Genomic DNA, 144,179 nt, shown 5'->3' with positions numbered 1-144,179 from the left:
TAAATTAAAGGTGTTTTTAGCTCACCTATCACGTAGTGAGCTTTAGTGATCGTCCGTCCGTGATCCGTCCGTCTACCATTTCTTGTGAACACGAAAGAGACCACATTTTGCAATTAATTTAATTTTAATCAAACTTGCACACAGCTTGTATTGGCATAATATCCCAGATTCTTTCGAAAACTGACCAGATCCCATCATGGGTTCTAGAATTATGTCACCTTAAAAGACCAAAATTTGCTATTTTTGTTTTGTGAACACGACAGAGACCACATTTTACAATCGACTTCAATCAAACTTGCAGACAACTTGTATTGGTATAATATCTCGGTTCTTTTCGAAAACTGACCAGATCCTGTCATGGATTCCAGAGTTATGGCCCCTTAAAGGGCCAAAAATTGCTATTTTTTGGCTTGTGAACACGATAGAGACAACATTTTGCAATCAACTTAAATCAAACTTGCAGACAACTTTTATTGGCACAATCTCTCGTTTTATTTTCGAAACCTGGCCAGATCTCTTCATGGATTTTATAGTCATGGCCCCTAAAAGGGCCAAAATTTGCTATTTCGGCTTATGGACAAGATAGGGACCACATTTTGCAATCAACTTTCATCAATCCTGCATACAATTTGTATTGGTACAATATCTCGGTTCCTTTCGAAAACTGGCCAGATCCCATCATGGGTTCCAGAGTTATGGTCCCTTAAATGGCCAAAATTTACTATTTTGCCTTTTACATCCATAATGAGACTTCATTTATGGTTTGATTTGACACAAACTTTAAATATCTTTAACAACAGTAAATCTTGGATTCCATGATGAATCTGTCAGATCCTGTCTTAGATTTCGGAGTTACGGCCCCTGATTGACCCCTGAAAGAGCCAGTGTTAATTTTTACCTTGTGAACACGATAGAAGTGACATTTTATAATCTATTTTAACCACACTTAACACACAGCTGAAGTCACAATAAGATCTCGGTTCCTTTCGAAAATTGGCTAGATTCCATCATGGGTTCTAGAGTTACTACCCCTGAAATGTTCTATTTTGGCCCTTTCAGCCATATAGTGGTTTCATTTATGCTTTGATTTGATGCAAACTTGCACAGAATGATCGAAACTGTCAAAAAGTAGGTCATCAGGTCAAATCAAAAGAAAAGGTTGTAAACAACATAGAGGCAACATTTTACCCTATATTCATGAAACTTGATCAGAATGTTTATCTTGACGATTTCTAAGCCAAGTTCAAAACTGGGCCATGTAGTGTCAAAAACTAGGTCACCACGCAAATCAAAGGAAAAGCTTTTTTAACACTGAAGAGGCCACATTTAATACCATGCCTTCATGAAACTCGGTCAGAATCTTTATCTTGAGGATTCCTAGGCCAAGTTTAATAGGTGAGCGTTATAGGGTCATCATGACTCTCTTGTTTACTTTAACATTACATTTTATCTCAGATACAAAAAATAAACATGTCGAAGTTTACAGACAACTTCCTTCAATGAATATAAAGCATTGAAACTAAAAGAAACATGTTAAAATTTGTGCTTTTTAAATACATCGCATTCGGATATTTCATAACATTTGGTGTGTATTTATCTTTTCTTTACTCCTATAACATAATAAAATTGTCAGCTTTTACTATATGATATGACATTATAATAAATAAAGTAAATTTAATCATGTTGTATGTTAATGACAAGAACAGTTTTAAGATTCACCCATTGTATTGTTTATTTCAATGTTTATTCTATTTTTAGCTCACCTCAGCATTTTGCTCAGTTGAGTTGTTATGTTCATACTGTGTCCGTCGACCATCGTCTTCCGTCCGCCGTTCGTCGGCGTCAACATTTTACTTAAACATCTTCTCCTTTGTAACTCCTGGTCAGAATTTCACTAAATTTTGTTTGTAGCAACGTGGTATGGGCCTCTTTCATTTTTTAAATGGTTTCACTTAATGAATTAAGGGGCCGCAAGTGCTAAAAATAGAAAAGCTTTTAAGACTTTTTTCATGCGCCACTGGATGTATCTTCAACAAATTTGGTTTACATATGGACATGTCTCGAGTTTATTCAAATGCACTTTATGGTCACAAGAGCTAAAATAGAAGAAGCCTTAGATGACTTTTTCTCAAGAACCGCTTGATTGATGTTAACTAAAATTGACCAGACCCATCCTTATGTCGATTTTTTCAACTTGGTTTAAATGGTTCCACTTGACTGCACTTCGACATTAATAGAGAAAAATAATCAGCATCTACAGATGAACTACTAGATTGATATTCATCAGACTTTTTTATTTGTTCGGAAGATGATTGCACTAACAGATGCTAAGGCTAAAATAGAAAAGCCTTTAAAATAGAAAAAGTGGAAACTCCACAGGTCGCTCAACACGATAAAAACTAAAATGTTGCAGGCTCGGTTTGATTGAGCCTGTTCTTGGACGGTAGTGGAAATCCATGTTACCGTCCACGCCCTCTAGCCCCGGGTTGAGCAGAACTCAACATTTACACATGCTAAAAAAGCAATTTAGAGACATCCGCAGATGTGTTCATACGGCGGTGAACATGGCATCTTCAATAATACACTAGCGTGTAATTCCATGAAAAGCGGCGCATGGTCCCCAGATAAAATAATGGGTTTGCCCTAAACGAGAAAACAATGGACAGAACTAAAGAAACTGGAATTTAGAAAGGGGATCTGAGGTTATGGAGACTGTATATCACAGGAACTGCCAAAAGACAAAATTAAAAAACAGGCACCATATCCAAGGGGTGATTATATAATACCCAAAGCTATGAAAGCGGGGGTATTGGAACCACATATGGGAGTATTGGAACCACCCAGGCCGAAATGGTCAAGCTGAGAAACTAAACCGTACCAGTAACACAACATAAAAGTCGTGCTGAACGATCTGAGAAGATCGAAATATAACAGCCCTGATTACTGTAAAGACTGTTTATTATAGATATTAAATTTTTGACTGCACTCAAAGGTAAAACTAAAAAATACTCTCAAGACCATTTTGCATGAACTCAAATATCCTTTTAGATATGTTAATTGATAATAGGGTCAGCAGTTTGTTTGTAAATTAATGCTTGTTGTTTTTGATATTATAGGCGCCATTTAGCAGCTTCTGATAATGCAGTGCCCTCCACTGGTACATTTGTCACAAATACGGGGAAATAATTCAAATGTTTGCAGTGATAACGGGGTATAGCCTAAACAAACATTTTATGAAAAGGATTAATTATTCTAGGCCATATACTTTTTGAGCTATGAGCATCACAAACAAAAAATCCACTATTTTGGCTATTTCAAGGGCCATAACTCTGTAATAAGCGCTAAGATTCTCAAGAAGAATGCCAAGTGTGCAAGGTAACATTATGATAAAGACTCTTGCAAGGTTTCATGAATTTACATCAAATACTTTTTCAGCTAGGCACATAATTAAGTGAAAATGTCCATTTTTTTACTATTTCAGGGGCCATAACTATAAAAATAACGAAAGGAGCATGCCAAAAAATAAAAGGTGTGCAAGTTTATATCATGATGAAGCCTCATGCAAGTTTTCATCCATTTATATAATTTACTTTTTGAGCTAGGTGCATCAAAAGGTGGAAATGTGCATTTTTGACTATTTCAGGGGCCATAACTCTAAAAATAAGGGGCGGAGGCAGACAAAAAATAGGAGATGTGCAAGTTCATATCATGATAAAGACTTGTGCAAGGTTTAATCAATTTTGTATGAAATGTTTTTTAATTAAGCGCGTCACAAGGTGAAAATGTGCATATTTGACTATTTCAGGGGCCAAAACTCTAGATATACGTGGCTGACCCAGATGAAAAATAGAAGGTGCGCAAGGTCACATTATGATAAAGACTCATGCAAGGTTTAATAAATTTATATTAAATACTTCTTGAGCTAGGCGCGTCACAAGGTGAAAATGTGCATTTTTCACTATTTCAGGGGCCATAACTCTGAAAATAGGAGGCAGACCCAGTTGAGAAATAGGAGATGCGCAAGTTCATATCATGATTAAGACTCATGCAAGGTTTCATGAATCTACATCAAAAACTTTCTGAGCTAGGCGTGACACAAGGTGAAAAATGCATTTTTTACTATTTCAGGGGCCATAACTCTGGAAATAGATGGCGGAGCCAGGTGAAAAACTGGAGGTGCGCAAGTTCATATCATGATAAAGGCTCATGCAATTTATATCAAATACTTTTTGAGCTAGGCGCGTCACGAACTTCGGACAGACGCACGGACGTGCCAACGTATGGTGTTTATGTGGCATTTTCTTTGATCTTTAGGGGCTAATTTCCACATAAATTAGGTGGTTTTCTTCTAGTTTCATATAAAACATGGACGTAATGAAGCTCATAGACCCCAGGACGTTGGCCAAGACACACGGACGCACGCACGGACGCACGGACAAGACCAAATATATATGCCCCCACCACTCACGGGTGGGGGGGGGGGGGCGCACAAAAAATATCATAGCAGTAGATGAGCTAGTCTACTTGAAACAAAACATTGCCCGCTAGCACTGAGTATGTTTAATGCCACCACACAATTATTGTGTTTTTCAAATTGATCGAGACAGGGCAAGGTGCATAGGAAACATTTTAAAGTTGATTTGAAAAAAAAATAAGTATAGAGGTTTCCTTTCAAGACATAATTATGAAGAATGTGTATATCGATTTGTATTATACGACCATGTGAACATTTAAAAAGCGCAAGGGATTGCATGAACCACGCAGAATTGTGGTCAGTCAGCACCTCTTGGCACCTGTACGTTGTGTAAAGGCAGGATGCCGTGGTGCCGTGAAAAGCTAAACTTTTTATTATAATTATACCGACTATATCGAAGTAAGCGGGAGTAACACTTATTTACATAAATTTGAAAAGAAATTACCGTCAAGAAATGCTAATGTCCGCTCAACATGTTTAAAATATACAAAGTCACTGTAGGCTCCGGAAAGGCAAAAATAAAACATGTGCCCATAACAACGCGAAACGGTAGACTTCGATTAGCTTAAGTCAGCTTTACTATCTTGTATTTTTGATGTGTTCAGCACGTCGTTGTGTTTTATGCAAGAATAGTGATAATACAAGTTTCTTTCGTTAAACAACATCTGCAGAATCCCTCGGGCTATGTTGGTACACTCGCACTTCGGGCTTGTGCAACAACCAATCCCTCGCGATTCTGCAGATGTTGTTACACGAAAACACGTGCGTTAACCCTATATTCCGTAACGCTTCCATACGTGACGATGACGTGATTGAAAACGTTGACGTGTTGATGTCACATGAGGTTTCATACATCGCAGTCTGCCCTGGTATATATTCAGTGACTCCACTGGTCCGAAATAACTAAATATTAATTACATGTAGTTTTATAGCGTAACAACACTTCGCCATTTTTCTAATGATGTAGCCTATTTTTGATATGAATAAAAGTCGATAACGATTTTGATAAAATGCATCAAACAGTTCTTTGAAGAAATTGTGGTTAACGAGTTTATAATCGATTTTTACAATCATTAGAATTTAATTTTGTAAATACATGATGTAGATTCTGGTCTTACATGAATTACAACACGAACTCAAAGTGCACATCGGACGAAGAAAGTCATGATTCGGGTATCACAATAGAAACCACCATATTAAATCAGATGTAATGATACATGTATATCAATTCATTTGCATACAAGTTGTAAAAAATGAAATATTTGCCATAAATTGACGCGTTTATATCCAATATTGCTTTGCCTGATGTTAACAGAATGTTCAACTGTATTTCGTATCCCATTTACTCAATTTTATTTAACGTGACGAATAAATTTGAGTACATACAGATGTCCAGATTTCCTGGAAGCACAGACCACCCCAAACACAGCCAGAGTGTCATGCATCGTGAAGTAGGCCCGCAACACAAAGAGTACCCCAAATACAGCCAGAGTGCCATGCATCGTGAAGTAGGCCCGCAACACACAGATTACCCCAAACACAGCCAGAGTGCCATGCATCGTGAAGTAGGCCCGCAACACACAGAGCTCCCCAAACACAGCCAGAGTGCCATGCATCGTGAAGTAGGCCCGCAACACACAGAGCACCCTAAACACAGCCAGAGTGCCATGCATCGTGAAGTAGGCCCGCTACACACAGAACACTCCAAACACAGCCAGAGTGCCATGCATCGTAAAGTAGGCCCGCAACACACAAGGTACCCCAAACACAACCAGAGTGCCATGCATCGTAAAGTAGGCCCGCAACACACAGAGTACCCCAAATACAGCCAGAGTGCCATGCATCGTGAAGTAGGCCCGCAACACACAGAGTACTCCAAACACAGCCAGAGTGCCATGCATCGTGAAGTAGGCCCGAAACACACAGAACACTCCAAACACAGCCAGAGTGCCATGCGTCGTGAAGTAGGCCCGCAACACACAGAACAATCTAAACACAGCCAGAGTGTCATGCATCGTAAAATAGGCCCGCAACACACAGAGTACCCCAAACACAGCCAGAGTGCAATGCATCGTAAAGTAGGCCAGCAACACACAGAACACTCCAAACACAGCCAGAGTGCCATGCATCGTAAAGAAGGCCCGCAACACACAGAACACTCCAAACACAGCCAGAGTGCCATGCATGGTAAAGTTGGCCCGCAACACACAGAGCACCCCAAAACAGCCAGAGTGCCATGCATCGTGAAGTAGGCCCACAACAAAAAAGAAACTGTAATGGAAAAATAAAGTAGACGGACTGATTCAAAAATAAAACAACAAGTACATCTTAATCATAAATAGTATGCAAAATACGTAAAAAGATAAGGGTAGAGAAATGGAATGGAGTGTTAGGGGGTGTGGAAAAAGCAAGGATGAATATTCAACAGGAAAGTTTACGCTCCAACAACGCAGTTTACACGCACGCAAGCATGCACAAAGCAAATGAACAGACAAGCAGAAAAAACAACGCATAGGGGCACGCCCAGTGACGGCAGGTGGCCAGATATATTTTCGATTTAAAATCAAAGTCAGTTGAAAAGTAATCCACTAGGAACACCGAGACTAATCGTATTTATACCCAATCACCACTCCACCCTCTCCCCAAACTGTGAACCGATTTCAGAAGGAAAATGCATTACCTCTCAGATAAATTTACGAAGTTTCATATTGAGCAGAAACAGAGATATGGTAAAGACTCATAAAATATTTATATATCTGCAAAAGGAATAGAAACGCTACTGTATCTGTCTGTATAATAGTAACAGGTTAGTAAGAAATAATATATCCCAAACTGATTTGTCGTTGAATGAGTTCAAATGCCAATGACTTTTATCACGATGTCGCATCCCGAGTGATGTAATAATACACATCTAAACGACGAAGAATGACTATCACTGTTTCAGATATACTATTTCGAGTCTAATACGTTTTCCAGGATTATTATGTACATACCAAATGTTTGCCTATATTGCGCGGGTTTCTTTTCCAACGTGCCACTATGACATTTGACGCTTTCACGTAACAATTGTGATGTTCAAACTGTGAAATGTAACATGATAACAAACAATGTCTTTTTGTTCAATAGGAAAACAAACCAGGTAGTCTTCAAATGATGGATGTTACATATAGTAAAACTTGACACAGATATTTTTGAGGTTGATATTTCAATTCGTTAAAATGTGCGCGTACTTGTAGCAAGTAGCAAGGCCCCATAGGAAAGAATAAGTGTCTTCTAAAATCGGTTGTCCTGAAACAGTTTAAGCTTGTGTTATAACATGCTCAGCCGCCCTATTGATACTGACGTAAAGAAAATTAAATTGAATTACTTGTATCTGTTATCTTATCGAGTTTGACGACATGTTTCCGTTTCTAGTACGTTTAATTTTTTTATTATTTATTTTTATTTATTTTTGCTATTATGTTTTAATTTTCCTAGTATACGTTTTCTATATTTATAGGTGCCAGATGTTGTCCTGCCGGATACAGCTGGCATTCTGGTGGATGTTACCTTGTTATTGGTCTCAATGTGTCCTGGATTGATGCTAGGGTTTACTTATTATTCTCGTTTTTTGAAATATTTATAGTGAAAAGCTATTCTGCTTCAAATATTGTTTATGCACAGTAAACTTTTGTAACATATTTTAACGTCCATAACATATATAGATATTTAAGCCGTTCTTTCAATTTAAATATAAACAATGTACATGTATAAGTAAAACAGTTTCTTTGCAGAACTACTGTAAAGTATTAGGCGGAAACCTGCTTTCTGTAGAGTCGTCTGCAACACAGCGTGCCACAGAAATAGCTGTTAGTCAATTCAGCGGTATGATACAACTATAATAATACATATATTACCCAATTTTAGTTTCTGTAAATGTTTATTTTCTCTTATATTACCATCGGTTCTATGCCTGCCAGATCTGAACATTCTGAAATGTCCAGCATAGCAGAAATGTACTTAAGCGATGCCATCCATAAATGATACCGCTTCGAATCTGTTGTAGGTACAATCTTTCCAGGAAAATTCTGGTTAGACTTCAACGACCTTTTGAACCCAAAGGACTGGAAAAGAATGCGAGATCTTCACGCCTTAGTATACGAAAACTTTCATCAAGCACTAGGATCAACTGAAGTTGAACAGGCAATCCACAATTGTATATACATAGATCTGGACTACCGTTGCTTACCAGAGCATTGCGGCAAAAAGATGAACTTTGTCTGTTATGCATCAGGGTAAGATCAACGAATATATGCAAAATTATTAAAACATAAGAGCCACGGAAATTCCAAGAAAATCAGGATTTTCAAACATTTTAGCTATTCTGTAACTTAGTTAAAATTTATGAAAGCAGTTTTTACTGTAAATGTTATGCAGGATGAGTACAATAATAGCGAAAGTCCATAATTGGATGTAAAGAAGCGAAATTGCATGCCAAGAAGGATAAACAAAGATATTAAATAACATTGAAACATGTATTAACAAAGCAACAGAATTACCTTGGTCTTACTATAAGCTACGTATGGACAAAGTTTCATTTCAGTATCTCAACCCAAATTAAAGTTATTGAACGGACACGCAATTGTGATGATGATTCCGGCAAATAAAATCTATTTTAGTAACTGCGACCTTGACCATTAGCCATAGCCCTATGGCATCCAAATTGCTCTGTTTTTATTACAAAAAAGAAAAGAAGCCAAGACCGGACTGGCAAAAAAACGACACCTTGTCCGCGCGCTCAAAATTACCACTGAAGGTACAATGGCCCAACGCCTCAGCCCACTGCGCCTCGGTGTAATTTTCGAAGTATGCACATTCAGTTATACTGACCTTGAACTTGGCCCCATATTCAATCCCTCAATCGAAACTATAGTTGAGCGAAAGCTTTTTTTCTATTACAAGTAACAATGACATTGACCTTGATTCAACTAACCCCGAATTCAATCTCAGTCGTGGTCTTACTGTAAGCCACCAAGTTTCATTTTAATATCTCAACCCAAACGAAAGTTATTGAACGGAAACCAAATCTTGACACTGCAATTAATCCATCCATCCATCCATCCATACGCCTAACGACATCACCAATCTTCGACTTTCAAAAACGTGGTTAAAAATTATCTTCTACACTATTTCTTAAAAAGAGAGCTTAGGCAGGTCTGTCTGGATCGCATGACGATTACATAGAATATATTGTGCCTGAAATCATTCGCCCTCAACCTCTGATTCAACGGGGGAAGTTAACTACCCACTGTTACATAAAAGAAATACTGCTGAAAAGCGGCGTTAAACTCAGCACAATCAAAATAATCATCCAGAAATGGCTTTCCCACGTAAATCAAACAATGCATATGCCAGAAACTATAAACTGGAAACCAGTACTTACATTTACGCATTTAATGATAATTCAGTAGAACCACAGCACGCATCTGAATTATATATTTTGAGTTTAATAATATTGTTACTGACATCTTATCAAAATCATAAACATTACTTTCATGCAATGTTAAAACGTAAATTTGTTTCAGGTCTGTATCAGCAGACAACATTCAGTCCTCCAATATTCAGAGATTCAAAGATCACTCTGAAGAAGACAGTGTACCTGACGTTACGAATACTCCTAAAGACCACGTTATGGATATTGAGAAAGAGGAAGATATTCTTCACTTTGATCCATTCGGTTGGTTTAGGAAATAATGCATTTGTTCAGAGCTATCGTGCGAAACCTATTCATACTTGAATATCGTGTAGCTACTCATAGAAGAAAGTTCTCAGATCAGTTTCTGTTATTGGTTGCCAAATACCTTTCCACAACAGAACACATTTTAATTTTCAGAATAAAAAGAAATGATATTGCCTTAGAGGAAACTTAAGTTAAAACGTGAATGAATATGCTTAAACTTTTTCATCTTATCTGTACATGTATCAGTTGGTAAAGGTCCACTAGACAATGCTACGTTGTGGTTCAAGACAAGAAGATTGTTAAAGGTTTTCCGTGTATAACTCTATGTAAAACTAAGTTCGACTCAGGGTAGGGCCAATTTTAACCTTAACCCGAAACCCTAACCCCTAACCCTAACCTTAACCCTAAAGCGGAGTGATTCTGAATATTTCGAATGTGAATATAAAGTTCATAATTATTCTAGAATCCGTTGTTGCTTTGTTTTTATTTTTAAGAGATAAACAACATTCAGTCATACTGACCTTGAACTTTATTTTTGACCTCCAAATGTGGTCTTGATGTTTCAAATAAAAGTCAATGTGTTGCTCATACCAAGACATATTTAAATCCCTTATTGACCGGATATGAAAGTGCAGACGTATGGAATGACGGCTTGAAAAGCGCAATCCTATCGTACCCAAACTAAGTTCGCAACCAGTAGGGGACTGATAATTCTTTACAGAGCTAAGCTCTTTTACTAGTAACCAAAACGGCGACTGTATAAAAGTAATTCATACGGCCAGTGTCCCTGATATCAATACATTAGACGTTTATGGTCTAACTACTGAGGGCATGGATAGGCAAGATGAGAATAAACTTCATCCTTTTGGGATTGCAGCAACATGGATCTTACACTGAATTAGTAGTCATTGCATTATCAAATTAGATAGTGTACTGGTCGTTAGGTGACCAAACATGTGCTGAATACGGAGCATTTTTTACACATCCTCACCAAGCGATAAATGTATTACATAATGAAGATGCGGAATTGTTTAGTTGACACTTAAGGTAGTTCTGTACGTTCGGAACAAACTTTTTCTACAATGTAGAATTTCATTTAACCTTGATTTTTCAAAACTTCAGAATTCACTTATAAATTTTGGCAAATAAAAAAGACTTATCGTTGTATTTTTTTTGTTTTTTTTTTTGTTGTTGTTGTTTTTTTTTAATATTTTTTTTGGCTACACTTGTCTTATTTGAAAATAAGTTTAACCTCATACATGTTTTGATAATTGGAGTCTATGGGAACATCAAAATTTTGATAATCTTTTCGCGAAAAGAATTCTTTCTACAATGTAGATTTTAATGAAACTTCTTACATTCGTAAATAAACATACTGCCTATAATATGGTGAAATAAAATGAACTTGTTTTTGAGATATTTGCCCACGATTAGAGATGCGCACATTTCAAGCTAATTTTAAAACATTTTTCGGAATTATCTAACATGTCAGATGTTTTAACAACATATTTTGACTTTAGAAAGATAGTAACGTTGCCGTTATGACAAATGCATTAACCTGCTGCCATAATTTATAAAATGATTTTTATTTCCCTGCGCCGAATCCGGGCTTTATTCTACGTTTTCCGGATCAATGACGTTACGCCATTAATTCCGGTTTATCAAACTACCTTAAATTAAAAATTATGGTTTTATTCTTTTTACAAGTACTGATAAAATGTTTTTCCTTATGACAACGTCATGTGACGTCATCAGGCAAAATTTGTGGCTTTTTTCCCTGTTTTGCTTACTCTGAAATACTGCTTACCGCACTTCATGATCCTAAATACCTGAAATATAATAAATATAATAAAGCGTTACGCCAATACCGCCAAACAATTAATAAGACATTGGTATGGTGAGTGTTGTGTTTGGGATCCACAATAACATTGTGTTTTGAATCGAAGATCCAGGAAAAAGACAACGGGTATGCTGCATCAGAGTAAAGGGAGGTTAAAAAGTGGAGTGAAGGTTATCTGTCATGACTCAGACTCAGACATCGGGAGACGATAACGTCTAAAAGAAATCCTTGATACGGCCTACATGTCAGTGTCCCTTTTCATTAATACCACAGGAGTATGATATGATATGGTTTCCAGTGTTGTTTTATTTTCTAGTCCTCTGGAATCATGGAGTCCATTCAATATCGTATATAATAGAATTCCACATATTTCACTGAAGCCAATGGAATGGTATGGGAGGGGTGTGTTCATTCAATATCTATGTAACAGAATTCCGCATATTCCGCTGAAGCCGATGGAAGGGTATGTGAGAGGTGTTACAGTTTTTTATATGAGGGGTGTTACAATTTCTATTACCTCCCATGAATAGGTGAAATCAAACCGATTCTGCTAATGTTTTGCTTCGTAGCCTTTCTTTGCTTCCATATGGATTCCATATGGATCATCTTAAAGATTGGATTTCATTTGTTCGTAGAAAGGTGTAAAGTACATATAATTGCGAGAGACATTAACCATTTGATAATCGCGACTTAAAAGTTTATTTACGTTTGATATGACGTTGGGTTACTCTAGCTGAAGTAACGTTTCAAGCGAAACGATAAATAAAGCATTGATATTGTTAAGTTAAGAATTCATATTCAATATATTCTTATCCAAAATATTTTCAAATTTCAGCAATCTAAGATCGCAAAGTACAGAGCACGTCTCTGGGAATTTATTGAACTCCCTTCAAACTTGACTAAACTTGGAATCAAGGAATTATTTTTTAACAAATATCAGTTTGAAAAATATGTCAGCATTTCAACATTTTATATGACTGAAAACTTTGTATGTCTTACTTTCCATGGTTTTGCTATTGTCAATAGGAAAGAGTTTTTTACACCCTTTATTATTATATAAGGTTATACTAAATTCCCATCCGTAAACAAATAAAATAGGCCGACTAAAAGTGGGATAATGTTATAAATATTCATCATTCAGTTATTCAATTGTTCTTGTTCTTTAGGTGGAGCGATATGAAAGATTAAAGACATAATAAGTAGTTTATTTCTTCATTAAAAGTTGAATAAAATATTACTCGCATAATAATTGTTATAGAAGTAAAACAGTTGCAGTTACGTCTTGTATGAGTCATCATAAAAGCTCCTTTTGGTCAGTAAATGTCTTTACGATTCCTGTTGTGTCTCATCAGCTTCAATTTTGTCATCTTTCTCTGCTGGTATTGTTTCTTGAATTCCATTGGTTTAACCGCTACTTTCCTTGTTAGGAGAATGTTTTCCTTTGATTTGTTCTGCTCACTGTAACTACAGAAACACCAAAGAGTCCTAGGTCTTTCGAATACGTTTACAAACAATTACTGAACTGATCAACATGTGCTGTAAGAATTTTCCTGTGTATTGGAAATACACGCCAGTCATGGGTAATAAGTTTTCGTTTAATCATATTTTTATTGCAATTATCACACAAGACATTATGGTAAATGTACATCAAGACAATAATTTATAGTTCAAACATTGTTTTTATCCAATGACAAGCGAGGGATTTTCGAAAAAGTAATCAACTTATTTCATATTAGTTGATAACTGAAGAATTTGATCCACTTAATCATGAAGTAGTTCAAAATTACTGAGTATTCATTGTTCCGCCTACTATAGATTTCCCACATTCAAGGAGGCGGAGCAATCACCAAAACAGGGACTGCATACAAGAAATAATGTGTCTATGTCATAAACGAACCAAATATATAAATATCGAATTCTGTTTTTTTTAGCTTCATTTTAATGCAAGCTGCACATTCATAGTTCAAGTTTGACTTTTCTGCACCTACCACTCTCAATCAATTACCTCTACTGGTCTAAAAATAAACCAGGGTGCACTTACTTTTTTTTCTTTTTTTTATACTTGTAGTTGCTTTTTTAAAAAAAAGTACTGTTAGATCATTACGAGTTAAACCTGCATATTATATTTTCATTGAATAAGAATATAATATTGTGATATACAAACTACTCTATAAGTGCGCCGTCTACTACAGTATGTATTTATAGCCGTTTTGCTAATGGCACTAAAATGACCTTGTATCAAGTTGTAGTAAACATGTACTTCTCCATCATGAGTGAAGATAAAACTAGCCAATGAATTCCAAGAGACTGAAGAAGGCGTGGTTTAGTTTACTTCAGAGAGAGCTTTTTGTTTCTTTAACCTGTCAGTAAAATGAAATGGGGCGTTTAAACTATAAGTCGGTTATAGATACACTTATTGAACTTCTAACGCATTAAGTTTTGCCTTCACTACGCTACGCTCCGTTCCGGCAAACCTAATTGCATTAGAAGTTCAATAAATGATCTATAACCTATATACATACAGATACTTATGTAAATATATATACAACAGCAAACTATAATTACATCAAGAAATATAATACTACAGTACATTGAGATACATTCAGTAACTTTGCAAAGGTGCGATAATACAAAAGTTTACAAACATTAAAAATCGGTCCGTCCCTGGCTGTCAAATTAATGTTAGATTAAACTAAATGGCTGATTTTTATTTGGACTAGAATGGAAAAAAATATATGCTTAACAAAAATGGAAATAGGTAATCACGTAAAATGCGTGTTTACTACTACACTATAAAATTAAAAAATAAGACGATATTAGTTTGGTCGCAGTATATAGAAAATTGTGAAGTTTGGATTTAAAACACAATACTATTATGACAGTTCTAACCTTTTTTTTTTCCTACGAAAAGCAATGCACAGTTACTTATAATGTTCAGTCGAATTTCAAAGATATAATCAATGTTCAATTAGCCTTTTAAAACAGTTCTATTTACTGCACTATTAACAACATTTCTTAATTATGAATGTATTTCAAACTAGCTTTTAACAAGTTAAAGCATAGCAAAAGTTCCTTCTAGGGCACATCTATATAAATATAAAATGATCATCTTGTAAAATTTTGGTTGCAATGTCTGTTTTATACTGCCAAAAAATGTCAAGTAAGTATTTACGCTAGTTATTTAACATAAATTGTTAAATCAAACAACAAATTAAATGTGTTACCACTTTCAGTAGAGTAAATACGGCAATAAGACATTGACCCGGTCAATCCAATACGATTCGATGCGTGAATTTGTTGTGCATTATCAGGGGGTCGCAGTGGGGTTTGTTTTCACATATTAACCATGCATTTGAAGGTAACGAAAATATTTAGTTGTTTACATTTACATTTGCTGATATATGTCTATCTGGTCGACTGAATGTACATATGTTATATTCTTCAAGAATGGAGGAAATAAAAGAATCAATCAATCATCCTCGAGTTTAGTCATATGTAATCCACGGAACGGCCTCAATTAGGAAAGAATAGTTTAACCTCAGAGGTTATCTTTAAGGTCACGGAGTTTAATTGGCCAGCTTGTAATGACAACAGCTTTCGATATCAGTAGCTCAGTCAAGTGTGATTTACCGAATTAAAATATTCCTTCTCAAGAGAAGGAACAATAATGCTTATTGAGAGCGGGACCATATGTCCCTAGCCCGTCATCTGGGCTGCTCCCCCGACCACAGAGTATATTGAGTTTATATAGAATTATACAGGAAAACACAGAAGACACATTATCTAACTTCCTGACCACTAATAAGGATACGTAGAAAAGAATTCACTTATGTGTACATGTTCATACCCTTAAGCTACTGAAGATTTCACAATCTTGTCTGACTTTATAATTCATGAAATGTAAAGTTTTGAATGATAATTTTTTAAATCTTAAATCTCTGAAAGAAATATCTAGCCATTACATTACAATTATTAAAATGAATTAATATCGCATCGAAGTTGTTTACACCGACCGACTAGGAAGGACTAGGAAGATCAATATTCAGAAGTTTGGTTCCGTTCGTTAAAACATTCTAATTACAATAACAGAAATATGTTCAGTTTTTGTCTGACCGGCAGACAATCAAAGGCGCCAATTCATTGTCTACAATACACAAATACAGAGCGATCAGGTCCGACGGCAAGAGCGACACAAAGCCCCGGAACAAAGAAATGTAGGCAGAATTGATAAAGTCAATGGACAAAATCTGTTCAGTTCCTTGACACAAGAAGTTAGATATTAACTTGGAAGCAAATGTTGTTATAAGAAATCGTGATTGCATTTAAACACGTTACAAAATTCTGATGATATAATACTATATTTAACATAAAATGGGCATAAATGAAACTGTGTAAGCATCCTCTTCGAGATATTTAATCAACATATAAATGTATGCCTATATCTTTACAGAGCTATCCATTGTGATGTATGGAACAGTGCACTAGTTTTGGTATATAGCTAAATGTTCAAAAACTTGAACGCATGTCCACAGCAAATATTATTCTGTGAACGATTTTTTTTCTCCGGCTGTAACAACAGGATAACTATCTACATCTTTGAAGATATTCACCAAGTATTTGTCTATTCTGTGTGATTTTCTATTCCAGCTCGCCCTTCTGACGTTTGGCGCCAAGACGTAACAAATGTGACGTACAAACAGTGCATATACAGTTTCAATCTTCTGTGTTTAATAATGAAATTAATTGCGACTTTGTTAGAATATTACATAACACACAATTAAAACTTTGAAATTCTTTTCATTTACTTCTTATTGCGTAATTGTTTTATTTTCTCCGGAAACGGGAGATCATTCGTTTGGTATAGCACAGGCTTAATGATTTCTATTTGTTTACTAACACAGTAATGTCTGCAGTTTCTGCTATAAATGGTTAAATTGTTATCGTAGAATGTTATCTATGCAGGAAATTTTACATTGCATTTTCTACATTTGTCTGATTTTTCAAGTTGTGTTAGGACCTTAAGAATTTTTATTCATAAATTTGATTTGTTATCATAGCACGTGCATATTATGTACACTGACATTGCACATATTCTAAATTATGCTTGTAAGAAAACACTAAAAGTCAACTAAAATTAAAGATAAATTTAGTATAATAAAATCTGTACAAAGATCCTTTGGAAGCAAAGAATGCAACCAAGAAGAATAATAGCAGACTCGGTTTGATTGAGTCTGTTCATGAGAGGTAATGAAATGTGCAACACCTCTCACGCTCCCTAGCACCGGCTTAAGCGGAACTCTATTAAACATATACTGAATGGACTCCATGATCCCAAATGACCAGCAAATATAACAACACTGAATCCAAGTACGAGGAGACTTTTTACAGCCGCCACACGGCACTTTAAGATTGCTGTTGTGATAGTTAATAAAATCTGTACAAAGATCCTTTGGAAGCAAAGAATGCAACCAAGAAGAATAATAGCAGACTCGGTTTGATTGAGTCTGTTCATGAGAGGTAATGAAATGTGCAACACCTCTCACGCCCCCTAGCACCGGCTTAAGCGGAACTTTATTACACATATATTGAATGGACTCCATGATCCCAAAGGAGGCATGTTGCTTTTTTCTTTTTCACTTTTTTTTGAAATCCTAAAAGTGTATGACATCACAAGTGTTGAAAAGAATCATTGTGAAGATGTACTGATTTCACCGTCTATACTCAAGATATCAAGGACTAGTCTAAAAGCTTCTGTTAGTGTAGTTCACAACATGGCCCTTTTCGCAGCCTCAGGCCAAAGTATAACTTTATACTCTTAACTGGAAATAATACAAAAATACTATAGTAGTTGAAATACATCTGTCAAATGATTACCCGAAAAAATTAAAATTAAATTTGATCAGCCATGCAATAGGGATTCAAGTTGTTAAGATTATGGTTTTCCCAACTTATCTATCATGATAGATCGATGATTTATTCATAAGCTTCAAACATTTGTAAATAATAAAGTTAAGTGTAAAATTTTTGAGAACATTGAGCACAGCAAATGTAGCAAGTGCCACACACCCCAAAGAAGATCATACGCAAAATATAAATAGTGTTTCAGGTACTAAGCAGCAAGATGCTCGTATATTTATAATACGAATTGTTAAATTAGATTAATTATAACAAGAAAAAGAGTACAGTGTACATAAGATATAAATCATACGGACAAGAAACAATTAAAAATAAGGACACGGTCTTGGAACAGTCATTGACTTTGTGTAGGTAAGTACGGGTTTCAGTGCGTTATGTGCATGCCAGCTTCAGAAATATTCGCTCAACCCTTCCATGAATTTTAGTGGTTTTATTTGTAGAGCGTTTAGTACATGTTACATAAAATATGTTTTAAGCTAGGGAACACATGGCTGCAACATGTAAGTGGAATTGAATTACATAATTCAATGCAGATCTACCATTTTCTGAAAATGTTGTGAACTTCTAGTATTATACACCGGTAGGACGGAAAACAACCAAGGTTAGACACACATTTTCTACCGCAGAACCAACAGGGAGCATCATGCCGCTTTTATCGAGACTGTTGAAAGTTTTGTCTTTTGGACTTTTTGTAACATTTTGTAAGTACTTTTAGTATCTTTTTAAGCAGTTTTAAACATTGAATTTTTAATCAGATTCAACTTTTCTGTATTTCATACAAGAAATTCAAATTTTATTTACATTGCATATGCAGTCAAGGCGCTTACACATCAGAAGTGTCTTAGGGTTTACATTACTGAATATATAAAATAAAGAATTCTGGCAGAATTATGACAGAAACTTTGGTACGCTTGAAAATTCGATACCCTGTAACAGGATCGTTCACATTATTCACCATTTTACTTTTGTTGTGAAAACCAAAAATATCATTGAAAACTTTTAGGCGAAATGCAAAATAATCATCGCATTTTAGCAAAAAAAATCTATAATAAAATACTTTTGAAGTATATTATATTGCAACCAAGCACAATAATAGCAGCATTAGTTTGCCGTGCAATACCTCTCACGTCCTCTAGCGCTAGTTTAAGTGGAACTATTTTATACATAAAAAAAAGCAACAGATGAGTCCAAGTATGGATAAACATTTTAAGACCGCCATATCTGTTGTTGTGACGGTTAATTAAATATAAAAGCAGATCTTAAGAAACTCGTAACAGCATGTCGGAAAAGTTAGGAGAGTTTCCTTTTGTATTCGCCGATTGAAAATAAACATATTCACGATTGCCATACATGCATTTGCCGTAATTCCGTTTCTTCAATCTATAAAAAACTAACAATCTTATTCTGTACTACTTCAGGTGTAGGGTCTTGTCCTGATGGATACTGTCGGCATTCTGGTGGCTGCTATCTTGTCGTTGGTCTTAATGTTACATGGATTGATGCTAGGGTGCGTTGTGTATTTTATTCTGTCTTATTAATACTTATATTTTGAACCTTTACATCTACGAGGAAGTGGTTTCCTTCTTTTTAGCCTTTCGTGACTGAAACATTTGAATTTTATTCTTAAATGTTAGATTGTAGACTTTGGTCTACCGTCCATGAACAGGCTCAATCAAACCGAGCCTGCAACATTTTCGTTTAAGTCGTGTTTGGCGACCTGTGGTTTTCCACTTTTTTATTTTAATACTTGATTTAAAATATATAATTTGAATTAGTTTATCCATGATTAAAATGAACAATTAAGACAACTATTTATTTGCTTACCATGACGACTTGTGTGCTTGAGTTAAACAGATTTCGTATATTACCGAAAATTGTATTCAAATAAATACTGCAAGTTCTTTCTTATGTCTTTGCCAATTAAAAATATCCCCAGTGCTAATGGTTTCATTTGTATTTGACAATTTGTCATTAATTTTCACCAGATCGCATGTTTTTCTCCAAAAATTAGCGTTGATAATAAGACTATGTTCGACATTACAGTATTTTGATTTAATCATATTTTATTTCTTATAATTTAAATACAAATACACAAATCATACAACGAAAAGGGCAAGCTTACTTTAACAAATTAATAACAGTATGATTAATTCAACTTATATAAAAGTAATAGTATCTTCAGTGTCTTCTTTCTGTTTCCCATAATTTTTTTATTATTTTTGAGTCAAATAGTTTTACCAGTATATCAATATGGATCTATATTTGCAGAGTTTCTGCACTGTGTTAGGTGGACAGCTGCTCTCTCTGGAGTCAGCAATCAATCAAGTAGCTGCAGAAGGACCAATGCGTCGTTCTAAAGGTCAGTGTGTTGTGTTATTATTTTGAATCTTGGTTTATATTATAATATTAATCGTCTATTGGCTGTTTATGACATCAAATAGATTTCACAGTATCAGAAGTGTTTAGTTCACTTGATGTAATACCATCAATAATTGTATTAGTATAAGATTCAATGAAACCTATTTCCCATCAGAACCGTTTCTTCAGCTTCATAATAATAGATTTTCTGAACATTTGCTAAATAAAACAACTTACCTTTAAATTCTAGGGATAGTTTTTCCAGGGAAATACTGGTTAGATTTTAATGACTTACTGAGCCCAAAGGACTGGAAAAGAATGCGAGACCGCAAATCCTTAGATTATGAAAACTGGAGTTCGGATTCAACCGAGAACGAAACTTCAATTCAAAACTGTGTCTTTATGTCCGAAGAGCAAGATTATCGTTGGTCGACAGTCGCGTGTTCTGAAAAGATGAACTTTGTCTGCTATGCATCCGGGTAAGGCATGTAAGTACTAAAGGTGTGCAGAAATTTATAATAGAAAAGTATCTACAAATATAGGAATAACGACATGAATTTTTCAGTATCAAGATTAAACAGGCAAAACGACAATGATATTCACATGTGTTATTAAATTACATTAATATGGCCAGATATCAAAGTCTTCTCTAAAGATAAAGGCACGTAAATACTCAAGTTGTACAGAAGTCTGAAAAGATGAGTATATAAGAATACAGGAAATAGAACATGAATCAAACAGGCAAAACGACAATGTTATTCACCTGTCTGGGTAGTTTGCATATGTACAGTAGTAAAACTAGCATGAAATCTTGGTGGAAGACTATCTTCTAGTATTATTCTAATCAGTTCGAAAATAAATGTACTATTATTTCAGAGTGACAAAAATAAGTACTAGAAAGTATTCCAGATACCGAGGTTACTACTATGAGTATGATTATATCGATGACAGTGATGACGAGGAATGCTTATAGCACGTGCATATTTTCAGACAGTACAACTAGTTTGGACTGGTTTCCACAGTGTATTTAATTACTGGATTTAGGCCAGTTTCTTCTGTCTTCAGACTAATAAAAAAAAGAAAGTGTATATACAAGCAATAGTGCTTCTTATGCTTGACTTGTTTTCGTTGGGTTTAACGTAATAGTTCTTGGTCATATGGCGGCCATCCACCTTTGTTTGAAAATCTCAGGTGCTCCTCCGGTATTTTTTCATAACGGACGGACACCTGGGTAGAACCAACGACCTTCCGTAAGGCTAGATGGCTGTCTTACATGAAAAATTCTACGCCTCAAGCGAGGCTTGAACCCACATCGGCGAGGGGCAAGTGATTGGAAGCCAGCAAACTTAACCACTCGGCCACGGAGGTCCCTCTTTTCATGCTTGTTATATGTTTCCAGTATTACGCATATTTTAACAAATGTGGGATATATACTTTGCGAAATGATGTTATGTCGTTCAAATATTAATAAGCAAGCACATTGAGTTTCGGCTCAAATTATCATATTTAGCTTAATTAGGTACTTTTGTATTTTACAACTAATTACAATTACAACTAATATAAATAAGCTAAAACCTCAAAGCTAGCTAGAGTCTCCTAAAATTAGACGCTAAAATCAAACATGGAGACAGTGAAATATTTCACTGCTCTCACATACAAAAAAAATATTGATAACTTCCCCCACTGTAATCTGGTTCTCTGCCTTGATTCCAGCTGTTTGCACCCACGACAGGATTGTGCAATTTTTTAAGTAAGATTTATAAGAAAGAATAACTTCTTTATTGAAGCAAAAAGATCAAAGTATTAAATATAACAATATGAATAGGCATTATCAATGACCTGAACATGTCAAAGAGCTACTGAAGAGATACGTAATTTGCACATTTTCGCAAAATTCAAAACCCCGACGTGTATTAAATAGTGGCACCTTTTCTTTCTTTTCTTTAACAGTTGTTCTGTGTATGTATCACTGTTTTAATGGTAAATAGTTTAAATAATTTCATTGATTAGTTGGAAATGAAATATATAAGAAGATCCTTTGGAAGTCGTTTAATATTACACTAAAGCAGTATCAATAGTTTTCCTTGAAACGACGAGTCTTTGTCAGGAAATATTTTACCACTTCCGTTAAAAATAATCTTCATCTTTGAAACATCCTCGAGTTGCCATCATGTAATGGCCTGTCCGAAGTTGCCACATGGGTATAAGGTTTATCTGGTTAAAAGAAACTTTAAAAAATACTAATGTCCTGACATAGCTTCTGGCATGATAAAGCCCGTCTTTGTTTAAACTTATATTGATTGAAACACTTGCTCTATTTCTAAAGGCCCTGATAACGGTTCTGGATATTTAGTGCTAGTTCTTGGCAAAGAAAGAACATTTATCATCGCCTTTAAATTAATAAAATTGCGTTAACGTTAGCGTTGCGTTAATTTTGATATTCAGTAATGTGTCGTAATGATAAAAGAATAATGCTGAAATAACGAATAAATTACCGCAGAAACGCTACAAAACATTGGTGCCTTAAAGTGAAGTCATCGACGGCATGACGTTTCGTGTCAGTTAACGCGCAAAATTAATAGCTTTTATCTTGAAAGTGCGTAATTCTGAGCATTTTTGTTATTTGAACTATTTTTAAACAGCCATTATTTGCCAAAATATTTTATGAGTCTTCCTGTCTGAATAATGATCAATATTGCAAGTACAATGAATTTTCCATAAAAATGTCAGATGAGGAGTACTGCTGTAAGTATTTTAAGCTTTGAAATTTGTTTAAATGAATGCAAATAACACGAACATATTACTTACTTTAGAAATAAAATATTTTGAAAATATAATTAAACGAGAATAGTAATTTTGATTACTATTTTTCAAAGAAATTACGATAAAAGGCAAGATATAAGATATTTTAAACGTCTCTGTTGCCATGGTTACTTTAAGATAAATAGGGTATCAGGTAAAGTGTTGAGTATTCTGCTAATATTATTACCCTAAAATTTCCAAGTTGTTTATTAACAGAATGGCACTGAAATTTAAATCTAAAAACCCGTTATCACACATAATTGTAAAATGAGAGAAAATGCGTTACAATGGAAACACGAGCCCCGCGACATATACATTGTAAGCTTCTTTTTAGAAAGTTTACACGTATACTTATAAAATCATCAACTACGTAGACTTCTACGGATAACAGGGAAATCGAAATACACTGAAAAGTGTTACCTTCTTCTTTCAATATAAAATACCTTTGGAGGGTCATGTACTTCAAATCTGGAAAAAACTTGTACTCAAAAGGAAAGCGATAAAACGTACTTAAGACTGTAGCAGCCAAAACATTAACTTACACGCAATACAATACATTGCTACGGTTTAACTAATTTGAATTTACCCTCGTAACAAGGCCTCCTTAAGAATATCATCAAGATAGCGTCATGTATTATTAAAGGCAGTAATAATGTTTGTTTTTGTATCTGGAGAAAGGCCCAATATAAAATCTCTTTCATAACAATATGAAAATAAATCTGCCACAAGGGGTGCACACTTTGTTCACTTGGGAATACCAATTACTTGTCTGAAAACTGCATCCCTAAACCTGACGTAAATATTGGTAAATAAACAGGAAAAGGCTTAACAAACTTCGTCACACAGGTCCGCATAGTATAATCTTTTACAATGCAGCTAGTAAAAATGCTTTATCGAAATTGCAAGCGAGAAAGGTAGCATTTTCCCTGGCAAAAGTCTTTTGAATTAGGGCAGTTAGTTTTTCATTTATTAAATTATGTGGTAAAGTGATACACAAAGGTAAGTCTGTTTCTTCAAATCTGTCTGTTCAATTAATACACTCAGACAACTTCTCTGATTATTCTCTTTTCAATGACCAGTGTCATAGCTCGATGTCACAGCTTATTCAGGGACAAGACAAGGATCCTAAAATTCCATTATTGTTTCAAAAGGCTGTTAGTGAAAAAGAAGTTTCATAGGTCCCTGTTAGTTAAACATGTTTTTTTATGGGAAAATGGCGGCCACCTGCTGATGATGATATATCTTCAGCCAATACTGGCATTTGATGAACCTTTCAATAGAATTTTAGTGGACTGTGTTGGTCCCTTGCCTAAAACTAAATCGGGAACCAGTATTATGTGTGCTCCAACAAGATTTCTTAAAACTATTTCTTTAAGAAACATTAAGGTCAACTCCATTGTTAAGGCCTTAGTAATTTTTATCACATGTGTTGGTCTCCCAAAATCTGTACAGTCTGACTAAATAGAAAGTGGAAAACCACAGGTCGCCCAACACAACATAAATGAAAATGTTGCAGACTCGGTTTGATTGAGGCTGATCATGGACGGTAGTGGAAATGCAAACTACCGTCCACGCCCTTTAGCCCCGGGTAGAGCAAACCTCAATATTTACACATGTTATAAGTACCAGAATATAATTTAGAGACATCCGCAGATGTATTCATACGACTGTGCATAAGGAACTTTCAATGATGCACAGAGCTGCAATTCCATGAAAAGCGGAGTATGGTTCCCAGTTAAGGTAGCTTACCTTTCCAGCGCCGTCCATGAACAGGCTCAATAAAACCGGGCGACCTGTGCTTTTCCACATTCTCTTTTTTGGACATACACAATTTGTAACAAAAATTGATTTGTTAAAAGGATTTGGCATGTTCCTCGCACAAATAAAGCTAACAAGTGTCGGCAATGGTTACACCGGAAGGATTATTTCAGTTTAAAGTCATTTTCCGTTTTGAATGAAAAAAAAAACCTGCAACGTTTCAGCGACTGGTAAATTCCATTATTTCTGGACTTATTGAATGTGATGAATACATTGACGATGTCATCATATACCATGACACTTGGCAAGGTCATCTGCAGACGATCTTTCTTTTTTTCAAAATAGTCTGTGGGGCAAAGTGAACAATCAATTTATCTAAAAGTGAATTTTGTAAAGTTTTTGTTATTTTCTTAGGTAATGTTGTGGGACACGGTCAAGTAAAATCCATCGATGCTCAGGTTAAATCAATTTCTGATATTCCAGTTCCAACCAGTAAAAGACAACTTATGCTATTTTTCGGTATGTCTGGATATTACAGAAATTTGTGTCATTTGTTTTCTTCAGTAGCTGAACCCTTAACAAGTTACTTAACATTCAAAATTTATCTGGAATGATAAACGTCAAAAATTATTTGAAAAATTTAAGGTTATACGCAAGAGACCTCTTGGCACCAAAGTTTGAGAAAAACATAGTAGTAGATGTTTATTATATTGGTGCTGGTGGGGTATTGCTACAAGAAGTAAGTATCCTGTCTGCTGTTATTTCTCAGAGAAGTTTAATAAACATCAAGTATATTACTCTTACTATTGAAAACGAGTGACTAGCTCTTATCTTGGCAATTTAGTGCACTCTTCAGTGCCCATAATCCTATTACTTTCATCAACAAAATTGAAAAATTGAAAAATATTAATCAGAGATTGTTGGGATGGAATCTTTTTCTCTTATAACTTGGATATTTAGCATATGAAGGGCAAAAATAACCTTATACCAGATGCCCTATCCAGGATTTGAAACAATTGCTCTACACTTCATAAAAACTTATTTGGATAAACTGTATTCAGTTTAAACTCGGTGAAGAATTTGGAATTAATTCTGATTGGATTTAAATTTGACATGGATAGGATTTGGACTATTCTTCAATTCTTGCGTATTAGAATTGGACTTCACGGCTAGTTAATGTTTGAATTGTTACGCTTAAAAATAAACGTTGCTATTGTTGATAGTTGCTGGTTTGTTAAAGTCTATGTAGTGGTGGAAACCTCATGTCATCCATGTTTAACTGCCGTCGTACAGTATTTATCTTATTTACAACGCTCCACACTAGGGCTAGGTGTTATGTATGTTTTCATCGTAACAATTAAGTTATCAATAATTGCAAACAATTTCATTACTACTACTCTCTATGCCGTGATATTTTAATAATTACAGATCAGCTCACGCGGAAAACCCACTTTCCGTTTTTCCTTGAAGGAAAAATCTTGCATATCGAAGAATTCCTCTGCGTACTGCCTTATTCTACCTCTGAGTATCAACTGTTATAGATTTATTACTTTAGCGGAATTTCGTCGAGTTACTCCGAGAAATTACTTGACGGAACTCCGAGTCGAAATTATACAGGTAACACTATATTATGTACCAGTATTTTATGGCCACTCCGCGCGACCCCGTGTCTGAAATAAACAATTAAGCGGTCATTTCGAGTGCCGCGAGATGATTTCAAGAAAATCCGAGGCAGTATTTCTTTACCTGAATGGAATTTTTATATAATTATCTTGTTCTTTTTACTGTTTAAAATTTGTGGATTTTGATATTGAAATACACCCGCTGAAAAAGTAATTTGTTAAGTATGAGATTGAAATACTTTCTGACTATGCTATTCAAATTAGAAATAAATTTATGTAAAATGAACTTAATTTAAGAATTATATTAAACTAACCAAACGTTCATATAACTGCCGTTAAAAAAATAGTGATTTGTTCAATATTATATTGAAATAGTTTCTGACATTGCAAATTAAATCAAGAAATAAATTTATGTAAAATGGACTATATTAAAAACTATTTAACGCTAGAAAAGCTGTTAAAGAATAGTGATCTTTATAATGAAAATCATAGGAGAAAGGCTGTTTTTTATTATAAAATATGGTATTTCTTTTATTTTTTTAGAAGGAATTATAAAAAGGAGAAAGAAGTTACTGCAGTTTCTATTGAAAAAGTCATAAAATATTATAAGGGAACAGAAAAATCTGGTTTATTTTAATGTAAAATAAAAGATACTACTATTAGTATTATTCTAAAATACCGTGTTTATTCCGCGTATCTCTATGTAAAATATAATTATCCTGCTCCGAGTAATCTGAAGTCCCTATTAAATTTGTATAGGTAATTATTTATTCGTCTCGGAGTCACTCGAAAGAATTCCGTCGAGTGACTCGGAAACAAAAGAAACAAATACAGATGTGTATTGCGTTAATTGGATTTCAACTCGAGTCACTCCGAGGATTTCCTTCTAGTGACTTGGCATAAATCCTCGGAGTCAGATAGCGAAATTCCTTGATGGAAAATGGTTGACTCGAAGAAACTTCGAGTCGGAGCCTTGGTACTCGTTTTGACAATCCTCCGGGGATCGAGTAGAATGGGTTTTCCGAATGAGCTGTATCTATTGTTATATTGTTGTAATAAAGTCACCTCCTTATCCCATTTAATCAGAATTTATTTATTTCGTCAGAAGCAACAGACCATTCGTACAAATATAGCCCACGTCTCAAAACTAGCTTGCTTAATTAGTGACAGTGAGTCTGTTGTTTCTTAGATTCGTGTCCTACTGGTAAAATATGACTATCCACCTTTTATTTTATTTAAAGAGCGTAAATTACATATGCGAGCTAAATTGGGCATTATTATAAATTTTCAAGACGTAGAATGGAACCATTTAGAAGTCGAAATAAAAGAGGTCTCAGTGGAGTGTGCCTGTATTATAGATTTTCTTTAAAAAATGTAGCGTAACGAAAATTGTTGAAACTTGTTCAAGGATTTTTTTCATAATGATTATGATTTATTTCGTTGTTATATATATAACTCCTAGCAACTGTGCTTGTTTGAAATTTTGGTTTGTTGAAGCACTTGAACTTGGTGTTCTAAACTATTCTCAGAATGATAAAAGACCTGAAAGTACTTTCCCTTATTGCGTAATTTTACTATAATAACTGATTTGTACATATTTTCGCACAATAAACCTGTACAAGCTGACTTTGTTATAGATGTTACTATTCATCAAGAATAGTGAATGCATTAATATTGATAACGAAAAGGTAAATGATTATAAATAGAATTTTGAAATGTGATATGACTGTAAATAAGATATAAGTATACAGAGAATATCTGTTGTATTACAAGATAACTCGTTAAGTATCTATGGAGAAAGAAAAGTATAAGAAACAATAAAGATGAAAATAAAATTAAACATAAAATCCATTTGTTTAACCAGGAGTGTGAGGACGCTAGATAAGACAAACGCGCAAACAAGTTACAGGTGGAATCAAAAGATAGAAATACTCACTACTAGAATGTTGCGTAATATGTATAGTTGAGTGATGTTTTGTGTTTAAACAAATGGTTCCATGTCAGACTATTTTGACAGTTAAATGGGCTTAAAACAAGGTGAACCGTGATATCATTTTCGTAAATGGTACGTATGAAAACTTGCAGACTGATAATAATGAGATATTTCCATTGGAAGGGACACCGATACTGTAACTGCTGTTTGTTGATAATACAGTATCATTTTCCTGTTCCAATGCTCCTTAACAGTCCGTCTAGATATTGTACAACATGAAAGAAAAACTGAATGTGGACAAACGGTTTCTATGGTTTTGTTTCGATCATGAATTAGAAGCAAAAATGTTGAAATTCATTATAGCACTATATTTTTAAGGTTGTGTTTAGACATTCCCTTATCTTTGTGTTTACAAAGCCCGTAAAACATTGTCCATTTGTACTCTAATTCTTTATTCAATGTTACTGCTTTGAATGTTACAATTAAATAAATAAAACTATTTGATAATATGATCTAACCGATCCTTGGGTATGAAGATTTCACAAAGCACCTGAGATTGAAAATATTCATTCAATAATTTTAAAACAAAGTATTGGTGTACGTCAACAGTCCCTTTGGTGAATTTGGAATTTTCAATTTATCAGTAATATGAAAAGTCAGAATTATTAAATACCGGTACAGACTTTTGATATCCCCTAACTCTCTGTAATAAATATTGATGTTCTTAAAAGATGCAAGTGGAAATCCGTTGAATAATCGGTCAGAATATGTTAAAATATAGTTGTCAGGCTTTTATATTTATTGAACAATACACACGTCTAAACCTTTATACAAAGAATTTATCGACAATTGTAACAGTGGTGTGCTGAAATTAGTACCTTTTCTAAATTGGAAAGTTACAGTTAAATGAAAATGAATTTCCCTAAGAAAATATCAAAAAGCATGTTCCTCACATAAATTAGCTAGAAAGAGAGCAGATTCAAAACTATTGAAAGAAGCCAACGTTTTTGTACCAAATGTAATAATTTCAAGTTGAAACATAATATCATATTTATAAGTGTGTCCATTTTTTATGAATTGAGGAAACATGTGTATCGTAATACAAATATTATTGTACTTGCCCTAATATCAATAAATTCAAATAAAAAATAAACACTACATTATTAATTTAGCAAACTTTGTATACACGGAGACTCAACGAATGAAACTATTTAAGTATTTTATCATGCATGTCAAATTAATATCAGAGGGTAATATTAGTAAAACATTTATGCATGCAAATTGTTTATAACATATGTTTCTATAAATAAATTGCGGTTTTGTAAATAAATGTGTAAACCGCAACAAAGTTGTTTATATATATTTATGTTTTCCAATACAATCTTTGACTTGAATTATAGTATATAAAGTCATGGAGCACATGGCCGGAACAAAGTGAAATTGAATTGAATCAGATGATTCAATTTACCTTTTCTGATAAATATGTGAAATTTCTGTACTAATATTACATACATATGGAGGTCAGAAGACAAACAAGATTAGATACGCAGTTTACATCGGGGATCAAGTGAATAGCATCATGCCGTTTTTATCAACACCGCTCCAGATACTAGCTTTTTGACTTTTTGTAACATTTTGTAAGTATACATTTGCGTTTTCTTAAAAATTTATAAGGCTTGAGTTGTCAATCAGATTAATTGTCGCTTACACAAATGTTGCATTGGCGGAGGATTATCAAATTAATTGTGAAACAGGTTTTCGCATAGCATTTATAGTGCCCTTTCAATATGTAATCAATTTTGCATATAAAACTCCATCAGTTATCATGAAAAGCGAGTTTGTAAAGTAGAAACCATCTGGCTACAGAATTATTACATATTTATAGGACACATGTCTCGAAGAAGGTGATTTCAACCAGTGGTGGTGTTATGAAATTGAACATGAAACCACTTTTGAAAAAGTGCTTACCCCCACCCACCTTCATACTGCTTCGGTGTTAATATGTAATATATGGGTAAATGTTTGGTCATTATTTTATAGTTTACATAATGGACCGGATAGGGAAAAAGTGAACATTTACCTCCGACTGTGACATTTATCTTTGAGCTAAGGGTCTTGCATGACAATTACTTTAAGTTGTCTCACTAGGGGAAACATTTGTACCAAAGAATATTAAAATCTCTTGATGGGTGACAAAATTACAGACCGGACACAAAATTGGGACGAACGAACAAACGAACGGACGGACGCTGAAAGTATTATATGCCACCACCAAGAGGGGGTGGGGATAAAATACTTACATAACTAAACTAAAAGTATTGTTTCAAGTCTTTTTTTCTATTGTATAGTATTAGATGACAAAGTACAGACCGGACACAAAATTGGGACGAACCAGCGGACGGACGCTGAAATTACTATATGCCGCCGCCAAGGGGAAAATACTTACGTAACTAAACGAAAAGTATTGTTTTAAGTCTTTTTTTCTGTTGTATAGTATAAAGTACTATTTCACTACTTCAGGTGTAGCGTCTTGTCCTGATGGATACTGTCGGCATTCTGGAGGCCATTATCTCGTCGTTGGTCTTAATGTTACATGGATTGATGCTAAGGTTCGTTGTTTATTTCATTCTGTCTTATTAATACTTACATTTTGAACCTTTACATCTGCGAGGCCTTTTCAGCCTATAAGAAATATAATTACTCTTAGTAATGAATGTTTTTGTTTAACAAGATATCATACTACTTCTCCATTTAAATAAACCATTTTCATCGTTATAGTAACTGTTCTGATACTTTGTAACTTTTTCTCTTCTAACCATCGTTAAAAGTGGCCTCTATATCCTGCTGAAATCGTAGTAATCCAAATCTGAATCAGGAGTCATATCACCATTCAAGATATCAGGCGACACATAATTATCACTTATATCACAAATCTCATCCTGTGCGATATTTTCATGAAACACTTTCACCTTTGTCTCCAGTATCCGTCATGGTATTCTCGATGTAGGCTGACATATATTCATGATCATCTGCTGTATTTTCAGATCATCGCCACACAGCACCACAAGTACGTCTTCATTACATTTTACATCTACGAGGATATCATATGGATACTCAGCTGACTGCATTTCTTCACTACTTTTTGCATCACCATCACTCACGTTATCTTTAAATGGTGTTAATACAATTTCTGTGATTGCTCGGTCACATACGATACCATTAATCTCCTGTAATAGCTGAATCGACTCTTTGTTTTTTATTAGCCCTGTTGCTTTACATTCTTTACAGAAGCAGACAATGCCTTACGCCTGGCTTCACCCCGGCAATTCCATGAGTCAACATTTTATGCCTGCGCAAATAACTTCGTCTCGTGAAAATTTTAATACAACTCACCTCTGTTTCAAAACCCTATTATTAAAACTCTTTTCACTAATGTACCGCTACAAATTCCTCTTATAGTTGCAGGTTTTAAAACAAATCTGTGACTATCCATCTTAGAAATTTTATTCGCTCACACCTATGCAAACACTAAAAGCCTATTGAATACCATGTATTTAAAATTGCCCGATTTACTTTTTTAACCAATTTTTTGCTCATTTTATTTCTTTTATTGCACATAACTGTGTAAATCAAACACATCTGTAAGCGTTCAAACATAAAATTTACACATTGCCATACTATTTACACTGAATCTGTAAACTATTCAAAGCGATACATAATTTTATACAGAGCTGCATCGCTTCAAGCAATTGCCTTTTAACTGTAGTTTCTTCTGGTACATGCGCGACTTCACAAATTTTTGTTTATTGATCCGATATTTCTGTTGGAAACCACAGGTTAAGTTGTAGTCTTATCTGGCACTCATTGAGTTTCGCTTCTGCAGAACACACTTTTCCGTCACCACTCCTTTCTAGCTCAGTTAATCTCCCTAATTTCCAACAGTGTTTAGGAAGTTCATCTTTGATAAGAACGACGTCACCAACAGAAAGACCGAACGACGACTTGACTATGCCTTCTTTTAACGTAATGTGTGGTCTTTCTCTCAAACTAGGTTAGTATTCGTCTTTCCAAATCCGCAAAAGCTGGTTCAGTTTTACTTGGCCTTTACGTCACAATTTCAGATTTGTTTTAGCGGAATTCTCAATGGGTTTGTAATTTGGATCGTCAGCGTCATCATCAACATCAGCTGTAGTGACTCTAGGATTCAGCGATAGGAAATTATTGGGCGTTAGTGTTCTTGAATTATTGTCGTCCCTGACGTACATTAATGGCATTGTGTTGATAACTGCTTCTATTTCTTTCAATAACGTTTGCACTTGTACAAGCGTTAGTATTACGCCCTTATGTCTTTCTGAGGGACCGCTTACCTAAGCTGACAAGTCTTCCATAAAATCTCCTCATCCATTGACTATGAAAATCTATCTGATTGAAATTGTGTTGCATTGTCTGAATATATCTCATCTGGTGTTCCTCGAACGGACAAATATCTTTTCAAGGCATAGATTTATTCTTCCGCTGACATGTCTTGAATCAATTCAATATGGAAGCTAGGAGTCACTAGACATGTGAATAAACACACCGAACCATTATTGTTTTCTCCGCTAAAGGACTTTATGTACAGAGTAATCTAACCCCGTTCTTGTAAAAAAAAAAGGATGTTCAAGAGCTTTTGAATTATAAAATGAAGGCATGATTGACATCACAACGTCTACAAACTAAAATAAACGTTCAATTGTCGTTGAATGTTAAATATACTTCATTTGTATAAACTTAAGCCATATATTCTCAGTTTCTTGAAGTTCAGCAGTTGACGGAGCATAACATCTGTGTATATCACTTTTTTAATCTTCCCACACAGTTAATTGTGAAGGCTGTAACACGTTTAGCTTAGTCAGGGCAGTCAATAGCAAACGTTGCTTCGCAACAATTATCTTTTTCAGAAACATTTAATGCAATTCCTTGGCCGCCACTAATCTCCTATGATTCATTCAAATTGCGAATATCTGACTCGCATAAATTCCTATTAACATTTGCTCCTGCTCCTATGTCACATAAATCTTGAGCATGGAACTCATTTTTCACTTGATCTACCTTGTGAACACGATGCACTTTCCACTTGTTGCTCTTCGATTGGTCAAGATTCTTCGTATCCGATCCGTTCCACCACAAAAATTTACCATTAGCTTTTCCACGTTTGAGCCCTTGTGTCAATATCAGCCAGCCTTTCTTCACTTCTTATATGGCGGACATCAAATTCTTCAAACTGATTTATTTCACAACCTCTGTTCATTGCAAACAGAGGTAAATCCTTCTTTGTAACCAGCCACTGTGTAACATATTGGGAAGGTATGCACAATGCTGCGACGTAGCTGGGTTCACGTACGTACTTTAAACTCCTCAAACCAATTAACATAGCCATCAACTCGAGCCTCAATACTTTTGATTGGAGCAAGTCTTGATTTGGCAAAGATCAAATCAACCTTTGACTTACTATCATAAGTTTGACGCAAGTACACTGCTGCTGCAAACAGCCCCTCTCTGATTTTCTCAAATTTATACTAATCTTCGTCTGGTAGTTTATCGTCCTAGTCAAATAGAAAAAGTGGAAAACCACAGGCATAAACGAAAATGTTGCAGGCTGTGTTTAATGGATGGTAGTGGAAATGCAAGCTATCGTCCATGCCCTGTAGTCACGGGTTGATCAGAACTCAACCAACATTTACACATGTTTTAAGTACCGAAGTATAATCTAAAGACATCTGTAGATGTATTCATACGGCGGTGAACATGGAACCTTCAACGACACATAGATTGCAATTCCATGAAACGCGGCGTATGGTCCCCTGTTAAAATAATAGGCTTGCCCTAAACGAGAAAACAATGGGCTGAACTAAACAAACTGGATTTTAGAGAGGAAATCTGCGATTATGGAGGATGCATATTACAGAAACTGCCAAAAGACAAAATTAAACCCAAAGTTTTTAAAGCGGTACTATTGGAACCGCCCAAACCGAAATGTTCAAGCTGAAAAATTAAACAATATACTAATACACAAATGTCGTGCTGAAATATCTGAAGAGATCGAATTATATCACCCCTTTATCCGTAACTGCTGAATTAAATATTTGCCATTCAAAGGGGATAAAACTGTGAGGCAACGTCTGGTTGAGCCTAACGTTTTATAGTCTCTTCAACATTTATGTTCATATCAGACTGTTTCAAGGAAATGATATCCTGATTTGGGTCCCAACAAAGCCCTAATACTGACATTGATCCAATCGGAATGTGAGCGTTCACTTCGTCACTATTGCTTATCCATTCTCTAAAGTGTTCATTGATGCTGCACTGAGTTGTAAAAGTCAATAGCTTCACTTACATGTACGGTATTTGTACCTGAGATCAGGTTATTTACATAAGTTGCATTCTTTACCTTTTAGGCTAATTCAGAATTGAATTGGTACTGGTTATTGGTACTGTTTAGTTTTTCAACATGACCATTTCGGCCTGGGTAGTTCCAATACTCCCGCTTTCATAGCCTTAGGTATTGTATAATCACCCCTTGGATATGGTGCCTGCTTTTAAATTTTGTCTTTTGACAGTTCCTGTGATACGTAGGCTCCATAACCTCAGATCCCCTTCCTAAATTCCAGTTTGTTTAGTTCTACCCATTGTTTTCTCGTTTGGGGCAATCCCATTATTTTATCTGGGGACCAAACGCCGCTCTTCGTGGAATTACACGCCTCAACACGTGTATCATTGAAGGTTCCATGTTCACCGCCGTTTGAATACATCTGCGGATGTCTCTAAATTGCTTTTTGTACTTTTAGCATGTGTAAATGTTGAGTTCTGCTCAACCCGGGGCTAGAGGGCGTGGACGGTAGCATGCATTTCCACTACCGTCCTTGAACAGGCTCAATCAAATCGAGCCTGCAACATTTTCGTTTCTGTCGTGTTGAGCGACCTGTGAAGTTTCCACTTTTCTCTATTTTATTCATCCTAGTGATACTGACTAGTTGCTCCTAACAGGAATGGACTAGATATTAACGCAAAAGGTACACGACGGAAACTGAATTCTTGCACGTTGTCCAGAGCAACAGACGGGTTTCTATGACCTCTTACCCACATCAGAAGTCAACACACATGATTATTATTTTATATATCAAATAGTTTTACTGCTGTTTGTAATTGGGGTATATGGTGACTGTATTTTCTTATTACACTCCATAATCTCAAATGTGCTTAACTCAGGTAATAAACTTCATTGCGTTTTCATAGATTACCAACAATGCTTTGATGAAATTGATGTCATTTCTTTGGCAAAACAAATTTCGCAGCAAATGTTAGCTCTAAATTAGTCCGTACCATTTCATTTAGCCAATGTACAGAACTGTAAAATATTGTTTACGACATAAAGGGATATGTACAAAGATTTTCAAGTGTGATATCGGCTTGAAACTGGGAGACCCAAGTTCACCGTTACTTTTTATGCTAATCGTGAACGACTTTCTACGGAACATCAGTTCAGAACTAGATCATATTTTACACTGGGCGAAATGAAACATTTTCTCATTCTTTATGCAGATAATCAAGTCCTTTTGCAATATCTTCTGAAATTTTACAACTAATGTTACATCCTCTTTGTAGATGTGCCCGCCATGACTTCTTTGTGGGTCAAGACTACATTCAGCCTAGAACAGATTTGTTCAATTCTTTGTCTCCGATTTGTTCTGTTGATCTCCACACTCTTCTTCATTGAGATGATACGAAAGACTTCCAGACTAATATACTAATTTTAAATGCAGTGTTTAAATTTATTCATGACAGTGCGCGCTTTCATTAGACATACCTTTTCACAGTTGGAAAAGTACTAAACTCCGCATATGTCTGTTTTCTCTCGAAACTCTCATAAGGCACAATCTTCCAAGCGGAGCTATCTTTCGTTCTAATCCCTTTCGTACTTGTAATTTTATTATCATATTTGTGAAATGTAACTGTATGGTATACCAGTTGCAGACCAATCAGCATATGCTCCGCAGTAACGGTACCAATATGTATTAGAGTTACTTCAGAATTTCAGATCCAGTATCTCAAAAATTGTCCATGATATTTCTAGGACTTTTTCGGCGACGCCGTCTAAATTCGTTTTCGTTACCTATGCCACGTGACTTCAGTTTCAAATCAAACTACTTGATAACGCATTATAGATAATTTATCAAAATGGAAGATTTATGCAACACTCTGACTGGTTGGACGAGCGTGTCAATTTCTTTCACTCTGTTGATTGTGCTACGCTGAGTGAAATGTAAACAAAGCGTTTATCCTAAACGACGCTGTTCACAGTTTTAAAGCTAACTTTGGCTCAGTATATTTAGCAAGAATATTGATATATCTCAAAATGATAAGTAACTTTAATAGACATGATAAAAACCTGTTCAAATACCAACATATATCAAATTAAAGAAAGAGCTGAATACGGTCTGCGTATCACATGAATAAGGGTGTGATAAGAGTCTTTTATGTAGAGAAGTGCTTTTTAAAAGATTTTCCTTGTTACAATTGTCGTCTGTATATGAAAAGGTGTCTTGCTTTTGTGACTTATTCAGATTGCATATTAAAATGAGTACTTGTTTGCTTTGATATATTTGTTATAAATTATTTAACTGATTTATTATATATGAATATTTTTCTTTAGTATGGTATGCAAATATTGAACTCAGTTGAAATCTGTTTTATTATATATATGCTATATAATGACTGAATCTCATTACACTAAAATGAAGGTACGCTGCATACAGTTTATCTATGTGATATGACTACGGTCAAACTTTGCTTATGAAACAGAAATATTGAAATAATTACAATTGTATGTTTTGCTTGACCTTCACTTTTTTATACGTGTGACGTCATTGTCAAAAGATTCATGAATAGCGAATATGCATTTGTTAAAGCGGGATCAGTTGGCCTATTTTAGAAATAAATAAAAATAATAAATAAAAAAAATCCTTTAATTGATTTTTCTCATGTATTCTAATCAAACTTGATTTGTAGCATCTTTATTAGGCCCGCAGCCAACTTTGTTCAGCTGGGACATTTGACCCCTTTTAGGGGCTGCTAGAGCTAAAACTAGAAATGCCTTTATACAGCGTCTCATGAACAGCTTGGTGGATCTTTGTCATACTTGGTCTGGAGCATCATTATAAGGTCCTCTTCCAAATTTATTTATATAGGAACTTGGGCCCTATTAGGGACCACTATAGCTAAAAGTAGATATGCCTTTCTTCGCATTAACCACTAAAATGTAATGGATTTTTATCAAACTCGATGTGTAACAATATCGTAAGGTCTCCTGCTATTTTGTTACAAATGGGGATAGGGACCAATTTAGCTAAAGATCTAAACACGTTTAATGACCTCTTCTCATGAACCGCTTCATGAATCTTCATCAAACTACTGCTGTAATTATTCGTCTAAGGATAAACGTAACAAAATTGCAACCTTACGAAACCTTTGCGAAAAGTTAAAAGAGAACCATTTAAATTGTTAATGTGCGGTGTTTAGTTTTGCAATTTGAAAAATGTTAGATGAAAGATGAATGTTAGACGAAAAATTCATAAACTTCTTTCCTTATTACAATTCGCCGACCATCATTTTTAAAGATATTTCTTGTTTCCTGTGTTTTATTTCCTTACCTATAACTTATTCCACACCAGAAAGTGGATGTTGGAATTAGTTGACCCCAAATGTTAAAATGACCAGCCTATGTGTATACTTCCATATATGGGAAAGGAAATCCCATTATTTTATTTTACTAGGTCAATCTTTTGAGGCCAAGGATATCAAGTACATAGATCCTTTTCAAATACCTAGATCAAATAGTTTTACTGCTGTTTGTAATAGGGGTATATGGTGACTGTATTTATCTGCTATGCATCAGGATAATTACGGCATGTAAGCACGAAAGTTGTAAATTAAGCCTTTAATCACTTAATATTCGACCTATTATGAAATCATAGTAACTGCGACATAAATTGATCAGAATTAAGATCAAACAGGAATGATGATATACAGGTTTCCTTGTGAATCAAATATTTCTAGTGACATATCAAAGTCATCTTCTAATTGTATTCATTGTGTAGTATAGTGATAAAATAAACACTGTTTCTGTACTCATCTTGTTTATCGTATTATCTGTATCTTGATTGAAAATAACTTTTATGCAGTCATTCTCTCATTAATATGAGAATACGAGTGAGCTACATTGTATTTCAGAGTGACGAAAAACAAGGAGTTTTCAGTGGTTACAACTATGACTATGATTGCAGACGAATTTACACTTGGTCCATTCCTTAGTAACAAAAGAAAAAAATTGCGCATGTGCACGTTTCAATCAATTTAATAATAAACTTATTATAATAATATTATAATAAGTTACCAATGCAGGGGGTGGGGGAATTGTGATCCTTTGCGTGTCTACGACTACTTTGCTCAAAAATGAGAATCTTTGACTGTAAGGCGTATATCAAAAGCTAATAATAAGGAATAGGCAATATTTCATTATCCATATTGACTTTCTTTTGGACAAACTTAGGTACAAGAGAAATGCAAATATGATATTAAACATCAATTTAAAGCTTAGGTTTTTATGGACATTTCATAACATGATCTGAAATGAGTAACAACGTGCCGCAATAAGCTAAAAGTCGAATTAAAAATGAAACATTTTTTTCAAGAGTAGTTGTAATAGACATTTCACTTCCGTTCACACGGATATTAAAACCTCCAAAAGTAAAGCATTTCAACATGGTTACAGATACATCTCATCTGGTGTACACCCCCACCCAACCCATACCTACAAAGTCCCCTATGTTTAAATTGATAAACGCGGACACAGTCCCCGAGCTCTAATTATCGTTCACTCATTTCCAAAATGGCAAATAATTCATTTTGTTTACAAATAGATTAAAATTATCATCTTTCGATCGTTTTAATATATTTTTTTTCATTTATCAAAGTCAGAGGAGTGAAGGAAGGGGTGGTGGTGGTGACCGCAGCGGTCAAATTTAACAGGGGTTTTCGTCCTGCGTCTTGCGTCAACATTTTTCCTTAAGGTATTAGATCACTAATAGAGAACCTCCTTTTTGAAGATTATTCAATTCCTTCCATAAGCCTACTTTTACTGCAGTTCTTACAGGGGCGTAGGTTCAAGCCCTACTGGGACCAAATTTTTTTTCTCCTTATTTTCCTTTTTTTCTAGTAAGTTTTTACTTCTTTCAAGACTTATTATTGATTTCTTGTATAAAAATGGAAAAAGATGAATCCTATAAGCAATTTGTTGGTGTTCAAAGTGAATTTACTACTTAAACAGAAGAGGTAGAGTTACACATCTTTAAAAATATTGAGTTACACGTGGTGAAAGGTCTCTAATTTGCCCTCACTCTTACATTGTATATTGTGGAAGAAATTTAGGTAGATTAGTTTGATGTTTCTTTTATTAAAATTAATGGTAAAATGAGGTCTCTGCAAACGTTTTGGACAGTGGCTATCACTTTGAAATTTGTCGTCATCCGATCCAGGTGCGTAGCACGGTCGTAAAAAGTAGTTACAAGTTTTTCTAACACTGTTGAAACTAGTATGTCGTGTTAGAATCGAAATAATAAGTTCCCAAGTGTGATTTATCGTAGAATAACCCGAGATTTTCGTTCTTATGCGAAACAATATATCACTCAGGCCTACGGTTATGCGAAACAATATATCACTCAGGCCTACGGCCTTCGTGATATATTCTTACGCATAAGAACTCAAAACTCGGGTTATTCTACGATAAACCACGTTTGGGAACTTATTATTTCTTAAATACATTTCAAAAACTACTTCATCAAACTTGGTATGCAGCACCATTATAAGGTCCTCCCGCAATGTTGTTCAAATTGGGGCATCTGGTCTCTTTTAAGGGGCCACTAGAGCTAAAAATAGAAAAACCTTTAAAATACTTCTTTTCAGGAACCACTGAATGGATCTTCATCAAACTTGTCTGTGGCATTGTTATAAGGTCCTCTCCAAGTTTAATACATATGATGGCGTTTTGCTTCTTTTAGCGGCCGCTAGAGCTTAAGTTAGAAATACCTTTATCAACTTATTCTCATGATTGTTGGATAGATCTTCCTCAAATGTTGTTTGTAGAACCATTATAAGGCTTTCTCCTAGTTTTGTTCAAATGGGGATGACTGGCCCTTTGAAGGGGCTACCAGAGGTAAAATTAGAAATGCATTTAAATGACTCAATCTCATGAACCACTTGGTGGATCTTCGTCAAATTTGATTTGTAGCACCTATAAGCTCCTTCACCAACATCAGTTGAGGCACTTTGCCCCTTTTTGGAGCTGCTAGAGTTAAAAGTAGAAATACATATAGACGACTTTCACTTTTTCATCTAATCCAGTCTAGACGATCATTGTAATGTATTTTCTCAAATTTGTTCAATTGAGGTTACTTCGCCTTTTTAGAGACCACTAGATCTAAAAACAAGTACTTTGAGAAACTTCGTCTCGTGAACGGCTTGATGGATCTATATCACACTTGGCCCATAGCATCATAGGTCTTCTCCCAATCTTGTTCAAGTTGGGGCAATTGGCCCCTTTTAGGGTCTGATAGGGTACTTTTTCATGACTACTTTTCTTGAACCGCTCATTGGATTTTCATCAAACTTAGTCTGTAGCATTATTATAAGGTCCTCCCCAACCTGTTTAGTTGCGGAAGGGGCGCTTGGTGCCTTTAAGGGGCTACTAGAGTTAAACCAAGAAATGCCTTTAAATGACTTCTCATGAACCGCTTTATGGATCTTCATCAAACTTGATTTGTAGCATTATTATAAGGTCGTTTAACAAAATTGTTCATTTGGAGACACTCGACACCTTTAAGGAGCTGCTAGAGTCAAAAATAGGAAAACCTTTCACTAATTCTTCTCATTAGCTCCTGGATGGGCCTTCATGAAATCATGTCTGAAGCATCACTATAATGTCCTTTACCCTGTTTGTTCGATTGTTGGCACTTGGTCCCTTTTAGGGGCCACTAGAGTTTAAAACAGAAATACCTTTAAATGACTTCTTCTCATGAACGGCGTGATAAATCTTCATCAAACTTGGTCTGTAACATCATAATAAGGACTTATGAGATAAAAGAGAAATACCTTTAAATGATTTTTTCTGAGGTTAATATAGAAAACGTCTTTACATAACGTTTGTTTTAATGAACAGCTTAAAGGATTTTCAACAAAATCTAGTTAGTAGCAAAGTCAGATGGTTTCTCCATTAGGCTCATTTGGGCGTCTTGTTCTTCATCAATACCGGTGCTATAAAATTTAGTCACTTTTAGCAGCTCAGGATGTCTACTTGCAATCATATCTATATCACGGAACGAGGGATTTCTTCTTCCTTTAGTTGAGTAACGAGGGGCAGATAACTGCAGTTTATAACCTGTTTCTTGTTCTCTGTCCTTTCATGGTTCCCATTTCTGCACAATCATTTGTAGCTAGTATCATTTTACCATTTATGACCATCAGCAACAGAACTGTTTTAATTTAAGTAAATGGTATACGAAATGTTGTTGAAAGAAGACGTCGGCAGAAAAACGTCTTTCTGACTGAAGCGTGACGCAATTTTCCTGTGTAACACGTACCTGTATTAAGTAGTTGCAAAGGCAAAATCAGATGTTCAAACTATTGCTTAAATGATAAATCATCCATGTTCTTTGCCAATGTAGATTTTTACAACTTCCGGCAAATGATGTTTAAATTTATTACTTTTTAAACATTGCCTTAGCGTAAGGGTCTTCTGTTTGAGCTCACGACAAAGGTATTTAATTATGTTGCACAACAATAAAGCAATGTCATCTGATATCTATAGACCTAACTATATCAAATCTAAATGTTAATAGTGTGCTTCCGTAACTCAAACACAATTTTGAAATTCAAAAGAAAACAGACTTTATCTCTTATTATTCTTGAACCAGTATGATAAGTTATACCTCCATTTAGAAATGCTGGCATTTTCCCGTTTCTTCCTCAATACTAAGATTAAAGAATGCCAAATTGATTCATTTTATGTGTTTAATCTACGAAAACTTCTATCAAGTTGCCGTATTAATAAAATCAAGACGGATATTAAATTAAAGGGGATAGGGGTTTTTTTTTAGTTTATCATTACATTTTATTTTAGAGACAAAAATTAAACAAGTCGAAGTTTACTGACAACTTCCTTCAACGAATATAAAGCGTTGAAACTAAAAGAAACATGTCGTTAAAATGTGTGCTGTTTAAATGCATCGCTTTCGGATATTTCATAACATTTGGTGTGTATTTATCTTTTCTTTACTCCTTTAACATAATAAAATTGTGACTGCATCAGTGTCAGATCTTACTATCTATAGTATATGACACTGATTATAAGAAATAAAGAAAATTTCAATCATGTTGTAGATTAATGGAAAGAAAAGTTTTAAGAATGTGATTCACTTCTTGTATTGTATATTTCAATGTTTATTCTACTTTGAGCTCACCTCAGCATTTTGCTCAGGTGAGTTGTTGTGTTCACACTGTGTCCGTCAACCATTGCCTTCCGTCCCCGTTCGTCGGCGTCAACATTTTACTTAAGCATCTTCTCTTTTTAACTACTGGTCAGAATTTCACTAAACTTTGTCTGTAGCAACATGACATGGGTCTCTTTCAATTTTATTTGAATGGTTCCACTTGAATGAATTTAGAGGCCGCAAATGCTAAAAATAGAAAAGCTTTTAAGACTTTTTTCATGAGCCACTGGATTCATCAAATTCGGTTTACAGATGGACCTGTCTCGAGTTTATTCAAATTGCTCCGCGAAAACTGCACTTTATGGCCACAAGAGCTAAAATAGAAAAAGACTTAAATGACTTTTTCTCAAGAACCTCTTAATTGATGTTCACTAAAATTGATCAGAATCATCCTTAAGTCGATTTTGTTTTGAACTTGGTTTAAATGGTTCCACTTGATTGCACTTAGGCATTAATAGAGAAAAAATACACAGCATCTACAGATGAATTACTAGATTGATATTCATCAGACATTTTTGTATTTTCCTTTTTCAGATTTGTTCAAATGATGGCACTAACGGATGCTAGGGCTAAAAATAGAAAAGCCTTTTAAGACTGTTTATTATAGATATATGTTTCTTTCGTAACATAACATCTGCAGAATCCCACGGGGCTATGTTGGTGCACTCGCACTACAGGCTTGTGCACCAACCAATCCCTCGGGATTCTGCAGATGTTATTACACGAAAACACGTGCGTTAACCCTACATTCCGTAACGCTTCCGTACGTGACGATGACGTGATTGAAAACGTTGACGTGTTGATGTCACACGAGGTTTCCTATATCTCTGTCTGCCCTGGTATACATTCAATGACTCCACTGGTCCGAAATAACTAAATATTAATTAGCGTAACAACACTTCGCCAAAAAAGTTTTGAATGATGTAGTCTATTTTTGATATGAATAAAAGTCGATAACGATTTTGATAAAATGCACTAAACAGTACTTCGAAGAAATTGTGGTCAACGAGTTTATAATCGACTTTTACATTCATTAAAATTTCATTTTTGTAAATACATGCTATAGATTCTGTTTTTACATGAATTACAACACGAACTCAAAGTGCACATCGGACAAAGAAAATCATGTTTCGGGTATTACAATAGACACTACCATATTAGATCAGATGTAATGATACATGTATATCAATTCATTTGCATACAAGTTGTAAAAAATGAAATATTTGCCATAAATGGATGTGTTTATATCCAATATTGCCTTGCCTGATTTTAACAGAATGTTTCAACAGTATTTTGCATCCCATTTACTCAACTTTATTTAACGTGACGAATAAATTTGAGTACATACAGATGTCCAGATTTTCTGGAAACACAGAGCACCCCAAACACAGCCAGAGTGCCATGCATCGTGAAGTAGGCCCTCAACACACAGAGTACCCCAAACACAGCCAGAGTGCCATGCATCGTGAAGTAGGCCCGCAACACACAGAGTACCCCAATCACAGCCAGAGTGCCATGCATCGTGAAGTAGGCCCTCAACACACAGAGTATCCCAATCACAGCCAGAGTGCCATGCATCGTGAAGTAGGCTCTCAACACACAGAGTATCCCAATCACAGCCAGAGTGCCATGCATCGTGAAGTAGGCCCTCAACACACAGAGTATCCCAATCACAGCCAGAGTGCCATGCATCGTGAAGTAGGCCCGCAACACACAGAGTACCCCCAAACACAGCCAGAGTGACATGCATCGTGAAGTAGGCCCGCAACACACAGAGTACCCCCAAACACAGCCAGAGTGACATGCATCGTGAAGTAGGCCCGCAACACACAGAGTATCCCAATCACAGCCAGAGTGCCATGCATCGTGAAGTAGGCCCGCAACACACAGAGTATCCCAAACACAGCCAGAGTGCCATGCATCGTGAAGTAGGCCCGCAACACACAGAGTATCCCAAACACAGCCAGAGTGCCATGCATCGTGAAGTAGGCCCGCAACACACAGAGTATCCCAATCACAGCCAGAGTGCCATGCATCGTGAAGTAGGCCCTCAACACACAGAGTATCCCAATCACAGCCAGAGTGCCATGCATCGTGAAGTAGGCCCTCAACACACAGAGTATCCCAAACACAGCCAGAGTGCCATGCATCGTGAAGTAGGCCCACAACACACAGAGTACCCCAAACACAGCCAGAGTGCCATGCATCGTGAAGTAGGCCCACAACAAAAAGAAACTGTAATGGAAAAATAAAGTAGACGGACTGATTCAAAAATAAAACAAGAAGTACATCTTAATTGTAAATATTATGCAAAATAATTAAATAGATAAGGGTAGAGAAAGGGGATGGGGTGTTAGGGGATGTGGAAGAAGCAAGGATGAATATTCAACAGGAAATTTTACGCTCCAATAACGCAGTTTCTCTACACCACAAACCACAGCAGCACAAACACGGATGTGCAAAACACACACACACACACACACACGCACACACACACACGCACACACACACACGCACACACACACACACACACACACACACACACACGCACGCATGCACAAAGCAAATAAACAGACAAGCAGGAAACACAACGCAGTGGGGCACGCCCAGGAACGGCAGGTTGCCAAATATATTTTTGATTCAAAATCAATGTCAATTGAAAAGTAATCCACTAGGAACAACGAGACTAGCCGTATTTATACCCACTCACCACTCTACCCTCTCCCCAAACTTTGAACCGATTTCAGGAAAGAATATGCATTACCTCTCAGATAAATACGAAGTTTCACATTGACCTGAAACAAAGATATGGCAAAGACTCATAAAATATTTATATATCTGCAAAAGGAATAGAAACGCTACTGTATCTGTCTGTATAATAGTAACAGGTTAAGAAATAATATATCCCAAACAGTGATTTGTCGTTGAATAAAGTCACTGTTTTAGAGTTCAAATGCAAAGGACTTTTATCACGATGGCACATCCCGAGTGATGTTATGATACACATCTAAACGACAAAGAATGATTATGTTCAAGAGCAAATCACTGTTTTAGATATACTATTTCGAGTGTAATTCGTTTTCAAGGATTATTATGTACATACCAAATGTTTGCCTATATTGCGCTCGCGTGATTCTTTTCCAATGCGCCACTATGACATTTGACGCTTTCACGTAAGAATTGTGAGGTTCAAACTGTGAAATGTAACATGATAACAAACAATTTTTTTTTCAAAAGGAAAACAAACCAGGTAGTCTTCAAATGATGGCTGTTACAAAGTAAAATTATTGAGGTTGATATGTCAATTCGTTAAAATGTGCGCGTACTTGTAGCAAGTTCCTATACAAAAGAATAAGTGTCTTCTAAAATCGGTTGTCAGCTTGTTTTATAACATGCCCTATTAATAACACATTAAATAATTGTTCTTTATTCTATATAAAATTGACGTAATTCCAATGACCGCAACACACACTAGGACCCATTTTAAATGTCTGTAACCTACATTTTCTTGAAGAATATTGTCAGTGCTAACTAAAAATCAAAAGAAAAGTGGGGGTCATGTTTGGTGCAAGAAAAATAATTTCAGTCAAACACACAAACTGCAATATCAGCTAAAAAATGAGACCCCAAATTATACTTTGCAGTCTATTTATTTATTTATTTGGGTCGGCGCACCAACACAGTATAGGTTATATGGCGCCAAGTAAAGAAAATTAAATTGAATTTCTTGTTTCTGTTATCTTATCGAGTTTGGCGACATGTTTCCGTTTCTAGTTCGTTTTCTTTTCTTTTGTTTTGTTTTGTTTTCTTTTGTTTTTTGTTAATTTTCTTTATTTTTTGCCGTTATTTTTTATTTTTCCTAGTACACGTTTTCTATATTTATAGGTGCCAGATGTTGTCCTGTCGGATACAGCTGGCAGTCTGGTGGATGTTACCTTGCTGTTGGTCTCAATGTATCCTGGATTGATGCTAGGGTTTACTTATTATTCTCGTTTTGAAATGTTCATAGTGAAAATCTATTCTGCTTCAAATATTGTTTATACACAGTAAAATTTTGTAAACTATTTAAGCGTCCATAACTTATACAGATATTCAAGCCGTTCTTTCTATGTACATGTATAAGTAAGACAGTTTCTTTGCAGAACTACTGTAAAGTATTAGGCGGAGACCTGCTTTCTATAGAGTCATCTGCAACACAGCGTGTCACAGAAATAGCTGTTAGTCAATTCAGCGGTATGATACAACTATAATACATAATTTTAATTTCTGTAAACGTTTATTTTTTTCTCTGATATTACCACCTGTTCTATGCTTGCCAGATCTGAAAGGAATGTAGAAATGTACTTACATGACGCCATTTATAAACAAGAGCTGTCCGTAAGACAGACGCTCGACTTTTCTCAGTGCTTGACTCTGAATTAAAGCTTTGCCAGTAAAACAAATTCGAAGTTAAAAGGGGACATAACTCTGTCAAAATTCAAATATCAGTTATGGGAATTGTGCCTCCTGGTGTAGACTTTGATAGAAAACAACTATTTTGAGTTTCAAGTCAAAAGCTTTAATAGTAACAGAGATATTTGATTTTTAACAAAATATTCTAAGTTTAAAGGGGGCATAATTCTGTCAAAATTCAAATATGAGTTATGGGAATTGTTTCTCCTGGTAGAGACTTTGATGGTTAATAAGTATTTTAAGTTTCAAGTCAAAAACTTTGATAGTAACAGAGATATTTGACTTTATCAAAAACTTCAACCAAAAATTCTAAGTTAAAAAGGGGCATAATTCTGTCAAAATTCAAATCAGAGTTATGGGAATTGAGTCTCCTGGTGTAGACTTTTATTGTAAATAACTATTTTGAGTTTCAAGTCAAAAGCTTTGATAGTAACAGAGATATTTGACCTTATCAAAAAAAAATATTTTTTTAAATCTAAGTTAAAAAGGGGCATAATTCTGTCAAAATTCAAACAGAGTAACGGGGATTGTTTCTCCTGGTAAAGACTTTGATGGTAAATAAGTATTTGAAGTTTCAAGTCAATAGCTTTGATAGTAACAGAGATATTTGACTTTATCAAAAACTTTAACCAAAAATTCTAAGTTAAAGAGAATTCCTATAGTTCTTTTCCTTTCATAGAATTTTTTCAAATTCACATATATGATAGGAAAATTTGTGCTGAAAACAATGAACAAATAAAAACAATGGGTCACCAGGCTTGTTTTTGTGAAAAATTGTTTTGAACACACCCACTGTTGCTGAAACTGCCAGCGAGTTTTCAACATTTTCATAATTTTCTGCTTTTTTATAAATACCAACCAAAATATACATCAAGACAGCACAATAAGGTTTATTCTATTTACAGATTTTATTATATACTTATTTGATATCACAGTCTTATTTGTAATACTATATCCTTACAATAATGGGTACAAATGAAAAAAAAATATTGTTTCATATTCACTTTTTTCAATGAAAAATATTCACAGTGAAGAATAATTGTTTTTAAATTTTGAAAAAAACTGTTTCATAGAATTTTTTCCTGTTTTTCTTGTGTATAAATAATTGTATTCTGAGAATAAAAATGGCTAAAAATGTATGGGTCACCAGGCTAAATTTTATGTTAAGACCGCTTGAATACAACACCTGTTCGGACGAAAAATAGCGCGAACCTGACCAAATTGATTACATGTATATCTGCTAGAAGTTAAAAAAGGTTTTAAAAATTCTTAATTCTTTCTATAATTGAATACTAAATAATCTGAAAGGTGATATTGTCTTATCAGTACTAAGTCAATTGTCTTACATTATATGAACAACACTGTCTTTGTACTAAAATGCGATGAGAAAACACAACCATAAAAATGGCAAGATACCTGTCAGGCATGATACTTGTCAATACAACATAAACCATTATCAACATTTGATTACTTATTAAACTTATCAAAAATGTTATTTCGTTCAAGATTCCTCATATTTCAGATTGTCTGTCACATGTTTCAACAAATGTTGACTTCACTTCAGTTTCCCATAGAAAGTGTCGGTTGCACAGAAAGATGCGCATAAAAAAACTATAGGAATTTCCTTTAAAAAGGGGCATAATTCTTAAAAAAATAAATCCGAGTTTTGGGGATTGTTTCTCCTGGTGTAGACTTTGATAGTAAATAACTATTTTAAGTTTCAGATCAATAGCTTTGATAGTTACAGAGATATTTGACTTTATCAAAACTTTAACCAACGGCGACGCCAACGCTGACGCCGACGCCGACGCCGACACAGGGGCGAGTGCAATAGCTCTACTTTCTCTTCGAAAAGTCGAGCTAATAATACCGCTTCGAATTTGTTGTAGGAAAGATTTTTCCAGGAAAGTTCTGGTTAGACTTCAACGACCTCTTAAACCCAAAGGACTGGAAAAGAATGCGAGATCATCATACCTTAGTATTCGAAAACTTGCATCTAGCACTAGAATCAACTGAAGTTGAACATGCAGTTCACAACTGTGTATACATGGATCAGGACTACCGTTGGTTACCAGAGCATTGCGGCAAAAAGATGAACTTTGTCTGTTATACATCAGGGTAAGATCAACAAATACATGTAAATTATTAAAACATAAGAGCCAAGGAAATTCCAAGAAAATCAGGGTTTTCAAACATTTTAGCTATTCTGTAACTTAGTTAAAGGATGATGTAAGCAGGTTTTACTATAAATGTTATGCAGGATGAGTACAATGAAAGTCCATAACTGCATACAAAGGAGCATAAATAAAGTAACGCATTGCATGCAAAGAAGGATAAACAAAGCGATTTAACAAACAAACATTGAAACATGTATAAACAAAGCAGCATGACCCTAACCTTGGTCTTACTATAAGCTACCTATAGGCCAAGTTTTATTTCAATACCTCAACCCAAACTAAATTTCTTGAACGGATGACGATTCCAGGAAAAAAATCAACTTACCTCAAATTCAACCTCCACCGTGGTCTCACTATAAGCTACCTTCATGCCAAGTTTCATTTCAATATCCCATCCCAACCTAAAGTTATTGAACGGAAAGCAAATCTTGACGCTGCCTATAAATCCATCCATCGCCAATATTCAACTTTGAAAATTATTTTCTACACTTTTACTTAAAACAAGAGCTTCGACGGGACTGTATGGATCACAGGGTTACCAACATTTGTACCTTTACCGTTCTTTCCTTTGTTCTTCGTGTTATTCCCCAATCCTACTTTACGCATTTATATTGAGTTTACCTTGTGTCTTACCGATAATTATAGAAAGTACTCCATAATTATACCTCCTAATATGCCCAATACTTCAGGCATTCAACTGTTTAAAAAAAATATAATATTCATCTATCAGTTATATATCCATTATCCAGAATTGACTTTCCGCCGTAAACCAAACAATGAATATGCCAGTATAGACTAAGCTGGACGTTTGCGCATTTAATAAATAATACAATAGAATCATAGCGCGAATCTGAATTATATATTTTATGTTTAATAATTCTGGTACTGACATCTTACTAGAATCATAAACATTACGTTCATGCAATGTCAAAATGTAAATCTGTTTCAGGTCTGTATCAATAGACACCATTCAGTCCTCCAGTATGCAGAGATTCAAAGATCACTCTGAAGAAGGCAGTGTACCTGACGTCACGAATAATCCGAAAAACCGCGTTGTGGAAATTGAGAAAGAGGAAGATTTATTTTATGATCCTTTCGGTTGGTATAGGAAATAACGTATTTATTTTCAAAACAGTTTTTACAGCTATCGTGCGATACTTTAATATTTTGTAGCTACTCATAGACGCAAGTTCTCAGATCAATGCCTAATAGCTTTTCCCGTGCAGATTCAGAATGAAAAAAGTGATATTGCCTTCAATAGAGGAAACTAAGTTAAAACGTAAATGAGTGTTTAAATTTTTTCATCTTATCTGTATTTGTATCAGTTATCGATGTTTCCATATACTTTCGATCAAAATAAAGGAAAGGTGCAATTGTAATAAAATAGATCAGAGTTGCCTGTGTTTCGTCACTAAATGCAATAGGGAACCGATGTAATAACAATTTTTTTGTCGATTATTATGAGTGTCTTTGTTGTGTGCATTTGAATTTTAGTACTAAAGCACTGAAAACATGTTAATGAAAATGATACATCAATTATATCAATACTCCGGCTTCGTTATGAATATGGTTATTGTTTAAGACGTACTGGAGTTCGCACATACTCTTTATTTATTAACCGTTCCTGGCAGCTTGTATGTATTCTCAGGACCATCTTAAAAAGAATTACCCGACAGTTTGTATATCTCTGTTATAAGTACATTACTAGAATACAGTGGTACCGTATGGGACAACTCAACCAAGGAACACAAACTTAAGTATATTCAGATAAAGATGGCGAACAATAATAGCTGCAGTATTCATAATGTTTATAAAGCACTATAACTGGAACCCCGATATACAAGAAGAAAACCTGTTTATATCATTTCATAAAAATGGAACTTGATGATTAATATACTTTCACCAAACTCTAAACTGCATGAAAACCATATTGCTTTACTGATTAAACTAGATGTCGTACACGTTACTTTCTTTCAGGTACACATGAATGAATGAATGAATTGAAAGAATAAGCTCCTCATTGGCAATTTGCATGAGTCGACTTTATCAAAATCTACTTCAACCACTCTATATTATATCATATCAGAATGAGAAAGTTTACAATGTACACACTGGCCTCTGGGTCTCTACATGTGGTTACATGGAGACCTCAAATAATTACCTCTTGTCATGTCCAGAAAATGTAACAGAATAATAGACATTCCTTAATAGGGAATCGATCTTACTGACTTTTGTCGCGAAGCGTCGAAAATCAGGATCGATCCATCTACGGTAACATGCGATATATACCGAATGAGATATACTATCGAATTAAAAAATGTGGTCTTCCGGCACGTGCACTGAGCAATTTACTTCGGATATTTTGGAAGAATACGTTTTTTTCTTGTGCGTAATAAGCGTCCACATAACTTGTCCAAACCGCAACATCTTGCACATCAGTACAAATATAGGCAGTAATGTTTTTTATTCCAAAATCTACCTTTAAATTGATACAAACGCATATTTCTGGGCAAGCTGATGGACTGTAAAGATTCCCGATTGAGGCATTGCCTTATTTCATATAAATCTCTCTGTTCTGCTCTGTTCATACATATACAGCTAAAGTTCTATCTGATGTAATTTAACGGTGAGCAAAATTTACAAAGCATAATTGTAGTCGTTCTTGTCATCATACTATTGGATATTTTCATGGCAACTGATATAGATATCTACCGTCCAAATAAATCAGGTATTACAGCACACTGGACGGCTATTCTTACGCCTGCTGAACAAAAAACTCCGCTGGAAAAATAACCCCGCTCTTAATGGGTAGGTAGATTTTTTCGTTTATTTCTATCAATACGAAGCCAATCCTTGCAATTCAGCCGGTAGTTTTGTTAAGGAATAGACATGGCTTACATTTACAACTTTTGGTGTGAAAACGAGTTGTATATTTTTTTTGAAATTCCCTAACTATTTTTCTGTCTGAAAAATCTAACAAAATTCCAAAGTTTTACGCCAATGTCTTTGTTTGTGAACAATCTGTGAAACCTTTAATCATTTATTTTACCAGTTATATTTTTTCAGATCATCTATGTAGCCGTTAAATATGTATAGGTGAAAAAAATATCAGTGTCGAAAACGGCAGGCTGCACTTGCAATAGTTAGTCGTCGAAGTCGGATGATGGCTATCGAGGATTAAGGCGTATGCAAGTTTTTTTGTTTTTTTGTTTTTTTTTTGTTTTGTTTTTTTTTTAAAGAGAAAAAAACAGTATTGTTGCCATTTTTATGCTCTACTGTTTAACATAACTGTGTTTTTGCAATTCATTAAGTTTTATTTGCGCAAAGCTTTGTATACACATACATTTAGTTTGCACGTTTACAGATACTAATATATGATCCCTCAATGCAATGTTGAGTAATTCTTGTATTTATCAGTTCTTTACTGTTTTTCGGGCTAAAGGTTTGCTTGGTTCCGTCCATCCTTCCGTCCTTCCGCAAATCCCTGCCTGGGCTGTAACTTCTATATCAATGGACCGATTTTCGGCTCAAAATCTGTCACATTAGGTTATATACTAGTATAAGTATTTTGTGTCCGGACTTGTAATTTCAGCATGCGTGGATCAATTGTTAAATGTCTTCACGTTATTCCATAGATATAAAAAGCAATATTTCTTGTCCGAAGTTATTCCTTGAAGAATTTTGAAATACGTTACACAAATGTTTTCCAAAGCAAGACTATGTTACACAGCTACCTTGCATAAACGTAAAGGTCGCACTTTGGGTTCACGCCTGTTATGAATGGTTATATAGCAATAATTCGTGTACACAATAAAGTAAGACTCATGAAGGTCAATAGTGCTTTGGGATATACAAATCTATAGGATAGTGTTGTATAGCAGAATCTTTAATATCAAACTCTCTCATGATGAAGGTATCAATCGGTAGGGGACCTTGTATTGCATGGCAGTTCAATTTACTTTATTGTGGCATTTTCCTTTGGAACTCTTGTACTTGCTTTCTTTTTAATAAAAAACTATTAAGGATTAAGTAGCTGTGTTATAATTTTGCTAAGCATTAATATAAAGGGTTTAATAACTTGGTTCACTTAACAAATGAATTTTAGTTTTAAAATCAGTTCAATGCTGTTCTATTTATGAATCATAAATTAAGTACTATTAAATTGCCACTAGTTTCGGGATATACATACAGTTTTCATTTGTTTTCAAACTGATGTACACTGCTACTATTGTTTAGCAGCGTTCGAAAGTGTGTTTTTTCATATTTGACGTGCTTTTTAAAATTAATTAAATACCAATTCATCATATGATTATACATAGTAAAGCCACAAAACATACAACAGACATAACAAACATAACGTTGCGAACAAACAGAAAGCCTAATATGAATAAAAGGGACACTGCCTCGGAACGGTAACTAACCTCGGAAAAAGGGAACATTTGAATATATAACTTCTTCTATTTCAAGGGAAGTATATACCAACATTTCTTTCTAAAGTGGGCCTATCTGACACATTATTTTATATGAAAAGTTACAGACAAGATCACAAAAGTAACCAAAAATATTTTACAGACCGGAAAGGCAAAGTCAATGTCGACATGTGACCTAAAACTATGACTTTGACCTCTGAGCTAGGGATCTGGCTTTTGTGCATTGTTGATGCGTCGTCTTATGATGGGGATCATTTGTGCTAAGTCATATTAAGTAACGTTGCCGTTATGATAAATGCATTCACCTGCTGCCATAATTAATAAATTGATTTTTATCTCCTTACGCCGAATCCAGTCTTTATTCTACGTTTTCCAGATCAGATAAATGAAGTTACGCCATTACTTCCGATTTATCTTAAATTAAAGTTATGTTTTTATTCTTTTTACAAGTACTGATAAAATGTCCTTCCTCGTCATGTGATGTCATCAGGCAAAATTTGTGGCTTTTTTCCTGTTTTGCTTACCGCACTTCATGATCCTAAATACCTGAAATATAATTAAGCGTTCCGCCAATACCACCAAACTATTAATAAGACTTAAAATTTTGGCTGGCGTATTGTTATGGTGGGTGTTGAATTTGTGATCGACAATAACATTGTGTTTTGAATCGCAAATCGAGGAAAAGACCACGGGTATGCTGCATCAGGGTAAAGGGAGGTTAAAAAGTGGACTGGAGGTTATCTCTCACGATTCAGAGTCAGACACCGGGAGACGATAACGTCTACAAGAAATCCTTGATACGGCTCAAAGCAATACATGTCAGTGTCCCTTTTCATTAATACCACAGGAGTATGACATGATATGCTTTTCAGTGTTGTTATATTTTTTACGTTTGGAATCACGGAGTCCATTCAATATCTATGTAATAGAATTCCGCATATTTCACTGAAGCCGATGGAAGGGTATGTGAGGGGTGTGTCCATTCAATATCTATGTAATAGAATTCCACATATTCCGCTGAAGCCGATGGAAGGGTATGTGAGGGGTGTGTCCATTCAATATCTATGTAATAGAATTCCGCATATTTTGCTGAAGCCGATGGAAGGGTATGTGAGGGGTGTTACAATTTTTTATATGAGGAATGTTACAATTTCTATTACCTCCAATGAACAGATGAAATCAAACCGATTCTGCTAATTTTTGCTTCGTAGCCTTTCTTTGCTTCCATATGGATATCTTGTAGATTTGATTTATATAATGGCGAGAGATATTGACCTTGATAATCGCGACTTGTATTGAGTATTTTTTGTTTGATATCACGGTGGGTTACTTTAGATGAAGTAAAGTATCTAGAGAAACGATAAAAAAGCAAGATCACACTTTGAAATTGTTATGTTAAGAATTCATTTTCAGTATATTCTTATCCAAAATATTTTCAACTTTCAACAAAATAAGACCGCGAAGTGCGGACACGTCTACGAGTATTTATTAAACACCGTTCAAACTTGACTAAACCTGGAATCAAGGAACTATCTTTTTAAACAAGCTTTTGTTTCAACAATATGTCAACATTTCTACATTTTACACGACTGAAGACTATACATGTCTTACTTTCCATTTCTTGCTATTGTCAATAGAAAAGAGCTTTTACACCCTTTATTGTTATATCAGGTTACACTAAATTCCTTGCTGAGAAGTCAAAGTGTCTACGTAAAAAAATTAAATAGGCCAACTAAAAGTGAGATATTGTTATAATTATTCAACATTCAGTAAATGTTCTTGATTTTTAGGTGGAGCGATATGCAAAATCAAAGACATAATTAGTTGATAATTTCTGTAGTAAAAGTTTAATATCATAATACTCGCAAAATAATTGTTATAGAAGTAAAACAGCTTCAGCTGCTTCATGTACGAGTCCTTTTGGTCAGTAAATGTCTTTACGATTCCTGTTGTGTCTCATCAGCTTCAGTTTTGTCATCTTTCTCTGGTGGAATTGTTTCTTGAAGTTCCATTGGTTTAACCGATACTTTCCTTGTCGGGAGTATGTTTTCCTTTGATTTGTTCTGCTCGCTGTAACTACAGAAACACCAAAGTGCAACAAAAATTGCTATTAGCACTAGTAGGCAGCAGAAACCGATGATCAGTCCATATACGCGGTTATTGTTGGTTCTCTGAAATTAAATTACTTCATCAATCCCACATAACCATGAAATGTTTAAATTAATAGTTGGTTGTACCGCGTTACAACGTGAAGATTGTCTAAAGATGTGCATCAATGGCTGTAGAGACAGTATTCATTCTAAAGGCAATTATCAAGTAAAAGAGCGGAACGACCATGTAGGAATGTCCTTTTACGAGAGGTGTTCGAACAGTCAACTAGGTCTTTTTTTCGGAAGCTACGCTCATTTGATAAAAGTCACTGTTTATTTTTATTAAATGATTTTTCATCTCATTGTAAGCAGCTACTCAGTACTCGAGCTTAAAACAAGAGCATTTTGACCACTATTTTTGAGCATATACTAGTAGTATAAAGGATACTAGATATTCAGGAAATGGCAAAATGGTACGTCCAAAAGGTAAACTTAGGTGTTGTAGGATTCTATATGACTGTTTTCTAACTCTTCAGCTAACTTAAAAGATGAACAAATGCAAAAACTGCTTGCGTTACATTTCAAACGTCCCTCGTATCAGTAATGAAATTTCATGGGATAAAATGTTACAAAATATGCGATGTTACATAACACAGGTCATCAACGTAACCACACGTTTTGTTAAACATGGTAACGTGTAGGGAGACCGCATATCGTATGTTCTCCACGACGACTGATGAACGACATTGTGCCTCAGATCATTCGTCCTTCTCTTGTAATTCAAGTGGAAAAGTTGGCAGTCATTTGCGGAGAACAGGTTAGTAATTGTCATAATCAAGGAAAACTGATTAGGTTAACTCCTCGCCGTAACCTAACTAAAAAACTGTTTAAAATACGGTGCTAGAAAACAATGTAGTTCTTAACAATTAGAGTGACATGCAATGACATTTTAGCATGCAAATTAATATATATTAATCGTATCAAATTCACTTCGATGGAAGATACCGCAGGAAAGACGAGATTGTGAGTGTGCATCGTGAACAAATTCAAATTAAATGAATAAAACGTTAAGAAGTTCAAATGGCTTTTGTAATGTTAATGACATAAGTGAAAAAATGTAAATAAGTATGCTGATGATAGTGCTGTCCTTTCCTCACACAAAGATCGTAACATCATTAGTAATATTCTTAGAAATGAAGCTGCAAATTAAAGTGGATGACTAATTGATTATATATTATCTTTACATCATAGAAAAACTTATGGTTCTAAAAGAAGTCTAGTCTGTGTTCAGACCCTGTGTTTTGTTCACAGGAGATAACTCCTGAGGCTATTCAAATTTTGTATAATTATGTCCCCTGTCTTCTCAAAACACACGGTCTGTGCAAAATCGGTTTGAGCATCTCCTAAATCCTGGAGATCGACCTTTATCTCAGGTCAAGCTATCACAGCTGATAATGATCATGTTACATGGTGTGGTGGTTCTGGGATATTTATTGCCATTCACACATGTTTATAAACAGCCCTTGCTGTTAACAAGCTTGATCTGTAGATTATAGGGAGCACTTTGGTAAAAAATATTGAGCTAGGAAGAATACCTGAATAATTGATACATAGTGGATTAATAATGTTTTTTATACTTTTTATATATCATGTATTCTGTTTTTGAATTTGAATGATTTATTTAAAAAAGATGTTGTACAGATGATTGATTCTGTATAATAATTCATGTCTTAATTACTTAAATAAGGAAATGCGGATTGTGATATACAAAGGAACAGAATACCCCGCAGAAAGAGTTTTATGAATAGAACTAACACCTTCTACAATGCTCCCAAGGGACAGGAAAACACTGACAACTGGCATTGGGTGTTTTATGAAACGACTAAAAAACATCTGCCTGTCACTGATCTGTTTCAAAGCCATTTTTCTAAACCTGCTATTTAATATTAAAATAAAAAGCATGATCTGTAAATAGTCTGCTTTGAATTTCTCTTTCTCGGTTTTCCTGGTCTTATTATGTACAACTCCCATGAAAAGGAAAAATAATATTAGAGAGAACATCTGGAAAAAGGAGAGTCTTTTCCTAAAGTGCTCAAAAACATGTTTTTCTGTGTGTTTTTCGCCACTAAAATCTAACCAAATCAGAGAGATTAAGAAGTTTACAAACTAGAAATACAATATTTAAAACACATTATAAAAAACATGTATAGTATATTGCACATGCTTTTTTCTATTTTGTGGTATACTTATTTTCTGTAAAAAAGTTACTTCATTTATTTCTTTCTATATACAAAATATTTTCTTTTAACCCAAGTTATGTTTTGAGTCCATGTGCACCCCGGGGCAGCAGCTACTACAACAGCATTTGTAACAAAATGTAAATTTATACCACTGCATCACTGAAAAGAAACGGTAACTATTATAACTGTTATGTTAAAAGATTCTTCCAGTTAGCAGACGTCTTGAAATGTGAAATATAACTTGATTATATTTTTTGCACAGGTAAAAAATCTTCCCGAGTTAAGGTTTTTAAATTATTAACACCAACTTCTGCTAATTTCAACCAAAAGTTTTATGGTGGTCATTTAGGGATTATCTTCGGTGGAATATTAGGGCTTTTCACCTCTATAATTTGTCATATGTGCAGAGTTAAAAACTGCCGTTAAAATCTGATAAATTGGTGCCTATTTTGCAAGTCACACACGCACTCCTTTTATTCCCACACAAGGAAAATTATTACTCATTTAAACTAAAGTTATCACAGTAACAAATGTGCAAGACTTTGACTCCAAGTTTTGCAAAGTAAAGGCACTGATCTCCAGATTTGGGCTAAAAAGATCTTTCTTTAATATTGTTGTTTAGTCTTATTATGAACATTAGAAAATGAGTCTTAAAAAATCGGGAAAAACATTACGTCTTAACACTTTATATTGTAAAACATCTAATCCCTTTTATATAACTGAATCCATTGTTAAAATATTCATTCTGCCTATGTCCAAATTTAACTGAATATCTGTTCAACATCATTCAACATCTGTTTAATATTATTCTAACAAACTTCCAAAAAGATGAGTTAGGGAATATGGCCTATAGATTATTAATAAGGTTTTCTTATGATTTTACCTAGTGACTTAGGTTTTGACCCCAGAAAGTTCAGTCTGATACTGGTTAAAAGGTAAGCAAGATACAAAATGGCTGCTTTGATACCGAACGCTAGACGACCTAAGGTAGCAAATGCCAGTTTTGGGATTTTTCGCAAGCCGGACGAAGACCGTCTTCCTTCGATTAAGCAGAAATCAGCTAAACAATGTGATTTGAAAGAAATAAAGCATATAGCTATCATGTATTTGTATGCTTTCTTAAAATCCAATAGAAATATTTGTCATTTATAAGACTCTGTAGTCCATAGGTAGCTAACAGTGAAACATAGATACGAGAAAATATGGACAAATTTTCCAAACTATTGCCATATTTGGCCTTGTGGCAAAAAGTTAGGGGAAAAGCAGGGTCAAACAATGCACAATGCCTTGAACACAAGCCTTTCCTGTACCTATTCTGCATAACAAAAATATCTGTCAACCGATTACTTTTTTCAGTACTCCTTCTTGAATAGGCCTCTGTTGTTTTGACATTTGCACATAGAGCCAGCAATCAGCATTCGCAGTTTCGCATCTGACTTACTTCAGGATACTAATTCCGTTCAGGTCGGCTGAATACTTGTCAGAAGTTTTTTTAAATGTCCATTACACAGCACCAAAGCACAAAATCTGCATTGAATATTATTTTGAATGAAAACGGGGCCTTCAGTTTTGACACTTACCTTTATTTTAGGATTTTGACCCTGGCCAATTCGCATCTAAGGCTGGAAACTACCAACTGCTACCTTAATAACTTTGGCTAGGCTTCCGTATTGCCTTATTTACTCTGTATCGTGGAATTTGACCTATTCTTAATATCTTAATATAAAAACATCTTACAGACGTATGTTCATAAATTGCTGCAGTTGAAAATGTCGAGGAGTGCATGAATTTTGCTTTCAAGCCAATACTCACAGAACTATGCAAAGTGCTACATTTACCAAGTCCTATATTTCCCTAAAATCAGTGTAAATGCTTTTATTTGTCCATACCGTAACACTGTGTCCATACCGTAACATGTGTCCATACCGTAACACGTGTCAATACCCTAAATTTATGACTTTTTGTTTAGATGAAAACTTATAATTACAACAAAATATGTTTCCGGACAAAATGCCGCAGACGATTACTTTCTAAACATTTCGTCCCAGTCTATTTCCACACTGCTAACATTACAATGATTATAATGGCAATAAAATTTGCTTAAATTGACCATGTTTACGTTACAGTTAACTTCTAACTGACTTCTTTCCGATCTCAAAAGATGATACGCGGCCAAATAAGACGATATCATTGCTTATTTACACCACAAAATGACTAACCTGTAAAAATCCAGTTATTTACTTTTGTTTTTGGTGCCTAAAACCAAATTTTTGCAGTAAATCAGTTAGTTAAGTCCATAATACTTCATAAAATGTGCTAAACACTACTCTAGAAATAAAATTAAGCAGCGGAAAACACTTAGAACAGATTTCGGTTTTCGGTCTTAAGGTAGCAGATGCCAGTTTTGAGATTTTTCGCAAGCTGGCCGGAGACCGTCTTCCTTCGCTTAAGCAGAAATCAACTAAACAATGTGATTTGAAAGGAATAAAGCATATAGCTATCATGTATTTGTATGCTTTCTTAAAATCCAATAGAAATATTTGCCCTTGTTTTTTTTTGACATTTGCACATAGAGCCAGCAATCAACATTCGCAGTTTCGCATCTGACCAACTTCAGGACACTAATTCCGTTCAAGTCGGCTGAATACTTACACTACATATTTGGATCTGAAAATTTTGACAAGCTGGAGGATTTCATTCCCACAATTTATAGTATCGATATTGCCACTGTGTCCCGGAACGGACATTTTTTATTTTATCTCAAGGACAAATACATTAGATTTCCGACGATGAAGGATAGACTGTTCGACATGGATTTTATCAAATAAGACAATATCCCGGGGTTGTTGGTTGTGCTGACGGCACATATGTTTGAATAATTTCTCCGCCAAAAAATCAAGAGGCAGTTTACACAAACAGAAAACGTTGTCATTCCATAAATGTCCAGGTCACTTGTAATCATCGCACTATAGTTGCCTCCCTTCCAAACAGGGGTTCCCCATGGGGTTTAATGTTATCAAAGTGAATTCAGAAGAAAGAGTTCATAACAATACCAAAACCAGTTTCATTTAATTTATGATTGTGTTCATATGTTGTTGCTGAGTGATATTGTTTGCAGTATAATTCTTCTTAAACTATTGTTGAGCAATTTTGAATCCATTCCTTCGAAAAGTGTATGAGGACTTGAACAAAGCAAATTTCTTCCCTATGACCTAATTTGCGAAATTAAGAAAGGGCCATAATTCTAGAAAAATAGCCATAGAAAAAAATCCATTATTTCTGGTCATCTTCACATCAAGGTCCTTTATCTGCGAAACTTTCAAGCATACGCTTCAAATAGTGTTTGAGGAGTTGGACACACAAGACGTTTCTCTGTATTCTATAAAGCAAACTTATCAAAGGGTCATAACTTCAGTAAAATAATCACAGCAAAAGTTTCTTCCTTTATGATCTGCACATTAAGCTTGTTCATCTGTGAAAGTTTGGAGCAATTATGCTAATAGTGTTGGAGGAGTTGGACACACAAGATTTCGGAACGTACGAACGGACGTACGGATAGCAGCAACGCGTGACATAACAAGGAGAGATCTTACACACTCGTCTTCGTTTGGACTGTAGATGTCCCAGTTATGCAAATCATCAATGTACATGAGATGACAGGAAAACTTGAAACCTGTAAGATGACAGGAATTCCGTAATATTTTTTTTAATTACCATTTTATTGGGGGAAAAAATCAGTGACTTATTAAGTGCTGCCTCGGCGATGTTCGCAGCGTCAGTGGTCCCTATCTGTTGTTGCGTTGGGTTTACATGTTAGGGATTTGTAGCATCTTCTTATATATCATAATTACAGTTTAAATCAAAATAGTGTTCTAAAATATGTTGGAATCATGCTGCTGAGCATAAGTAACAACGCACTTCATTTAAAAATAGGCTTATTGTGTTCTGTGTAAAATACTGCCATTATTCAGGAATGTAATTGCATATCTAACACGTGACATGATGAATGAACAAGGACTATTTTGCTCTGATAAATTTAAATAGATATTGGACATAAAACACTTTTGTATCATAGCTCGGTGTTTTTCTTAACAAATTTGGTGCAGGTAAATCGTATACACTGAGTGCAGGGTGCGGTAACTAAAAGTGTGCAGGTATTAAATACCCGCACGCTAGTTACCGCACTGTTAGATAGGAAAGTATGCCAGCGTGTATGGGCGTGTCTCTAACAGCAAACAGCGAAGTGCATTTTATTGATTTTCTGCGCTCGCATTGGTTTATTTTACCTGAGCTTTACACATTTGTAAAGCAAGGATTTTAAGTACTCACTGAAATGCTGTATATGGCAATGTGGAACGCCTACTGAACTACCATATATGGATGGCTATGATACAAAACAGAAAGAACATTAAAACTCTCGGGTAAACGATTTATACTCGGGGGCTACGCCCCCTCGTACAAACCGTTTACCCTCGAGTTTCAATGCTCTTTCTATTACTTAAACCTTGTTTCATGGTGTACTGAGCATATATCACCATGTCATATTGAATTGAATATGTCTCTTGAATTGTATACTCAAACAACTGTTATATTTCGAGTTAATAAAGGTATGTTCTGTTCTGTTTTGTTCTGCTCTAAATTACTTGAGATTACATTTTCCTTATTCCACAGTGTGGAATTCTGACCCCCGTATTACCCGAGTTGCTTGTAAGAAACTAGAAATCACATTTTGCATAATTTTGTAAATATAGACTTAATCCTATTGTGTTATCAAGGTTAAAAGATTTGAGAATATTGAAACAGTACAGAGAAAAATGAGCTGGTCGCCTGAAGGCACAATCCTTGAACAATAGCAAAGTGGTTACGGTAAACCAGTGGTTTTCAGAGGTGTAAACTTAAGCAACCTTATATACCCTAAGAAAAATGGAAATAAATTGAATGGACAAAATGAACAGCTTACATCTTTGACGCTAAATTGTCGCTCGGCAGTAAACAAGGATGTTCTAATTGGTAAATTATTACGCGAGGAAAAGATAGATTTTGCTCTTCTTACAGAGACTTGGTTTTCGGACGACAAACAACACCAATATGAAACGTCTGATCTCAATCAAAATGGCTACAAACTGAGTGTTACGAACAGGCAAAATAGGGTGGGTGGTGGTGTTGCATTGACGTGTAGATCTGCTGTAAACATGCGCAAACTTTCGGCAGGAAATTCTCAAAGTTTTGAATATGGTATTTGGCAGTTGATTTTCAAAAACATTACTATGCATGTAGTTGGGATTTACAGACCTCCGTCTTTATCGACTTGTTCCCAGTTCGTCACAGACTTCTTTCAATATATGGAGGGAGTACTATCACGGTACTCAAATGTAATGGTCATGGGTGACTTTAATCTTCACATCCACGATGACACAAATGCAGTAACAGAATTCAATCATTCTTTGTACGCCATGGGTTTACAACAACATGTACAATTTAGTACACACACTGGTGGTAACATTCTTGATTTGGTCCTTACGAAAGTCGTAAATGGTGTTGAAGTAGTTTCTTGTGAACAGGGTCCATATATTTCTGATCACTGTGTAGTCAAAATTGTGACAAATGTTAAAAAGGAAAATAAAACAAGTGAGGTGGTGCTCTTTAGAAATTTCAAAGACATGGATACGAACACATTTTCAAGCGATCTGAGAAAAATGACAGTCGAAAGTGATAATGTCGACCTTTTTGTTGAAGAATTTCAGACAGCAGTAGAAAAGATTATGAACTCAAACGCACCATTTATAGAAAAAACAATCAGCCATCGCGCTCCAAAACGCTGGTTCACAGAAAAACTTCTTCACCTTAAAAGAGTGGCTCGCAAGTCTGAACGTTTGTGGAAGAAACATAGACAATCACATCTGCATGAAGCCTTCAAAACAGCACGTAAAAACTACGAAAAAGAACTCAAACATGAAAAAAATCATCTCTGAGTGAAAAAGTTCTTAATGCAAAAGGTGACTCGAAAAAGCTTTATAGATTTGTATCTGAGACAACAGGCACTAGGTCTGAGAACCCTATGCCAACTGGACATGACGGTACACTGGCTGAGAAATTTGCAGATCATTTCATGAATAAAATCGAAAAAATTCGAGAATCGTTGAAACATTTCGATAAGTTTCAACCATGCGAAAAGGATATTCCTTGTTTTGACAGTTTTAAAGACCTGAGCGAGGAAGAAGTTAGAAAACTTATAAACCAACTACAGACAAAATCATGTGAACTTGATATTCTACAAACAAAAGTGTTAAAATCATACTTGGATGAGCTGTTGCCTGTTATTACCAAACTGGTTAATTTGTCGTTGCGCGACGGCATCTTTCCAACAAAATGGAAACAGGCAATTGTAAGACCTTTGTTGAAGAAAATGGGACTGGAACTTGAATTCGCAAACTATAGGCCTGTTAGTAATCTATCGTTTCTGTCAAAATTAATTGAAAAAAGCAGCTCTGTTCAGGCTCAATGATCATGTAAACAAACACAATCTTCTACCAAAAAATCAATCTGCTTACAGGAAAAACCATTCTTGCGAATCAGCACTGTTACGTCTTGTAAATGATTTACTGGATTCTATGGAGAAGAAAGAAGTTACGGCGCTAATTGCCATCGATCTCAGTGCCGCTTTTGATACTGTAGATCATGACATTCTTGTTGATGTGTTAAACAAGCAGTATGGCGTTCGTGGAACAGCACTGAGCTGGGTTGATTCCTATCTGCGCCCCAGAAGTTGTCGTGTTAGTGTCAATTCAGCCATGTTATTTCCACGCCAATTAAATTGTAGCGTTCCACAAGGGAACTGCTTAGGACCGTGGCTATATTTGACATATGCGGGGACACTGTTTGATGTTATTCCGCCGTCGATTTCAGTTTACGGCTTTGCGGATGACCACACTGCTAATAAACGCTTTAAACCATCATCTCCAACAGTAATAGCCCAGGCAATACGAGAACTTGTGCTAAAACAATCAACAACTGGATGAATGAAAATAAGCTTAAAATGAACACTTCCAAAACCGAGTTCATCATGTTTGGTAGAAGGCAACAGCTCTCTAAGTGTTCAACTGACAAAGTATGCATTGTAGGTGATGAAGTGAAATCAGTGAGCTTTATTCGATATCTAGGTGCATTCCTGGATGAAAACTTGAATCTAAAAGAGCATGTAAAACGGAAGTGTAGAACAGCAATGCTCAACTACTTCAGGATAAAATGTATCCGGAAATATCTTACCAAAGAGGCTACCGAAACACTTGTCCTGTCATTGGAGATATCCCATTTAGATTATTGTAATGTCATTCTGTATGGTATTGCTCAAAGCGAAGTAAACAAAATGCAACGAATTCAGAACATGTGTGCAAAACTTGTCCTAAATCGAAGAAAATATGACAGTTCCAAGCAAGCGCTGTATGACCTTCACTGGCTACCAATCAAAGCCAGAATCACATTCAAAATGCTCACCTACATGTATAATTGTTCAGTTGGAAACTCTCCAGAATATCTTTCTGAACTTCTCATAAAACAAACACAGACAAGAAACTTGCGTTCTTCAAACTCCGTTACTGGGTGTTTCGTTGTTCCTTTCAACAAGCGTAAAACGTTCAGCGACAGAAGTTTTGGTACTGTTGGAACTTAACTCTGGAATGAATTGCCTGTCGAAATAAGGAACTCAGACACAATAGATGTTTTCAAAAAGAAGTTGAAAACTCATTATTTTGGAAATTACTTTGCACTCATTTAGAGACTGTGACTGTAATTTTTAAGAAGTTGAAGTAACGTGAACTGGATGATTTTATTGTGTAAATACATTCGAATATGAACTATATTATAACAAATACATGTACAAAATTCAGTTGTTTGTAATAACTTCTGGACATGTCGCAATAACCCACTTATTCTTACTTAATAACAAACAGCTGTCTTACTATATCTTAATATTCTAATATTTTATAAATCTTATCTGATGTCTGATCTTTTTTAATGCTTACTAAATAGTTTATTCACAATGGTATTTATGCTCATTTATGTTATATGTCATTAAATATCTTAATGTTTGTCGTATTTTTATGTATTTGTAAAACGCCATTGAATATGTTTTGCGTAAAAATAGGCGTTTAATCAAATAAAACAGTTTCAGTTTTTGTAGAAAAAAGCAGTGTCAAATATCAAACAGAGTGTGTTACCATTTTCGGTGAAGATAATATTATTTAACTCTAAAAGACTTCTTCTTTTACTAGTTAATGATAGATCTGCGAAATCCGACTTGTCAGTTTACAAACAATAAGATAATTACAATTTCTTAGCTTATTGTGTTTTTTTTCACGGATTGTGACATAATTATATATAACACAAAGTTAAAAGAAGCAATTCAGAGATGCCAAGCTAATGTTTCTTTTACAAACAGGCATTTATGTTTAGGGCTTCAATCCTTATTTCAATAAACTCGTCTAAAGTATTAAAATTCAGAACTTTACAATATTCATACATTTGATGATCTTGCAATCTGTAAAATGAAGTCGTGTAAAACTATATTAGCAAGCAACTTGATTAAATCTAGCAAACGTTTAATACAACATATAAGGAATACTATTTAAATATGAAATCGCATCACAAAATGATGCATTGAAATCGCAAATACTTGCATATAACATATAAGCACTGGCCATGAACACAACTGTAATGAGTATATTCGACAAAGAAAAGAGGTAATGTACCAGTGTTTATCTATCTAAATTGTCCGACTGATTTTCATTGAAACCATTTAAGTAAGACCGTCAACGGTCTAAAAGATATTCATAGTCTTTTCTAATGGCATGTGAAATTATGCCGATTCTTATTTCAATAAGTTCATCTATTAAGATCAAAAAGGTGTAATTCAGCGCCATCTAGCGTAACGTCAAACATTTTGCTTGACGACGCCACGTATTTACATTCATGTATACAAGTGTGACAATAAAAATGGGAAAGAAATCGGAAAATGGCTTACAAAATTAGAATACGCTTAAAATGAAATTTATTTTGTTGTAAACTCTTTTGTGGTTAACTGATTTTCCCCTAAAATACAAACAGTTCTTTGTGAAATTTTGATGCACAAACTCTGCGGTCAAAATGGAGGTAGGGGAAAATTTAAGACAATACAGTGAAAACGAAGTCGGAGACCCCCGTATTGTTTTCGCTCATTTTGCAGTAAAATTAGTTTATATGTTAATTTTAGGGTTTTTTAATCTATTGGACAGTTTTTACACACTGCTTAGTCATCCGCTCGAAAACAATAATTTCGTAGAAAGATTTTGGCATAATTTGTGCATAAAGTAAGCTTTCCGTCGGCGAATAGTCGGAGAACATATTTGAAAATTACATCACCGTGTAGGTTTCAACGGGTTTGTTATATTAAAAGAAAAAAACTTTTTGAATTAAATGGACGCCCCGAAACTAAATTAATCGCCGTAAAAATGGCAACGTCACAACTATTTGGGGCAAGGCTGAAACGTAATTTTTGGACGTAATTTGCGTAAAAAGAGTTCATTTGACCTTTTTAATAACTGTACATCGGGTGAAGATAAGCTTTTGCTATTATTTAAACATGTTTTCAAGGATGCAATTTGTTTTTTGAAATTCCCACTCATCACACCTTCTTTATCTTAACGATTGCCTGACTCATGATTTTTTTATCATTGAGATAAAATAGATTTAATATATTTACATTGCGTGCAATTTTCATTTTTATTTCCCAGCATGTGATTTTTCGCCTTGGATTTAGAGGAATGTGCAACGCGTTTAATGTCATTACAGTAATAATTTAACTGTAATTCGGTCAAAATATGTTTCCGTGATTAGTCGAAAAAAGTATTTAATAAATAGATCCTATTTTTTCCATTTTAGCGCATACAAAGCGGGCGCAAAGAAAGCATGAGTTCACTGATAAAATGTATTTTTCATAAAATAAGACATTTTTACGCTGATATTAGCATGTTTTCGAAACGAAAGTGGGAATTTCGTTCTGTGGACAGGTTTTTGAAATGCGCGAATGAGGGCGACTTCCATATCACTGAATACTATCCAACACCAAAATTGATATATAACCTTAATAAGCACGTTGTCTGAAAGTAAGGGACCAGGTGGATAAAGGCCTTTTTTAAAAAATGAATAGCAAAAGAAATTGACCGTGACATAAAAATGCAGAAGTCAGTCGGATATAAATGTTATTGTATTTTCATTTATTTTCACCATGACGTAATAGTTTAAACCTCTGTCATATTTATAAAATGATATATTTCTTCATGCATAACTTTAAGCTAATAAAGGAATGAATGTCATATTTTTTGTCTTACACACTTGTAAAACCCGAAACCGAAGCCGGAAGGAGACCGTTATCGTAGATATGTGTACGATGTTTCGGGTTTTACAAGTGTGTAAAACAAAACAAAAATGTGACATTTATTACGTTTGTTTCTTTTTATAGTCATTGTATTCAAGTCAGTACAAATTATTTCAAAATTCTGTACTGCCAGTATAAATAAAAAGTGAAAAAAAAGTAGTCCAGCATCAGAAGCAGCACAAAAGTTATCCGAATGAATTTGTTTTACACACTTGTAAAAAAAACCTGTAAGCCAATCAAATTGAAGGAAACGGTCCAAAAAAAGAAACAGTACGTTTAAGATTATCAAAGGAAAACTGCTGATTATTCAATGCACAATTTATAATTCCAATAAGTGCAAGTAGAATATATACACATCAGAACATTGTTTACATACACCCCAAGTCAGTAGCTGTAAGCCTCTTAATTTCTAAAAGAATCTCAAAAACGGTTGACACACACGATGTGTTAATAGTATCTACTTCTTTTAAAGGGAAAATGTACCATAAATTAAGCAATTCTTTGATGTAGGTTAGACCCCTGTAGCTTGTATTTTCAGTATTTTCGAGTGGTTGGTTTTGATACGATCACACAACACTATATATGCTTGAAGAGGTGCTGGTGATGTTAAACCGGTGGGGCTCTGAGAGAAGGAAGGCAGCCACCTGTGTCTTTTATAACCAACAGGTATGTGGTTTTGCTAAACAGTTTATGTAGAAAAAAAAAACATTTACATAGTTATGTTCATTTACTTTTATCTAAAATGTGTCATTTATGTCTTTAATAGCATTCTTTCTTTAATCTATACTGAACGCAAGTGAATGGGAAAAGATCAGTTGCGTCAACCAAAGTCGAATATTTAGACAAATCTAAGGTACTCAAGTAAATCAGATCTAAGAAATATATTATCAGAAAATGAATTCATTAAAAGGTGTACAATATTAAAAAGGAATAGAAATATTATTTCATATATCTAAATGGAATTTTGGAATATGGAATACTTATAAAAGTATAGTAAAGCAAACAATATGTTTATGAAAACTGAAGCATATTGTGCACGCATCTGATTATACATATAATTGTATTGATTTCATATTATTGGGACTTTCTCGTAAGGTTGTGTGTGTGTGTGCGTGTGTGCGTTCGTGCGTGCGTATGTGTGGTTCGGGGCTTTATTTACAATTTTTTATCATACAGTTATCGTAGAAATATAGCTATATAATGGAAAAAGATGCTTTTGTTTTATAACTGCTTTTACTTCTGCATTGGTCACATTGTTTCAGTTTTATTTCTGTGTGTCTTAACTTATGTAACTATTTATTGTATAAAGCAAGTTAGATATAAAGCTGTGTGATTATTTATAAGCAAAATCGTTGTATTCAAATGTTATTTCATGTGTCCTCTCCAGAGTGAATTTATAAAGAATTACATAGAAATTAGAACGAAAGTGTGAAACCATTAAGTGTGAACAAAATAATAACCAGAAATGTGATCTTGTATGGAGAAAGTCATGCAGAGGGAAAATATATATACCGGTAAATTGTAGAAAATGAAATTATTCATTCAAACATTTTATTGTTATTTAAGTGAGCCTTCTGATTATAGAATATGTTTTGCCATTTGAGTTATGCATATCCTAACAACACGAAAAGATTAAATCGTTAAATGAACGGTATATCTATTTACTTTACTTTTTTCTCTTTACTACGATGAAATTGCGTTCGTTAATCTATTAGTTTTGTTTTATGTAACCTTATTTTGAGAAAACAAAATTCCTGTTTAGAAACCAAATAATATACGTATCACCATACTCGACCTTTTGCAAGTAGGTTTTTTATTTATAGAATTTGTAACGAAACAAATATGAGGCCTGGTTTGACCACCCTCTGGTTTTGGTCAGTCCTAGCTGCTATATGCTGTCTAATAATACCCAAGAATACTGTTTCTGGCGAAAAGTTGTCTGATTACCTATGGAGTGAAACAAATGAGCTTCAGCAGGCTGCACTGGACACTTACGTAGTTCAAGGTCTCAAAAATGGGTCATTAGATCCATCTGATTTCGGTAAAGCAATTAATTTAGCTTCTCATTCTAATAATATTATAATACATTTATATCGTTCAAATATAAATTACGTATACTTTTCATAGATATCTAAATATAGGATATGGAATCGTTTTTCTTGTATTTTTCACAGTACATATGTTAACATGGTATTTCATATATCTTAAATATTTGCCCTGCGATTACTCAACAATTATAACATTATATATCTATAGGCGTATATAAAACGTTGATAATACATTTGATAGTAAAGTTACACATAAACACCATAATTCTGGATATTGAACTAATTATCACATGGTGGAATACGTTAGCAAATAAGAATGTTCCGCGCTACCCTAAAGTCACCTTGTGTTTTTATAGGGGCTTACATGGTCCAGGATGCCATTTATACGCATTCCTCGAAAGAAAGTATTGATGTGACCATCGGTAAAACAACCGATCCGGATCTCAAACAGTTCTTACAGGAAAAAGCTAAAAGCTACGAGAGGTTTGTAACCTTTATTTCACAAACATGACCAGCATGCATTACAGTTCACTTATTTTACGCTCAAAACTGCTTAAATACCTCTGCCTCTATATAATTATGAAATATGTTTCTTATACTGCTAACTTCAATCTAAAGTAACATTATTTTTATTCAAGTCTTTACATAGACCTCTTCAAACAATGGCATATCGATGACCCACACGGAATCAAGCTAGGAAGTGCCTGTGAAAATTACACAAATCACCTAAGCAATGTTGCAAAGACTATGGAGCCTGCCTATCTTGTTGTTGCTATGGTACCTTGTGTAAAACTTTGGCCATGGATTGGTACGCAAATCAAAGCAGATTTTGTAAGTGAAATATATTCGCGATACTTAATGCAAAATAGAGTGCATAACACATAGACTTGACAGCCAAAATAGAGTCCATCAAAGCCAAAATTAACAATTATCTGCATTAAGCTACAACATAATGACAGCAAAACATTGAAGAATAGTTAACTTTTATGGATAGTATTGAAACTTCTATTGTCCCAGCGTTTAACTTATGCAATTAAGAAAAGTCTAGTCAGGAATTTCTCAAATATATGTTTTAACTCAGTTATCAAATCTAACTCCAGTGCTAAAACAATCAGTCGTCTAATAATTCATTTCATCATTTTAGAATAGCTTTGGTGTCTATACAAAATGGATACGGGAAAATTTTGATCCGGAATACAAAGGATATCAGGTGTATGATTTAATGGTTGACGATGCATACAGGGAAGGAACGATTGATAAAGATATTGCGCTCTCTGTGTACGTTGCAAGCATGAAAGGAGAAGTGGACTTTTTCGGGCTGCTGTAAAATTGTTTGACTCAGCAATGGACTAGTTTGACTGAGAGATAGAACAAGATCATCTATATATTACTCTTGTCGTACAAATGTATCTTGTTTTTTTATCATTATTTCTATTCTAATTGGAAATAGACTTTTATCACAATGTATCGTGCAACTGATGGAAACGCGCAATTGGTCATATCTATGATTTATATTGAAAAGGGAAGATCAAAGAAGTACTTGTTAAGAGAACTTGTAAAACTTGTAGAAATGCACATACTTTGTTTATACATGTAATAAGATGATATTACAGAGAATAATTAATATAACGTTATCATATAACTGTAGAAAACTGTAAGAATAGTATAGGTGTACATTAGAAAGAATAAATCTTACAAAGGCGTGAACTCCTAAAAATTTGCATTCACCGACTTCCTTTATGTAGGCAGACACAGTGCAGCGTGGTCTTTTTATATCAATCCGTGTATAAGAAAAAGCCTGATTTGGATACGTTTGAACGTTATCAATGGCGGAAAGATCTTGATCTACGCGTCCAAAACATTGTTGTTTTCTTTGATAAATGCCACTTCATCATATAATTATACTTGGGAATGCTACAAACATACAACAGCAAAACAAATACATGTACAACGGTGAACAAAAAAAAAACAGAGAGCCTTATATGACTAAAAGAGACACGCCTTGGAACGTTAACAAACCTGAGGAAAAGAAAACATTTGAATATAAAACTTTGCCGATTTCAAGGGATGCAATTCTAAAGAAAATACACCACTGGCGTGAGAGCTGTTGTACATTTCATTACTTCTCATGAACAGACACAATCAAAACGAGTCTGCTATTATTCTGCTTGGTTGTATTCTCTGCTAAAAGGATCTTTTTACAGCTTTTATTTTCTAATGTGGGTCCATATGACACATGACCTAGTTATTTTATATGAAGACGAGAAAAATAGAAAAGTGACCTAAAATATTTTACAGACTGGACAGGAAAAATCATTATCGTCTTTTGACCTCAAAGAATGACCTTGACCTCTGAACTAGGGATTTGGTGACACATCCTCTCGTTATGGGGAACATCTGTGCAATGTCATATTGAAATTTCTTGATGGGTGACAGAGATATAGATCGCTTTCTTGTTTTGAGCAACACTATTATCATAACCGTTTTCATGGAACTACACGCTAATGTAACATTGAAAGTTCCATGTTCACTGCCTTATGAACACATCTGCGGATGACTCTTAAATTGTTTTGGTACCTATAGCATGTGTATATGTTGAGTTCTGCTCAACCCGAGGCTAGAGGGCATGGACGGTAGCATGCATTACCACTCACTTCCATGAACAGGCTCAATCAGAGCCTGCAACAGTTTCTTTTTAGTCGTGTTGAGTTACCTCTTGAGTTTGCACTTTTTCTATTACCCAGACCTTTGAGCTAAGGTTCTAAGTATTGTGTATGCCGTGTCGCCTCATTATGGAGAAGATTTGTGTCAAGTAATTCTACATTCACTTGATGGATGACAAAGGTATGGATTGGACAGAAAAAAATCCTATTGACATTTGACCTCCAAGTGTGACATTGACCTTTGAAATAAAGACTTGTATGTTCATGACACGTTGTCTCGTTATAGTGAACATTTTTGCCAAGTTATATATAAATTCCTTTATGCGTGAAGATTTATGGACCGGATATGAAATTGCAGATGGACAGAAAAACGTACGGAATGACAGATTGAAAAGTGCAATAAAACTATCGTACCCAAACTGGTTTTCAACCATTAGGGAACTAATAATTCCTCACTAGTAACCAGAACCACGGCGTATAAAAGTAATACATACAAACAGAATCAGTCCGAGGTATCTGTAAACCAATGCACCCTATAATGCATTTGAATTTAGATTTTCATGGTCTACCTGTTGAGGATGTGGATGGGATAAATGAGAATAAATTCGATCCTCCGTTACATGTAAGAATTGGGACTGCGGCATCTTGGATTTTACACTGAAATATTAGTCATTGAACCATCAAATTAGATAACGTAGATTTGATTGTGGGCCACTAAATACGCGATTTATGATAATGATGGTTTTAAAAAAAATACGCATTTGTTCACATGTCATCAAAAATCGATGAAAGTATTACATGATGTAAATAAGCCTCATCTACATTATGTAATACTTCCATCGAAATTGGGGGAATGTTTAGTTGGCATTCCTAAATCATTTTTCTTTTTACAAATAATAAGTAAAAGCTCATCCCTACTGCAACGTCATGTGACCTCATCAAGCCATTTTTTCCTAAATACCTGAGCTGTCATTAACTTTACGCCAACACTGCTAAAATATATAAGACTTTGTTGAAATGTTTGGCAGGCGTATTGTTTTGGTCAGTATTGAATTTAATATTGTTTTGAACCATAAACCAAGGCAAAGCCAACTGGTGTTCTGCATAAGGCTAAAGGGAGGTTAAAAGTGGACAGGAGAGTATCTCGGATAGCTCAAGGGTCGGACATCGGACGAGGATAAAGTATATTGAAAGAAATCCTTCTTGTGGCTCAAAACATTGCATGTTTGTGTCCCATTTCATTACAAGCACAGGAGGATGATATGATAAGTTTTTCAGTGTGGTATATTTTCTGTTCCTTTGGGATCATGGAGTCCACTCAATATCTATGTAATAGAAATCCGCTTATTCTGCTTAAGTCATTGCTAGGGGACCTGAAGGGTGTTGCACTTTCCATTACCTCGCCTGAACAAACTTGATCTGCTATTATTCGCTTCGTACCTTTCTTTCCTACCAAACTATCCTCTTATAGATTTAATTCTATTGTTCGTTGTAAGGTGTAAAAAAAATTATAATGGGAAGATACACTGACTCAATCGCGACATGTATTATTTTTCTTTGAAATGACGGTTGGTTACTTTAGGTGTAGTGGCGTATCTAGAGAAACGATAAATAAGCATGTTAATACTTTGAAATTGTTAGGATAAGAATTCATATTCAATATGTTTTAATCAAATATATTTTCAAATTTCAGACAAAATAAGACCGCAAAGTACGGAGCACGTCTCCAAGTATTTATTGAACAGCCTTCAAACTTGACTAAACCTGGAATCAAGGGAGTTATTCTTTTAACAAGTTTTTGTTTCAACAATATGTCAACATTTAAAGGCCTAGATTTTGGCAGTAGGCCAAGGGATTTCTGTCTTCACCTGCACAGTCAGTTAGGGGCTAATGGCTATCACAGTATGGTTCCAATAAACAAGGGTCATTGTTTATTGGAGAGTCAGTCTACCTTACATGTGTATCAATTAGTGAGGAGTGTAAACAATGTAATTTATTTTAAATTAAAGAATAATTGAAAACTTTTAAAGTTATACTAGTTTTTTTATATTTCCATGTGAAGAAAAATATTTGTTGATCAAACACAGTAATGAAATAATCAGAAACTTATTTCCACAATAATGAAATAATGAGAAACTTAATACTTAAAGAAATATGCAAGTTTTATTTTTTCAAATTCTCTCTGGAGAATTGTGATATTTCAGAAAAATGTGACTTTCACTCATCTAAAGCTTGCAGAATACTGTAAATAACATTTGTCTAAAACTGAAAACAGAATGTGCATTCCAAAGTTACAAAGCAAAGCATGAAAAAGTCACTTTTGGCAACATACTTAAAATGAAAATTGAGTATAGATGGAACACAATAATTTTATATTCAAATAATGTTTGTCAGCACAAAGAACTCATAAAGTTTCACTGTACTTGTATTTTATTATCATTATTATTTTCAATATTATTACTGTATATTTTATCATCCTATATATAATATAATAATAATAATAATAATTATTATTATTATTATTATTATTATTATTATTATTATTATCATCATCATTATTATAACATTAAAGTAATAGTTATTATATCATATATCAAAATAATAACTTTTGTTATTATCATTCCACATTCACTGAAGAAAAATTAATTTCTTTCAACTCCACTGCACATATCTTCATGGTCTAGTTTGGGTCCCTGCTGTGCTAATTGCCCTCTAACCAGTTACTGTTAAATAATGGCTGATAAGCATCAGATAAGATGGAAGTTGTATATTGGATTTGGGGGGTGGGGGACACTTATATAGAAGTGAATCTAGGCCTTTAAACATTTTACACGACTGAAGACTATACATGTCTTACTTTCCATGGTTTTGCTATTGTCAATAGAAAAAAGTTTTTACACCCTTTATTGTTATATCAGGCTACACTAAATTCCTTGCAGAGAAGTAAAAGTGTCTATGTAAAAAAAATTCAATAGGCCGACTAAAAGGGAGATATTGTTATAATTATTCATCATTCAGTTATTGTTCTTGTTTTAGGTGGAGCGATATGCAAAATTAAAGACATAATTAGTTGTTAATTTCTCGCAAATAATTGTTATAAAAGTAAAACGGCTGCAGCTGCTTCATGTACGAGTCATCGTAAAAGCTCCTTTTGGTCAGTAAATGTCTTTATGATTCCTCTTGTGTCTCATCAGCTTCAATTTTGTCATCTTTCTCTGGCGGTATTGTTTCTTGAAGTTCCATTGGTTTAACCGATACTTTCCTTGTCGGGAGCATGTTTTCCTTTGATTTGTTCTGCTCACTGTAACTACAGGAACACCAAAGTGCAACAAAAATTGCTGTTAGCACTAGCAGGCAGCAGAAACCGATGATCAGTCCATACACGCGGTTATTGTTGGTTCTCTGAAATTATACATGATAAAACTTCATCAGTCCCACATAACCGTGAAATGTTTATATTAATAATTGGTTGTACCGCGTTACAACGTGAAGATTGTCTAAAGATGTGCATCAGTGGCTGCAGAGACAGCATTCATTCCTAAGACCATTAGCAGGTAAAAGAACGGAACGACCGAGTATGAATGTCCTTTTACGAGGGGTGTTCGAACAGTCAACTGGGTCTTTTTTTCGGAAGCTACGCTCATTTGATAAACGTCGCTGTTTATTTTGATCTCGTAGCTCAATAGCTGCTACTCAGTACTCGAGCTTAAAAAAGAGAGCATTTTGACCACTATTTTTGAGCATATATAAAGGATAATAGATATTCAGGGAAGGACAAAATGGTACGTTCAAAAGGTGAACTTTGTGTTGTAGGATTCTTTATGACTGTTTTCTAACTCTTCAGCTAACTTAAAAGATGAACAAATGCAAAGACTTCTTGCGTTATATTTCAAACATCCCTCGTATCAGTAACGGAAGTTCATGGGATTAAATGTTACAAAATATGCGACGTTACATAACACAGGTCATCATCGTAACCACACGTTTTGTTAAACATGGTAACGTGTAGGGAGAGCGCAGATCGTATTCTCTCCACGACGACTGATGAAAGACATTGTGCTCTTCTCCCGTGATTAAAGTGGAAAAGTTGGCAGTCATTTGCAGAGAACAGGTTAGTAATTGTTATAATCAAGGAAAACTGATTAGGTTAACTTCTTGTCGTAACCTAACAGAAAAAAAACTGTTAAAAACGGTTCTAAGAAATAAATGCAGCTCTTAATAATTAGAATGACATGCAATGACAAGATACCGCAGGAAAGACGAGACTGAGAATGTGCGTTGTGAACGAAAACACCCGGAAATGCTAACAAATTCAAATTAAATTAATAAAACGTTAAGAAGTTCAAAGGGCATTCATTGCAAAAGACATTTTGTCAAATAATCCCCGAGTGACGCTTAAAGCTAACAAAACAACACATTATTTGTGACTAGTTCTATATACAGTAACATAAGTATTAGATACATAATTCCTAATGACTTGTCTTATTATCTAACCGAGACATTTTAGTTTCAATTTTATTTAACAAATCGTAAACAAGCTAGAAATATCATTAATATCATTAATACAATGTCCAGTTTTATGATCAATTAATGTAATGTTCCAAAGGAAGTTTACTAGAACCTCTGCTAGTTTTGTGATGTTAATGATATAAGTGAAAAAAAAATGTAAATAGGTCTTTTATGCTGTCCTTTCCTCACACAAAGATCGTAACATCATTTGTAAAATTCTTGGAAATGAAGCTGCAAATTAAAGCGGATAACTAATTGATTATATTTCATCTTTACATCTTAGAAAAACTTAAGTTTCTAAAAGAAACCTAGCAAATATTAAAGGTCCATTTCTAAGGGAAAGTGAGTTGGCAATTTTTTTCATAGCCAGTGCATAGACTTCTGCAAGACACTAAATAATGAAGATTGGCAGGTCAAAATTTACAGAAGGTCTTTGGAACTCAAAGAAATGTATGTGTATTATGTTGAAATTTCAATGAATCGACAGAATGACCCCCAGGTCTTTTTAACTTTCTTCATACTTCATAGAAAAATAATTGTACATATACTGAGATTTATTTCGAATTTCTACATACCAACTTTCATTTTCCAATAAAATGAAATAGTTTCTGTGCGTTTTAAAAGAAATTAAAATGTTCACTTTCCTTAGTATTGGATCTTTAATTTAAATTAATTTACAAGTATGTAACTTGGAAATGTACTGCATAATGATCTCTCTGCAACATCTACTGTTAATAACATTGTCAAAAAGTTAAAGTTAGGTTGAAGGTTTTGTACAGGCAAAAACATCCTTTGAATAATGCTACGTAAATCTTTAGTACAATGTTATTTTGTCTACACATCCTTGACATGGTCCATTATTCTCTCAAAACAATAGTAAAAACAGATTTCAGACAGCTCAAAATAAAGTTGTTTTATTCTTTCGTGGTGATGATTTTCGAACTTCTCTGAAAGTCTAAGATTTCAGTCCTTTTGGTTGGCTTAATTTTGAGAACAGAATAAAACAACTAACTTAAAGACACGTACTGAACATTTTCAATAATAAGCAGCGTCTCTCTTATTTAGATTACTTGATACTTTTTACTGGTCTAATCTCTCCTATTTACTTGATACTTTTTACTGGCCTTATCATTGCCCTCATATTATTTGGCACTTTTCATGTACAACGTATAGTTTTATTACAAACTCATTTTAAAACTCCAATTATTTCATATTGACATTCAAATTTCATATCGGGTGTGTGACTTCATTTGTGACGTCACTTTCATGTATGCCGTCGCGTTTAAAAGTTCTTTAACGACGAAGTTTTTCAATTTTACTTAGTCTTAAAAACAAATTTGAATCATTTATATAATGATTTTTAGTGTAGATGCGTATGTTATAAAAAAAGTATTAGATTTGCATCGAGAAATATGCACTCGTTCTTTTGTGGAATAATATTGCACTCCTAAAATCGCGCACTATTTTCGCTGCAGAACTCATGCATATTTCTTGATACAAATCTAATAACCTATAATCATTTCAAAGTACTTTTCTTGAAAAGTAAAGGAAATGCTCTTTAATTACAAAAGCAAAATACTACCGTCGCTCTTTCTTGTGACGTAGTGACTGAAAAATAAAAAAAAGATATTTGATTAAAGGAACAGGGTTAAAAATAAAAAAGACAAAATTGATCAAGATAGATAAAATCTTGTAAATATAATCCATATTTCACTCTCCTTTGAATAAAAGCATGGTCATAATTTTTGCTTATGATGTGTAAAATTACCATCCCAATGAAATAAAACCGGCTAGAGTTATCTATGTAGCCATAACATTTGTTTATTTAAGTATAAATAATCCGCCACCGCCCCTTCCTTAAAATAAAAGCAATTTTATAATATCTGTTTATTACGGGTTAGCAATCCTCCATCGCCCCATCATTAAAATAAAAGCAGATGTATAATAGGGTAAATTCGGGTAACTGAGCCACCCGGGCAACTGAGCCAGTTACCGATTTTATCCTACCCTCATACAAGATATAGCAAAATCGGCCTGCCTAATAAACTTTGCTTTATCTAGTCAGTGTCAAGATATCACTTTTGCGGGAAATTTTGAAATCAGCACATATTTTATCAAATTTTTGCATTGAAACCGTCACAGTTGTATTGGAAATGTTTGAACTTAGAAAATGAGCGGTCAAATTCATAGGTTTTTATCAAGAAACAAAAAAGTTATTGCTATTTTTCACTTTTACAGCACTTCGGCCGGAAATTTTGAAAACACTTTTTTCCGAATTTTTCAGTGAAACTGTTATCATTGTATTGGAAATGTTCTAAATAAGAAAATAAGTGGTAATATCAAAAGCTTTTGTCCAGGAACAAAAAAAGTTATGGCATTTTTTCAATTTTATCCACAAATTGAATTGCACTTACAAACGTCATAAATGACGTCAAGTCTGCATGCAGTTGCACTTTCCAACGACTCTTTTCCAAATTTTCTGAGCACGTAGGATAAATAATATGTAGGGTTAACGCACGTTTTTTTTTGTGTGTGTAACAACATCTGCAGAATCCCAAGGGATTGGTTGGTGCACGAGCCCGTAGGGCGAGTGCACCAACATAGCTATCTTGCATATCGCTATTCTTGCATAAAACACAACTAAAGTGCTGGAGATATAAAAAAAAAACCAAGACTATTCAGCTGACATTAGCCGATCGAAGCCGGCCGTTTCAGGTTGTTATGGACACATGTTTTATTTATGCATTTCCAGGGCCTACAGAAACAGTGCATATTTTATACATGTCGAACGGACATTCTTGATGTGGTAATTTCTTTAATATTAAATATATGTAAAATAAGTATGACTCCCCCTTTTTCCAATATATCGGTAGGAACTTTAGCTTTAGAGGCTCGGAATAATGAGAATAGAACATACACGGCATCCGGTCTTTACACAATTTGCAGGTGAGGTGCCGACAGAACACAATTCTGCTTGGTTTAAATTAATAGTCTGTCCCTTACGCTTTTTAATGTAAACATTATCGTTTGGTAGAAATTGGTATCGATACCTATATTCTTCATATCGTTAAAAATGAAATCTCTAGGCCTATAACGTAGAAAATTTTGCATTGCACCCCACCCCCACCTCGATCAAAGTTTGATAAACACAAAAATTTGAATTTTTCCAACATCGATATAATCAACTTAGGTTGGATTTATAAACTCAAACATGGTTGGTGAGATCTACAAATAAATTGAAAAATATATAATAAATACCTTCTGTTCATCAAATGTTCATTAACCATGGAAAAATCCTTCAAACTTAACGCTTCGTCATGTTTATGCTTTACATTACACACCACCACTACATCAGTAGACTGCATAGATGTGTAAAGTAGACACAAACATTTTTTAAAAGTTTTAGTGTAAGATTTAAAGTTAGCATGTCAACTTTCTCGACTCAAATTCATTTGGAAAACGAAATTGTATTTTTGTAAATGCTGTTTGCCTATCATTTTCAGGGATTAAATCGCGGCGTGTAAACTTACTTTGAGTCAAATACGCGTAATAATACAATAATACGGAACGTCAATGCAGTCGCGTATCAAGAGAGGTAACACTTATTATAAGTTAAAGTAAAGTTAGGTTGAAAAATGATATTTTTAATAAAAATGCAGATGAAAAGAGTTCATAAGTCTCGGACCTTGCCTAATATATTTTCTTCAACTCGCCTAATAAATTTAAGTTTATCAGACAGTAACAATATATACTCTATATACCCAAATTTTTCCGATAACGGCTGTGCCCCCTATATAATAAGTTGCCATTTACTTTCTGAGAATAAAACAATGTTTTGCCGGCGGGAAAATTAAAATTTTGAATTATCATCTCTGAAAGCGGGAAAAAATAAATGAACGTAGTCTAGTAAGTACCGCGTAAATTTCTCATGTTAGAATTGTGGAATATACCTGCTGTACAAATCTGCAATTTAGAGGGTTAAGTTCAGACAAAATAGTTTGTGTTTTGCAAGAAATGTAAACAACCCGTTTCAAATGATGCGGGTATAAAATCCATATTGCAAATAAGCTTTAAGCGATCATTTTATATACCCGGACTCTTATCCAGTACAGCAAATACGGAAATTCGCCCAAATACGAAACATCGTGAACATTCTTGCAAATGTTAATTGTGCATTAAGACATGTTCACGGAGGCTTTTAAAACCAAACCGTTGTGCACATGGGAAAATATATCGTTTATGTTAATGAAAATGTGGAAGATGGAATACCAAGGTCAAAATTGTTAGTTTTGGTCTAATTTCTCTTACCCACTATTGTTACACTTTTAAACGTAACGAACATTTGTGTGAATTATGAAAATTACGCCGAATATATCAAATTTGGTTGATGGTTGTTTTGCTTTATAAAATGGAGCAATGGGTGTATTTGTTCTGGATTGAGCCAACGCACGTTAGTGTTGATATAATATAACAGTATTTTCTAGTTTATTACGGATTAGCCAATATACTTAACATATTTTAAGAAATGGCTCAGTTACCTGAACACTGTCGGGTAACTGAGCCATACAACGTTCGGTAACTTCATTGACGTCTATCGGCACAATCCGAGGTGACGGACATACAGTAGTTGTATTTCAACACGGATATAAAATATGCTGATATCTTTAGTGAAAATAGTAAACATTAAATTACCTGTTGTTAATAAAAATGCGACAGCGCGTAAATTGTCATTGATACCCCGTCACGAGTGGTGGTGGGTTATAGGAATGGTCTCCGTCCTTTCTTCCGTCTTCCGTCCTTCCGGCCGTCTGTAACATGTTGTGCATCTCTGTATCTCGTAAACCCCTTAAAGGATTTTCATGAAATTTGGATCAAATTATCACAACATCAAGACGATGTGCACAATTAATGAGTCTGACATGTCGGGCCAAGGTCAAAACTCAAGGTCAAACGTTTGAGCCTTCCATTTTGTGTCCGCCCTGTATCTCCTAAACCCCTTGAAGGATTTTCATGAAATTTGGATCAAATTATCACAACATCAAGACGATGTGCACAATTAATGAGTCTGACATGTCGGGCCAAGGTCAAAACTCAAGGTCAAACGTTTGAGCCTTCCATTTTGTGTCCGCCCTGTATCTCCTAAACCCCTTGAAGGATTTTCATGAAACTTGGGTAAAATGATCACCTCATCAAGACAATTTGCAGAATTTAGAAGTCAGCCATGTTGACTCAAGGTCAAGGTCACAACTCAAAACCAAAGGTTTGAGCCTTCCATTTTATGTCCGCTCTGTATCTCCTAAATCCTTTGAAAGATTTTTGATATGACTGAGCGTAATATTCCCCTTATCAAGACGAGGTGCTTAAAATTCACCCATGCTAGCTCAAGGTCAAGGTCACATCTCAAATGTTTAATGCTTCCTCCTATTACCATCAACCCTTTTACTATCCATAACAGCAGCGGGGGTGGGGGTGCTGTTTTTCAGACTGCCTTGTTTGATTTTGACCAAATTTGCACAGAACTCGTGTTGCTTGGTTTAAACGGATTGAACGATATTTGGGTGCAGTCTTAAAAATGTGAACAGCTTATATAATACGAAATAGGCACACATCGGGATATCATCACAAAAATTTAATTACTTTTTTGAACAAAATGTATACACTTTAAATGATTATAGCATTGAAGGCTAAAGAGTACACTTTTGTGATGTGTTTCCATATTATGCATAAGGAAGATGACGCAGTCCTATGCAAAATAAGAAAATGCACATAAGCGCATGCGCAAAAACACATACATGGGCCATGCCCGTTTGTAAGATGTGCGACAAATTGTATTTAAGTCCAAATGAATACACTTATTTATCATTCTTCATCTTAGTACACATGATAAAGGTGGCTCAGTTACCATAACTATGTTGGGTAACTGAGCCATTTTGGGCAATTCATCAAATCAAGTTTTCCGAAAACATCAAAGTAGCGTTTCGGGTACTTTTGCCTGAAATGTGATATTAAGATGTATCCAATAACTGAAATAATAATACTTGAGAGATGCTCAGTTACCCTAATATCCCCTATATGTTTATTACGTGTAAGTAATCCCCTATCGCCCCATCCCTAAAATAAAAGCAGATGTATAATATATGTTTATTACGTGAAAGTAATCCCCCATCGCCCCATCCCTAAAATAAAAGCAGATTTATAATATATGTTTATTACGTGTAAGTAATCCCATATCGCCCCATCCCTAAAATAAAAGCAGATTTATAATATATGTTTATTACGTGTAAGTAAAGCAGATTTATAATATATGTTTATTACGTGTAAGTAATCCCCCATCGCCCCATCCCTAACATAAAAGCAGATTTATAATATCTGTTTATTACGTGTAAGTAATCCCCAATCGCCCCATCCCTAAAATAAAAGCAGATTCGTAAATGTTTAAAAAGCCCGGTGCCAAGCAACCTGAAGATTTACATCTGATAATTACGGTACTTATTAAGATTTTGAACATAATATTCTCCTTGAGAATTTACATTCACTTAAAACTGTCTAGTTACATAATTAGGTAAATAATATCACATGTGTAAAATATACTTTAGTTCCGAGAAATTGCTTTCATCTGCTATGAAATGACAGAATGAAATCTGACCGACACAGTCTTCAGCATAAACAATATATACTTACATTTTACTAGCCAAATGCTAATGGTCACGAACAAATATACACTGTATTTCTCCATGGATTAATATTATATCCTATTAACTGAAGCAATTTGGAGGATAGATTTAAAATGTCAAATACTGCGAAGCAGTAACTACGTTTACAAACAAGTCAACTCGTCTACATTACAATACGTTTTCATGTCTTTGATCAATTATTTATTTTCTTGAAGATTAAAGGAATAACTTGTCTATATTTTATGAACTTAAATGGCTGAGTGTCAAACACTTATTCTAGAACATAAATACAAATATTTTTTCAGGCGCGTATTGTGGCATTATCAGCTACCTGGATGAATAACATTTGAAATCAAACCCTTAAAATAAAAAGAAATTACTAGTAAATGCACAGTAGAAAGTTAACCAACAATAATTACTAGGCGGAGAATACATGGGTTTCACACTGCTCTTAACGTGCTATTATTTGGACTTAAGAACTCCTACTGGCTGGAGAGAACATTCCATTCCAACACACACACTAAGTTACTTCAAAATTGATCACTTCGTCCCTGTGTTTCCTTCACGTTTTTTTTTGCACTGATAAAATATATTAGCAACACGTTTTGCTTTAAAATAGTGATTCTTGGAAGATTTGCAAGAAGTCCCAGTGTAGTTTATAGATTTGCATTCAGTTCTCATATTTACATTTGTACAATAGCTTGCTTGAACAATAAGGGGCCTGCTTTCTATGAGAATCAGAAAATCAGAAGGGCCCACCGTGGCCGAGTGGTTAAGGTCGCTGACTTCAAATCACCGATGTTGGTTCGATCCTTACTCGGGGCGTTGAATTCTTCGAGATGAAGCCATCCAGCTGGCTTACGGAAGGTCGGTGGTTCTACCGAGGTACCCGCACTTGATAAAATAATGCATGGAATGTCACCTGGGGTCTTCCTCTACCATCAAAGCTGAAAAGTCACCATATGAACTGAATTGTGTTGGTGCGACGTTAAACCTAACAAAACAAAACATCAGAAAATCAGAATAAATTTCAGTATGACGATCATTTCAACATCTAAATTGAACAGTCAAAGAGACCCGCCCATGTTCAATTGTAATTCGCCTTCCGATGAAAAAACAGTTCCTTGTTTTTATTTAAAATATCTTTAAATCCAGTGAAAACATTGTACAGTCGTGCCGATTCAGTTTGATCTTTACCGTCAGAAATATTAGTTAAAACTATAACTGAATTTTCTTTTTAGATTTTGGCGTCCAATTTTGAAAGATTTTTTCGATCGACGCCATTTTCTGAATGACGTCAGCTTGCGCGTACAATCTCGTGGAAAGAGCCAACACCTATGTTGTCTATACGAAAATAAACGCTTTATCTTTCCATAAAAATGTATAGTGAATGTAATTATTATACCATAAGTCTTAAAACGGGCATGGTTCACAAATGTCCTAATAATACGTGCAAGTTTATTTTTAAGGATATATTTAAGTATGACTAAATCCCTTGAAAAGTGTAAGAATTACTATTCAGACATGCCTTTCAGTAGTAGTTTGCTTAATGTGAAATAAGATGCGTTAAGTTCACTTCATAGTGATACGTGCCATATCTTGTTATATTTTCTGGTCCTTCGGGATCATGGAGTCCATTCAATTATTGTGTAATAGAGGTTCGCTTAAGCCGGTGCTAGGGGGCGTGAGAGGTGTTGCACATTTCATTACGAGTCAATCAAACCGAGTCTGCTACTATTCTGCTTGGTTGCATTCTTTGCTTCCAAAGGATTTTTTTACAAATTTTATTAACTATCACAACAGCAATCTTTAAGTGCCGTGTGGCGGCTGTAAAAAGTCTCCCCGTACTTGGATTTAGTGTTGTTATATTTTCTGTTTCTTTTTACAGGTTTTATTACACTTAATTAAACCGAGCATTGTACATTCATGTCCTGGCAACACGGACTGGTTCACTTCATAATGGCATATTTTCTTTAAGATTTGCACAGACGTCTTAAAACCTAAAGGAGTACGGAGAATATATAGCATTCTGTAAAATTTCGAAAGTTCTAACTTCTAACCGGGCATGGTCTACATTCATGTCATGATAATATACGCAAATTACACATTAATCCTTAGTAAACTGTAGATGCTACCCGGAAGATTTTGGCTTGGGAAGACGGACGGAAGAACAAGGCGGCAACTACATCCTCACATCCCCAAAAACATTCTGAGGAGAATAAAACGTTTGAAACTCGATTATTCATTATGGAACATTTCCCAAAAGTGGGAATTCATCTGTTAAAACGTATACAAAAACAAGTGTTAACAAGGTTTTCAATTATTTGATCCAGATGACCTAGTTTCAAACTTGGCCAAACTCATTCTGATGATATTCAATATAGATCTAGAATGTTTCTAATGTCAAATGAGATTATTTGACTCTGAACTCTCGGTTTACTTACGAATTCTAGCCTCTTAAAAGCCTTGGTCGAATTATTGTTGCTTCAATCTTTTTTTTGTAAGTTTCATAGAGATGGCTATAATGTGGCTGACAAAATCTATGAAAAGATCGTTTGGAAGCATATAACGCGACCAAGCAACATAATAGCAGGCTCGGTTTGAGCCTGTTCATGCGTGGTAATGAAATGTGCAACAGCCCTCACGCCTGGCTTAAAAGAAAGTTCATTAGAGTACAAATAAATGTTCCTTGTGATCCCAAAGGACAAGAAAACATAAATGGACTCCCCATTAGCAAAACAGAAAAAGAAAAAAAAAAGAAGTCCACGCGCATACATTTAGACGGGGTGACCCCTGTGCGTGAACCCTGACTGTTGCCTAATGCAAATTCGACTTTCTTTTTGTACTTTCATTTTCTTCACTTCTTCCAAAAAAGCTTAAGGTCGTCTTCTTCAACACAAAGCAAAATTATATCACGCTCATCCAAGCTATAAGAAAAGCACGTGTATCAAATTTCAAAAGAAAGGAAAATTGTCCCTATTTATTTGCCACCTCTTCTTATCTGAACAGAAAAAATGTAGGCCACGCATATACCGGTATTAACCTCATGGTGATCCAACGTATGAAGTTTCATTTGCATCCCTCCAAGACTGTGGTTGAAGGTCGCGCCATAATATGAAAGAAGATAGGAGTATGGCTGCCCCATCTTCGTCTATCAAATTAAAATATGTCACGCACATCTACACTGCATGGTCATCAAATGTATTGAAACTTCATTTAATCCTTTTCAAAATGTGGCAGTAGTATGTTTCATACAATCTACACTTAATGAAGGTAATGTGTACGATGTTTCAATGCAATCGATATACAACTGTTGAAGAAGTTGCGCCAGGGATTGTGAAAATCTTCAATCACAACTTTGTTCGTCCAAGAATAAAATGTCACGTATATCTACACTTCATGGTATTAATGTGTAAGAAGTGCAATCGTAATCCCTTTTGAAGTGTGGAAGTTGTTCGCTCGAAACGTTTCTGCGCAAAAACGTACGACTGACCGACCGAAGGACGACTCCTGCTTAATACCACTTAACCTCTGTTTTTTGGGGTGCAATTTTTTGTGAATGACAATGTTTTGCAGATCTTTTAGAACTATTGTTAAGGTAAATGCCACAGTTGCTTATATGTATATATGGCAAAAATGTTCCTATGGACAGAATTTCTTTAAACTTTGTGTACTGACTGAGAATCAAGTTTAAAACGGAAATATGTATGAAAAATCATAGGTACCCTGGCTTGATATTGAATCATCTGCCCTTGAAAATACATTTTTTCAGTATTTTCCGACTTTCAAGGGCAAATAATTCATGACCAAGGCTGGGTACGTAAGATTTGTTTTATTTCATATTTCTGTTTTTGATTTGATTCTCTGTCAGTAAACACAGTTTAAGGAAGAAATTCTGTCTGTAAGAAAATTTTGCCCCATGTCAGTACAGACACTGTGGCAAATGTCCTTAACTATGAACATGACAAAATAATACAGCAAAGTTCTGGTCTTTCCCATAGGCCGAATTTCTTTAAACCTTGTATACTGACTGCAAATGAAGTCTGAAATAGAAATAGAAATAAAATGCACAGTTTCCGTGCCTTGATCTTGAATTGTCTGCCCTTGAAAAGTGGATGTTCTAGTATTTTCTGATTTTCAAGGGCAGATAAGTCAAGATCAAGCCTGGGTACCTATGATTTTTATAACATACTTCCGTTTTAAACATGACTCTCAGTAAGTACACAAAGTTTAAAGAAATTCTGCCCGTAGGAAAATTTTTGCTTATATACATATAAGCAGCTGTGGCATTTACCCTTAATGTGAGGTACAAGTCCATCTAAATAACTATGTAGTAAACAAAAGGGAAATTTTTTGAAATGTGGTTTAAAGATATTTAATAACAAACTAAAACTAACACTATTTGTTATCTGAATGCTATTTTATATGTTTTTATTTGCATTGGCTCAACATTTAAAGGATCTGAGATTTGATGTTTCCTTATCTCGTTCACACCGGTTAGAGAAGTTTCAGTGACTTCATGCAACTGTAAACGTAAATCTGACCATCTCAATGATTCCTGAAAAAGAGAAACATGTACAGACAAGTTCATTTCCTTCAGCTAGATGTAGTTTTATCTCCTGCTCTATTTATAACTAAAGCGTTGGATTTCCAATTAACCTCGTGCGGTGTTCTTCTCCGTAATCATCTGAGTGAGTTTGCTTTAAAGACGCGCTACAAAATATTAACTATATTCTTTTGTGTTTTCATGATGGTAACTATACATGCTTTGCATGAAGAAAATGAGAAATAACAAGTATCTAGCTACAAACTGACAGATAAAAGGCCAAGACAATGTGTTAAATGTCTAAATATATTATTAAATTTATGTAGTAGTATGCACAGTACTTGATGTATTAAGGTGAATTTAGACCACACTTTGTTTCTACAGTGTAAGATAGTTATTATTCTATGTTTATAATACTATACTGAAAAGATAGCGGCTAAATAAGTTTTCAGATAAAGTTGCGAAAACACATTTATTCAGGGAGGGCTTAAAGACCCACCATGATCTAGTGACCTACATTTTTCACCCACAAAAACAAAAAAACATTCTTATAATACATGTAATATACAGCTATACTTCAAGTTTTCAGGTCTTCCTGAATAAATGTGTTTTTCGACTTTGTCTGCAAACTTATTCAGTCAATCTCTTTTCAGCATAGTTTTAAGAATATAGATTAATAATTATCTTACACTTTAGAAACAAAATGTGATTGAAATTTAACTAAATACACTGATTTCTGTACATATTGATACATTAATTCAATAAAATGTTAAGACATTAAACACATTGTCTTGGCCTAATATCTGTCACTGTCAATTTGAAACTAAATACTTGTATATCTCATATTTTTCATGCAAATCATGTATAATTACCATCATGGAAATACAAAAGAATACAGTTATTTTGTGGCGCGTCTTTTGATTGTCCATCTGTCATCTTGTAGAATAGCTGTATTATACCAGTATTATCAGAATGATTTGCATGAAGTTCATGTGGGAGGAAAAATTAGGTCACTAGGTCGTGGTGGGTCTTTAAAAGTTTAACTAACTATAAATCAATCGTGTTTAATCTTAGCAGTAAGAAAATTATATTCTGGATCTACATGCTATACTGGCATTACATGACTGTTGTTTTCAAAAGAAGTATACACGGTGCAAATGTGGAATGAAAAATGAATTAAACAAAGATAACTTACCCTATTTAAGCAGGTCATACTACCAGCAGAGTATGAACAATCCAGACCTCTTCTATGAATTGTTATCAGAGATTCCTTTACTTTATTTTGAACATTCAGCATCCGTAGGTTCATAACAAGCCAGCCGCATGGAAGAGATGGTATTAGTTTTGTTTTAATCTCAGTACTTTGCAAATTATCAAATGCTTTTGTTGAATACACTTTTAATGGACTGTTTAAAGTATCAGCGACGAACTCGGAACGGAACGTCTGAAGGCACATATATCTAACATTTCCTTGCCGCTCCTGCGAATGAAAGGAAACACTTATTTTAGTTATAAACATGTGCATGATCTTGTAAGATTTTATGCATAATAAAGGTTCTTCTTGTAATACAGAAATGCCAATGACTAACCATTGTGCCTCAGTAGGCAAGTTGAAGTGTGCCCGCTTCAAGTGTGGGAGGTCGTGGGTTTGGTTCTTGGCAGCGTCATAACAAAGATGTGAACAAAAATTGGTAGCCCTTTGCTTGTAGCTCACCATTAACAGGGATACTGAATTCTCCTCTATCATTTCTTAGTGCCAATGAATACCGTCAGGAATGAGGTATCGAGAATGATTGTAATTTTTTTTTATTTGGTTTGGAGTCACACCAACACAGTGTAGGTCATATGGCGCCTTTTCCAGCTTTGACAGTGGAAGAAGACTCCAGGTGCCTCTTAGGCCATTATTTCATGCCTGGTAGAAACACCAACCTTCCATGAGCCAGCTTAATGGCTTCCTCACATGAACTGAACAATTCTACTCACAAAGCAAGGTTTGTACCCATATAGTCGAGGTACAAGTAATTTAAACCAGCGACCTTAACCACTTGGCTACAAGGCATCCGTTATTAGTATAAGTTGAATAACTTGTTTCAGATCCGACCTTTAATAAATAGGTAAAAACTAAGTAAATGTGCTTAAGTAGAATAAAGTAAAAACCCTACATACTACAGATTAAATTTGAATATTCATATATGCTTTTAATACATACTCGATTTCTGAGCAGCTTCTTTTCAAACAAGAGATAAAAAGAAGTTTTGCTCTGCGTGTTATCTGTAACACCTTCTCTTAGTCCTCGCCAGTCGTCCTGTACAAGTCTTCTATCCAGTACCACTTCTAACCAGCCTGAAAATCGTTTTCAGGAAAGGTGAATGAATTACTATTTTAGAAAAGTGAAGGAGCCATTGTTGCACTAATATTTTGTCAAAATCAACTTAATTTGTAAAAGGATTAGCTTTTAGTAAAAGCCAGTCAGCGGCCCGTTTATTATGCTACTGTTCAACATAGCCCAAACTGAAAGATCTGTTGTTGCCATTTCTTAGTTTGAACAGTACCCACTTTTACTTCGAAGACAAGAAAAATGGTACATATAACCAACCAAAAACTTATAAAGAAAAATAAACCCCAGCTATTTTTTACTGCATAGTTCCTTGTCATTCTTACGTTGTACCGTTACATTTTGTCTGCCCAAACAATGTAAACCAGCAATTACCTGAAACAATGCTTGCTACACCGAGACTATGGGAAGACAACAAAGTAAATCTCGCAGTATCACTTTCCAATATTGCCGCTGATGTCATTGGATAGAAGTTTCCCTGAATGGTCATCTTTGATCTTGTCTTCCGTCGATGTAGCTGAAAATCATCTTACATGTATATTAAATTGGTTAAAATACAGTTTACGAGTGTTTCAAACTGACACAGATAGTAATTTTTAAAAAAAGAAGAATAGAAGAATATTTCTCCAAACAGATGAATAACATGAAATACGGTATATTTGTTAAACAATATATCCTTTTGTTTACAATGCTCAAAATACCAATTTGAACAAAAATAAATAGATAGTAAAATACCTGAAAGCCATTTGAATCAGTGCAGAAATACTCCCCACTGTTTATTGATGTTTCAATTCGCATTACTAGCTCTGTATTGTCCCAGTATTTATTGCTTATGTCGACGTAATTTTCCACATGTACGATTTCATTGAGAACACCTTCAACATAGAACAAGTATAATTGTTTATTTATGGAATGAAGTTGTCTTTGGTTTTCTGTAACGATAATATGTCGTATTAATTCAGAGACATCAATATGTGCAAAGAACATAAATAGACAGTTTATCAATAAAAGGTTACAAACCCAGCATTATAACAATCTTTCCCTGGTTGTAGGTGCGGATTGAAATATCTGGTTCGAGGGTAAGTGTTTCTGCGGTAACAAGGCACTGTCTGAGAGCCGGATATTTCCATCCACATCTACAACCAGTGGCAGATGATTTCTTTTTCATACCGTATTCTTCAAGTATAAGAAAAAATAAACTTAAACGAATATTGTTTAAGCACTATTTGATTATAGTAGCGTATGAATTCATTCACCAATAACAGCACTGCTTGAATTTTTCCAGTAGTTCAAGTTATACTTTTGTATGTACTTCATTCTAATGTCTTCATTTAGTTAACATTCCACATAACGAAAATCATCTTCTTGGAATTTTGTTTGGCTAGTGACATCTCTATAGATTACCTATGGGTTGACAATATCTTGTTAATGCTATTCTAAATTTAATTATATCAGCATTGTTTAGATAAGGATAATAAATAATAATAAAAAGTGAAATCCTTTGTAAACAGTTTATAAGAAGAAACCCTTGAAGAATTCTCTAAAGATTCACCGAAGACTTATATCTGAAACTGAGCAAAAATGAATAGTCGTAGAATGATATCTTTATACTTTAATAACGATTTGGCTTGATTTTTCCAAACAAGTGATATTTGTCATATGAGCCGCAGCATGAGAAAACCAACATAGTGCATCGCGACCAGCATGGATCCAGATCCGCGCAGGCTGGTCTGGATCCATGCTGGTCGCAAATGCACTATGTTGGTTTTCTCATGCTGCGGCTCAATTATATCATCATGTAAAGACTTACTCTAAATCTATTCATTCAAAGGAAACAGCCTGTTTATAGAATGTTATTTTTAAGTGAACACCGTCCGTCAAGGTTAACCCTATCCATGTTTATTTTTCTTCAATTTAGGGGAAAAGAAATATGTACACAGTCATGTATCTAACAGTCCTCAAATGGTTTTCTGTGATTTCTTCATATTTCTAGACATACCTCGCATAATTTGACGCATACATATTGACAGAAATAACTTTTCTCTTTCCGCCAGTAGCTTTATCAATATATTTCAGCTTTTGGAATTTCGTAGGTTTTAACTTTTTCAATCAATCGTTTGTTTGTTGGTAAATTTCATTACAGCGAATGTCACAATTTTCCCAAAGTATTTCTTAACTCAATCTTTATATATTTTTCTTTTCTAATCTCTCACCACTAACCAACTAAGGCTTTGCTCAAATCCATGCGGTTATAATGTTTTATTATGTTTTATTTGTTGTTATTTACATATAAATAAAGCTTCCTTCTTTAATGTATCAAGTTGATACTGAAGTACATCTGCTGTTTCGGACATAATAGCGACATACTGACATTATTTCATATTCTTTCAGTTTAACCGGGAATTAGTCAAAACCTGTATTACGTTTGTAAATAAACTATTAAATTTAAAATGGTGCATTTTCCCAAATAAATGCCATTTTATTTGTCTATGATATTACCTGAAATGTTGTAAATTCTGGAAATATGTACAATATCTTTATACATCGCTCTTACTTCTGTGAATAAACTTCCTTCTACGACGATGACATGTGGCTTTTCTGATACGTCCTACAAATACCATAATGATATTATAACAGTGTTTTGATCTGCAATGTTTATTCGTTCCGACTTGGATTTTGCCAGGTCTGGATACCACGTGGCGCTTGCGCCAAGTGTGGTCAGGGCTAGCAAAAGCCAAGAGAGCTGAATGCATCATTGCAAATAAAGGTACTGTTTTAATGATCTTTTTATTATATACGAACACCTACCTCTAGTGTTTTGTGTTGTTGTTTTTTTGCCAAAACTGACTATAATTTTAGATACATAAGACAAAAACTTGTTTGAAACAATGAACTCACGCGTGTAACGTTTGGCAGCATTCGCTGAGTTATCTTCCCACATGATTTGATAGGTGTCGCTACGGGCGAATAGGTCCTATCATGCGTATACTCTCGGCTTTTATCATAGTTAAACTCTTTTTCTTAACCTTTCATGCATTTGACAGCTGAATAAAAAAGTAATTAAAGTATTTAAAAAAATCTAATCGTGTAATTTATCAATATAATCTATTTGGATAGCTGTTTCTTCTGTTTTTAACATAAAATTTAAAGCCTGGTAAAATTTTTATCATTTCAAAATGCTGTCTTGTAATATATAACTGAAATTATTATTGTAGCTTTAATTTAAGCGAGTCACATTTCCGTATAATTTATAAGCAAAGTGGGGCTAGCTATAGTAGCTTGTTGAAAAATATTGCTAAATTTTACCCCTGAATGGAAGCTTTGTTTCAAATAGACAATGGTTTCTCTGGAAACATTTAGTTTGCATAAAATTGCCTATCCATTGGCTGCATACTGATTGTTATCATAAAAATGTACATGCCATGTGTCCTGTTAACTCTAGGGGGTTCAAGAATATGTCCTTGAAGCAGACTTAACACTTCCTGCTCCCACTTAGGTGTTAAATATAGGTCAGATGTTAATGTAATGTGTATAATAAGTTTTCTTAATACATTGCAATTTGAAATAATGTCTAATATGTCTCACATTTGTTTTATTTTTAAAGCTTCACAGATTTGTGGTATGTGTATTATAAATCCTACGGGTGTTTTTATTAAATGTAGAGATTTATATTTTCACTTGATGTGGGCAAGTTGCTGTGAACTGAATTGACTGAAAATTAAAGAGGCAGCATCATAAAATTAAATTAACACGTGGTATGTCAACTTGTCAATAGAGATCATTTATGCCTCATGGATGATATTTTCATGAAATATATGAGAAAACACCTATAATAAATTAATTGGGCTGATGGAAAATTGAAGGGACATCTTATCACAAGAGTATAATTATATTCTAACATTTTACAGTAATTATTATTATAATTTCTATATTATTCAAGATCTCATTGCATTAAACTGTGTATGCAGATCTTTCCGATTAATTTTAACTTCAGGAATATATACTGTCTAGTATACTGATCCTTATTCTAAGAATATAGTCTGAATACTTGTACAATGATAAAATGACTTTCCAAGGAGGCATTTCAATATTGAAAAATACTTTAAAGCTAAATAAAAGCATTTATTGTCACAATTAACAAACATAACAATCATACAGTCCATATATAAACTGACACACAGAAAATGCACTTTAAAACAGTCCTTACAGCTAACCTCACAGAGTATCAATAAATATAAATAAAGCTCTTTCCTCAATTGCTCAAGGGATAAACAGCTGAATTTTGATAACATAATCGGATATTTTCCAAATCTACTAATATAGTCTGAAGTGACAGCGACTATATAATGTAAATTATGTAAACAAAATTTTCTAGGACCTATTCGCATGTAGCGCCACCTATACGCGCACCTGTTTAATCAGGGGAATTAACTGACCGATATCGCCCATTTCTGATTGATTTTTTCCATATCTAATGGGAGTTGAATAAAGGGTTTTGTATTCGTTAGTGAAATATATTCTCTATTTGAGACAGAAAATTCGTAGGTAAATAATAAATTGTGGACATTACATGAATGTTATTTCATATTGATTTTACTAAACATGTTGAATAAAATAAAATAAAAATGCGAGGCTTGGCCGACGAGTTTAATAAATTCAACATTGAAATACACAAATGCAATATTCTTTTTATTACATGTAAACGTTTCCCGCTGAAACATCAAAATTTCTTTCTTTACCTATTATAGACCAAGCCAATTCTATCAACGTCAATGCTTTATTACATTAGTGCAATACCAATCTTATGTGGTAGCTATATGTCAAACATGTAAGAAAAACAATATCTGCTAGAATGATAAATATTTAGCTCAAAACGTTTCCTCCAAATTCCTTGTGTTTTATTTACATAAACGACCTTTATTATTGTATCTATATAGTTACTTTTAAATGCTAAGGTAAATTCCATTTACACAAAACTCTATCGTAATGCTGTGTTTAGATAAAAAGATATTAGAAGAAAGAAAGACCTTTGCTGCTCCGTCAGGTACAAATGTGTAAGCCCCACTTTTATCCCGAAACGGATCTGTATATCTACCCGTGCTGTACGTTACAAAATGTGTATCTGCTCTATATGTGTCTTTTAGGTCCTTATGGAGGACTGACTGCAAATATAAACAAGAGTTGTCAGCAGAGAAAGAAGCCCACCGCAAAAATGAAAAGTTTAACAATAAAAATTTGGGTGGAGTGTGTGTGTGTGTTGTTCGTGAGCACGTCTGATGCGGTTTTTTGGAACGTGTTTTCTTTTCAGGGGTAATGGCTAGTGGTGAAGATTGGTTGAGTCAAAAATAAACGAAACAATATTGAAAAACACAAAAACGTGAAAATATATATATAAAAACATATCAAAGTAAAATACTAAAGGGGATCATATCAAGAAATTTAAGCAGTTTAAACAAATAACGTGGAGGAAGGGTGACGGGATATAAATAGACAAAATCAAGAAACACAAGAAAACACAATTAAAAAATAAACATTGGAGAGTTGACAATGACGGGATATTTATTAACAATATTAATAAACACAAGGAACTGAAAGTGAAAAACATGGGAGGGGGATGTGGGAGTGGGAGATTTGGATGAGACGGGATACTAAGACACAATATGAAGCAGACAAAAGGATAAGAAACTCTCCATCTAAGTTCTATAAAAATGATATCAGTTATTAAATTCAGTCAACATATTAGAATTCTAATGGCAAACACAGTTCAGAAGTATTACTGACTAACAATGAGTAATTTCTGAAACACTAATCCGCTGACAATTGAGAGCAGTATATTGTTGAAATAAATATGAAACGGAAAAGTACAAAACAGAGAACAATTTCATCAAAATAACAGCACAAGATTAGGAAAGGGTGTCAGTTAGTACTTTCATGTTGAAGAAGTTTGTGAAAAAATGTAAAGACGGGGCATCATTTCACCAAAATGACAGCAAAAGTTATGAAACTTACGTCATTCAGTTGGTATCATCACGAGAAAGGCATGGTTTCATTCAATTTTGATTAGTAATTAGTAATGACTGGGATTTAAATTTGCTAAGAATGGTAATTAAGGTGAACACATACGACACCGACCCCTGGGGAAAAGCAATAGGTCTTGAGACATTCGATATGGCGAGCTAAAAAGATAGTAGAATTCTTTTCATTAAAATTTCACTACAGGAACAGCGAGTGAATGCATAATTACTTTGAAAAAGAAGATAATTATTTGCAATTTTACAATTTATGGAATACATTATCATTAGTCATGAGATGCTCAGTTTATCTGTTGATATTTGTATGTATACTTACATATAACATCCCATCACATGTCTTGAATACAGCTGTCATACATGCACTAGTCACCGATATAAATGTTTTTACGATGTGATAGACCCGGAAAAGTCCAAGTTCAAGAGGTGGAGACCTAAAACCAAAATGTAAGTACAAATATATTGTCTCCAGTAAGATAAGAACAACTGTAAAGAACAAAAATAGGACATGTGTACCATATTCCATAAGAGATGTACTATGTACTTTAAACAAATAGTAATAAATTTACCTTAAAATACACATATAAAACTAACTTGCTCAAGTGATATTGCCGCATGAGTCAGTAACGTGTTATTGGCATACTTTCTGTCCCAGGCGTAACAGCTTTCTGTCCCAGGCGTAACAGCAACACGTCCTGCCTTCGACGTCATATACGAGCAATGTGTATAATAAAAAGGTCAATAAACGGGCTGGGGTGTTCCTTTTTGGCCACATAATTACACTAGCTGTGCAGAAGGCACACCACAGACGTAAATTAACCTCATCATGTTCAACGGTGGAATACTGGACATGGTATTACATAAATTATGCAGACTGTATGAAACTGAATCAGCTAATAACAAACTCAACTGAGAAAATATCAGAAAATCAGGGCCACTATCAGAAAACAGGCGCTGTAAAGAATTCAAGCATTCCGACTGGTTATAATGAGACGGCTTATACGCAGAAGATACGCCCGTTCCATTTTTAAATGACGCCATTTTGTGTTTACAAAAAAAATAACTATTTGCAATAGCGTTCACATTTTTAACAAAATATCATTTTAACAGACCCCAATTTCACGAAAAAAAAAGTTTTAAGTAATTGCTTAGGTTAGTCTGTTATTTCAGTGTTTTGCCATTAATGCATCTTCAGTGATGACTTTTTCATCTATGTCAGAACCATATAGGACTATTTTATAGATCAAAATAAAACAGTTCTGAATTTTACAGAAAACGAAGTATAGAAATAGAAAATATACTTAAACAAAAACTTATTTCCTGCTTTAGTGACCAATGAAATTTGTAAAAATAGAATACGTATGTAAACGTTTTGACTTTTAAGAAATGTGTAAATATCATTTTACTGTATGATAAAAAAGATCTTCTGAAAACTTTATTTAAAGTTAAGTTACTTGCAGGAAGGCAAGGCCAGTCAATATCGCTATGCCAATTTACCATCCTTACTTTGCAGTATTAAATCATTCAAGTTCTTTAAAACGCTTTTCGTATTCTTTAGCTAGCCTTATTTACCTGTGTAGTAAAGCAGTGCTTAAAATTCATCACTTGTATGTTATAAATACTTTGTATCGCTATTGTAGGAATAAATCATTTCAAACATTTACTTTTTGTCACTTTGCTGTTTTTGCTGCTAGAAAAATATCTTTTGAAATATTACGGTTTACATTAGTATATGTTAAGGCAGCTGTATCTGCATCAAACTGTTAAGATGAAAGGCCAAGGACAGTATATTTGTACCATTTTGTAAATATTAAACACCAAAGGGCAAAATATGTACTTCTTATTGCCAATATCAAAGACAATTAAGGGACAGACTGTAAATATTAAATATCATTTACAAAATAATTATGGGCATAATATTGTTTCCATCCCAACAAATATAATTGATACCATACCTAAAATGGCATCTCTCTCCCTCTCTCCTCTCTCTTTCTCTCGTGATATGATATATTTAATAAAATTATCAATATTGTATCCAAAATGCATATTATCATTTTATTAGCTATCACCTGTTATTGTGTCTGTCTGTTACATTGTACAAAGCGGCAAACTTAGATTCAGATCTGACTGACTCTGCAGAAACTGTAAATGTAGACAGCGAAAATGCTTCAATATGTACGTCTAACGACAACTGTAAAATAGAAAATACTCCAGAATATAAGTATTTGCCAGTGTTAATACTAATACATTTATGATTAAAATACTTAAAATTAAAACGAGAAGCAAATATCATATTAGGATCATGCAAACTGCATCAACTTAAGTGAATATTCTTTCTGAACATATTGTTAAAATGCTTTTACCAAATAATGTTTTGTGTTAATATATCTCTGCTTGTCCCAGACAGGACTAATCTGATGTATGACAGGTCGTGACGATTCGTCATTTACTTTCACAAAGGGTGTGTCCACCACCACGTGTATCAGTTCGTGTCTAGGTTGTCCTACATCATTCCAGATTATTAGATTACTATAAATATAAAACACAAAAATGTTACTACATACTTATACGATATCCTTAATAAGACAGATTGCGAAAGCATTATCAGACTAATTCAATTTTGTTTGAGAAAGACTTGATGAGTATCGTGCATATAATGAAAGACTAAGTAAATTAAACAAATACGATATTTTCCGTCTGCACCAAATAAGGAATGGACGACTAGCAAATAATTAAAGAGTTTCCATCAACTTTGTAGTTTAAATGAAATTGAAAGTATTTGACTTATTTAATTCGAAAACAGTACACGGTTTGTTTAAGAAAAAAGCCGAATAGTGTTTAAAATCAAATTTAACTACCCCTGTTTGCCTTTCTCGTAGCGTATGTATTCGGCCATGACTGGGACGATGACGTCAGTGTGCCCGGAAGTATTAACCTGCGCGCGCAACTTTCACTTTATCAAAATAACAGAACATGGCTTCCAACAACAACTTCACCGAAAATATTGACAATTCTGACTCAGATTCTTCGTTTGGGGATGAATTTCCAGAAAATAATGGCATTGGGTACGTTGGCTATCGATTTGAACAACAAGTAGGCAGTAGCGACGAGTTAAGTGAAAGTGATGAGAGTGAATCCGACGGCGAACCAGAGATCGAAATAGGAAATCTGAGAATGGACAATTTAGATTGGTGCAGTTGTAGTAACTGCATCATTATGAGAACAGAGACTGAGAACATCTGTTGCAGAGAGATCCAGAATGTGCTCACCAAGGAAGAAGATGACAATATTGTGGAGGAATGTATATGTGAGCACCCCAAGTTCAACACCCTGTGCCTGGATAGAGATGTGTTATGTGTTGCAGCCATTACTGTGTCTTCCATGTTCCGGACTGATTTGCCAAATCCTCTGACAGATAGGTAAATACTTTGCTACTATGTGATAGAAAATAGTTTCATTTTTTAGGTTTTGCAAGTGACAAATTCACAGAATTTAACATCTTTTTTTTTTTTTTGTAAGTGGTTACTGGTCTGGTAATAGGACCTCTAGACCCATACAGTAGTATATAATATACGTGTAGCAATATGTTCTGTGTTATAATTTTTATCGAAGTCTTTGACTGATCATTTTTCATCTTAGCTGTCGGATAAATGGTAGCCAACCTGTCCTATAGAATAATAGATTTTCAAATAGGTTTAGGAACAATGTATATTCAATATAATAAATTTGAGCCACTCCATGAGAAAACCAATATAGTGCTTTTGCGAGCCTGCCTGCTTAGCTCGGTAGGTAGAAAGTTGGTCTATGAATCGCAGGTCATAAATTTGATCCCCGGGCACGGTGTATGTTCACGGTGACTACTTGATAAACGACATTGTGCCTGAAACCATTAGTTCTTCAACTCTGGTTCGTGTACTGGTTGTATTGACTGGCCGGCGTTAAATGACTGAAATACTATTGAAAACTGGCATTAGCCAAAAAACATTTATATTGCTTGCATTAGATGACCTGTATTTACATTTACCACTACCTACAAATATGTAGTAATGTACTACAAGAGTAAACATTGTAAATTTGTAATACTACACCTTTATTTAGTATGGGCAAATGATTCATGCTTCCATTATACATGTATTTACGAGTTGTTTTTTGTTATTTTATTTTCTAGATTCTTTCGCTTAACTGCATACAGACAATTCACTCTATGGATACATGGAAAATTAGGCAGACATAACAGGAGAACAATTCCATCTTGTGTGGTACGTCGTATCAGGGACGTCTATCCTCATTTAGAAGAGGGTCAGGAACAGTTTACTGGATTTTTATTTCCTTAACTGGATTTCAAACCAAGAAACACTAGAAAAGTGAAGTGATGACTAATGGACTAGCTTATAAAATGGTGTTGAGTGTTAATAATTTTCTTACATATTTCAAGCAGTATATCTAGACCAGAAGTTACATAACTACTTATTTACCACATCAGACCTATTATTTTTGTTTACTTTGTTTGTGAAATTTTGACATTTTAACTTGAACACACTGTTTCGTGTATGTTCTTGATATTTTTACTTGTAACAATAAAAAAAGATTTGTACATTTATTCTTTGGTTTGCATACAATCTTGGCAAGTAAAGATCTATTACCAACCCATTTGCTTAAAGCATACAAAAATTACATGGTGATTATTCTTCGGAATAAATGCTGCAGTACCCATCCATCATCCTGATCAAAGTTGTCTTATACTTAAGAAGAACTGGACAAAAAAGACTTCAGATTCTTTGTCTGCACTACTTAACAGTTTTATAAATACAGACGGCTTTTACAGTGTGAAGAACGGTTGGTACCGAACCTGGGATTAGGTCGTATTGCAACTTTCCTTCCAGCATTTCAGCTCTCATGTTTTTCTGGTAGCATCTGCTGTTAAAATGTTTATGACATATCAAACTTCGCGAAGTTTTGAAGAGCAAATCTAATCTGCCAGCATTGCTAAGCCATTTCTTTCTCAAAGTCATGTCTGATTTACAACTTGGAACGGTATGAGTTTTTAGATCAGGCGTGCCTGAAACACTCCCGCACCCCTTTACGATACACCGAGGCATTTTAACGTTTTCCTTGATATAATTATCCAAAAACTACGTTATGACACAGAATTTATAGCAAAGACAGCGAATATCGGATGAATGTATGTTGACAGTTTCAGCACTTCCGGTAGAATGAGAAATATTCCGCGAAAGATAAAAGTTACTGCGCATGCGCGATATTTGGGCACACTGACGTCATTCGTTCACACATGGCGGACTGCAGGTAAACAGCGGTATAAAGAAAAAAATAATTCGCATTAAGGGTACATGGACAGAATAATCTCTGCATAAGCGGAAAAGTACTTCACACATGAATATAATTATGGAAAAAGCGGCTGCTCAATGTTGCTCAATCCCCTTTAAGGACAAAGGTCCACCAGGAAAGACCAATTCCAAGAGCGAACCCCGCCTTAACCCCCACCACAACAAACACTAACCATTCCTTAGCTGAAAACCCAACAACAGTGTATGTATAAATACAGCATGAAAAACAAGCATACAATAATACACTGGTAAAATAAACGTGAACATGAACTCGCCTTCGTACGAGCAGTGGCAAAAAAACACCACTGTGGTGAATGGTGCACCAAACCTCACTCTTATTCCGTACAATGCTGCAAAGTTAAGGTAAAGGGTAAATAAAATAAAAGGCATGCCCGCTAGGCGAATCCCTTGCGAATCCTTGGCACATGTAATGATAATAAAAACAACAAGGACCAAGTCCAACAGGAGGAAAGCAGCCAAACATACAACACTTCAAACGGAAATACGTAAACATATAAATGTATACACATGACCACACGCATGCACACATACGCACAAACGAATGAAATGTTAAAACGCAGTCAAAACAAAGATTTATTGTTCAAACATCGTTTTCATCCAATGACAAGCGAGGGATTTTCAAAACAGTAACCAACTTATTTTCATATTGTTTCATAACTGAAGAATCTGATAATTATGCTTTTAGTTTCATTTTAATGCAAGCTGTACTTTCATAGTTCAAGTTTAACCTTTTTTGCATCTTTCACTACCTCAAATGGTCAAAAAATAAACCAGGGTGCACTTAGATTCTACTTTGTCTTGTTTTATTTATACATGTAGCTGCTTAAATTGTACTGTTAGATCATTACTAGTTAAACCTGCATATTATATTTGGAACCATTGAATAAGAATATAAAATTGTGTTCCACAAACTACTCGATAAGACTTAGTCGTATACTATGTATTTATGATAACTAAATTAAAATCTTCAAGCACTGGATCAACCGCTGTTTTGCTAAAGGTTGGTACTAAAATGACCTTGTATATTTAAAGGTGTAGTAAACATGTAGTTCTCCATCATGAGTGAAGATAAGACTAGCCAATGAATTCCAAGAGACTGAAGAAGGCGTGGTTTAGTTTACTTCAGAGAGAGCTTTTCGTTTCTTTAGCCTGTCAGTTAAATGAAATGGGGCGTTTAAACTATAAATAGGTTATAGATACACTTATTGAACTTCTAACGCATTAAGTTTTGCCTTCACTACGCTACTTTTCGTATCGGCAAACTTAATTGCATTAGAAATTCAATAAATGATCTATAACCTATACATATAAACATGAAAATGAAACAGTGGGCAAAGCAAAACGGTCAGCTTGTGGAGTTGAAAAGAAATTCACTGGCAGAATGAAGACACGATATGTAAAGAACAAAAACGCTCGAGTACAGGTCTATTATAACCATATACGCATGTACTCAACGCTTTTGCAAACAGAAGACTATACAACATAGGCTGGCCATTTTAACTTTCGGGATTTAATTAATTCCAATATATAAACATTATGCAAGGAAATGAAACACAGAAAAAAAGTTCTCAAAAATATCATGGCACATCTTTGAGATATTGCATCAGGTATTCAGAAGATACGTCCAATACGTCCAATACGTATTGTGGTCCTTACTTTGGATCATATACTGTATTGTTCTACTACTGGTATACTATTGCATAACTGTTTGCTTTGAATATCAGAAGAAAAAAGATATACTGAGATTTCTGGCTAAAACGTTTAGTTTTTACCATCTTTGTCAAAAAGCCTCTGGTGTCAAAATTCAAAGCATAGGTGTCAGAACATAGAATTTCTAACCATAGGTATACATACATATTTATAAAAGAAACTTGTCGGCGTTGGAGTTAAAAGGCTGAACACCAAACATGTGTATCTCAAAGTCAAAAACAAGAAACATTCGCAGGGGATTCGTAAAACAAAATATGTTCACAGTGTGGATACTTGATAACATCAATATTTGCAACAGTTACGGCAATTATGTATAAAATGCTTCTTGAACTGCTTAATTATGTAATGCATGCGTGTGAATACAGAACTGATACTAGTAGTTTATGGCATGTCAAACGTTGCTAAATTATATATGTATGTTATTATTATTGTATGTTTGTTATTGTTATTCAATGTCGTGTCATTCATATTCTAAAATTTGCTATTGTTATTGTATAAGTCGTTATTCTTATGGTATGTTCGATATTCTTATTGTAAAAGACGTTATTGTTGTATATTCATTATTGTTTTTGTAAGCTTGATATTCTTATTGTATGTGCGATTTCCCGCGATATAAATAGCACAGCGACGCTATACAAATACAATCACAAAACATAGAATAAGAATGACACGTTTTGTAAATAGAATCGTCAGATATTGAACAACAATGATGACTTTTACCATAAGAATATCGAACATACAATAAGAATAACGACATATACAATAACAATGGTAATACTTAGAATATGAATGACACGACATTGAATAACAATATCAAAGATACAATAAGAATAACGAAATATAGAATAACAATAATGACGTTTACCATAAGAATATCGAACATACAATAAGAATAACGACATATAGAATAACAATGGTAAGACTTAGAATATGAATGACACGACATTGAATAACAATATCAAAGATACAACAAGAATAACGAAATATAGAATAACAATAATGACTTTTAGAATATGAATGACAAGACATTGAATAACAATAACAAACATACAATAATAATAACATACATATATAAGTTAGCAACGTTTGACATGCCATAGTAGTTCGTTTAATTGATTTTATTTTAAATGAGTTTGCATTACTTTGTTTAATTAAAATCTAAAGGTAGCGTTTAAATAAAATACAAATACCAGAAATATGTAACAGAAATAACTTAAACTAGTATTTTGAGAGGTTTTCTACTTTGGGAGAGGATCCCTTCTAATTTTTCTCTTAATTAAAATCAAGTATAATGCAATTGTGTTTTGGGATAAGTTAAAGTTGTTAGTATGGTGCAAAGTTCAATGAGATTCCTTTGATATCTTAAAAAATATTTGAAAAATATTAAATGCGAGACGGGTGGTTAGACATTTTCATCAGTGTATTTACTTTCTACAGTATCCAGTATTGTGCTAGTACAATCTTATCTTGGTGAATTATTTAAAAAAAAAGTTTTTATGGACTTAACTGTAACAATCGAAATGAAAATAACATTGTTTCTGTATACTAATATACAGGATTTTCAGCTCATTACAGTGAAGTCTTACATTGGTGTTTCGAGTGTACATACAACGTTTGTAGGAAAGTAGCCAGATGTTGAGAAGCTCTCTGTCTGAAACAACAAAACAAGCTTATAAAGGTAATGTATTTCGATGTGACATACTAACGCATACGTATACAAAGGTGTACTGACTCTAAAACTTGATTCTGTTTATTCGGTTTAATAAGGGTCAGTCAGACTGTGATGGGGCCTCCGTGGCGAGTGGTAAAAGTGACTTCGAATCACTTGCACCTCATCGATGTGGGTTCAAGTCTCACTCGGGGCTTACGGAAGGTCAGTGGCCCGCCTGTGGTGAAATAATGAACGGAGGGTCTTCCTCCACCATCAAAGCTGGAAAGTCAAAATATGACCTATTTTTGTGTCGGCGCAACGTTAAACCCAACAGAAAAGAAACCACAAAAGTTCGACTGTGATGCCATCATCATAGGCGTGGCCTACAAGAATGTATGCCATCATCTTGCTAAAGTTGTTTTTATGTAGTAAAAATGCGGACATTTTGTCCGAGGATGTTATGGCAGTTATTTTCAAGCTTTAAACAAAACACTCTCAGATGCAGCCGGTATCTGAAGCACGGTTGTTCACCTGATTAGAAGCACTGACCAAAAAGAATGGTTGGAGACTAAAGAAGAACTTATTCTATGAGAAACCGTTATAAACTACATATAAAAGCTCTTTAATTTATTTTTCTGTGAAGATAAACCTGGATCAATTAAGCCATTGAAATAAGTTGAGGAAATAACTTACAATGTTAACAAAAATGTTCTTCTGAGTTTTCTTTCCAAGGATGTTTGACACAGTTTTCTTGTGAACTTCAATTGTATCATCAAGGGCTGACTGCACTCTAAAATCATAAGGAATATTGTTTTTGTAATGCTTTAACATTTTATGGAGCAACTAGATATGTGTCCAGAGACACAAATGTCCTCACTATGTGATTTAGGGCACAAGTTTATGTGACGTGTTATGGCATTTTGGCAATAGAACACATATACTGAACTTGCGGACTGAAAATAAATGTCCTAAATATTTATTTAATCATTAATTGAGGAAATGTTACGTTCCATTGTTGTGGTGAAAGTTATATACCAAGTTATTTAAATATCCTTCTATGTATATAAAAATCATACGCTAGACGACGCACAAAAATATGACAATACATCTTTGACCTCCAAGTGTGGCCTTGGCCTTTGTGCTAGGGGTCTCAGAGATTTTAGAATTGACGTCTCGTCTTATTACGGTAAATTTGTGCCACCTTATGTGAATATAAATCTGTGAATACAAAAGACGAAAGTTAAAGACTGGACAGTAAAAAATGAATTAATGATTTATATGGGTGACATTGACCTTTTAGCTAGAGGTGTAGGTCTTGCAAGCGACATGTCTAATGCTTGTGTCAAGGTACTTGAAATGTCAATCCGTCAGATATTCAAGAAAGTAGGTCGAAATAACCTATTAAGTATGTGGACTATATATGAAATAAAGAACAGCATGATTAAGTGTTCAACTGTAAGCAGTCTGACGACGCTATATGTGTCTTCCAAAGGATCTTCATCTAGATTTTATTAAATGTCAAAGCATGCATAAACATAAAGTAGTGTAATCATAGAAATTTATATAATACAAACACGTTCCTATCACGAACTACGAAAGACTCATTCATTTTTACCATAGGCCGTCCGAACTTTTAAAGGAATACAACACAAACCTTAGGAGTATTATCTTAATCAAATATTTGTAATGAATGTCTGAAAATTTATTAAAAGCGAATGCAAGACAAATCTAATAAAGCACAGTGACGTCTCTACATGCAGTTAGTCGTTACACTATACTGTTTGGTGATACGATGACTGCTCAAGTCTGAGACCCCGTGATGTTTTTTTACCTAAATCCTACACAACTATCGGAGAGGATTTTTGTCTTACAACTTGTCTAGTCGTGCCCTTGACAGTTATGCTCTTGGTGCTCTGATTTCAGACAAGTTTACTATCCTATATATATTTTTACTTTAAAGCTACTCGCCTACTGCTGGGATGTTTATTTCTTGCAAAATTCATATGTCAATAAGTTTGTACCACGAGCCACTTTCAGAGTACTCACATTTTATGGACTTTTGAGAGAAATTATTTTTCGCCAAAAATGTATGGGTTAGCCCCTTTAAATTATACAATCGGGTATTTGTGACCTATGGTAAAGCTTACCGTGGTAGTAAATTATAAAGTCTAACAAGTTGAAAATAAGGTAAGTGTGAGGTTTACATTTGCGCACGCTTTTGAACTCCAGTTCCTTTTCTGTAGGTCATTGACCGTTCCAAGGCACTGTCCCTATTTTCAATTTACAGTTTTATAGTTTTTGCTTTCCTCTTTTAACCTACCCCTCCCCTCCTTCCTTCTACCCGCCCTCTAAAATTTATTTTCATACTTTTTATATAATGAAGATGTATTTGTTTACTGGTATTTCAAGCACTCCGTCTTCTATATATTTTCATAACAATTTCTACGTATGAATGGCCTGTGTTGTCAAAGGTCGCTCTTAGTGTGTCTACTACAATCAGTGCCTCTATTACGTTCTATCTTTGTCGGAAGTATGCTTCGGTTCCTTAAAACGTCCCAAATATTTTAACAGTTTTATACCTTGAGCTATAATCTCTCATGACTCCACGTTTGCTGGTTCCCGTGATAGCGTCATGGTGCTGCGATAGAGCAAGTGTCTGCCTGGCTTTCTCGAGTCTGCTGTACAAGTTTTTGATATTGGTGTTTACATTCAGGCCAGCCACAGAAAATGTAAAAAGTATTTCGGCAGATCTGAGGTTAAAATAAAGAAACAGAAACTTGCATAAACATTGGCGTAAATAAATACACTAATGTGAATGTTCATTTTTTTCTATATTTAAGATGTAATTACAGGTTAAGTTTTCTAATAAAGAACATTTTTATTTTTAAAAAATGTCCATTGTTAGTTTAAAAAAAATATACAGAAGAATTACCGAAGAAAGTGTTGAAGTTGTCTGACTAGGTATTTAAAGTGTGGTCTTGTAGAATAAAACCCGCTCCAGTATTGTTCACCCCGGTCTGAGTATGGAAACAAATCTCCACTCAATACCGGGTAAGTGTTTGTTTTGGGTCTATCTCGACTTCCATGTAAATACGTAAAGTAATCTTTCAAAGTTCCAAACTCAATCTGAAACATTTCGAAGAATAATGTGTTACTCGATCGCAAAATGTACCTGGAAAATTTCGTTGAAAGTATCAATTCAGAACATTTAAAATTGTACCTTCATTTGTATTTACTCTGTTAAGAACATGTCTTTGAATTATAATTTTAAATTAATATCACTTGGAATTTACTTTAAAACATTTATTTATTTTGCGTTATTTAACGACTAAAACATACGTGTCAAGAATGGTATATTGACAAATTCGTATAACTATAATACATCTTGCAACATGTCTGGGTTTTTTAGTGGGTTTTTTTTTTCTTTTTTTTTTTAGGAGGGGCCGATTGTTTGTCTTGCTTTGTTTTTTGTTTGTTTTGTTTTGGTTTTTTTGTTGTTGTTTTTTTTTTTTTTTTTTTTTTTTTTTTTTTTGACGTTTTTCTTGGCATTTCACTCCATAAGAAGGTTACATGAAATAGTTTACTGGTTACCTTCATCTGCATTTCAGGATTGTTATTAATATAGTCCATTATTTTTTCCAGATTTACAAACTGTTTGTCCCATTCTTCGGCAGTTTTATACCGGAAGTCATCGCCGTGTGGCATTAGGAGAACATTACTGCGGAATAGTTCGGACTTCATCTGTAACTGTTTCCAGAGCTCTTTAGCACTGAAATGAAATTAAATTGCAGACTGCATAATAGCTTAATCTAAGTGCAAACAAGTTTCTGTACACTCAGTTTGCCACTCGGTGTTGTTTCTACTAGCTAATCACATGATATCGTAATTTGTACGTTTATAAAACACATATGAGCCGCACCATGAGAAAACCAACATAGTGCATTTGCGACCAGCATGGATCCAGACCAGCCTGCGCATCCGCACAGTCTGGTCAGGATCCATACTGTTCGCTTTCAAACCTTATTGCACTTAGAGAAACCGTTAGCGAACAGTATGGATCCTGACCAGACTGCGCGGATGCGCAGGCTGGTCTGGATCCATGCTGGTCGCAAATGCACTATGTTGGTTTTCTTGTGGTGCGGCTTAATTATACTGTTATCAACATAGAAGTTAACTACTGATTCCTCTCAAACTTATAGTGTTATGAGCATGTTTCGTAAATACTGTTCTATTATATTATGAAAAAAATGAGTACATTTATATGTTATTAGATTCGTTCAACAGACAGCCAACCTAAAAAATTTCATAAATTAAATCCAAAGTAATCCTTTGCAAACCTTAATAATGAGAATTAAAGGAACCAGGAAAAGGACAAGGACCACTGCTCCAACTAGTAAAGCTGGTTTTAAACCCACGGGAACCAAGAAACAGCGGACATCCCAGACGCAGACAGAGGTGGAACGGGCTCCGACGGAACACTAGTGTGGATTTGTCGTCGGGCGACATCGGAGAAAATGCAGGTGATAATCGTTGATCTATTATTGATTTTGAGGAAATTTTAGGTTCAGTTAACGGTAACAATCAGTCACAATATGATAAGGAACTGATAGATTCTGGTAATACAGGGTGTGGTGGTTTGCACATTAATGGCTCTAATATTACATTTGAGGTTATTTGCAATAAGATGAGACATATCACAACTAAAATGTAGTTAATTTTCAAAGTAGGTTTACTGATTTTCTACTTACAGTTCAGCCACATTATTATCGGATATATCAAGCAGGTCCTTTCGTCTTTTCCCGTAGAAACACTGCTTCTTGTAAAAGTCGAATTTACAACAGACGTGACGATTAGGACCGCATGAGTAAGGTATACCATACAACATGAAAGGCATCACGTGACAAAATATGTCTGCTGTACCTTTAACGTCTGCAAATGGTTTTAAGTTGATATTATACTGTATATTCATGTTTCTGAATTGGCAAAATAAAGTGAGATGAATTACAAGTAGAATAAATAAGAACAACATTTCACATATATAGAAAAGTTAGGTTCATGAATTATAGCTATATCGTCAAATATTGTATGTAAAAAATAATCAAATCTAAGCGTTTCTCTCAGTAAAACTTGTATTTTATGTATTCGATAACAAACCCCAATTTTGGCGCCAGTTGAATTCAAAACTTTTCTGTTTCGCCATGTGTCTTTTGACAGCAAAGTGGGTGCGTTGTACGATCATGTTTCGAACCCCAGACTGACCAAGTAGATAAGCCATTGTAGATGAATGACCAAATGGATCAATAGCCCAGCTGTTTTCTACTGTAACATCTGTGTAAATTTAAAAGGAATATTAAATCGCCGACAAACAAAGTTTTCAAATGGAAAGCATGGCATAACAATATCGATTAAGCTGTAAAACCTTCAATAAACAAACCGTATCTGAAATATTTCAGTGTATATTCATTGACTTACAACCAGTGTTCATAACATCAAAATGTGCAATGACCATTTTGGGATTCCCTACTACAGTTGCGACATTATGTCTAAAAGCAGCCAGATGCCATTCCTGACTCTCAGTAAGACTCCGATGCTCCATCAGTAAAACAGAACTTAATGATACTTACTAACATGATCCTTTAGCCAAATGTGACCCTCCATCAGTTGATCTAACATAGCGCCATAGTGAACGACAGACTCGTCCGTCATAACCCAGGCACCGGACACAAGCTCTAACTGCCCTGTCTTCACCAATCTGAATATCGTAACAAAATCTTTTCCATTGACCAGAAGTTATGTCAACATGCCAAGCATGGGTCTTGGGTGGATAAACAAAACATCCCTATTTTCAGAAAAAGCGAGAAATGTATCTAGTTGTCTATATCAACTATGAGAGTGCAGTTCCAGGGAACATTCGCAGCTTTATTTTCTTTATTTTCCCGCCACCTTTATTAATGGAATACTATCCAGTCCCGTGATTTGGCACGGTTCATCAATGGTACGGACGTGCCTACATTATGTATGATTATATGTAGATTTTCAATCTCAGTCTATTAACCCTTAGCCTGCTAAATTTCTATAATGGACTGGTCCATCATTCAATTTGGGCAATATCATTTATTATTCGAAGGGGTGTTTACTGAAAATTTACTGACTGAATAGCGAACAGTGCAGACCATGATCAGACTGCACGGATGTGCAGGCTGATCTTGGTCTGCACTGGTCGCAAAGGCAGAATTATTGCCGCCAGCAGGCAAAGGGTAACAACAGGACCCGAGACAGCAATATATTTCATTATTACATACTCATCTATAAACCCCGTTAAGTTTCAATGGAACCTAAAACGTCAATATTTTTCCATACTGACTTTCAAATTTCATATTTATATAATAATATTGAGTATAAATGCGTATGTGATAAAAAGATTATTACCCGTTCTTTCGCGGAATAATACTGCGCCCCTAAAGTCGCGCAATATTTCCGCTGCAGAACTCGTGCATATTGCTCGATACAATCTAACAACCTATTTATATTGAAGTTCTGGCATATCCAGTGCTTGACGTCACTATTGACGCCATTTTAATGCGTCGCGGTTCAAAGTCTGATTATCAAAGGTTTATCTTTTTCAGTTTTTGTCAGGCTGTGAATATTTGCATCATTTATATAATATCAATAACAGTAGACACATAGGTAATTAAAAATATACTGGCTTTGCATCGAGAAAATGTCACTCATACTTTCGCGGAATAAAAATGCACTCCTAAAGTCGCATATTTCTCGATACAAAGTTTATAACCTCAAAATATATACGTATTTCTGTGGATCATAATGATGGAATTGCAACCTTAAAAACTGTGCCTTTTGTGTATTTGTAGCCTTTGCCCACCACCTCTGTAACAGACCAACTTCTGCCCATATAAATGTCCATGTGGGATTTTTTGTTAGCTTTTCCACCATAAGATCCAATGTATGGCGAGTAGATCCGGAAAAATACGAGTCTACAGTCTGCAACCAACCTATTTATAAAGAATTTTGCATTAATGAATGTATGGTTTTTGGTATTATTTCCAGAAATTAGAATGCGTTCAAACTTCGTTTAGCCAAGTATTCGATATTTATCGCATTTAATCTCAAAAATTAAAAATTGTTTGTGGGAAAATTAACATATTTCTAATGTTGTGTAATAAAATAAGATTTCAGTTAACAAAAGTGATTTAAAAAGTATTGATGATATATATTACACACAATCTAAGAGAACATCTCCTTACAGTCAATATCACTCTATATTGAAAATTACACAAGATTTTCGAGATTGACCAAGAATAATTTTCTATATATAAATGAATTTTATAAACAGTAACATTTATTTAGATTTACCTGTGCCTTTTAATACGACATTAGGACACGGCTATTACTTACAATAAAAACTTGACTTACATCAGCTCTGATGATGGGTCTTAGTGAGAATGTGACATGACAATTATATGTATCTATTGTCTTACCTGGGTCTTGGTGAGAATGTGACATGACTATCATATGTATCTATTGTCTTACCTGGGTCTTGGTGAGAATGTGACATGACAATTATATGTATCTATTGTCTTACCTGGGTCTTGGTGAGAATGTGACATGACTATCATATGTATCTATTGTCTTACCTGGGTCTTGGTGCTGGGTCTTAGTGAGAATGTGACATGACTATCATATGTATCTATTGTCTTACCTGGGTCTTGGTGCTGGGTCTTAGTGAGAATGTGACATGTGACATGACTATTATATGTATCTATTGTCTTACCTGGGTCTTGGTGCTGGGTCTTAGTGAGAATGTGACATGACTATCATATGTATCTATTGTCTTACCTGGGTCTTGGTGCTGGGTCTTAGTGAGAATGTGACATGACTATTATATGTATCTATTGTCTTACCTGGGTCTTGGTGCTGGGTCTTAGTGAGAATGTGACATGACTATTATATGTATCTATTGTCTTACCTGGGTCTTGGTGCTGGGTCTTAGTGAGAATGTGACATGACTATTATATGTATCTATTGTCTTACCTGGGTCTTGGTGCTGGGTCTTAGTGAGAATGTGATATGACTATTATATGTATCTATTGTCTTACCTTGGTATTGGTGAGAATGTGACATGACTGTCATATGTATCTATTGTCTTACCTTGGTATTGGTGAGAATGTGACATGACTGTCATATGTATCTATTGTCTTACCTGGGTATTGGTGAGAATGTGACATGACTATTATATGTATCTATTGTCTTACCTGGGTCTTGGTGCTGGGTCTTAGTGAGAATGTGACATGACTATTATATGTATCTATTGTCTTACCTTGGTATTGGTGAGAATGTGACATGACAATCATATGTATCTATTGTCTTACCTGGGTCTTGGTGAGAATGTGACATGACTATTATATGTATCTATTGTCTTACCTTGGTATTGGTGAGAATGGGGCATGACTATCATATGTATCTATTGTCTTACCTGGGTATTGGTGAGAATGTGACATGACTATCATATGTATCTATTGTCTTACCTGGGTCTTGGTGAGAATGTGACATGACTATCATATGTATCTATTGTCTTACCTGGGTCTTGGTGAGAATGTGACATGACTATTATATGTAGCTATTGTCTTATCTTGGTATTGGTGAGAATGTGACATGACTATTATATGTATCTATTGTCTTACCTGGGTCTTGGTGAGAATGGGGCATGACTATTACATGTAGAGGTTTGGCAGTCCAGCTCATCTGAATGGTGTCCAACCAGCCAGTGACCGTCAAGATTAAGTTAGGGTACCCAATACTAACTGTATCCCATACATCCTCCATCTAAAGATAAAGTTTATAACCCATTTCTAATTTTCTATGTCTAGATTAATTTGGATAATTCATCGTGTTGTATACGTGTATTTCGAAACTGTATTGTGTGAACGATCAAACATGAACGAAAGATTATCAAAAATAGAGCATTGGTTGAGAACAAGTTCTTATGAATTTCTTGATGGAGACATAATATATTGTAACTGTAATATTCTGACGACTGAAATCCTATCAAAACTCTTAAAATAATTCTTGAACTTTGGATAACGCTCCAGCTGTTCCCCCTGTTCGGCAGCTACTCATAATGTAAATATAAAAGTCCTGCTGCTATTTTTATTTACCTAACAGTGTCAATTAATAAGTTCATACTCTAAACAACACCTGTCTAAGCATATCGCGCTGTTATTTGTAGCATTCCACCTAAAATTTGATTACATACAAAAGCTTTAGCAAATTTTTTAAAGCTGAAAAGGGGACATTATTATGTCAGTATGTAAAACAGAATAATGAAACTTGCCATGCGAGGTCATCCCATGATACAAGAAATATTGGAGGGGATCTTAAAAATTCCTGATAAACCCTCTGCATGACATGCAAAACTTTAAACCACATTTCTAAATTGAAAAGGAGTATAATTCTGACACAATGAAAGCTACTTATTCTACTTGTCCCATAAAGTCATCTCATGATGCTGGGGATATTTGTGAAGTTTGAAAGTACTTGACCAACCCGCTTTTATGCAAAACCTTAATCAAAATTTCTAAGTTGAAAAAGGGGAACGATTTTACAAAATGAAAGCTAGTGTTGTGTTAGCCCTGTGAGAAACATGTGTGACGTTTGAAAACATGTGACCTACTAGTTTTTGAGAAACGTGCTTTCATGCAGAACTTTTGTAATGCGGACGCCGACGCCGGCGAAAGAGTAACAACAAAACCTTTACTATCTGAAAATTTTCAAATAGTCCAGTTAAAATCATGTACGAAAAATTCAGACGAAAACTGTAAGATGAAAAATGTGTGAAAAAAACTAGATTACATTTTTTCTCAGAAAAAAAATGGCGTTTGTGTACTTAACCAAATACGTGAAAACATCCCTTTCATATTTCTGCTCTACATGTCTGGTCAGAGTTACATTTCCTTTTGTCACATATTTCAGTTATACCGAAATTTCAAATGCAAATAACTATGCGATTAAATAGGTTTGTGTTTCACATATGTATGTATTTCAAAGGTTTTTGCTTTAAAACGAATACATACTTTTTCTTGAATAAATCATGTAGATTGAGAGAGTTTATACTGTCGATGTATGTTAGGAATACGCACAAAAAATAGAATAAAAATGCTTCTTGTAAATGTTTTATATCGGCATACACAATTGTTAAAACATACCATAATCTACTGGTCCATTAGATGTGAAAATATTGCATTGATGCTTTATTTACTTCTCAGCTGAAAGCGCTGAGGTTTGAAGAAACCAAACATAACTCGCGAACTGCTGCTTAGATGTTCTGAAGGAATAGAATGTCAATGGAACACGTTGGTATCAGTATACTTGTAAGCCTTGATAAAATTCTGTTTAGCCCTGTCCATTTCTTATCGTCATATCCACATGATATTTATTTTCATTTTATGTAGTACATTGTCAACAGAACGGGACTCACAGTACATACAACGCATAAAGTGATTGCTTTTTTCAACTCTATAGCCACTCTATTGCAATTAGAGAAACCGTTAGCAAACAGCATGAATCCTGACCAGACTGTGCGGATGCGCAGGCTGGTCTGGATCCATGCTGGTCGCAAATGCACTATTTTGGTTTTCTTATGGTGCGGCTCATTCGACGCCGCCCAGGAGGCGGCGTCGAGTATATGGGATACACTTTTATTTCGGACCCTGTAAAGATGGTAATGAATAGTTTCGGAGTGATAAACTGAACACAGTGAATAGTTTTTAAAATGACCAACGATAATGCACAATAGATTTTAGTGAATAAACAAAAAAATGGCAAAAAGAAAACATAAAAAATGTATGTAATGCAACTTATTATGTGATATAAAACAATGTTATCTGTCTTTCCTCTCCTTATTTATAGAGCAGAAAAGATTTTTTTATTTACAATTTCGTCAAAATGTTGATCCGAATTATTGATATGGGAGGTTACTCTGTAAGTCAAGTTTTCTATTTCTGATCTTAGCATGACCTACTTACCTATCTCATTTTCTATTAATAGAACACACCGCAGATATACCGCAACATGTGAATTGCGGACAAGTGAGCATTCATGTATTTTACAATACCATTTCAGTAACTTCAAGAAGAGAATATTTAAAAATAAAAATACGGAAAATTACACTTTGCCTGCATAAAATTCATTGTAAAACGTATTAACAAATTAAATAAAGGAATCAATAAGCATATATATGTTGAAATGAACGAAGGAAGTGCCGCTGTTAATTTATTTTTAACCTTTTGTCTTATTTACGGTTCAACGAGGACTTCAAGTTAATCGTTCGTCCGAAAAAAAAAATGAATTCTATGATATTCCAAAAGTATACAAGAAAGATTCATGCTTTGTGAATAGGGGCAAAATAGAGATTACTCATGTTACATGGACAATATTTTTGGTTGTTTTGACAACGGAAACAGTAAAATGCTGTGTATAATCTGCATTCTTAAATCTATAATGTAGGTGACTAAGGTCTATGAAACTTCATCAATGAATAGAAAACACTCATTACATTACATGATAATAAAAATAATGGTTTCTGTGAACCACAACTTTGAAATAATTATCTTTTAACATAACCTCATTTTCCAATAAACTGCATTTCTGTGAAACTTCATACATACGCTCCTGCATATAAGATTTCACAGGTGCTGGCCTTAGTGAAATAATAACTTTAATTTTGTATGTAAAGGGACCACCTACTCGAAATGTCAATGTCATTGCAAGCAGAGGATTTGTATTGCATGGTAATACTTTTCTGTCATGTTTATTCTTCATGTTTTAAACAGTTTATAAAATATATTGTTTCATGTGCTAATGTTGATAATTTGTAGCCGGCCAGACTAATAAAGTAATGATAAGGTGATTTCTCATATTGCAATAAACGTACTTCAGACACAACACTTGGCGGCGTCTTTGATGCTTGCATCAATGAATTTCCTTGTTTGATTCTGATACGTAACGATTATGCAAAACACAAACATAAACTGATAGGCATATTTAGGCAGCTTTAATTCTCATATCTGTATTACAAAAGGCAATAGAAAATACCTGTATATCGACATTGACATCTTCGCCAATAAAACATTGGGCTCTCTCTTCATTTCTCTGCAGCGCGGAGAGATGGGTATCTGCCAACGCTTCTTCTTTAAAATAATGTTGTACAATACACTTACGCTCGTGCCGGCTGCCAAATGGGTCATGCACCTAAAATTTTAAGATAAAAAATAAACGTTTTACAAAATTATAAGGACAAATAGTTCCTAGCTGATACTTGTGACGAAACTTTGGTATACTTTTACGAGGTTGCCTAGGTATTTAGTTCTAAATGTGTTTAACTCTTCTTTTTTTAGAAGTTGATAGTAGTTGATAATAGAAATCCAACTAAAGTAAGTCCGCACTATTTACAAATTCATTTATTTTTTGGTTTTGTTTCGGTTTAACTCCGTTTTTCAACAGTATTTCAGTTATGTAACGGCGGGCAGTTAACGTAACCAGTTATGTACTATACCAGTACAAACCTGTTCCCCGCAAGTAACGAATGATTTCAGATACGATGTTTTTTATCAAATCGTCACGCCTCGCCCAAGGATCGAACTCACGACCATGCAATCCATAGATCTGCGCTCTCCCTATTGAGCTTAGCGGGCAGGCTTTGAATATTTAAAAAATTAAGGCAAGATCTTGCGAAATACAAGTATCATTTCAATAAACGTGTCCATTTAAACTGCTACCACATGTCGTAATGACTTTTTATACTTTATACAGAGGTCTTGCCTTTATACTTAACAAATCATCTAAGGTTGTTTTTTATTGTGCGTGTGTGCGCGCGTGCGCGCGTGCGTGCCTGCGTGAATAATTAAATTGTTAACGACATTTTCATCTTTCAAAAATTTACCATAACCCTCTTTTTAAATGTTATGAAATACACATAAATTTATTGAATTAATAAATAGGCAAAGTTCTTCAGTATATTTTTACGATTTTGCGCCGCTGATGGCACCGAACATATACATTTACAGGGTATGTCTGAATTCCAAAATTAGTCTGATTTACCACAAGTGTTCAACACAACTGTTTACCAATCATATTCCGTGGCCGAGTGGTTAAGGTCGCTGACTTCAAATCACTTGCCCCTCATCGATGCGGGTTCGAGCCTCACTCGGGGCGTTGAATTCTATATGTGAGGAAGCCATCCAGCTGGCTTACGGAAGGTCGGTGGTTCTACCCAGGTGCCCGCTCGTGATGAAATAATGCACGGAGGGGCACCTGGGGTCTTCCTCCACCATTAAAGCTGGAAAGTCGCCATATGACCTATCATGTGTCCGTGCGACGTTAAATCCCCCCAAAAAAAAATATTATAAGTTCGTTGTTACGTCATTGATTATTATTATTTCCACGGATTGATATTACGATAAGATTTTTGATTGAAAACAACGAAAAAGAGCGAAGGTTTCGAGTACCATAGAGGTTATTTAACCATGATTTCTATGCAGTCATAGTTGGCAAGCTGAGAACCAACTAAACCTAACGCAAACTGTTGTTTACTTCCACTGTTCTATGTGGATAACTGTCAAAAAAATTATCAGCGAAATAAATTAAATCTAAATCAGACCAGGCCTGTAGTTATATAATGACTTTCTCAGCGGGGAGTGATTTTATTTACACTGTCTTGTCTAACTTGTTGAAAATAAAGCAAGTGTGAGGTTGGCATGCCCTAAACGCGTTTAAACCCCCAGTTTCCTTTTTATAGGTTACTGACCGTTCCAAGGCGGTGCCCCTGTTTTCAACTTGTTTCTGTCCGTCTCGTTCTTTGTGTTGTGTATGTTATCTTGTTTGTTGTTAGCGTTTCTTTCCTCTTTCTCCTCACTACTCCTATTACCCCCATCGCCCCATCCCATCCCTTCCCTTTGCATTTGAGCTTCCTTGTAATTGCTTCCTGTAATCGTGCCCACCCCACCATAATTTTGTCCGCCAGCCGTCCCTAGGCGGTGCCCGACTGTTGCTTTTTCCTGCTTGTGTGTGTGTGTGTGTGTGTGCGTGCGTGCATGTGTATGTTTGTCTGTGTGCGTGTGTGTCTGCGTTGTTGTAGGAATACTGTAAACCTAGAAATGTTCGCGGATACTATATTTCGTGTTTTTCAAAACATGAACATTTTCGCGGATACAAATCTTCGCGGAATCATATCCATCGCCAATCCCGCGAATATGAAGTCGCAAGTGAACATATTTAGTATAATAAGGTAAGTATCACTGCATAGCTGCATTTATAGTATTCTCGAAAACATTCAGTTTTATTGTACCCTTCAATTATAAATGCACCCTAATCCTTTTCATCCATATCAACGGTTGTTCACACCTCCAATTATTGACAGTCAGTAATTTACTGTTTCCACACTTAGCAGAACAGAACAGAACAGAACAGAACAGAATGTTTTATTCCAGACTTATACATAAGTACATCGTCTTGTCTACATACAATATAAATAGTAATCATAATCACGTGAATATGTACAGGGCAAATGAATATATAAAACAAAACACAAAGAACACACACATTGAACTGTTACTGAGGCTGAACAATTATCTATGTATACTCTATTGGGAATTAAAAATTGCGTTTCTTAATGACATAGCTTCTTTGATATATTTGGATATATATATCAAGACCGTTCTGTTTTAACTCTTAAGTAATTGGATTTTATACATAGACGGTTTAACATAATAATATTTTTTCAAGTATTTTTTACGTATATCTTGAAAACATGGACATACACATACGAACTGATATTCATCCTCTAAATCTCAAAGGTTACAACATTGACAATATCTCTGTTCGTGTGGAATGTTATTACTTGCATATCTTCCAGTTTGTATTCTAAGGGGGTGCGCAGAGACTCTCAATCGACAAAAATAAACTCTATAATTTCGTGGTAATATATCAAGATAGTTCACATAGCAATGAACAGATTTACAATGATTATAGTTACTAAGTACTGTACTTCGATCCAATGTACCAGCCCATTTTTGCTTGAAAGTATCTACAACTCTACATTTAAAAACATTAGGAAACAAAATTTGGGGTCCACAAAGTAATCTTCATTAAAAACATCTGAGAAACCATAGTCACTTAACAACTTTTTGACGTTTGATACCCAGTTTTTATTTCCTCTGTTACAATCATTTAAACCTTCTTTATACAAAGTTGCTAAAATAATGTTTTTGGAATTTCTAACTTTACACCAATATTTAATAATTTTAACATAACGAGATACATACAACGGGTATCTACCAAGCTCACCGTAAACAGCTGCTGAGCATGTATTTATTCTAACATTTAATAATCTTTTACAAAATTTCAGATGTATTCTTTCCAATTCCTTAGACTTAGTATAACCCCATATTTCAGATCCGTATCCTAAAATAGAGCCGACAAAAGCATCGAATAACTGGCATAATGTCTTTGGTTTTAAGTTGAACTTTTTACAATTAAAAAATAACGTATTTAATGCTTTTAATGCTTTTAACGCTTTACCTTTCAAATACTCTTGATTTAATTATTTAAATATTTGAGGAGCTTGATGTAGATATATCAATAACGGAAGTACGGAGGTGCATAAGCGATTTAAAAAGAAATAAGTCCCCTGGTAATGACAATTTGTTAAACGAGTATTTTATAGAAGCTGGTGACATATTGATATCTCATATTGTAGACTTATTCAACTTAATATTTAGATCCGGTCATTTTCCCAAAAACTGGATGGAAGGTATTATAGTACCAGTGTTTAAAAAGGGAGACGACAGTAATGTTGGCAATTTCAGAGGTATAACGTTAATAAGCACATTATCCAAATTATTTAGCGCAGTAATCAATAAACGACTGTACGAATGGAGTGACAGAAATAATGTAATTTCAGATGCCCAGTTCGGTTTTAAGAAGGGCTATTCTACAGTTGATGCAATTTTTGCTCTACACTCGGTAATTGAACATTACATGAATAATGGTAAACGTTTATATTGCGGGTTCATTGATATGTGTAAGTGTTTTGATTCTATATATAGAAATGCACTCTGGTTTAAACTGTATAAACTTGGTATAAATGGGAAAATGTTGAAAATTGTGCGCTCAATGTATGACCAAGTGAGATGCAAAATTAAACATTGTGAACAATACTCTGACTTCATGGACATCGCTATCGGTTTAAAGCAAGGTGAAATATGTTCGCCACTTTTTTATTCATTATTTATAGAAGACATTGAATTATTTTTTCATTGTAATGCGAATAATGTATTGTCGTTAAAAGATATTACCCTTATTTTATTGTTGTACGCAGATGATATGGCTCTTCTGGCGGAAACTCCGGAGGAATTACAAGATAGTTTTAATGTTTTAAAATCATATTGTGATAAGTGGGGATTAAAAGTTAATACAGATAAAACCAAGATTATGGTTTTTCGTAAAAGGGGCAATTTAACAAGGAAAGAGGCCTGGTATTATGATGGAAATCAATTAGAGGTAGTGAATGAGTTCAATTACTTGGGTGTTGTATTTAGTTGTTTTGGAGGTTTCAGTAGCAATCAGCAAATGTTGTCTGGAAAAGCTTTAAAGGCTATGAATATACTTTTGCATAACTTGAGAATGTTTGATTTTTCATTAAAAACATATTGTCAATTGTTTGATTCTTTTATTACGTCTATTTTAAACTATTCATGTGAAATATGGGGATATACGAAATCAAAGGAAATAGAAAGAATCCACTTGAAATTTTGTAAGAGGATTTTAAACGTTAAATTATCAACAAGCAATGTAGCTGTGTATGGGGAGCTTGGAAGGTATCCATTGTACATAAATAGGTTTATAAGAATATTGAAGTATTGGTTTAAAGTATTAGATACAGACAATTGTATTCTGAAAGCTGTCTATGCCTGTATATATGATGATTGTTTTAAAAATAAGAAAAATTGGTTGACAAATGTTAAAAACTTATTATATAAAAGCGGCTATGGGTACGTATGGGACAACCCTTATTGTGTTGATCATAAACGTTTTGTTATTGTTTTTAAACAAAAGTTAATTGATTGTTTTCAACAAGAATGGTTTCAAGGTATAAATAACAGCTCTGTACTGACGGTTTACAAGGCTATTAAAAATACTTTTGAGCATGAAAAATATTTAGATGTAATAAAGAATAATAAACATAGAACGTTGTTAACTAGATTGCGGGTTTCAGCACATTGTCTAAGAATAGAAAGTGCGAGATAAGGCCGAAATAGGTTAGAAAGAAATGAACGAGTTTGTCTGATATGTGGAAATGGTAGTATAGAAGACGAGTATCATTTTATTTGTATTTGTGATAAGTATAAAGATATAAGAAAGACTCTTTTACCGAAATATTATACAAAAAGACCCAGTATGTTTAAATTTGTTGAAATGTTGACATGCAATAAGAGAAAGATTTTATACAATTTGTGTACATATGTTGAAAAAGCCTTAGTAGTTCGTGAAAATGTTTTAAGAAACATACAAATGTAGTAACTGAGAATATTTGTATATAAATATGGATGCAGTTTTGTTTACATATCATCCTCTATTATATGTAACTATATATTTTGACCTTGTATATGTATTAGTGATTATGTTTATGGATGAGAAACTGTAAAGTTTAAATCCTAAATAAAATGTTCTGTTCTGTTCTGTTCTGTTCTTGATTTAATGCAAAATTGCCTGTATAATTAAAAACAGTACCAAGGTAGTTAAAATCGTTCACAACATCTAGGTTATGGCCATCATAGGTCCAGTGTTCTGCGGGTAATAATCGCCCACGCTTACGAAAAACCATTACTTTTGTTTTCGTTGTATTAACCTTTAATCCCCAAGTGCTGCAATATATATGTAAAAGATCCAAATGATTTTGTAGTTCAAAAGGAGACTTGCCTAAAATGGCCACATCATCAGCAAAAAGCAACATAATTAAAACAATATCATCGAATGAAAGACCAGCGTCCATATTACTTTGTAAATAAAGTTCTAAGTCCTCTACGAAGAGAGAGAATAAAATTGGGGAGATTACCTCCCCTTGTCTTAATCCAACAGCATATTGAAAATAATCAGAATACATGTAACTAGAACAAGATTTCACACAAGATTTAACTTTTTGATACATATCCCGTATAATTCTAAGTAATTTTCCTTGTATACCAATTTTGTACAATTTCAACCACAATGCATTTCTATATATGCTATCAAAACACTTCATCATATCGACAAAAACAACATACAACCGTTTATTTTCATTGAGATACTTTTGTATTAAAGACATAAGCACAAATATAGCATCTACTGTAGACCGCCCTTTCCGAAAACCAAACTGGGCATCTGAGACAATATTGTTACTTTCACAAAATGATTCAATTCGAATATTAAGTGCAGTTGTAAATAATTTTGATAGACAACTGACTAATGTTATTCCTCTATAATCATTGACGTCACCAGTACTGCCTTTTTTTGTGAAGAGGTATGATGACACCCTCTGTCCATTTCTCAGGGTAAAATCCTGAGTTTAACACAGCATTAAATAAATCACATACATGAGCACCTATTATATCAATACTTTCAATAAAATATTCATTCGTTAAACAGTCACTCCCAAGAGCTTTACCTCGTTTCAACAATTTAACAGCATTTAAAATTTCATTGATTGTAATTGGTTGATCAAGTTCCTCAAATGGAGTATTTTTATCATCAAAATTATGGTCATTACAAAAAGTTTCAGCATCATCATTAATTTTGTACAATTAAAAATATCATTACTAATATTTGCAAAATATTCCTTAAATACATCTATCGGTATGCTATTATTCCCTGTGGTAGATTTACTTTTAAAGTATTTCCAAAACTGTTTCGGTTTACTATGTTTCAATTTTTCTATTTCTGACATTTTTTTATTATAATACAATATTTTCTTTCTACGTATAATATCTTTATACTCCTTTTTATATGCACATAAATGATCTCTGCTACTGTCATTCTTACAAATATTAAATACCCGTAATGCTTCTAAATAAACATCTCTTGCATTTTTACATTCTCGGTCAAACCAATCAGAATTATTAACACAGGATTTGTCATCAAAATGTACACTATTATTGAAACTACAACATTTTGCAAACAATGGATCTGCTATATTACGAATAACAGATGTAAACCCATTTAAAACGTTGTTTATATAGTAGTCGCAACTTGACCGCGATGGTTGACCTTAGGCTGATTATTCATATCGACTATTTCATTGTAGAAATCAAGGGTGCTTAGGGTATCCGTGTATATTTATATGGAATTAATTTGTAAACAGTGCAGTATCAAAGTATATATACTTTCATTTGATCAGTTAAAATTTTCGAATACACTAATTTATATTTACACAAATCTATATTTCATTTTTCTCGTGCAGATCGTATTTTACGTACACTCCTTTTCAAAAATAGGTTGTGCCTCATTATGTATTATAATGCAAAGGTCAACCATCGGGGTCAAGTTGCGTCCACTATAGATTCTCTTTTTGTACAATCAATATTATCAACAATATTATTTAATTCGGGTAATTTTGCTATTAGACCGGTGCGGAATGTATCTTTATGTGCACTGTTCCATTTATATTTAATCTCAAATAGACACAATATTTTACTTAAATGTATCGTATTGGCTGCCGACTGAAAATTGCATGTATATGTCGTTCGATAAATGCATATTGTTTTTGTTTTTATCCCCTGTTTGCCTTACGGATCGATATTGAAAATGCTGTTGCTTCATAAATAAGTTAATTGTAAATCAATTGAAATAATGTGGATTTGTGCACTACGGTACTTGAATATGAATTATTAATATCCAGGTATGTGTAAGCACAGAACCATTTTTAGCGATCTATATAAGCTACAGCTAGAATCTTTCGCGTTTTTGTTACAGCAGAGTTTTTCGCGGCTAATTAATTTCACGGAAATATACTACACGCGAAAGGCGCTAATTTAAAAAGCGAGAAAACAATTCTAGGTTTACAGTACTGCGTTTAAGGAACGTGACTTTTCCTGTTGAATATTCATCCTTGCTCTATCTTTCCCCAACATCCGACCCTTTATCTACCCCTTACTACCCCATCCCCATTTTTCTCTATTTTGCATTTATTTCTAATGTACTTGTTGTTGGATTTTTGAAGCAACCCGCCTATATTTTTTTTCTGTTACAGCTTCATTTTGTTGTGGGCCTACTTTGCGATGCATGGCTCTATGACTGCGTTTTGGGTGCAAATCTACCCTTACCTAGACTAGCTACTAGACTGATAATAATATATTTCTACATTTTCCCCTTTTTTTTTACTTCAATTTCATAGAGACAAAAGCCAGTTTATTTTTAAGATTTTCACAGAGGATATTGGACATAGGATATAGACTGGCTCAGTTCACTACATTTTATCATAAAAATGTAAAAAAAAATATATCATAGTCTAGGAGCTAGTCTAACCCTTACCTGTTATCATTTTAAATACGCACGCCACATTTCGGAGGAATATCGGCACATTTTGGAATATGCAGCGAGGCTTGGCAACGCGCGATTGGTCAATGAGACGATAAAGTTCCAGGTATCGGTGAGAGCAAGAATAGCTTATCTCTGTGAGAACGAACGCGTATCGATATATAGGTAAATTATTCGTCTAAAAAGCGCGATAAGTCGGTCTTGCATTTAACGGCTCATGTACGGAGACAGCCGAATTTAAAATGATTTAAAGGTAAATTTTACGTCTAAAAGGCGCGATATGCCGGTCTTGCATTCTGTCATTCTAACGAGACTATTCAAATAGCGTATACACTTGGCTAGTCTACGTATACACAAGAGAATTGTGCTGTAAATAATTCTGCTTTTATTCTTGTTGTTATTTTTATGATAATCTTAATTTCTTTCTGTATCTCTTCCTATACCCCTCCTCTCTTTTTTTCTGATCTAGCACCTGTGTATGGGCTATACTCACAGCAGCTATCGTTCTTTATTCGTTTTTACTCAATAATTGAAACTTTCTGTGAAAAATGTATGAAAGACACGATTCTTTTCACAGATGTGTATAATCGCTATTGTTTTATTTCATTTTGCCCAGGAGTTTATTTACTTTATTACATTTTCCTTTGCCTTTGAAGTGAATACGGATACTTTTCATACGAACAGTAGCATGATAAACGCGCAGCTTATCAGCTAACCACGAACGCATGCGTCCTAAAAATAACATGCCTATACTAAAAATATCTGTCTGTAACTAAACTCAACTTACCTTCTCAAAAATATGCTCTGATGTCCATTCCGAATTCTGTATTTCTCTGTGTAATGAAAGTAGGACCAGTGTTGTCAGCGTTAACAGCATGCACACAATCAGCAGACGACGGCATTTTCGAGGTATGTATCTCAGTATAGATCTCATTCCTGACTGATATATCAGCACAACATTGCACCTACAATCAGATGTAGAACTGCTTGCACGTTGCTGGTTCCCAGGTCTATACATCCGACCAGACATCAGGGAATTTATTTATACCTCAATAATGCACCACTTTTTACTCGTCTCTATGTGAAATTTATCTATATCTTTAGGACAGGAAAGCGTATATTTAGTTGCTCATCCTGTTTCATCTTAACTAAATTTTCAACTTCCTGCTTTTGAGGATTTATCAACATTTCGACTGTTAAAAACATGTATTTTCAAGAACAATGAACTGGTCAAGAATTTCCAAATATTTTCTTCACCTGATAACTCAATTATTAATATATTTTATCCGTTTTAATTTACACCAATTGATGTTCAACTGAGAAATAAATTCATTTAATTGTCCTGCCCAATGTTACCCGCGTATGTATAATAATTAAAATCAAATATTTATATTCATATCAGTTCAAATACTAGTAGTTTACAAGTTTTAACCCCACGGGGTTTTTACGGCTTTGTGTATTGACAAAATTTTACATTCTTTATTTGAACTTCGCAGAGGACAGGTCGTTTACAAAAGGTTCCTTCCCATCCTGATCAAATTACAGTACTATCGATTGAATTCTCTTATTGAAAAGCAATTGAAAGACAAATAATATTCAATGTGCTGTTTTATAGATAACAAGAAAGCATATGATTTAATAGATAGGAACGGTTTATGGTATAAACTGATAAAATCTGGTATTGACCGTTATTCGCTCAATATACGATATTATTAAATTTTGTGTAGAACATATGAATATATACATTGTCAGACTTTTTCAATCGAACTTTGGTTTATTACAAGGGGAGGTAACCTCTCCGATTCCTAAACAACATTGAAGTTCATTACTTTAGATCAATTGTCAATTTACTTATTATTATTCGCTGACGACGCGGTGTTGTTTTCTCCTACTAGAGAGGTTACAATTTAAGAGGTTACAATTGGACAATTTAGAAACTTATTGTAAGAAATGGAATTTAAATGCAAACATAGAGAAAACAAAAAATGTCGTTTTCAGAAAAGGGGGTAAATCAAGGAAAAAGAATTAAATGGTATTACGCTGCTAGAGAAACAGAAATTGTTAGCACTTTCAGTTACTTAGGGGTTATTTTTTCATTTGATGGGTCTTTTATTCATGCCACGAGAACATTAGCCGGCAATTTAAGGTATAAGCGCTATGAATTCTCTGTTTAGTGTTACTAGAAATATGGAAGTACATGTAAATATATAATGTTTAACCCATTTGATTCATACGTTTTATCTGTGTTAAACTATGGTTGTGAAAATTGGGTTTTTTAAAAGCAGACAACCTAGAACGCATCCATAGAAAGTTTTGCCAATGGCTGTTAACCTTTACGCTGCTAAATTTCTAAAATGGACTGGTCCATCATTCAAATTGGGCAATACTCTATTGGGCAAGAAGGGGTGTTCGCTGAAAATTTACTGTCTGAATAGCAAACAGTGCAGACCATGATCAGCCTGCATGGCGGATTCATCTTGGTCTGCACTGGCCGCAAAGGCAGAATCACTTGCCGCCAGCAAGCTTAAGGTTAAGGTTCCGTTGAAACTTAACGGAGTTATATGAGTATGTAATAATGATTCATATTATTGTAACCATGCTTTTATAACAAATTTGCTATATTTCAGCTTCAAAATGTCGCACCATGCCGCTGTACGCTTTAGTTAGCACGTGCTGCTTGCAAAATTACTGCAGCAACAACATGCCACGCCGCATCAAAAATCTACGGTATACAAAACTGATAATGTACTAAACATACTAGTAATAAACTGTACAGGATATAATCGGTAACTAATGATGAACTACATGCACTGGAAATAAATTGTTCAATTCATAATATTAACTGTCGATGAACTACATATGCTGAAAATAAACTGTTCAATATGGAAGTGTCATCCTAGTGATTTGTTTTCAACTTTGTGAAAATCATCACTGTGATGATTAAGCCAATTTATTAATAATCTATTGAATTATTTTATTACTTATAGCCTTGTCCGAAGATTATAAAACTCTTATTTTGACTAGTTGGTTTTGGTATATACATTGTCCGTGTTTTGTGAGCCAAAATTTTATAATGATTAACAAATTTCAACTTATTGGCCGGACAATTATTATTATATTGTCTGAACGTGTATGTCCGCAAATACTTATGGTATTATTTGTGGAATACATTGCTACAAATCCCTAACACGCGGGTATGTTGATACAGCATAACAGCCCCCACCCCACCAATACCTGTTTAATCCAAAGTCTGACGGGTAGCTCAGTCAGTTGTTGCGTGTATGGTTTTAAATCTGCTGTAACAGTTTCTGTTATAACCCCTTCCCTAGCATCCGTGTCTGTGCTCGTTCTGTAATGCATATACAGTTACCTATATTATACATAAATGATGAAAATAAAATCTTCATATACAAATCAAACGGAGCTTGGGGGACTTTCTCAGCTTGCTTCGAACTTTGCCTAATATTTTTTGTCATTCAACAGGGACTCATACTAAATGGATTTACTACGTCAAACAATCATATAAAACGGTTATCTTCTCATTCCCTATGGATCTCTGAGACACGGGTGGTAAACGCGCAATCCAATTCCCGCTGGGAATATGCTTAAAATGAGTTGCGCAACGTCCGGTGCTGGTGTTGCGCGTAAAAAAGACGAAATTTAAGGTATGTGAAGTTATGATTTTGCTTAGTATGAGACAAGAAGAATTTTTCTCGAAAAAAGGAAAATGCTATTCGACACAAATATGATAATACATCATATATGTAAAATATCTGGTTTGTAATTTATGATTCGGCTCTGTTATCACAAAAACTCTGGCGACAGGAAGCGTGAAAAAAGTATGAAATCAACAAAAATGGCAGTTTCTGACCTCATATGCCTAATCTGAGGACATCTGATAATTTTATGATAACTAATCTGTTATGAAATAACGGATATCAAAATCATTTGCTTCAAATCCTGCTTACGGGGACATAATTGACAAAAAATCATCGGGAATGTGGTTGCGCACCGGGAATGGAGTTGCTAGTATACATCATAATGTATATAATATATACGCGCAACTCCATTCCCGATTGTTTGTTTGCCAATCTTTCCCCCAAAAGCAACATTTCATTCAAGTGTATGTAATATTCATGACTTTTTACACGTTTTTAATCGTTAGAAGCGTCACATTTCCGGGAAAAAGGCACAAGAGTTAGAAAACTAGCATTTTTCATGATTCCATACTTTTTTTGACAGTTACAGCCAGCAGAGTTTTCGTGATGTCATGGCTGATTCTTAAATTAATAATTTGATATTTCAAACATATGATATTTGTTCAATTTTGTGTCGAATAGCATTTTGCTTTTTTCGAAAACACTCGTAAATGTGTCGTTATTTACAAAAACAAAAACCCACCTCACGGGTGGTAAACGCGCAATCCAATTCCCGCTGGGAATACGCTAAAAATGGGTTGCGCGACTTCCGTAGCCGGAGTTGCGCATCAATATATACAAAATCGAGGTAGGTGGGTTTTTGTTTTTGTAAATAATGACACATTTACGAATGTTTTCGAGAAAAGCAAAATGCTATTTGACACAAAAATGAATAAAGATCATATGTGTGAAATACCAGCTTATTAATTTAAGAATCAGCTCTGTTATCACGAAAATTCTGCTGGCTAGAACTGTCAAAAAAGCATGAAATCATGAAAAATGCCAATTTTCTAACTCTTGTGCCTTCTTTCTGGAAAGGTGACGCTTCTAATGATCAAACACGTGTAAAACAGTCATGAATATTACATACACTTAAATGAAATGTTGCTTTTGGGGGAAAGATTGGCAAAAAAAAAATCGGGAATGGGGTTGCGCCCCGGGAATGGAGTTGCGCGTATACATTATGATGTATATGAGCAACTCCATTTCCGGTGCGCAACCCCATTGATGTATACGCGCAACTCCATTCCCGGGGCGCAACCCCATTCCCGATTATTTTTTTTTTGTCAATTATGTCCCCGTAAGCAGGATTTGAAGCAAATAATTTTGATATTCGTTACTTTATAACAGTTGAGTTATCATAAAAAGCATCAAATGTCCTCAGATTAGGCATATGAGGTCAGAAACGTCCATTTTTGTTGATTTCATACTTTTTTCACGCTTCTTGTCGCCTGAGTTTTTGTGATAATAGAGCCGAATCATAACTTACAAAACAGATATTTTACACATATGATGTATTATCATATTTGTGTCGAATAGCATTTTGCTTTTTTTTCGAGAAAAATTCTTCTTGTCTCATAATTAACAAAATCATAACTTCCCATACCTCAATTTCGTCTTTTTAAAACTAGCACCGGGCGTTGCACAACCCATTTTAAGCGTATAAAAATATTTAATAGTTTGTGGATAGGGATGCGGTAGCATGCATGCAATAAGAAAAGAGATGTCTTCGTGTAAGTACATTTATCTCAGCATTGGATGGACGCGTTCTTCTCATTGGGATTAACATTGCAGAGGCATAACATGACATTCTATACGTAGTGAATACCTTAGATGCTATACCCTGGTCTGGTGGATTAAATACAGCATGTCGATTACTTGAAACTGGTCTTGAAAACGTGGTTTAGATTATTCGGCGAACGCCGTCTAAATTCGTTTTCGTTACCTATGCCACGTGACTTCAGTTTGCAAATCAAACTACTTGATAACGCATTATAGATAATTTATCAAAATGGAAGATTTATGCAACACTCTGCCTGATTGGACGAGAGTGTCAATTTCTTTCACTCTGTTGATTGTGCTACGCTGAGTGAAATGTAGACAAAGCGTTTATCTTAAACGACGCTGTTCACAGTTTTAAAGCTTACTTTGGCTCAGTCTATTTAGCAAGAATATTGATATATCGCAAAAAGATAAGTAAGTTTAATAAATATGATAAAAACCTGTTCAAATACCAAAATATATCAAATTAAAGAAAGAGCTGAATACGGTCTGCGTATCACATGAGTAGGGGTGTGATAAGAGTCTTTTATGTAGAGAAGTGCTTTTTAAAAGATTTTCCTTGTTACAATTGTCGTCTGTATATGAAAAGGTTTCTTGCTTTTGTGACTTATTCAGATTGCATATTAAAATGAGTACTAGTTTGCTTTGATATATTTGTTGAAAATTATTTAACTGATTTATTATATATGAATATTTTTCTTTAGTATGGTATGCAAATATTGAACTCAGTTGAAATCTGTTTTATTATATATATGCTATATAATGACTGAATCTCATTACACTGAAATGAAGGTATGCTGCATACAGTTTATCTATGTGATATGAGTACGGTCAAACTTTGTTTAGGAAACAGAAATATTGAAATAATTACATTTGTATGTTTTGCTTGACCTTCACTTTTTATAGGTGTGACGTCATTGTCCAAAGATTCTTAATAGCGAATATGCAATTGTTAAAGCGGGATCAGTTGGCCTATTTTAGAAATAAATAAAAATAATAAATATAAAATTTCTTTAATTGATTTTTTCTCATGTATTCTAATCAAACTTGATTTGTAGCATCTTTATTAGGTCCGCAGCCAACTTTGTTCAGCTGGGACATTTGACCCCTTTAAGGGGCTGCTAGAGCTAAAACTAGAAATGCCTTTATACAGCGTCTCATGAACAGCTTGGTGGATCTTTGTCATACTTGGTCTGGAGCATCAATTCATTATAAGGTCCTCTTTCAAATTTATCTATATAGGAACTTGGGCCCTATTAGGGACCACTATAGCTAAAAGTAGATATGCCTTTCTTCGCATTAACCACTAAAATGTAATGGATTTTTATCAAACTCGATGTGTAACAATATCGTAGGTTCTCCTGCTATTTTGCTTCAAATGTGGATAGTGACCAATTTAGCTAAAAATATAAACACGTTTAATGACCTCTTCTCATGAACCGCTTCATGAATCTCTATCGAACTACTGCTGTAATTATTCGTCTAAGGATAAACGAAACAAAATTGCAACCCTACGAAACCTTTGCGAAAAATTAAAAGAGAACCATTTAAATTGTTAAAGTGCGGTGTTTAGTTTTGCAATTTGAAAAATGTTAGATGAAAGATGAATGTTAGATGAAAAATTCATAAACTTCTTTCCTTATTACAATTCGCCGACCATCATTTTTAAAGATATTTCTTGTTTACATGTTGTTGTTTTCTCGGCGAACGCCGTCTAAATTCGTTTTCATTACCTATGCCACGTGACTTCAGTTTGCAAATCAAACTACTTGATAACGCATTATAGATAATTTATCAAAATGGAAGATTTATGCAACACTCTGCCTGATTGGACGAGAGTGTCAATTTCTTTCACTCTGTTGATTGTGCTACGCTGAGTGAAATGTAGACAAAGCGTTTATTCTAAACGACGCTGTTCACAGTTTTAAAGCTAACTTTGGCTCAGTATATTTAGCAAGAATATTGATATATCTCAAAATGATAAGTAAGTTTAATAAATATGATAAAAACCTGTTCAAAAACCAACATATATCAAATTAAAGAAAGAGCTGAATACGGTATACGTATCACATGAAGAAGGGTGTGATAAGAGTCTTTTATGTAGAGAAGTGCTTTTTAAAAGATTTTCCTTGTTACAATTGTCGTCTGTATATGAAAAGGTTTCCTGCTTTTGTGACTTATTCAGATTGTATATTAAAATGAGTACTTGTTTGCTTTGATATATTTGTTAAAAATTATTTAACTGATTTATTATATATGAATATTTTTCTTTAGTATGGTATGCAAATATTGAACTAAGTTAAAATCTGTTTTATTATATATATGTTATATAATGACTGAATCTCATTACACTGAAACGATGCTACGCTGCATACAGTTTATCTATGTGATATAACTACGGTCTAACTTTGCTTATGAAACAGAAATATTGAAATAATTACAATGTATGTTTTGCTTGACCTTCACTTTTTTATAGGTGTGACGTCATTGTCCAAAGATTCAGGAATAGCCAATATGCATTTGTTAAAGCGGGATCAGTTGGCCTATTTTAGAAATAAATAAAAATAATAAATAAATAAATCCTTTAATTGATTTTTTCGCATGTATTCTAATCAAACTTGATTTATAGCATCTTTATTAGGCCCACAGCCAACTTTGTTCAGCTGGGACATTTGACCCCTTTTAGGGGCTGCTAGAGCTAAAACTAGAAGTACCTTTATACAGCGTCTCATGAACAGCTTGGTCTGGAGCATCATTATAAGGTCCTCTTCCAAATTTATCTATATAGAAACTTGGGCCCTATTAGGGACCACTATAGCTAAAAGTAGATATGCCTTTCTTCGCATTAACCACTAAAATGTAATGGATTTTTATCAAACTCGATGTGTAACAATATCGTAAGGTCTCCTGCTAGTTTGCTACAAATGGGGAGAGGGACCAATTTAGCTAAAAATATAAACACGTTTAATGGCCTCTTCTCATGAACCGCTTCATGAATCTTCATCAAACTACTGCTGTAATTATTCGTCTAAGGATAAACGAAACAAAATTGCAACCCTACGAAACCTTTGCGAAAAATTAAAAGAGAACCATTTAAATTGTTAAAGTGCGGTGTTTAGTTTTGCAATTTGAAAAATGTTAGATGAAAGATGAATGTTAGATGAAAAATTCATAAACTTCTTTCCTTATTACAATTCACCGACCATCATTTTTAAAGATATTTCTTGTTTGTTTGTTTGTTGTTGTTTTTTTTTTTTTTTTTTTTTTTTTTTTTGCTTTTTAATTTTCCCACGGCTTCTCGGCGATTCACTGCAAAAAGAATTACTGCGCTGAAGGAACGGTAACTCTTAACATACAGCGGGAGACAAAATATGTGCGTTTTTTTAATCTATCGAACGTTTCCTATCTATCAAATTATTCCTATTAAAAATATGTTTTCAATATCTGGAAATTATTACTATTGACCTAGTATCACCTACCGCAGACTATTTTCAGACTCGAAGTCATTTCCACTTTCAGTTGTAAGGCACTTCCGTCATATTTTTTTTGGATAACAATAGCAAATACAAATCACAATATGAATATAAAGTGATTGCTTCACAGATCAGAGTAGATGTTGTTGTTAATAGAGCATTATATTTGTTAAATATTGAAATAAAGTTTTCCTTGAACTGCATTCTCAATAAAGTACGTTTCGACTTTACTGCATTTACAATTTGCTTGATCCCGATTTTTACATAAATGAGAGCAGTGGAATGGTGAAAGATTCGAGACCACATTTTAAATGGCATTTAGATAAAGATAATTCTGTTCATGTTAAGTTTTAATCCTTGACATTCCTGCTGTGTATTTATTAGAAAGTTTTGTGACGTACGATGATTTGAAAGTTTGGAAATACAGGAGGAAAAAGACTTCAAGAAATATTTAAAGGTGTTGGAAAGCAGAAAGTTTTCAAATGCATTTCATAATTATATTTAAATAATTTGCCTTTTACTGACTTTCTTGTCTTCAAATTCTAAATACAAAATATGATATTGAAATGATTAAAATGAAGTAATTTTTCGGTTTCTTAACAATTGTTTTTGACTATTTAGCATTAATCTAGCATAGACACCAGTTACTTTACACTTTCTTTCAGCGATTTGACTTTTCAACCTCGCTCATATCTTATCTTTAAGATTTTTAACAAATACGTATTCCGGTTAGTTTTTTTTTTCGATATCCAAATGCATTGTTTTGCGTAGATATCAAGTTGAAAATTGATCAATGCCCTTATTGCAAGCAACTCCACTTCTGTAACCGTTAACGTTTAATGTATTAAGGGAAATTCACTCTTTTATTTTTGGAACATGGCCTTTCTTGATCACCAGATCTTATTATGAGTATGCACTACCTTGTAAACAAACTAAATTCTGTGTTTTAGCTTAAGGTAATATGCGCCACCTAACGATTTTCAACGGAATGTTATCGATTGACTGGTATTTTTTCCAGTTTTCTGTTATTCTCCATTTTGCAGCTGCATATCTTCAAACATGACCACTAACGTCATTTTTTTCAGCAGAGCGCAAAATGACGTACTTGACAGATTTTTAAGTAGCGTTTTTAAATGCAACAAAAATACGGCAAAATTTTTTTTTTTCAACTTTGTATTAAAATTATCTCTCCAATGATATATAATTTTTTTATTTCGACGTCACATCGGAGGCAAACGATTTATGAACGCAAAACATGTAAAACTGACGTCGAGCTTCGTTTTTGCCGTATTTTTGTTGTATATAAAAAAAGGAAAATAAAGAAAGTTAACTTATTTCTCTTTTATCTTTAAATTAGTATTTTTAGGATATTGATACCTGTTTTGCAAAAGTATACTGCATTTTATTTTCAATAACCCCAAATATTAATTGTTGGCTTTACATGTTTACAATGTGTCACATGTAATGATGTAGATCTAAATCATATTTGAGTTCTTTTAACTTTATGCAGGTGAGCATTCCCTTATCTAATAACAGTTGAAGTGATATTTCATATACCAGATCCTTGTACATATGCTATTTTGCAGATAGATTTATTAGAAAAATGGTATATTACATAAATAATAACTACAGTAATAAGTAAGATTTTCAACAAATGACTGTAATGAAATATTTTGTATAAAGTATTTACCTTTAAACTATCCTAACATAATTCCCATTTTCTTTTCAGACTGACTAACGGAATTACAATGGATTACTGTACATGACCGGGCTATTCAATGTTTAACTACACCTTGTACGATATAGTTTTAGTCATAAAACCAATAAAAAGCCATGCAGGTTACGCTATAACGTTTACACTAGTATTTTGTTTGTTTTGGGTTTAACGCCGTTTTTCAACAGTATTTCAGTTGTGTAACGGCGGGAAGTTAACCTAACCAGCGTTCCTGGATTCTGTATTCTCCGCATCCCACACGGACGAATGATTTCAGACACAATGTCTTTCAAGGGAAAAATATATTAACGCTGGAATATAGCAAGAGAACGCATCTCTTGCCGAAAAAAAAATCAACATTTTCAAGGGGAGGCCCCAAAACCCCAATCCACCGGAAGATGAAGACACCCGCTCTTACCTACCCCACAATGCGCTTATTTACCAATTCATTCTTTATTGCTCCCAGTATCCCCACCAATGTTATATCCGCTGGTTTCTATACATGAAACAGTCCAATCCATTTATCATTATTCCTGAAAAAAATGTAGAATGTATGTTTTCACATTTTCTGTTCCGCGGTATGTGCGCGATTCTCAGGTGACCAACCTGTGACTTGAAACCCTGTCAAGGTAATACGTTGCTATCGTTTCTACATTATTTAATAGAACCAACAGCTAACAACACAAATTCATCCGCTGCACAGGGTATTCCCACCAGACCGTCGATGTGCCAGATTTAAAGGCATATTGTACATAGAGCGACATTTTTCTATTCCATTGTTTGTTCAAAAACACTAGAAAGGTATATTTTACTTATTGTTTCTACTGGTGGTCCTTTATGTATATCAGGGGGTAAGACGTAAATGGTGTCGTTCGGTGGTTCAAATGTGAAAATTGTGTTTATCGGTAAATATGGCGGATTTTGTTGACAAATCATCACCCTAGGGCAGATATTTTGCCAAGTATGTGGGTTTTTCTTTTACTTCGGAAACATTGCATGCATGCATTCTGTGACCACGCTATTTATCTCCTACCGACAATTTATCCTGTACGGTGGCACAGAGGTGACTTGTATAATCTTTTTTTAATTGCACTTCTCTTTTTTATATCGTTCCCGATAGTAACTCGAGGGAACGACTTCGTATGTCGTGGTAACGAGATACTAAGTCGTGGGAACGACATAAAAAAGAGAAGTGCATTTTTTTAAAGAAAAAGTATTGCATTGAAAAAAAAATAGCGCAATAAAAACAAGGCAGTCTGAAAGTCAGCTCTATCTCCCGCCATTGTTATGGATAGTGAAAGGGTTTATGGTATATGGTGGAACCATTAAACAATTGAGTTGTGACTTTGACCTTAAGCTGGCAGGGATGAATTTTGAATTCTGAACATTGTCTTGATAAATGGAGAGCAGACATAAAATGGAAGGCTGAAACATTTGACCTTCAGTTGTGACCTTGACCTTGAGCCAACAAGGCTGACTCATGAGTTCTGCACATCGTCTTGATGTGGTGGTTAATTGATCTAAGTTTCATGAAAATCCTTCAAGGGGTTTAGGAGATACAGAGCGGACACAAAATGGAAAGCTCAAACATTAGACCCGGAGTTGTGACCTTGACCTTAAGCCGACTCGTGAGTTTTGCACATCGCCTTGATGAGGTGATCCTTTGACCAAAGTTTCTTGAAATTCTTTCAAGGGGTTTAGGAGATACACAGCAGCCACAAAATGGACTGCTCAAACATTTGACCCAGAGCTGTGACCTTGACTTTGCTGACTCATGAGTTTTGCATGTCGTCTTGATGGGGTGATCATTTGACCCAAGTTTCATGAAAATCCTTCAAGGGGTTTAGGAGATACAGAGCGGACACAAATGGAAGGCTCAAACCTTTGACTTTGACTATGACCTTGACCTTAAGTCGACATGGCTGGCTCATAAGTTATGCACATCGTCTTGATAAGGTGATCATTTGACCCAAGTTTCATGATTATCCTCCAAGGGGTTTAGGAGATACAGAGTGGATATGAATCGGAAGGCTCAAACCTTTGACCTCGAGTTGTGACCTTGACCTTGAGCCAACATGGTTGACTCTTGGGTTCTGCACATTCTTGATGAGGTGATCATTTGACCCAAGTTTCATGATTATCCTCCAAGGGGTTTAGGAGATACAGAGCGGTCACGAAATCAAAGGCTCAAAACTTTGACCTTGAATTGTGACCTTGACCTTGAGCCGACATGGCTGACTCATGGGTTATGCACATTCTTGATGAGGTGATCATTTGACCCTAGTTTCATGATTATCCTCCAAGGGGTTTAGGAGATACAGAGCGGTCACGAAATCGAAGGCTCAAAACTTTGACCTTGAATTGTGACCTTGACCTTGAGCCGACATGGCTGACTCATGGGTTCTGCAGATCCTCTTGATGAGGTGATCATTTGATCTAAGTTTCATGAAAATCCTTGAAGGAATTTAGGAGATACAGAGCGGACACGAAATGTTATGGACGGACAGACGGAAGGACGGACAGAGACCATTCCTACAACCCCCACCACTCGTGGCGGGGAATTAAGATGTAGTGTAATAAAAAAAGTATAGTGCAATAAAAATGAGGTGCATGCTAGCTTTGTCGAGGGAACGACTTACTAAGTACAGGGAATAGGACGTAAATGGTGTCTTTCGGTGGTTTAAGTGTGGAAATTGTGTTTATCGGGTAAATATGCCGGATTTTGTTGACAAATCATCACCATAGGGCGGATATTTTGCCAAGTATGTGAGTTTTTCTTTTACTTTGAAAACATTGCATGCGTGCATTCTGTGACCACGCTATTTATGTCCTCCCGACAATTTACCCCGAGTCTATACCTGGCGCCGTAAAAAAGTTATTGAGCGCTTTATACGGAGGTAGATAGTTCAAGTCCTGCTCAAGTCCACTTTTCCAACGGTTTTTGTAAATGCAGTACAAGTTCGACCAAATGTATGGTAGTCAAAGCTGTAGAATTATTCATTCTTATACTTACTGCATAGCACAAGTGCAAGAACCTTTTATTGCCGAAAAGCCGATTTAGTATCTTACGGGGAACTTTAAAACAATTTGGTCTCTATTCGGGTCACTCGAGATCTGTACTGCGTTAGAGTTACTCTAGAGTACAAGGGAAGTCATCGCAAAACTTTTCGATAGCCGAACCGTTTTCAACTGTGACGTTTTATATTTGCAAGCTAGCAGTTCATAAGACAAAGAATGATTTATTTTATTGTGTTGTACTGAATTACATACTAGTAAAGTGTGCGTAAATGTACGTGCATGATAAATGCAATCAGGAATTGTAAATAGAGATCCAAGGTATAAAAGCACTAAACCTGCAACTTGGAAACGACACATATGTATCAGACAGAACATCACGATACGTGGCAATCGCAATTTACTATTCTAACGTGTAAATGCCATGATATATTCACAATTACTGATTGCATTTAGCATGAACTTAACAATGTCATTTACGTGCACATTTTATACAATGTAATTCAGTAATACACAATAAAAATAAATCATCGTGAAGTTTTGTTAAATTGTCTGATAAACTGCTAGCCTGCAAGTATAAAACGTCACAACTGAAAACGGTTCGGTTTGTGGTGATTTGCCTTGTAGATCTACATTTGAATGGTAACACAGTACAGTGACCCGAACAGAGACCATAATGTAGAGACTTACCCTAAGCCATCTTTAAACAATGGAAACAATCTGTTTATAAAAATGAAATTGTTTAGTGAACACCGTTTGTTAATCCTAATCATGTGCATGTTATACCAGTGCAATGGAAAAGTAACCTATCTATGTTAAATGCCAAGACAGTCATGCATCTAACAGTCCTGAAATTGATTTCTTTGATTTTCTCATATTTCTAGATGTTTTTCCCCATACTTTGACGCATATATATGGATAGTAGAGATTGTTCTCTTTCCAGCAGTAGCTTTTTCAAACATATTGTACCTTGTGAAATTCTGTGGGTTTTGACTTTTTCAAAATAATCGTCTATTTGTTGACAAATTTCACCACAGAAAATGTCACACTTTTCCCAGGGCATTAACTTATTTGATCTTTACACAGTTTTCTATTCAGATTGTTAATACTTGTGGCAATTATGCATAATTATGCATGCTTTTTCCCTGCGTAGAGGTAAAAAGCGCTTAATGTGTGTCGTGGCATTAATTCTTTTATTTAGTTCAGTATTGTCAATCTTATTCAGGCTATTGAACATTTATAGTAGTTACATTACATTATATGCGTATTGTAATAAAATGTGATAATGCGGTAACAGGAGCATTTTCAGCGCAAATTTGTTACTATTTATAGGTACCAAGGTTATTATCTCGCATCGGTAAATATGCACTCGTAAATTCGCGCAATTTATTTCCGCTGCAGAACTCGTGCGTATTTCCCCGATACAAAGCTAATAACCTTTAAGTATTGTGCTGCTTTTAAATACGAAAATCATCTCATAATTCTAACACGCAAGTTAAACTGAGAGGGCCCCGGTGCCGATAGAAAATTGTGTCCGAGAGGGTTCCCGTGTCGGGTGCAGAGTCCAGAGGGATCCTGTGAGGCAAAATTGAACCTAGAGGGATCCCGTGCATTAACGGAATCGGAAGTATAGTGTTTTTAAGGAAACATCATGAAAATAACCACATAGTGTATTTAAATAGGATGGGATCAACGGCTTCACATCTAAGGTAATAGATACTTGCTGTATTCAAGGAAAGTCGTATGCAAGTTTCATAAACTTCACACGATGTTGACCCGAGCCAGTACCCTCCGTCCACTTTGGAAATGTAACGTTAAACAAGAGGGCCGAGATGACCCTAGGTCGCTCACCCGAGTAACACACCGTAACAATGAAAACATGTTTGACCTAGTGATTTCATGGAGACAAATATTTCGACCAATCTTCATCAAGATTGGACCAAAAATGTGGAGTTTTGAATGTAAACAAGCATTCTCTTTGATTTGACATAGTGAACTAGTTTTTGAACCCTGACATGACCCAGATTAGAACTTGTCCAAGATTTCATGAAAACAAAGTTTCGGGAAGATTGGAACAAAAAAGTGGCCTCTAGAGAGTAAACAAGCTTTTCCTTTGATTTGACCTAGTTTTTGACCCTACATGACCATTCAAGATTTCAACATAACAAACATTCTGACCGAGTTTCGTGCCCATCAAATGAAAAATGCAGCCATTATTGCCTACAAAAGGTTTTTCTTTGATTAAACCAGGTGACTTAGTTTTTTTTACCCCCGGATGACTCAGATTCGAACAAGACAGATTTCATCATGAAAATCATTCTGATCAAATTTCACGAGTATCGAGTAAAAAATGCAGCCCTTATTGCACATAATTATTCTTTGATTTGACATGGTCACCTAGTTTTTGACCCCAGATGACCAATATTCAACCTTGATCTACATTTCATCAAGACATTCTGACCAATTCTCACGAGTTTCAAACTTAAATTGTGGTTTCTAGAATGTTAACAATATTTTCCTTGGATTTCCGCTCCGCGAATTCATGATACAGTAGCCGCAGCTCAAGTTCCTTCCGCAAATCAAGCTTGTGCATCTTCTGGGGGCGGGGGGGTAATGTAGTTTGTTGCTGTCTGCACATCGTCTCATAACCACCTGTTCAAGTTAATACCTTTAATATGATGGGCAGATAAACCCTTGCTGTAAATTTTACCTCTGGCCTACCACCCTGTTCATGTACTCTGTACATATCTCATCACCACCTACCTACATCTCAAGCTTAAATGATTAATAAGATATGCTTTGGACATGAAATATAAGCATAGATTTGACCTTTGGGCTGGACTGTGACTACTGACCCAGTACATTTGCTCTGCACATCGTCTCAACTCACCGTTTCAAGTCACTACCTTGCATGGTTATCTAGTTATACTCTGGACACAAAACATGGACAGTTTGTCCTTTTGGCTCAATCTGTGACTTTGACCTTTAATCTACGTAGCCAGTTCAAGTGCTCTGCACATCACCATCTACCTATCTGCCAAGTTCCAAGTCCATACCTTTAATAGTTATAAAAGTTATGCACCGGACACAAATTTTGACGGACTGACAACGAAAGAGTCATCACATAATACATCCGTTTTTTTTTTCAAAACAGGCATATTAATATAGTCACAGCAAAAGTTTCTTCCTTTATAGTCACCTGCACATCAAGCTTGTTCATCTGTGAAAGTTTGTAGCAAATCAGGCTAATACAGTGCAAGGAGTTGACACGTAAGTTTTCATATGGCCATAGGGTTCATGCTCAACAGTTTTTCTATTTTTAGCTCCAATGACCCCTTACAGTCAAGCTGAACTATTTGAAAAAAAAAATACAGAAAACCTTATCAGGATGCTAGAGACCAAGTCTGGTGACAATCCATCAAGCAGATCATGAGCAGAAGTTGTTAAAATGTTTTCCTATTTCAGCTCTGGCATCACCTAAAATCAGTCAAACTGAACCATTTGAACAACTTACCAGGATGCTACAATCAAACCAAGTTTGGAGATGATCCATCAAAAGGCTCACAAGTCATTTTA

General features: G+C 34.7%; 7 protein-coding genes across 10 annotated transcripts; 5 read left to right on the top strand and 2 right to left on the bottom strand.

Annotated features, from left to right (window-relative positions):
* Positions 1-1,467: 1,467 nt before the first annotated feature.
* Positions 1,468-10,207, top strand: LOC128548598 (snaclec salmorin subunit A-like). The gene is made up of 5 exons (XM_053523935.1): positions 1,468-1,585; positions 7,974-8,062; positions 8,248-8,338; positions 8,520-8,748; positions 10,039-10,207. The coding sequence occupies exons 1-5, from the start codon at positions 1,531-1,533 to the stop codon at positions 10,205-10,207; spliced, it is 633 nt and encodes a 210-aa protein (XP_053379910.1). The 5' UTR covers positions 1,468-1,530.
* An 8,267-nt stretch (positions 10,208-18,474) lies between these two features.
* LOC123530300 (snaclec coagulation factor IX-binding protein subunit A-like) lies at positions 18,475-21,406 on the top strand. 2 transcript variants are annotated; one of them, XM_045311073.2, is made up of 5 exons: positions 18,475-18,650; positions 19,368-19,456; positions 20,218-20,308; positions 20,558-20,786; positions 21,184-21,406. In XM_045311073.2, exons 1-5 carry the CDS (start codon positions 18,593-18,595, stop codon positions 21,278-21,280), a joined length of 564 nt encoding a protein of 187 aa, XP_045167008.2. In that variant the 5' UTR covers positions 18,475-18,592; the 3' UTR covers positions 21,281-21,406. The 2 variants fall into 2 exon arrangements, with proteins under 2 accessions (XP_045167008.2, XP_045167013.2); XM_045311078.2 differs by having other exon boundaries at positions 18,486-18,650; positions 20,558-20,795.
* Positions 21,407-42,588: 21,182 nt separating this feature from the next.
* On the top strand, positions 42,589-50,748 carry LOC123530342 (snaclec salmorin subunit A-like). The gene is made up of 5 exons (XM_053523861.1): positions 42,589-42,767; positions 46,890-46,978; positions 47,147-47,237; positions 49,346-49,574; positions 50,583-50,748. Exons 1-5 carry the CDS (start codon positions 42,710-42,712, stop codon positions 50,746-50,748), a joined length of 633 nt encoding a protein of 210 aa, XP_053379836.1. The 5' UTR covers positions 42,589-42,709.
* An 18,627-nt stretch (positions 50,749-69,375) lies between these two features.
* On the top strand, positions 69,376-72,553 carry LOC123530333 (uncharacterized). Of its 2 annotated transcripts, XM_053537381.1 has the most exons (6): positions 69,441-69,470; positions 70,192-70,318; positions 70,628-70,845; positions 71,209-71,335; positions 71,491-71,683; positions 71,997-72,553. In XM_053537381.1, exons 3-6 carry the CDS (start codon positions 70,647-70,649, stop codon positions 72,177-72,179), a joined length of 702 nt encoding a protein of 233 aa, XP_053393356.1. In that variant the 5' UTR covers positions 69,441-69,470; positions 70,192-70,318; positions 70,628-70,646; the 3' UTR covers positions 72,180-72,553. The 2 variants fall into 2 exon arrangements, with proteins under 2 accessions (XP_053393350.1, XP_053393356.1); XM_053537375.1 differs by lacking the exon at positions 70,192-70,318 and having other exon boundaries at positions 69,376-69,470.
* A 3,850-nt stretch (positions 72,554-76,403) lies between these two features.
* LOC123530322 (uncharacterized) lies at positions 76,404-86,009 on the bottom strand. The gene is made up of 3 exons (XM_045311097.2): positions 84,706-86,009; positions 79,607-79,632; positions 76,404-76,917 (listed from the first exon to the last, which is right to left on the bottom strand). The coding sequence occupies exons 1-3, from the start codon at positions 84,758-84,760 to the stop codon at positions 76,684-76,686; spliced, it is 315 nt and encodes a 104-aa protein (XP_045167032.2). The 5' UTR covers positions 84,761-86,009; the 3' UTR covers positions 76,404-76,683.
* A 3,090-nt stretch (positions 86,010-89,099) lies between these two features.
* Positions 89,100-137,659, bottom strand: LOC123530275 (alpha-mannosidase 2-like). 2 transcript variants are annotated; one of them, XM_053517483.1, is made up of 24 exons: positions 137,565-137,659; positions 130,156-130,270; positions 127,709-127,886; positions 118,447-118,602; positions 115,038-115,179; positions 113,177-113,348; positions 111,960-112,087; positions 111,490-111,663; positions 111,084-111,264; positions 109,927-110,104; positions 109,268-109,461; positions 108,915-109,085; positions 107,029-107,125; positions 106,271-106,335; positions 99,972-100,137; positions 99,678-99,799; positions 97,928-98,042; positions 96,607-96,741; positions 94,079-94,187; positions 92,315-92,454; positions 91,955-92,096; positions 91,454-91,587; positions 90,440-90,724; positions 89,100-89,256 (listed from the first exon to the last, which is right to left on the bottom strand). In XM_053517483.1, the coding sequence occupies exons 3-24, from the start codon at positions 127,853-127,855 to the stop codon at positions 89,104-89,106; spliced, it is 3,306 nt and encodes a 1,101-aa protein (XP_053373458.1). In that variant the 5' UTR covers positions 127,856-127,886; positions 130,156-130,270; positions 137,565-137,659; the 3' UTR covers positions 89,100-89,103. The 2 variants fall into 2 exon arrangements, with proteins under 2 accessions (XP_053373458.1, XP_045166984.2); XM_045311049.2 differs by lacking the exons at positions 130,156-130,270; positions 137,565-137,659 and having other exon boundaries at positions 127,709-128,279.
* Positions 100,444-102,677, top strand: LOC123530822 (P2X purinoceptor 7-like). The gene is made up of 2 exons (XM_053517487.1): positions 100,444-101,027; positions 101,777-102,677. Exons 1-2 carry the CDS (start codon positions 100,582-100,584, stop codon positions 101,940-101,942), a joined length of 612 nt encoding a protein of 203 aa, XP_053373462.1. The 5' UTR covers positions 100,444-100,581; the 3' UTR covers positions 101,943-102,677.
* Positions 137,660-144,179: the final 6,520 nt, after the last annotated feature.

This window comes from Mercenaria mercenaria, chromosome 1 (genome assembly GCF_021730395.1).
Source record: "Mercenaria mercenaria strain notata chromosome 1, MADL_Memer_1, whole genome shotgun sequence".
Taxonomy (NCBI): Eukaryota; Metazoa; Mollusca; class Bivalvia; order Venerida; family Veneridae; genus Mercenaria; species Mercenaria mercenaria.
Note: the sequence above shows the minus strand (reverse complement) of the source record. Positions and strands in the feature narration are given on the sequence as shown.

Bases quoted from the DNA above. Each gene is read 5' to 3' on its own strand.
- LOC128548598 (XM_053523935.1), top strand. From the start codon at position 1,531: ATGTTAAAATTTGTGCTTTTTAAATACATCGCATTCGGATATTTCATA. The intron at 8,339-8,519 runs GTATGATACAAC...AATCTGTTGTAG, and splicing joins AGCTGTTAGTCAATTCAGCG to GTACAATCTTTCCAGGAAAA. The intron at 8,749-10,038 runs GTAAGATCAACG...AATTTGTTTCAG, and splicing joins TTTGTCTGTTATGCATCAGG to GTCTGTATCAGCAGACAACA.
- LOC123530300 (XM_045311073.2), top strand. From the start codon at position 18,593: ATGCCGCTTTTATCGAGACTGTTGAAAGTTTTGTCTTTTGGACTTTTT. The intron at 18,651-19,367 runs GTAAGTACTTTT...GTACTACTTCAG, and splicing joins TGGACTTTTTGTAACATTTT to GTGTAGGGTCTTGTCCTGAT. The intron at 20,787-21,183 runs GTAAGGCATGTA...CTATTATTTCAG, and splicing joins TTTGTCTGCTATGCATCCGG to AGTGACAAAAATAAGTACTA.
- LOC123530342 (XM_053523861.1), top strand. From the start codon at position 42,710: ATGTCGTTAAAATGTGTGCTGTTTAAATGCATCGCTTTCGGATATTTC. The intron at 46,979-47,146 runs GTTTACTTATTA...GTTTCTTTGCAG, and splicing joins TATCCTGGATTGATGCTAGG to AACTACTGTAAAGTATTAGG. The intron at 47,238-49,345 runs GTATGATACAAC...AATTTGTTGTAG, and splicing joins AGCTGTTAGTCAATTCAGCG to GAAAGATTTTTCCAGGAAAG.
- LOC123530333 (XM_053537375.1), top strand. From the start codon at position 70,647: ATGAGGCCTGGTTTGACCACCCTCTGGTTTTGGTCAGTCCTAGCTGCT. The intron at 70,846-71,208 runs GTAAAGCAATTA...GTGTTTTTATAG, and splicing joins ATTAGATCCATCTGATTTCG to GGGCTTACATGGTCCAGGAT. The intron at 71,684-71,996 runs GTAAGTGAAATA...TCATCATTTTAG, and splicing joins CGCAAATCAAAGCAGATTTT to AATAGCTTTGGTGTCTATAC.
- LOC123530322 (XM_045311097.2), bottom strand. From the start codon at position 84,760: ATGGAGAAATACAGTGTATATTTGTTCGTGACCATTAGCATTTGGCTA. The intron at 79,633-84,705 runs GTAAGTATATAT...TTTATTTTTCAG, and splicing joins TAGCATTTGGCTAGTAAAAT to TCACTACGTCACAAGAAAGA. The intron at 76,918-79,606 runs GTAGTATTTTGC...GTATAATTTCAG, and splicing joins CGTCACAAGAAAGAGCGACG to AGAACCAACAATAACCGCGT.
- LOC123530822 (XM_053517487.1), top strand. From the start codon at position 100,582: ATGGCTTCCAACAACAACTTCACCGAAAATATTGACAATTCTGACTCA. The intron at 101,028-101,776 runs GTAAATACTTTG...TTTATTTTCTAG, and splicing joins CCAAATCCTCTGACAGATAG to ATTCTTTCGCTTAACTGCAT.
- LOC123530275 (XM_045311049.2), bottom strand. From the start codon at position 127,951: ATGTCTGGTCGGATGTATAGACCTGGGAACCAGCAACGTGCAAGCAGT. The intron at 110,105-111,083 runs GTAAGTAGAAAA...ATTTCATTTCAG, and splicing joins GATAATAATGTGGCTGAACT to TGCTAAAGAGCTCTGGAAAC. The intron at 92,455-94,078 runs GTAATATCATAG...TCTATGTTGAAG, and splicing joins CAGAATTTACAACATTTCAG to GTGTTCTCAATGAAATCGTA.